Source organism: Leptosomus discolor, chromosome 1 (genome assembly GCF_034619465.1).
Source record: "Leptosomus discolor isolate bLepDis1 chromosome 1, bLepDis1.hap2, whole genome shotgun sequence".
Classification (NCBI taxonomy): domain Eukaryota; kingdom Metazoa; phylum Chordata; class Aves; order Leptosomiformes; family Leptosomidae; genus Leptosomus; species Leptosomus discolor.
The window spans coordinates 84,669,729-84,790,976 of record NC_141391.1 but is presented as its reverse complement, the minus strand read 5'-3'; the positions used below and the strand labels follow the sequence as shown (position 1 = coordinate 84,790,976).

General features: G+C 41.7%; 3 protein-coding genes across 3 annotated transcripts; 2 read left to right on the top strand and 1 right to left on the bottom strand.

Moving 5' to 3' along the window:
* The first annotated feature begins 6,137 nt into the window (after window positions 1-6,137).
* CLTRN (collectrin, amino acid transport regulator) lies at window positions 6,138-27,500 on the top strand. Its single transcript, XM_086463604.1, has 6 exons — window positions 6,138-6,204; window positions 6,585-6,643; window positions 12,414-12,499; window positions 20,135-20,251; window positions 23,061-23,255; window positions 27,344-27,500. Exons 1-6 carry the CDS (start codon window positions 6,138-6,140, stop codon window positions 27,498-27,500), a joined length of 681 nt encoding a protein of 226 aa, XP_086319730.1.
* A 10,427-nt stretch (window positions 27,501-37,927) lies between these two features.
* On the top strand, window positions 37,928-62,504 carry ACE2 (angiotensin converting enzyme 2). The gene is made up of 18 exons (XM_009956091.2): window positions 37,928-38,116; window positions 41,088-41,246; window positions 43,151-43,244; window positions 43,852-43,995; window positions 45,348-45,460; window positions 46,019-46,127; window positions 46,861-46,958; window positions 48,433-48,602; window positions 49,678-49,904; window positions 50,685-50,829; window positions 52,482-52,580; window positions 53,221-53,343; window positions 53,704-53,876; window positions 54,839-54,897; window positions 59,130-59,230; window positions 60,205-60,321; window positions 61,542-61,736; window positions 62,384-62,504. The coding sequence occupies exons 1-18, from the start codon at window positions 37,928-37,930 to the stop codon at window positions 62,502-62,504; spliced, it is 2,436 nt and encodes an 811-aa protein (XP_009954393.2).
* A 3,465-nt stretch (window positions 62,505-65,969) lies between these two features.
* Window positions 65,970-93,828, bottom strand: BMX (BMX non-receptor tyrosine kinase). Its single transcript, XM_086482026.1, has 18 exons — window positions 93,691-93,828; window positions 92,588-92,692; window positions 90,253-90,334; window positions 88,505-88,624; window positions 87,129-87,190; window positions 82,436-82,611; window positions 80,317-80,379; window positions 79,261-79,320; window positions 77,642-77,696; window positions 75,971-76,050; window positions 75,201-75,328; window positions 74,719-74,793; window positions 73,838-74,009; window positions 72,682-72,898; window positions 70,924-70,988; window positions 69,136-69,254; window positions 67,038-67,195; window positions 65,970-66,044 (listed from the first exon to the last, which is right to left on the bottom strand). Exons 1-18 carry the CDS (start codon window positions 93,826-93,828, stop codon window positions 65,970-65,972), a joined length of 1,950 nt encoding a protein of 649 aa, XP_086338152.1.
* Window positions 93,829-121,248: the final 27,420 nt, after the last annotated feature.

Below are 121,248 nucleotides of genomic sequence, written 5' to 3'. Positions count from 1 at the left end.
GTTTGCTAAACTCCCTTTAAATACCAGAAAAGATGCAGTCCGCTGAACCTTTCGTTGTGATGATCTGTAGTTTTCCCAGCCCCGTCGAGGGAAGCAGCGCACAGCGCGGAGCCAGCGCGGGCTGTGGGGGTGTCCCCAGCTGCGGTGCCTGGCTGCTGACAGCTCGGGGCCTGCGAGTTGTGCGCCGGCTGCTTTGTGAAGTACGCGTGGGAACGTGAGGTGCATGATGCCTGCCACCAGGCGAGCCTCTCGGGTGTCGCTTGGCTGCCAGGAACGTGGGTGATGGATGGCTGCCCTGGCCCGCAGCCTCTCGGAGAGGTGAGGGAAGTCGCAGCTCCAGTGTAGGAGGGGCACACCAGACGGATATATCGATGCCTTTATCTGATGCTACTGATATATTCTCATCATCATCTCTGAGGCGTACTACCTGTCTTGATTATAAACATATTTCATGGCAGGAAATGAGTTACAATGCACAGAGCGTCATGGGTCGAAATATGGAAGTTGTCAGTAATCAGTTCCTCGGTGACATGCATTGCAGATTGCAGCCTTCAGAGGCAATGAATTTGTAGGGTTTGTTTGGGCATGTTTTGCATAGTCATTAATAATGTACATTCTTGATTAAGATCTAAATTATTGTCATAAACCACAATGTAGGAGCTTACTTCATATATCCTAGAGGTAGTATATTGCATAAATAGTCTGAGCTGCTGGCAGTGAAGGGTACCAGAGCAGGCTTTGTCAGAATCAGGCTACTTGACTGTGCTGTTCATTAACGGCACAATGAGTATCCTCTTATGTATGCTGAAGCTCAGTGAAGTTATTCAAAGCAAGTGTGAGACTGCTATAGTCAGCAGTGACGTTTGCTGTTTGACCAATGAATCTTCAGACCACAACCTCTCTACTATTACTTAACCACGTTTCAGGTTCTAGATGGTCTTTTAAAATGAAGGAATTGACACCACTATTCTACCATTTGCTTGTGCAGAACATACATGTAAAATAACACATAATTTACTGCTGCTTAGATTCAGAAGGTGGCAGTATTGTGCATTTTACATGATGAGCCGTTGACAACCATGAAAGTTTTGAAAGAACACAACCAAATGTGTTTCATAAATCTCACTTCATTAAGGAATTGCAGCTATAACTTTTCATCCCCTCAACAAAGTGTCATAACAATAACCTTCCTTTAACCTATAAGTCAAAATTGAGAAATTCAGTCATTTCATTCATTAGTATGCTACATTTCGTTATAGCATTTTCACAGTATACTTGGGGAAAGAACCGTCTTATGCTTATATATTTCAGTAGTGAAAAGAAGGATTTCTTTATAAAAAAACACAAAATGCATCAGCCATTACAGATACTCACAATGATTCTGGAAAAAGCTGTCATGCCTCTTTGAAACAGGAATACAATAATTATGTTTTGCTCCATTTTGTTTGTTCATATTAATTTATATACGTAACAGCAGCTTGATATTCAAGTACAGGCACAGAATTCCATACAATTTAACTGATACAGTGCCAGAAAGAAACAAGTAATGGCCATGCCAGGCAAGAGCCATTCACATATCCAAAGTAATGTAGCATTCTGGTCAGTGGCTGTTAGCCCTTACACTGGGAGCACAGACCTTCTCAAGCATAGTTTATTTTTATGGAAACCTTCAAGAAGTTTGTGGAACTCACTCTTCCGTGTTTCCTAAAGAAAAAGATACCTGCACGGTATGGTACTATGTGAACGCCATCATGAGGAGGACGATACCGGGTGCACTGATTATACTTCACAGAATAGCACAGAACAGAGAAACCTTTCTCCTGCAACTTGAAGCGGCATAACGTATTGCATTATAAACCTCTGCATGTCTGTTAAGATCTACGTACAGAACTATGCGTGCACAGTAAACCAGCTCCAAGCAAGAGTACAGGTACTCCGTTTAGCGCACAATTGCACTTCGTTTCCACATCGTTCTTCTGGTTTCTATTTCTCTCGTATTTCCTACAGTAGTGGACTGACATAAGCAGATAAGAAGTGTTCACTCTCTTTGTTGTGTGCCCAAGCCCCGTGCTGAAAATGGAAAAATACATTTTCTAAGCATACAGATGATGTAAAAGTTGTCCTTATCGTGTCTAGTCTTTGCTGTACGGTTCAGTAGAAGAGCGGTACCCTTCCTCACAGAATCGTACAGCTTTTGTTTTCCTGGCTGAAGAAAATGAGCATAAGAGAACACATGGGAAATGGCAGTAAATCACTACCGTGGGTTTGGTTGACTCAGTAAATACGTGCTGACTGGGAGACATTCAGGAAGCGCGGGTTTGGGACGGAACGTGCTTGGTTTTCATCGACACTTCAGGGCTGGAGATTGTTCTGTAAACTTAATAGTGAAGTGGCAGCAGCAGCACCATCCATCACCATCCCCTCTATGCTGGGAGTTTCTGTTTGTTCATTCTCAGCACTAGCCCTGTTGTGGGCGGTCCTTTGTGCTTTCCTCTGCAAAGTGCACATTTCAAGGCAATATGTGTGAACTCTAGAGAGCGCGTCCTTCCCCCGCCTGCTGCCTGGTGGCTGTGCTGCTGCCTCAAGGGGTAAATGGTTTCTTACATACTGTCTGCTTCTGTGAGCACTGATAAAAACTCCGTGACAATGTAAGTCACTTTTGCGTTGTTACAATGATGACAGTGGTGACGGTCCTCATTCAACACCCTGTTCCCCCAAAAGTAACTGGAAAAACTCTCGTTTAATGAGACTTAGCCTGTACTGGTATCAGCCAGCCTGGTCTATTGGATGATACTGACATTCACATAGATTCTAACCTCATCAGCTTCTGGAGACGTGCAGCGTTCGTCGTTTCCATTGCACCCGGGGAACTGCAAAGCCCTGTGTACAACTGAGATCTGCAGTTCTCCAGGTACATTTCCATGAGTGACTAATGCTGACAGTAGCACATTGGCTCTTCCCTCACAAGAGCTGGACACGACTATTTAAGACTAAAGATTAACTTCCTCAGAGTTTAAAACTGTTAATTTGTCAAATTTGAAAACGGAGGTTAAGTTTGGCCATAGCTATTAATTAACTTAGATGACAGCTATCAATATTTTACTTTCCTGGGATTTTCCATTTCAAAGACATTGAAAGAAGCAGAAAGTACGTTGCTATCACACAGAGAAGATGGAAGGGTTTTGTTTGTTTTACCAAGTCATATGCTTTCTTGGAATTTCAGTCCTCTCTTGATTTGTTTGGAAGTCCATATTATGGTATACTGTTAAGTATATGCATACAGATAATACATGAACTTCTGGAGGTCACAAGCACTGAAAAGAACTATAGAGAAACTGTTATTTTTCAGCCAGGCAGACAAACTCATTTATTACAAGAAGAGAAATAGTTCTGTGCACTAGGTCAGTGATATTTCTGGCATTCAGTTGGTGCATTAGTTTCTGCATGGCTATGACCTGTAGCTCAACAGTAGTTAGGAAAAACAAAGGTACTATAAAAGAGGAACTATTTAAAAATCTAACAGCTCACAAAGTACTGAATGAAAAACATACCTTGCATGTGTGCATGTAGATTTTCATTTGTTCAAGCAAACTGATGCCCGAGTGATTAATCAGCAGCAAACAAATGCAGACATGCTTAAACAGTGCTACTTATCTGGCCAAAATGGGAGAAAAGAGGCTGGGCAGAAAGTTATCCACGCATGTAGATTTGTTAGAGAGATACCAAGTGGCAGAATGTCTGTCTTTAGATGATGCTGGTATACTCCATTTGTAGCTTGAGAAGTTACAAGGGTTTTTAAGAGAGTGATTAAAAATGTCATTGGTTTGAAGAAAAGTTAGCTTTCTGCTAACATCAGGTCTAGGCTTGCTTGTCCACCTGCCTTGTTTAAAAAACACGCTGGCTTTGGGAAAAGATTGAGAGATGTGCAGCAATCGGTTGCGTATGTGCAGTGCTCTGTGCATATACAAGCGGGTGAGCGCACGGGCAGTCAGCTGGATGCATTTGGCATGCATCCAGTTGCTGTGCACGTATACATCAACTGTGCGATGCTCTCCCTGTGGGCTCTGAGCTGGGGTGTTTATCACACTGCTGCTTCTCCTGGCCTCCTCCCCTCTCCGCTGGAAAGAATCATTTGCCTTGCTGCTTGCCAGCAAGACAAATTGGGGAAAATCAGCCATCCTGGCTGGAAGTCGGCAGCCCTGATCAGGCAATCCAGTTATGTCTGAGGTTGTCCCTGCTGGGCGTCGTGTGCCTTCAACGTACTTTGACGCTGGCTCCATGTGATTCTGAGGGAAAGAACTGATTTATAGTGGTTTACAGCGGGGAGAAGTGGGGGTGCCACGTATCAACACTCGGTTCCATTTGCCTTCTGGCAGCAGGGAAACAACGCTTGGCTTTCCTGCTTTCTTCCTGAGTTCTCCAGTATTTTCCCCAAAGGTACAAAAAAGTTCAAATGCTTATTATTGAAGCAATGCACATGAATTAAGCATGAAACTGATGACATTCACGTTCTTTTACCATTTTTTGAAATTAGAAATTTTACAGAAAGCTGATAGTCTTTTATGTGTCTGTACCTTCTTGGTGCTCTTCTTTTGATGCATGTACATACAACATGTTAATTTAAGCTGTCATCAGAAAGGAATACATCACTTTTTTGTTTTCATAGGCGTAGATTGAACATCTAAGCAAGTAATGTATCCAATAGTTTTGTATTCAGAACTGGTTGCCTAGCAAGAGTGAACAGATGCCCAGGAATCAGCTTGATTTAATGACTTTTAAAGATGGCATATCAAGTCCTTTAACAGTGGCTTCTAAAAGTAAGATTAAATCAGTGAAACAGTGAGTTCTCCATTACCTGACAGCCCAAGTATTCTTACGTAGTAAATACTGGTTATTGTTTTCCATAAATTCAGTCCCACAGTTAAGTAAAATTTTCTCACTGGTAGTCATTCTTGTGAAAGCCTTTGGGTTTGCAGTCTCAAGACATGCTTTGCGGTGCTAAAGGACCAACTGACAGTAGTTTTAAAGCGATCTTAAATTTAGGAACTAACTAGTAATCAGAGTGGCTACAGGGATAGTACAGCAGCATAATAAAATAATCCTGTCCTGCTGCCCAGTTTGCTAAGACTGTTCAAGTACCTGTGATACATTTCAGTTTCTGAATTCTTTCTCCTCTGCATTTATTTATTTGTCTTGATAAATGTTTGGTTAATAGCCTAGAGTGCATCATTAAAATATTTATGTACATGTCTCCATATATGTATACGCAGCGTGTCATGTCTACAAAACAACAGTATGTCCGTACTCAACATGCTTCCTACAAAGTCCTTTTATTGTACCTCTTCTTATTCCAATTGCTACCATAATGGTCCTCTGACAGCAAGGAGGTATTTCTCCAGCTTTAGAACTGTTCTTTTTGTGCAAAGCAATGCCTCGGATGTGAGGTTTTTTGCATGGAATGAGGTGTTTGCTCTGCCATGCACAGACAAGCTGCTGAGCGGCTGGCCCTTCAGAAGTCCTGTGAGTTCAAAGGCAAATAAGGGGCAAATCCAGAGCCCTGCTTTTGGGGGCCAGGGCTTCTGTGTTCGTCACACATTTCTTTTGGAGGGATGAAAAGGGTACCCAGTCTTCCTTTATCCTCAAGGGCCCTCTGTGGCTCCAGCCAGTTTCCCAAGGAAGCTGGGTGGCAGCTTCCTTTGGGATCTGGTGGCAGCCGAGCTTCAAACTCACCTGCTGTGGGTGACAGCACGGTGTCCCGCCACCGCAGTCGCCAGCTGCTCTGGTGCAACGTCCCCCAGACATCTCGTGTGCTTGTCTGACATTGAATCTGGGAGGACAACAGGTTGGCCTGGAGCACTGTGTGAAGTTTATTATTATTCCAGAAAGGAAGAAGGAAAATTAAAAACTTGTTATGACTTTTTTTTTTTTTTAACTACAGAGAAAGGTAGTAAATAACTTACAGAAGACAGTTGTTTCTAGTGCCTGATTTAGCTAAAATAATGGGGGTTAATTATTAAACCTTTTACTTGGTTGCTCACTTGTGCTGCTGATGCTTTAATCCTGGGTCACAGAAAGTTTAAGAGTGCTTTACAGGGGAGACTCACTTCTTTTTCCCTCAACCTTTCCACGCTGACAGGATGTTACGGGTTTTGCTGCTTTCTCTCTTTGTAGCTGCCATTGCTTATGCTGAGCTCTGCAAGCCAGGTAAGTTTTGGAGCTGATTCCCATCCTTCCCCAGGTAAATGTACCTATGAGTTTATGCCTACAAAGCTGCCAGCTTCTCAGATTTTTATTTTAACTAGTTGTCTCCAATTTGAAGATTTAAAACGCTGAGCATTCACTTCTTTTGAGTTTGCAAATTAAATAGGGAAGTTGATCTCGCTTAAAGAGGTCATGGAGAACCTCACTGAGACACTGTAGTGCTGCGGCTTTTTTCATGCTAGTAACTTCTGTTCTGCTAACCAGGTGATCTGTTAAGACACATTTAGAGGCTGCTGTTTGTGAAATAATTAGAGAAGTAAATGATTTAAAATCCTATTTTGGCTGACTATCAATATGTGTTTGCTTTTTTCTCTTTGTGTCAGATGCACAGAATGCTTTCAAAGTGCGGCTTAGTATCAAAACAGCTTTGGGAGATAATGCAGTAAGTAAAGTATCTTCACATATTCTTCCTGAGTGAGTATCTGCCAAAATAGAAGTAATATATGCTGTAAAATTTCTGAAGGCAACACAAGCAATTTGTTGTGAAATCTTGATTATAACAGCTTGCTCAAGTCATGATCCAGACATCTATTTCTTGACATTTGACTAGCCCACTCCTTAAAAGCATCTTTTAAGAGAAGTATAAAGCTTGCATTTTCATAAAGATCATTTTCTGACAAGGTTTATTTTTTTTCCTGGAAAATCAGTAGAGATGTTACTCTAATTGAAGTCTGTATTTTGGGGAAGGCACTTCTGCTTGATAGCGCTAACTGTAAAATCAAGCATGTCTGAGGAGAGTAGCGAGAAAAGATTGTTAGGTCTTTATGAAATGGGACTTTCTGTCAGGGTCTCAGACAAGCATGATCTGTGGAGGTCATTCAAGCATATCTCATCAATTCCCTACTAATGTAGGGCTATGGATAGTGGCCTTTCTTCTCTGCCTGTGGTGCACAAGCTAGTCTCATGAGGACTGAAATGCTTTGGCTTAGTTCAAGTCCTTGGGCTTAATGTAGAAGTACTGGTGTGAGCAATAAGGGTCTGTGATACATAAGAGATTGGGACATTAGGTGACCGAACGGTCCTTCTTGATCTAAAGTGCTATAAAATAGGCAGAGCCCAGTTCTTCATTTGCCATTTCGAATGCTTAGAGCAAATCTGCAGTGTGTTATAGGGCTCAGCATAAAATTAGATATGAAATGTCTTAGGCAGTCATCTCCACTGGAAGTCTGGTGTCTGATTATGTTAGGAGCCCTGGGAGACAAAAAGCAGGAGGTTACATGTTGTGAGAGACTGGAGATATGAGAATCTCCTTATGACTGTAGAAGCTGTTCTAAAATTACCCTGAAATATCAGGTAATAATATCAGGTAATAACTAATGTTAGGAAGGACCTAATTCTACTGATAACTTCATGAACCAGACAAATTGGGAAGAAATATTCAAGATATATACTATAGTATTTGTCTGTGGAAATTTGTATTGAAGTCAATTCTCTTGGGTTAGAGACTTTAATTAAACAGTAGTGTGAGCCTGGCTTGTTTAAAAAATTATTTAAGATAGTGTAATCCAGTGGCTTAAAATACGTCAAAATCATTATTGAAGCTCGGCTTGATGATAACTGCTAATATTTTGATTTAATCTTCGTTCAAAATAGTAGCTAAGAACGAAAATTGCAGTTCCCAGTAATGCTCTTTCTTAGTGCTTTTTGCTTCCCCAACTATAGTAAAATAAGGGGGGTTTGTTTGATCATTTGTGATTTTTTAAATTTTTCATCCGAAAAGGGTATGATACAGATCATTCATCTTAAAGGCGCTTTATATTACAAGAGAAAAACAATAAGTGAGAAGTCTATTGTTTTTTTGTAGAGAGTTGTTTATTTCATATAAAAAAAGTGTGTGAAAGCCCTAAGAATGGGCCAAACTAGAACAGCATTTTAGAACAACATGCTGAAAGTGGTATGATGCCGTACAAAATTACTCACAAATAACAGACAGTTTATTAAGTGCATAGGTAATAGTAGTTCCTTTTCATAGCCATTGCAATCTTCTCTGCAAATGACTGAAATTGAAAACTGAAACTACTATCAAACTGAAATTCATTTTGGTTGAAGAATTTGGGACAGTTTACTTTTTTATTTTATTTATTTACTTTAGCAAAGAAAAGCATAATGCTGTCATTGTATCACAGTAGGACACAGCCAGCGTAGAATATCTTGGTATGATGCTCTGCCACTGTATTCCATTTCATTCATTTCCAAGTCACTTCAAGCTAGATGATAACGGAAAACCCTGGTATGGTGGGCATTTTGCTCTAGGACTGGCAGGGTAATTCCATTATACATTCAAGGGCATTGGGTTAGTGTAGTTTTCCACGTGGTTTAGTGCATGCCATCCACTTCGTGTGAGGCTAATAAAGACAGGACACCATTTTTTAGTATGCCATGCACTTTGTGTGAGGCTCATAAAGGCAGGACACCATTTTTTAATTTGTTCACAGGGTAGGCTGTACTTTGAGGCAGGGAGTGCTATTTAGTGTATTTGTATAGTTCTTATCATGATGGAGCTGGAAAGAGCAGCTAACCTTCAGTAAGTATTGAACTGTTATCATTTTATTTGCAAATAGTGTGTGTACTTGACAGAGATATTGTTTGCTAACTGGTGGGAGGAAGCGTGGTGTTTGTAAGCCTAAATGGAAGGAAGGTGATTTATGAGTCTGTCTGAGGGTGGCGTTAACTTTTGAGTGGCTTCTGGAATAGCTGCTAGTCACTAGTTGCTTCCTACTCGTGGAGTTAGCAGAGTGGTGTAGACTTAATTCAAAAGGGACAACTAGGGAGTGAGCAGAAGTGCATTTGCACTGAGAAGCCTATGTGGCTCTGTGTCACCAGTCCGTTTAACCATAAGAGTCAAAGAGCTGGCACCTCAGGGGCCGCAGCCAGGTGAAGTAGCAGGTGCACTTCCCTTCTGGCTCGTGTGTTCAGGCTGTTTCCAGGGTAGAGGATGAAGAGTAGAAAGGCTGACATGCACCTTATGTCCTGCCACCAAATGGGACCCAGAAGTGTGTTCGTGTGTCTGTAGCCACACTGCAATCTGAGTGACTGTCTAGTTAAAACACAGAACCATTCAGGAGGGAGGGGACCTTGAAAGGTCCCTAGTCCCCTGCTGCTCAAATCCAGGTCAACACTGAAATCAGATCAGGTTGCTCAGGGAAATCTTGTAATATTATAATCTCATTCTACTAGCTTAAATTTTGTCTTCCTTAGAGTGCTGCTATAGCATTTCACCCCATCAACAATCTATGCTCATAATCTTTTAGCCATTATCTCATCAACCTCCTCTTTCACTAACAGGCACTTAAGACTGGCTTTCACAGTCGGCTGTGTCTAATTCTGCTCTTCCTTAACGTGTAAAGGATGGCAAGTGCATCTGAGCCAAGGTGGTTTTGTTTGTTCCTCTGTAGAGCAAAAGATGCTAAACTTTAATAGTTCTGTTACCATCATGTAAGGTTTCATTGATAATAGAGTTATCTTATGTTTATAGTGTGTGGTTGCAAATGGTATTTAATTCATTTCCTCTATAGCAGCATGAAATGTGGATGAATAGCTGCATTTCATAGGAACATAAGAACAGCAGCAACATCCTCAGCCATCAGCTGCAGCCCAGGCCTTTGCAACTGGAAGATAAAGATGAAACTGATAAAGCCCCATAGTAGAACGATTCAAGTTTCTTTGCACCTGTCCCTCTGACTGGGAGAAAGCTGATGATTAGAAAATGGCTTCTGGCAATTCGTGCCCACTTGTCCTGAGTTCGTACAGTTTGTTAGCTTGAAGGTATTCTTGCCACACTCCTCATTATGTTGCCTTCCCCCTGCATATTCCTGCGCGCAGTCATGTACAGAGGTTCTTGTTCGTATGGAGCCCACAGCCATCTCCATCTCCTCTACCTCCCATCTGATCATGGTTTTCTTGGAACTTCTTGCACTTCTGCCCAGAAGGTTGTCTGCAGCATCTTCTCCTCACTCAAGCAGGCGCCCGATTTCTGCTCAGCTTCCTCTGCTGGTTTCCTCCCTCATTTCTTGCAGCTTTCTGGTTATTCTGTCTTTTTTAGAGTGCTTACTCTTTCCAGCTGGGGATGGAGTTCCTCACTACAAATTGTTTTCCCTGTTTTGAGATACCCTTTTTGTTACTCTGACTTAAAGAAGCTCTAGGCTATTGCGTTATTTATGAAAACTGAATACTTGATAGTGACGAATTGTGCATATATACATGTACTGCACTAAGCATAAGCATATCAAGTACATATACTTGGTAGTGCTGCATTGCATTTGTGTCCATGTAGGCATGAAATGGAGTGTCCTTCATCATTACCCATTTTCAGGACAACTGATTAAATTATCTCCACAGCTGCTTTAATCCACTGGATTACAAATTGGTTTTTTCCATCCTTTTGGACCTGTTCTCAGAGAGTACAGATGGCGTGTATGGATTCAGTCAATGTACCACACACGGAAAAAGGAAGATCTTCCCTTTCAGTGCTGCGAATTGTGCTCCATGATTTAAATACAGATGTCTTTAAAATTACGATAAATAGTTTTATGGCTCCCATCTACATTAATTCCTACATTAATACATTACCTCTTTTTCTTTTAGTACTAGTTGCTTTCATTACTGTCATGTTTTCATCAGTGCAGTGGGATCAAAACACAGGCTTTTATAATTTCTTTTCAAAGACTCTCTCTTTTTTTTTTTCCCCCCCAGTTTAAGTTCTCAGACTGGCATGCAGTATCACAGTATGCTTACACCTCCCTTCATTCGCAAGGCAAGAGTGGTGAGTCAGAACCCAGGCTGTCAGCACTACGTCTGGATTTTAATGCTACTCAAGTTATCTGTTGCTCAGCTTAGTTGTCCTTGTCCTACCACATCTCAGAGAGCCCATTTCACAACTCATCGTTTGTCTAGGGATGATAAATATGATCAGTATGACTGCCCTTTAAATGGCTGCCTCCTTCCCTGCTTAGGTTCCCAGTCCACAGATGTCAGAGCAAAATGAGGGCTGATGCCTGGAAGTTGGATTCCTTCTTTCTGCGGAGAGGTTGCAGCTCCATGCATCCAAAATCAGAATTTAAAGTCCAGAGTTAAGATTTAGCATTTTCAACGCTGTTTACTGCCTTTTGGTGTACATTGCTGGTTTTTCAATGTGTTTTGTAAAGGCCGGTGAAAAAGTAGGTCCAAGTTGTCAACAGGGTTAAGTATCCACACTGTTGGTTTTCTGGTTTGGATGATTACAATGCAGATTTTTTTAATACTGAAAGTTAAAGATTAGATTTGTGTTCTGATTGACTGAAGAAAGCTGCCTCTAACCTCCATTAATATCATTCCAAGAAACTATTAATCTTTGTAATCTGCTGAAAGGGGAAATTTAATCAGTCTGCCTTAGTCATGGCTCTTGTTATAAAAATGTAATAGGTGGAGTTCTTACAGGTCGTTAGAATTGCATATGTGAATGAAAGCCCAGGGGAAGCTAGTGAAGCTATCTCAGAAACCTGAAATTATGGAAGCATGATTTTTCATCAAGACAACAGAAAACAGTTTTTGGAGCCTGTATTTTACTTCTTATTGAAGTAGTAGGGATGCTATTTTCTTTTGTCTCGCCTGTGATGTAGTAATTTGTACTATAGTTGAGTCTGTCTTCTTGTTGCAAGGATGGCGTGCAGCAATAAAAATCATAATCTCATTTTATTTCCTGGTGTCCTGACATCCAACTCCCAGACACTGCCTTCAACATTAGCTTTTTTTTTAAATTATTTTTAGGCAGAGCCAAATGGTGTTTGAGAGTGGATTCAAACCTTCTACTTTAACAGGGTTTATCCAGCAAAAGAGGCAAGGCCACATATACAGCTGTGTGAGGAGAATTCTAGTAGTATGCCTGGTCTTTGATACAAGAAACTTTACATCTCCAGTTTGGTCAGCTTTTGGAAACGCTCAAATCATTCAGTTTTTGGAAACATTCTTTGCACTTTATATTGTGCTTTGTAACAGCTGTTAGAAAAAGTCCTTTGTGCACTCTAAATAATGGGCAGGAATTTATTGTCGTAGCACAACCAGAGAATTTATTCATTTCCTTGATCAATATAGCATTTCAAGTTCAGTGGCTCTTTTCCCTCTCTGTACTGGCAGCACTGGTGCTGAAACTGATTGTTTTCCATCTTCCTTTACAGTATGCCTGGGATGCTAATGAAGAGTATCTCTTCAAAGCAATGGTGGCTTTTGCAATGAGAAGATATTCCAGCAAGAGCACAACTCAGTAAGCATCTACTCTGATTTGCCTCATACATATTAACAATGCTGTGGCCAATTCTCTGCTGAACTGTGGAAATCATTATATACAGCTTCCATAAACAGACCGTTCCAGTATGTTTCTTTGACAACCAGTTATATGTTAAACATCACACTCTCTTTGTCTTAAGCAATGTTCAATCTTTGGACCAGTGTCCCTGCTGATGTGAAGTGACACAGCTGTGGATCTCAGTAGGATTGTGACAATTCACTCTAGCAGAATCTGGCAGTAACACACGATACCTTCTGGAGGCCGTACTGGGAGGAGGTGAAGGGACACATTGGCAAGGTCAAAAAATGCAGTACAGGTCCTTGAATGAGCAGCTTTGGTGCACGTTTTCTTAGAGCACAGCTTCAGCAGTGTGCTGAAAATGAGCTGACTCAGAGAACTGGAAGGTAGATAGCTATGCTAGTGTGTGTTCTGCTGCGGGTACCTATCCCTAATGTCGCAGCGGTTGAGTCACCTAGCATCAACAAATTTCAGATCAGGCAGTTCAGACATAAATCAGCCTTTAATTGGTTTGGGGATTAAATCTACCCTGAGATATTGAATATTCTTCTCAGGCTTCTGATCCTTGCTACTTATGAAATGAGATACCAGATTAGACAGACTGTTTAGCAAGCTGTATTTTCAGTATGTTCTTATCTGTCTGAAATGAGAAACCTTATAAGTGTATTTCTATAGGCACATTATTTTTCCATTGTTTTTCAGTCTTAAAGGAAAGATTTGTGGTTCCAGTAGGCTAATGAGGATAAGGTTCTCAATTTACTTAAAAAAACCCTGCTTCAGACTGTCAGATGAAGCATATCCAACATTTGCAAAGATATTAGTTAACTTTAATTTTAGATGATTATTGTGGCTGCCACACTTTCTCTTAAATGGGTGATTTCCTGGTCAGTGTAGCAGGAGTGTTTTCTTGCAGTTACATTGTTATTCCTCAGAAGTTGTCTACTTTAAGCAAGAGATCCACTGCACCAAGCTCAACAAAAGCAGCCAAGTATGCTACTGCATCTAATTAAAATGACACTTAAAATAAATTCAAGATACATGCTGACTAAAGGTGGTTATACAGGACTTTTTCTCAGGTTTTCAAATTAGCAGACTTTTCATCCAGTATCTGATCCATAAAGATTAGCTTTTGTATACTTACTTTAGTCACAGGTCCTTTTTTGAAATTCTTCTCTTCCTCTGTAGTCATGGTGTTTTCACACAGCAAAAAACCTGTGTCAGAAGCCAGTGATCTTTTTCCTCTTCAAGGACCATGGCTCTCTGCAGACTCAACTAATATTAGAAAGCTTGGTGCAGGAATGGGAAAAAATCAAGACAATATGAAAGGATTTGAAGTTTTAATGGTAGTTATCTCTGTCCACTCTGGAAAATCATAGAATTTATGCTCATTTAATTCAGTTTCCTGATGATTTTTCCTATGGACAAATATGATAATGTCAGTGTTACTCCAGTTTGGAGGTGGGGTTGCACACTTTGATAATTTCCTGCTACTATGTTTGTCAGAGAAGTCAGTATAAGATTTGGAAACAGCTAGATGTGGGCATCTTTACCTCTTTTTGAGATGGTATAGGGCTTCCTCATGAGGTATAACTTGTCGGGGTGTACCTTGGAGGCATAACTGATAAGTCTTCTAGGACTTCTAGATACCTTCGCAGTCATGTGTAGACAGCATGTCAACCAAAGGATAGCTGTGCAGTTCTGAGGTCTGGTACGACTGACTAGGCAATGGGCTGAGGACTTTCCCAAAACCCAAGGGACCTCAGAGTCCCCGTTCAGTGATGGAGAGCTAGACGAACCTCCTAATACACCCCAAATAACCTGCCTGTCAGGTTCCATGGCAGTAGAAAAGCTGTGAAAGACTCCATCCTGTTAGAAGTCCTGGAAATAATGCACCCCTTTCCCCACCCTTATGGCTGGCAGCTGGAAGGAACGGCATCTAGAGGAAGGTGTGCAGTCCGTCTCCATCCCCCCTGCAGTGGGCAGGGAGGTGTGGGAGCACTCGGCATCCCAGGGGGTACGGCAGCATGCTGTGCACACAGGAACAGCACTGTCGCATAGCTGGAAAGGATAGTGACAGGGGCTTGCAGTGTGGTGAAGAGGGAGGCAGAAGCAGGAGCTTCTGGCAAATAAATTACATTACACTACAAGAGCTTTTACAGATAAATGCCCACAGATTTTCTTTGGGAGCTGTAAAAGATCAATGATCCATCATTCTGTCATAAAAGAACAAATAAATTGATTGTGACTGCATTCTGATAGCGTCAGATTTACCCAAATTTTGCAACTGGTTAATTAAAGATTTTTTGTCAAGATGAAGACTTAAGAAAAATTCACCAGTACTTTACATAACCAAATACTGCTTCTGCCAGGGTATAAATTCTGGACAGGGCCATAACCAGGATGTGACAAACCTCCCCTTTAACATCCTATTAATTTCTATCACACCCACAGCCCTGCAGTAACTCATAGCCACAACTAACTCCCACATGAGACTAAATGCCATAAACTTCAGCAAACTGGATCAGGCCCTAAAATAATTTGTCTGGTGATCAGCATAACCATTGTCGCAGGCTGTCCCATCATTTTTGAGATTCAAAGTCACCTTTTGTTAGGCTTCTGAAGCTGGATAAAAGCCAGCCTGTAAAGACAAACATTTGAATGTGCTGCTGGAAACAGCAGTTGATGCTGTTGTTGCCCTTGTGTAACCACTGAGTGACCCAAAGAAGAATGGAGAGGATTGCACATTACATCTCGAGTTCTCTAAAGTTAATTCCTAAACTAAAATTTAATAAATCATGGAGCTGTGTTTAATGTTTGAAAGGCTTGTCAAATTTTCAAGTTTGTGTGAAACAGAAGAAAGACACAATCCACCACATTACTTGGTAATTATTAATACAGATAAAATAAATACTTCTTTTTCAGTGGAGAAATAAAGCTCCTCTATTTCCTGCTCTATATATGGCCTTTCAATTCATTCTCAGTACATACATTCATGAGCTACATAAGCCAACCTTTGATCTCGCAGTGTTAAAAAAAAAGATTATCTGCAGTGTGTGTTAGTAACCCTGTTTTTTCTAATCTGTGACTAATTTGAAATAATATGCATCTCTTTTGGGCCTGGGACTAGTTAATCTTTAGAGCAGAAAGAATATCATCACATTTACTTTCATTCAAGTAACAGAATCTGCATTTGGTACGTCTTCCCTCCCATTTGTAGATTAAAAAAGCTGCAGTTTTCCTCATGAAGTGGCCAGAAAAAAATTCATCAACATTTTCCATCTCCCTGTTTTATGCTAAAAAGATAGTGACCATTTAGAAAAACAAAATAAGCTTCTAGATTTAAAGCTGTTATGATCCCATGGTTACTGTTCACAAAAAGGAAGAACCATAACGTTCCTTTGCAGGAGCCAGCTGTACAGCACTGGGGTGGAAGAGGCCTGATGCTTTCAAGAGAGCTGGAGATAGGCACTTCGGACTTGGGAACTGTGGTTCTCCCAGGAGCTAATGGCCCCTGTAGGCACGCAGCTCCCTTCGAGTCTCTGGCAGCTCTTCCTTACCTCTAAGCAATCCTTTAAATCTCTATAAGGAACAATGATGGTGTTTCAGGCCAAGAAACCATCAGGGTTTCCTGCTCACTGGTGTTCACTTGTGTATATTAAAGGAAATGCAATTTTTTACTTTTGCTGTGGTGCCATGAGGCAGAACCAGGATCTTGTGATTTTGATGATAACAGTCTTTCATAATCCCCATGACAGAAGCCGATCATCTGCTAAGGAAATAAAAAGATGTCCACATATACATTTACAAATACACTTGATGTGCGTAGTGCATGGAAAAGTCAGGCTTCTCAACTCTAAACAGTGTAAAGGCATCGTTTTGTAATGCTTCTGCATGCTGTGAATCAAACCTGCATGCAAATAGCACAGAGGAAAAACAAAAAAAGGCATACCAAAGAAATTGCCACATTGGTACTTGTTGAACCCAGTCTGTTTTGGTGTTTGCTCAATCCCCTTTGAACTCCTCATGAGTGCTATTATTCTCTTTGGAGCCTAGAAGGATTTACAGCATTCAGATACCGCCGATGAAAAAGTGGTGGCAGTGAAGCTTTATATGCTTATAATCAAGCAAGGATTTTAGACACAACAGGGAGCAAAAAGGAGGTAAATTTTAAATATCCTAGTGTAAGCCTTGCTGCCTGATTGATTCAGTGCTGTTTGAGAAAGATGCTGCCCCTAAGGATGACCGGCTGCCCTATCTCGTGCTGAAAACCTTGGCACTGTAGGGAAGACCCCAGATTGAAAAGTCTCTTTGAGTCTCAGAAGGAGAATGAGAAAGTCAGGGTTTTTTCCCAGTCTTTATTTACCAAATTTATCTTTCTCTGGGGATCAAACTTTCCTTACTCACCCTATGTCAAGAACAACTGTAGGGCAACACGAGCACAGATTTTCTACTTGGACCAGTTTTTGGTTGCGCCACAGAAATTCCAGCTTTAAGGTCTGCAGTAACGTGAAGCTTTAGGTCCTACTGTTGTAAATTCTTGTAATGGAAAACTTCCTTTGCAGGTAGAATTTTGGGTATCGTGTGAAGTCAGCAAGAGTTGTCAGCCACCAGCCAAAAGTAGACACACCCCCCCCCCCGCCCCTTGTAAATTTTGTGCTTTGCTTTTTGTTTTGGGAGGAATAAATCTGCTTTCGTCTTCTTACTGTTGCCAGCAAACTGATGTGAACATCTTTTCAAATTCCAGAGCATGGTTTTCCTCTTTTATGCATAAAAATTCTCTGTATTTGCAAAATTGTCATTGTTCCAGGGAAATAAAAGTGGGTATTTCAGCTCTGCAAAATCATTACTTTCCATTTTATTGCGTATCTCTATAGAATATATACCTTCCCTGTAGAACGAAGGGTTGCACTACCCCAGGCACCCAAAACACCACCCCAAACCAGCTTTCAGCTTCAGTAAGTAAAATATTTCAACAAAATATCCGTATTGGATTATTGTGATCAAGCCCCGGTGCCTGTCCTGCCTTAAAAGCGAACTCGTTCTTTTCTGGATGGAGACTACACATTCATCGGCAATTTTGGCTCCCTTAGATCCCTTCCTACCTCTTGCTTCCTGCTCCTCAGGCCGCTGCAGTGGTCATTTAATTATGTTTGTAATTAGCCAGAAGGTGGCACTACGGAGCAGGGCGCGGTGGCGAGATGGGGGGGGGGGGGTGGGGGTGGCTTGCTGGGGGGGGGGATTTGTCACCCTGAGAAAGAGCACAGGCTGCAGAGGACACGTTAAAGCTTGCGTTTTGATGATGGACAGGCCAAACGTTACAACCAGTTCCTGTACTTAGTAATGGGCATTGTGAATGTCACTAATTAAAAGAGGGGCTGCATCCTTCGCTGGCTCACTGCCGGGTTTCCTTCTGCGGAACAGGAGGTAGTGTCCAAAGAATGATCACCCCAAGCGCGGTCTGTCAAGACACGGCAGATGTGTTGTGCTTGTGGCCAGGTAGACCTTGTGCAAAGGTGAACCAAGTCCAGGCTGCTCTCTGGAAATAAAAATGATCCTAGGTCATGATCCTGGACTTTCAGAATATCTGCTCGCTGCTTGGACATGGCCAGTAAATCCGAATCCTGAGCTAGAGTCTTGGAGTTGTTTATTAATGATAGTCATGGTTTGAGGCTGGGCTGGCCACTAACAAATGACACTTTCTATTAATCCCTCTCCCCTCCCAAGAGGGAAAAGGAGAGAGAACAAGGGAGAGAGACTTTACGGTTTGGAAAAGAAAACTAAAACAGCTTTAATGGAACAATAACAATAAAAGAAAAGATAAATAATAAGAATAAGGAAAAAAAAAGAAATATATACAATATGTACAAATAGATAAAAAACCAATACCGAACCCAACTCCCCCCACCCTGATGACAATACGTCACCACCACACCGCAGGGCTGGCGCTGGGGCAGTCCCAGGCTGGACTCGACAGCAGACAGGGATGGGATACAGGAGCTAGACTCAGGCACTGGATTCAGGGATGCACGGATCAGTCCTCCTCAGATGTCGGCCATTGAAGAAGAGAGGAAGAGACAAAGAGAACGAGACCCTCGTGATCTCTCAGCTTTATGCTGAATATGACTTCTATGGGATGGAATACTCTGTTGGTCAGGTTTGGGTCACCTGTCCAGTTCGCTCCTCCCTGTAGGTGCGACCATTTTCACTCCTGGCACCCCAACACGGAGTACAAGATTCAGCAGTGACCTTGGTCGCCATGAGAACAAGTACAAGCAAAGGCCTCTCTGCACACCATTGCTTGGTACGAACTATAAACATCAGGCCTTAGAACTGCTAGGAGCAGTCACTGTCTGGAAAAACATGCTGCTGTTTCAGAAAGTGCCGTTAGTTAGAGGGGACTTAACTGAAAAGTTAAAGCACTAAAACAGAATTAGTTCTGATTTAGCCCAAACCAGGACAATGATATAGAATGAAATTTTTTTTTTTTTTCCCATTTTTATCTCTCTAGCTATCTGTCATTGAATTCCTAAAGGCTTTGGCTGTGCTTTTACAATACATACTATGTTCCTTGCCATGCTAGAATAAATGCCACAATTCCTGTGTATTACACAAGTTTGGCTGGTTTGTTTCTTAGTTGTGTGAATAAGTTAGGAACAGATAGAAGAACATAGGGGGACCATCTATCCTCAGTCACTATCATGATAGTAACAGATTAGCCTTTACTTCTTTAGTTTAAATACTCATGATGTCATTCCATGAGGTTTTTCTAATGAAAGTTCCACCATTTACTAGTATTAGTGGTAGAAAATTTGTAAGAATCTGAAAAAAGGCATTTAAAAGACATTTTGCACACTTTAAATAGTATGCCATAAGCTGCGTGCTCGTGCCCTTCCACCATTAACTTCATGTAATGCTGAGCAATCTTCTTTTAAAACAGATAAGATAAATATTTGTCATAGCATAAGCTGAAGGGCATAGGCAAGTGCCAGTAGAATGCCAGCAGAATGTCTAAATTTAGCCTGTTGCCTCCACTCTGTGCCTGACACTGTGAACAAAGATGTCAAAAAGAATAACATCAATTTCATGGCTTTTCACTGCAACAAATGTATCGTGTAGAAGGATACAGTCACTTGAAGTAGAACGACTGCAATCGCCTGAAAATCACGTGGAAAATCCCCCATGCCTGATTCCTGTGGTGTTATTCTGTGGTGGCAAAACAAAAAGTCTTAGTTCAGCAATGCGTTTGCCCCATTATATGGCCTTTGTCACAGCCCTGATTATTGGGATGCAAATATGTCTTTTTCCATTTGATTACGCTAAATGGGTGTCCCAGACCATGCAAGTTTGTAATAGATTCAGAAATCTGTTTGAAGACGCAAGTTTGGTCTCAATAAGCTTAATATTTTTTTTAATCATACTGGGAAATGGGAGATGCTGTGAGAAATATTTCTTCCTTGAGCATTAACTGTTAACTTCTTTAAAAGTAAGAATTTTTCCCCGTTTGAATGAAAGCAATGTTTTAAGAACGTTTAAAATATTTCAATAATTCCTTCCATGCTTCTTTAATGATGTTTTTGTTTTAACTATCTGCAGAATTTCTAACGTGCTGGTCTGCAATGTAACGGATCGGGTGTCATTTTGGTTTGTGGTCACAGATTCTTCCAAAAATGTGACGACTGTTCCTGGAAGTGAGGTGGAGGCAGCCATCAGGTACAGCGTCTGCTTCTGCAACCTTTTCTTCCTTGCTGACTGAGGATGCTTTCTCTCTCTGGGCCTTGTGTGAATGAGCACTCTGCCTCTTTAAGGATGAACTAATCCAAGTAGTTAAAACACCAAGGGGTCAGTACTCTTTCATGCATGTGAGATTAGAGGATTTTTAACAGTCCCACAGAATGCAAAGCATGTGAGCCTTGGGCTTATAACTTTGAAAGGAGCCTCTCTTAATGCTGCAGCCTCAGAAGAAATCTAGTCTCTTTCCAGAGCCCTGCCTGTAATTTGCTGTCCAGTGCGTGGCACATACACTGCTCTCATCCAGCTGCTACTTTTCCCAGCGAGAGAGCCTCCTCCCTCAGATGATGGAATTGCACACTTTCTGGGTGGGATTTGTGTCATTTGACTTTCATTGCTTGCCACATGCACACCTACACCTGGACTGATGACCGCAGGCTCCCTTTCAGTGCTTCTCAAATACAGTTCATCTGACTTAAATTGGAAGTCAGCTTTCACGTGAGAAGAGCTCATGTGAACTCTTCATGAGCAGAGCTGGCCGTGGCCCGGCTTGGCTTAAACAATCTTATACTCACATTCTTTTCATACCAGCTCTTTCTAGAACGCTGGTCAACATCACAGCTGAGCATTGCTTGTACAAAGTTCCATGCAGTACAATCCAGTTTGCTTTCTACTAAATATTGCATTCTGTAGCCAAGAAAAGCAAGACTGTGGAGCTGAAGAAAGAAAAAGAAAAAATGGGTAATCTGACTTCAGTGGTCCACCAAACCTGCATTAAGGGTTTATAGGGGTGACTCCCACGGGCAGCATAACTCACATACATTTCTCAAGCACAGAGTGAGAAACAGACTTCTTTGTTTTTAGGCATTCTGTACTTTGTCTTGAAAATTCATGTTATCTCTGTGGAGGTGTAATGCCTAATTCCTGATGAATGAGTATGCCTTCTTTTGGAAAGATTAACTTTTAAGCTTATGAGCAGATTAAACTATTTCCTACAGAGACACCAAACAATAGCTTCATAGCATTAGTGGAGGAAGCAGATTATTTATTCACTGAAGCTCTCCTTAAGAGTGCTGGAATGCAAGGTTTTTGCATTTCTGTTATTCTTTGATACGTTCAGTAGCATAAGCTGATTTATTTAAGTCTTTTATGTGCCCTGTTTGCCACGGAAATTGGATGCTATTATAGTATGTTTGTTTTTTTAACTGTTGTCTGTCACCAGATAAAGAATACGCTATTTATGAAAGTTTTAATTCCTACCTAACTTAGAAACAAGAAATAAACCAGTCTGTAAAACTACAATACTTTTTATTCAATTGCTTCTGTTTGCAGGCTTCCATACTAAACCATTATTCTAAATTCTTCATACTACAGTAGCACATAAGAACATACCCATGGACCAGAACTTTGTAGTATGGAGATTCTCTACAAAGTAAGAATAAAGAGGAAGGTAAACCTTGTCAGAGCTCTGTATGAGACCCGAGATTTTGCATAAATACACACAAGTTGTATTTATGTATGTACAAACACAAAATGCACCTGTAGTTGCCTGCATGTGTTTCAGCACGTAGTTCTGTAGCTCCAGCCGTTAGATAAGGGTGAACAATGCTCATTTCAGCTGTTCACAATGATCCTTTCATATCAATAAGGATGAAAATCTTTTCTAAATCAAAGACAGCTTACCATATAATGAGTCTTATAATGTGCCGTGGCTTTCAGTCCTCTCCAGGAATGCTAGCTTTCCATTAGGGCTAAGAATTTCCTGTTTATGGGAAGCATTATGATTTCCAAGTCAAGCATTATGATTTCCAAGAAAAGAAATTTGCAAAATGTTACCTCTGTTTCCCATATATCTATTCTTAGGAAATACTTGCTCTATGGTAAATAAATTGAATTGTATACAAGAAAGAGCTGCTGTAAATCATACAACTCCAATCAAAAAGAATCTCTCAAGACCAATATATGTAATACATTTTCTCGAAATTTTTAACATTTTGAAAAAGCTAGTGAAAGGTACTGTGAATGCCTGTCAAGGCTGCTTAGATTCAGATCCAGAAATACCTGCAAATGCTTAGAAGCAGTGAATGTGGGTGAAGATATCCATTAAAGGGTAGTAGTTGTACTACTCATGGAAAAACGTACTTTTGGGACTTAAGAGTTTCTCATAATGGAAACAAATGTGCGAAGTACAAACCCCTTTAGCTGCATCCTGCAGGGAAGATGGGCATGTTGGCAATAGGGGTGGATTCTTCTGGATCAAATCGTATCCTGTGCTTCGTGGACATAAGAAAATCTACAGCAGCAAGAGCAGATGTACCAGCCCATAACATGCAGGACGGTTCAGTTTGAGGAACTAAGGGGCACTGATAAGTAAATCCTCTGAGCATTGCAGGGTAGATCTGCCACTGCCATGCTAATCTTGAATGCTGTACGAGCAAGACAACAGAGCCACTCTTACAGGTTACAACCTGCTATGTCTTCAGCACATGGTCCAAGCCAGAAATAAATAATGGTACTGTACTTCAGTTCTCATCTGTATTTCTTGATTTTTCAGATAAATACTTATGGAAGCCTGGCGTTCAAAACCCTGTAAGTGTGTGGGTGTCTATGGATTACTCACAAGGTCTATGTTAAAGTGAAGGTCTGTGGAATCCTACCAACATTGTGCTGGATCAAATTCAGCCAGACTTGCAGCGCATACATGAAAATTCCTTTTTTTTTTCCCTTCTGTCTTTTTAACTTAGAAAATACCTTTATAAAGAGTTGTGATGTTCTTTATGTTTTTATGAAGGATGAACCGGAACAGAATCAACAGTGCCTTCCTACTGAGTGACAAAACACTGCAGTTCCTGAAGATAACCTCAACCTTATCACCTCCTGTTGAACCCTCCACGCCTGTCTGGCTTATCGTATTTGGTGTTGTTCTTTGTCTCATTGTGGCTGGAATTGTTTTCCTTGTTGTTGCGGGGATTCAGCAGCGCAAGAAGTAAGCAGCTTAGCTTTTCTTCTGTTTTAACTGAATACTGTCAAATTAAGTCAGCTGGTCTGGTTTTGCTTTTCAGATCAGCCTCAGAGAAATTATAGCTGTGCCCTCCCCCCCTCCCCCCAAGGTAAAGATAACCCATGTGTCCTTTTCCAAGGAAAGGGGTGGAAATTTTTAACTAAGTATAGATGCCTTAGTAATGCTGGGGTGTAATGAGGAAATACAGAGTATAAGAATATGATCCTGAAGGCCACCTAACTAGAGGTGATAGCTTTGCAAAGACATTTGCTGTCATTCTTCTTAAGGTTTAGTGTGCCACAGGCAAGCCTCCTCTCACAGACTATCCAAATATCCCAAGAGGGAGAAGGCTGGCAGCAACTGTGCCCCTTTGAGGCCAGTAGTGTCAACAGGGATAAAAAAATGCAGCTGCAGCCTGAGAAGCCTCAGTAGAGGGCACAGTAATGATTAATGTATGGCTGAAGAGGGCCTGCTCAATGGAACGGTGCATGGTCTCACCACCTGATGAGTCCAAAGTATCCAGCCCTTCATAGGTTCATGACCAGATCTCCCTATAAGCCTAGGTGTTTGCTGTTTGGCAGTAGGGCAGGAGAGAGATACTCTCTTTTCCTCTCAGTTTTTGCCCTGTGGTGGCACTGGTGAAAAAGAGAAGGCTATTCATGCTTCCCTGGTGTGTGCTTGTTGGAGCAAGACAGAGAGTAGGTGGAGTTTCAGTCTTTCCATCTCTGTTGGCTCAGATTTAGGCATAAGGAATAGAAATTTCTCAGCTGAGATGAGATTCTGCCATTGAAGTTCAGCTTCTGCTATGCATTAGGCTGCCATGGAGGTTAGGTTACACATAAACACAAAATTATGACTTCAGCAACAGTCATAACAAGAACAGCAGAGGAACTGAAAAAAGGTAAATTTCTACTGACAACTGGGTAACATTAAAATTATTGACTGTATGGTGGACTGCATCCCCAGATATATCAGAACAAGGATTCATATATGAAAAGTGGTGTGTTGCAGAGACTTTTCCTTTCTGGCTCCTTATCACCTTGAGGAATAACATTAAAAGATCGCAGAAAAACTACATTTATTGTGAAGGATAAGTGCTTCTCATAGAGAACCCTTAGTAGTGTAGTCAGAATTCCTCCAGTTGTATTTTGCACTCAGAAAGATTGCATGAATTTGCTAAAGCTCGTTCTGTTTTCAAAAAACAAAATTCAACAAACATTAGATGAGAGATGCTGTCGGGGAAAGAGTATGGGCAGGTACTTGGGATCTGTGGGTAGTTTAAGCTCTATCACAACCTTCCATGTGATATGGGCTGAGTTATTGCATCCCCTGAACCTAGGCAACTGGAGAATAATATTGCTACCTGAAGCCCATACCTGCCCTCTGTGGAGTATCTTGGCTCTGTGTGTCTATATAGTGCCTAACTTAAAGGGGGTCTTTGAACATTTCAAATAAGTGTAATATAAATAAATTATGCTAAATAACTATTATTTTTCTAGCTAAAATAGTCATTTGTGCTTCATATCATGCTGAAAGACAGCATTTTCCCCCCTCTTTTCAAAATAACTCAGCTGAGCTTGAGCAGTTCCCCTCAATGTGGTGTAAACTACATGCTCTTATTGTCATACTACCAGTAATATGGCTTGCTGCTGCCTGCCTATGGTCACTTGGCATCCTCTCTGTCTCATGCTCTTGTTGTCCTTGCAGTTGTTATGCTCCTTTTTACTTGCCACTGTTTCCCTACTCTGCCTTTATGTATAACCTTTCCTCAGAGCAGATTAATCTGTGATTGAACTCTAACCCTTCTTTCACATCAATGGCATCTGCAGGCAGGTGCAGGGGAGTGAGAGAGAGGGTAACCCAAGCATATATTTCTTCCATTTACTGTAGCAAAGACTGGAGAGGTAAAAGGGATGGTCTGGGCTATTTGGCTTCTCGGAAGAAGAGCCAGACATCAGAGAAGAGAATTTCAAAAGTGCTCATCTCTTTTTTGGGCACCGAAGTATGTGACCAGGTTGTCAAAGACTTGAGCATGTCCAGTAGTGAGTTTTCTTGGAAACCTGTCCAGAGCTGACATAATGACAGCTCTGTTGCCTGGTAAGCTGTGTTGCAAATCTGTCCCCAAGGGCAGTGTTGACTTCTCATAAATCTGGCATTTTGTCTTTATAGACCTTTAAAGTACCAGTTAAATACCTCGGATCAGATAAGCCCAAAAGCACGTGCTTCAGGCTGTTCATATTCAGGGTGGCAGGGAAGCATGTGATTGGCCCATAATGCAGTTTCAGTAGTGAGTTAGACTCACACGTAATTTCTTGAACTGAAAGATTTTCTTAGTTAGGTCTTCACTGTGCATCCCTGCCAACATGTAAAATCCCAAGCCTCCAGCTGCCCGCAGCTTGGAGACCTTGTAGCCCTTGTGATTGTAGCCCTTGACTCTGCAGTGAGCTGGATCAGACACACTGTCTCCCAGCTTTATGTTGTTCTCCTGTCATTGCAGCAATAGGCCACCTCCCTCTCCAATAATAGATTTGGCACATACCCAGGGCAGGACCATCCTCTACGGGCTATGCTGAACCAAACTGAAGTCCACACCTACCCCCAGCCCCAAAAGCCCATTTGCAGCAGAGGCCATTTGCCCTGGGAAGAGCGAAAACAGAGTAAGCTCGCACAGACCTTCACACACAAAGCTTCCCTCCATTACTCTCCCAGCATCTAATTTGCAGCTGGGGGCCTTGCTGAGCTGGATTTGGTCTTCATGTATTGGGTAACCCATGATGTTTTCTCTTCCCTTAACTTGTTGAGTCTCCCCTTGGACTCAGAAATTTTTTGCTTCTCTGAATTCCTATGGCAACGAGTTCCACACATCTCCTACTCCTCCCATTTCTTTTGAATCTGCTTCTTAGTATCGTCTTTTATGTTCTGCCCCCACAGTTTTTGTATTAAAGAACACTCCTTTTATCACTGTAAGAGCAGATGCAACAGCCAGAAGTCACAGGTTTCCACTACTACCCCCCACATTTATTTTTAGCACGTCAGTAATGCCAAGAATCTCCCAAAGGCCAATAAAATTTTATTATTGTTAATATCGCTGTTATTAGCAGTTACACTGAGTCAGGTTGTTATGATTGTCCTGAGTCAGATTGTTACAGTACATGTTGTGGGATAGGAAGAAGCAGTGGAGCTGACCTTTGGGTTTCTTATCCTCTGAAACCGCTGATGCTGCAGGCTGTAAAGTACAGCAGATTTTTCAACTATGAACTAGTAGATCTCAAGGTCAGAATAAATCTGGAATTAAAGGAACATCGTGACGTGTTGACTGATATTTCTGTATTACATCTTCTCATGGCTTATTTTTGGATAATTTTATTCAGCAACTGTTTTAGTATGCTTTTGGTGAGAACTGGAGCCTGGAATAGTGAAAGCCATACAATTGTTTGATCTAGAAGACAAAAGTATAAAATACTGGGTAGGAAGGTGGCTGTTGGTGAAGTTTGAACTAAAACTGCAGATCTGCAACGTTACAAGTACCTAACTTCTGGAGAAGATCATCAAGGAGTATGAAGGTACTCGAGTCTCCATATTTGGAGGCTATAGTTTAAAGCTGATCTCTTTCTAAAAAGTGTGTTTTAATTTGTCCCCATCATGGGCTGAAATCTACAACATATGTAGCAGGGTCAGACTAGATGTTTAACATAGTCCTTCCTGACATAAAGCAAAAACAGATTTAGAGATTTTTTCCTTTTTTTTTTTTGCACCAGCTTTTCCTTCTGCGATCTCTGGTCATTTTACAGAATAAGGAGGTGAAGTAATATTTATAACATACTTACAACATGTTTACTCTAGGTTTGCTTGTTCCCGATCCTGACCTCAAACCACTAAACCAGGGCTTCCAATCTGTGGGCCTCCCACCTTCCGTAGTATGTTTACCACAGCAAAGAGGTGCACCAGATAATGCCTTTCAGAACATAACCTACGATAAACTTCTGACTAAACATGCAGTTCTCAGTCTGTGGAATTGTGGTGGAGCGCTGCAGGTCAACAGAGTCAGATGATTTTCTCTTTCTTGTTTTTAGGAAGAATAAAGAGTCAACGGAGAGAGAAAATTTGGAAGAGAAAGGCGAAGTGACAGGAACATTAGAAAATGGGATTCCTTGCGAAGCGCTGGATTTAAAAGCCGGCCACATTAACGGGGTCTTTGCAGCAGATGATGAACGGTTCACATCCTTATGAAATGCTGCCATTGCTATCTGGCGTTTTTTTGAAAGACTCCTGTGCCTGCCTTATCTCGTCACTGCTCCTGAATGTCAAACGTGAAGACAAGAAAAATGTCCTTTCACTTAATTTCCCTCGAGAGAACCTTTTGCTGATAACACATACACTCGAACCTCCATTACAAAGCTTTTGTTCATGAGCAAAGCAAATGAGAAGACCTCAAATGATATCCATTAAAGATTTCCAGAAGATGTGCGGCGGAACAGGGTTGAAACCTGCCTTGTGTCAGGCATTTAATTTTTAATGATTATTTAAATATGTCCATTGCTTGTTTTTCCCTGATATAAATGTGAAACTGCGTTATTCCTGAATGTCACTGGGGAGATCATCTGTCATTGTCAGTTCTTGCTGGGCTTTCTTTCAAGCCTTATGCAAAAGTTTCTCTGTAAAATGACTTCTGTTTGCTGATATGCAGTATGCCTTTGGATGGAGTAGTGATCAGTGCATGAAAGTTTTCATTTATCGAGAAAGAAAAAAGCAAGCTTTGACAGCCTCTGTAAGAGCAGATTGAAAAGCGGCTGGGTCACCTATAGCTTTAGGGCTAGCAAAGATCTGGTACTAAAAGTGTTTTTCACTTAACAAAGGCACAGATTACATGACCTGGAAATTAAAAGTTGCAAAAGTTTGAAATTCGTTGAAATTAAAAGTTGCAACAAAGGGTGGATTTTCCAAAGGTGCAGTCTGTGGTTAGTGGCCCAACTCTCATTAAATCTATGAGGGCATTTTGCAGCTCTTTGAAAAAAATCTTCCTTACATTATTTTAATAATAAATCTAGAGTCTCTTTCCAAGACGTAGACAACCCGGGGTCAGATGAACCTTCATGTGACAGCTGGATAGCTCGATGAAAAGGTTCAGTGCTGGAAACACCAGCTGCTGAGCTTGGTGCACCCCATCCAGGTGAGAACGTGTAGGTGGTGGTAGGTGAGCAGAGACCATTCAGACCTGTGTTTCCTGGTTGCGTGGCTGGGAGTTGAGAGCGTCAAATGGTGCCAGACCCTAAACTGCGTTGTGGGGTTACTTGGAAGTCAGCCACACATACAGACTGTGCTATCTGTGCCCTAATCCCTTCCCCATTTAAATCAGTGATAAAATTCTGACTGATTTCAGAACTGAGCCCCAGTAAACGGGAGTTGTACGTGTGGGTCACTGTACAGAGAATGGAAGTGCGTTGAAGCAAAATGCGGTACCTGCAGTCACCAAACAGCTGCCCACGTCACTGGAGGCAGGATTTCACCATAGCCATCCTGTTTCCAGTGTCATGTTTCGAGGCAATATTAGAAAACCCGTTTACTTACTAGAGTTATTCCATCAAACTCCTCACCAACAAGAACAGGGTAAAACAGGGTATAAACTGCTTCTAAAGGACCAGCCAGTGTTCTGAAGGGTACAAAGGTTTCTTGTCTCCCAGGGTGCAAATCCTTCAGCATTTTGTCTGTATTGAGTGCCTTTGACTGTCCGTTTGACTCAGTGCTGGGTCTTGGGTATGAGGTGAGCAGAAGGGGAGGAATGGGGAGGAGAAAGGGAAGCAGCAGGGCGAAGGGAGGAAGCTGAGAGGGGGAAGGCTGAGGCTAGGGGAGGCAGGGAGAGGAGGCAAAATGCAAAATAAAACTGTGGAACCCACCGAGCATTTGCCTCCTGTGATCTCATCTGTCATAGTTGTCTTTGATGTCCTGCTGGTGGGTCCCTCTGGACAAGGACCGCATCTTCCCTGTGTCCCAGAGGGTGTGCTGCTCCATTCTGGAAAAGGATTAATAAAGTCAGTTATTAATGAAAATATCTCTGTGCTTCAAAATTACCATCCACAACAGGGAGATGTATTTCTCACAGGAATGTCAAAGATTAAGCTTGCCAGTGTTTAAGATCATTTGGAGGGAAGATACAGAGTACAGTCTTATTATTGCTTCCTCAGTCATTGCTCCAAGGTCTTTCACTCAGACAGAGTTTTATTGAGGTAATTCAGATCCCATCATTTCTAAACCTTCACACTTTTCACATTCTTTGCATGACAGATAGCTACACTGCAGTGTGACCACAATGGATTGCTGTAACTGCAGCACCTCTGTAAGAACCTGTGAAAGATCTTGGTGAGAATAGCTTGGCAGTGCAAGAGCAACCTCGAGCTACTGGTTAAGAATTGCTGTTATCCTGTATTGTACTAGATGATATTGAAATAAAATTCATTTGGTATGAAAAAGGGCCAAGCATGTCTGAGCATACTTTTCAAGGCCCGAGTGAAGTTTCAGTTCAGCCCATGGCACTGGCAGCGATTTGAAAATAGATTGAAAGCCTCTGAACAAAGCATTATGTGATGTGGGCTGACTCTGGTGGTAAGTATTTAATCACTGACTTCCTCCCAGCTCACCTTTGAGCCCCGTAATTACTTTACAGCAGTTTGGCGTAATTTTCTGCTAATGATGATGTGGGATTCACCCAGAGCATACATCTTGCCTGCCTCTCTGCTGACAGAAAATGGCTTGAGAGAAGCAAATGATACATGAACAAGCACGTATCGCACTTAGCAACGCTTTGAACTCAGTGTTGGTATTAGCGCTTTCACTGAAATAGGTACCACAAACTAGGTTAATCAAGGGCACAGTGCTACAGAAGAAATAAATCTCTTTTCCAGTCTGTTTGTGTAGTAGGATCATATTAGAAAACAAAGAGCACTTTGATTTGGTAAAGCCTGTCCTCCAGAGCCTGCAAATTGTACAATGACAATTTATACCCATTGAGGATCTGGCCCAGATGTTTTATGTAACTTTCACCATTTTTTTTTTTCTCTAAACCACCTGCCATTGAATGGCCTGATAATAAACAGGAGAGTAACAAGCAATATAGACTATATTGCAAACGACTTCTTAAAACAATGAGTTAGTTCTGCTTTCAGTTACATTTGTGCCTTGCCAATGAGTTTCGACAAAGGAACACGGTGTGCCTGAGACTGAACTCCTTCATTTTCAAGAGTTCATTTGAGAAAAGAGAGGAGAAAAGAAAATTCAATTAAATGAAACAATAAAACCAGAGAATTTCTGTTTGAAGAAAATCTGCAACCTTTATCACTAGCTCCACATAGCCAGTGAGTCGATGTTTCAGGAAGGACGTTACAGTTCTGTTCAGCTTACTTGAGGGAGGTTATTGAAGCCTAGGGTAGAACGAGCACAAATCATGCATGAGTAAGTTGTTTATGCTGTCAGTCATTAGCTACACATTTAGAATGCTGGAGTACATTAGGAACTGTGCAGTGCCCTCCTCAAATTAGGGACCACATTGGCTGTGACACAACCGACTGCTATGCTCAATCTTCAGTGTTGTATCGACCACAGACTGGTTTTGTAAATAAAATTAGTAGTCCTTGTTTATCAGTATGTATTTAGGGAAGAGACTGCGAACTGTTGGCAGATGCTCAGGTCCTTACTTGAGCCATTCTGCTGCTTGTTTTAATGAAAGCTAACCGCTCTGTCTTACAAGCTGATGCTTACCTTGTGTTGGAGAAAACTAGACTGAAGCTTGTTCTGTCACATCAACATTTGTCTCTTCTTTGCCAGGATAGTGTACAAAGTCTTGAGAGAGTGTGTCTGTGGTACTCACCCCTAAACATCTCCCTAATAGCCCACCTCGAAGCCTGGTACGCACAACTGACCCAGTAAATTCCCCTGGGGCTCTGCTGGTGCTGAAGACCCTGGAGAGATGACCTCATATGCCTCTTGCAGACTATGTGCTCCTATTTGTCTGTCCAGGCATGACATTTGCTTCTGTCCTGCTGACCTTCATGGGGAATCCTTTCCTGGTTATGCCTTTGTAAAGGTGCACCTTTGTTTGAGGGAAGAGATAACTGAAGCCGGTTCACTGTTCCTGCCGGTGAAATGGGCACAAAGAGCCTTAGGGCAGGATTCGAGTCTTGTTTCTTCATCACTGTGAGAATTAAATAATTCCCAAATTAATACAAATTACAGCGTTAGCACAAGAGCTTCTGGTTTTATAATTTGGTTCCAAGAACTGGGCATCAGTTTTGACCAAGCAAGGAGCGTTATCACATCTTGACAAAGAGTTTTTCATGTGTAACCTCCCACATGTGGGAAAACAAAAGAAATTACTTTAAAGCTTAGGGCAGAAGAGCAACAAAGACTTAAAATAACTCCCAATGAAAAGTGGGAGTCTCTTTCCAGATACCCTTAAGAACATGGCTCAGACACCCTCAGAAATTTGGTCAGTTCGTCAGTGTAATAACCTGTGACTCATGAAATGAGCTGTTTTAAATGCGGCAAGTTTTTATAGAAAATGCATTGACCAACTGTCCACAATCCGTTAGCAATGAGCAATCTGTGCTTGGTTTTCTATGAGCAGTTCCTTTTGGCCTGTCATGGTTTTTGTTTCATTTTAATGTGGCGTGCAAGAAGGGAAGTGTGCCACAGAGTCACATCGCAGCTTCCTACGCTACTGGACAATTGCTAATGAAAGATTTGCACTGTAAGATATGCCTAATTTGACGGGCTGAACTTGCAAGTTTTCAAATCACATAAAGCTGAAGTACATTGACAGCGATGAGTGATACACATTTGCCAGCACAAATGTGTCAGTGTATTCAGTTTTGTGAATACATTAAGCAATCTGGATGCATTTAGCATAATGCATTTGCATTTTGACTGCATATTCTGTGTCTGGGTTGATATTTGCATCAATCCAGAGGAATTCCACCTTTATAGCATGGATTCAACTTTGTTCTCAGTAAAGTCAGCAAGTTCATAGGAACTGAATTTGACTTAAGATCAAAAAGAAAAGTTTGGTTTTGCTAGTCTGTCCTCTTCCTTCCTACTGCGTTTCCCTTTCCCTTAGAGGTGGCAAGCTGAAGCTATCAAAGCATCTTATTCGCTACAGCAATGGCTAAATAGAAAGCATTTACTTTTGGAGAAACGGTGAGAGTGTTCTGGCATTATGTCTATCAGCTTCTGCCTCTCTCCTATCATTCTAATTGCTACAAATTACAGTGTGTATCTTTTACCAGTTGTGAACCAACAGAAATTTTAGACTTTGGACTAATATTTTCTATAATATTTTCTCTAAATGACATTGTAGATGCTGATGTGTGGACACATGCTCACTGTAAAATGAACTGGGACCACTCACTCCGATCTTGGTAAAACTGAGAGACACGGGTTGCCTAGACGAAAAGCCGTGTTTCACAGCTTTCCATTCACAGATGGGGCAAGATGGCTTTTTGTAATGGACAAGGTGTAAGGAATGCAGAATATTGTGCCCCTGAGTGGATCCCTCTCCTCTGCCTTCTTAACATATGGTCTTGATTTTAACTGTCGCCTTCAGCGACGACACTTTATGATGTCCTAAAATAACCCGCCGGTTTGTACACTCATCTGCCTTCCTGAAAATCATTCAACTTCACAGCTTTCTCCTAAACCTCGCAAAAACTCTTTGGTTTCCTGATGCTTCAAGCAACTAACAGCATCTTTACACAGCTCCTGATGTTGTCTTCAGATCTGGGGCTTGCCGCTGCCCATGGGGTGCTTTTCACCTTGACTATGCTGAGCACGCTTTGAGTTGGGGAACAGCCGCCAGCTTGTGCATCCCTTGAAGCACAAAGGAGCGGTGCAAAGGCCACAGCTTTTCTTCAGGTCTGAAATGCAGGGAGCGAAGCAGCCTGACTTGGGACAGGAGGTTATGGAGGGATACAGATTACTTGTCCAAGGCACTGGCTCCAGTCTTGGACCAGTGGGGTTCAAACCTCTCCCTGCTTCAGGGTGTCACCAGCATATGGCCACACAGCCAAGCCAGCTGCAGAAGGTGAGTGCAAGCCAGGTAGCAGCCCCTCCTTGCTTTTTCCCCTCTGAGATGGAGGTCCCGAGCGTGGGGCAGCAGGTGGGGCATCTCTGTGCTCTGTACTCGCCGCCTTGACCTCCATTCCTGCTGGGCCATGGGGAATTAATCTGACCAGCTGCTGCTCTGCCTTGTCTCGTTCCTGCAGAGGAAAAGCCAGCTAAGCCCAAACAGCTGATGCTTGAGTCGAGGCTGGATGCTGATACGTGCTTTTTGCATGGGAGCTGGTCCTGGGTGGCTCAGAGGTCGAGCAGGACAGGCTGTGCCTGCCTGCGGAGGAGCAGAGGCATCCATCCTCTTCACGGCCACACAGCTCTGCTCCCCACCTAGAGAGCGAATAGAAGGATCTCACGAAAGCCCCCTCTTGTAGGAGGGCTCCCAGCGTGGGGAAAGGTCCTGTCACACGGGCTGAGGGCAGCTGGTGAGCCAGGGAGCCAGCGCCCTGGTCCCAGCACTGGCGGGAGGGCTTTCGTCCGAGAAAAGGCGGATGTCATGCATGCAGAAGAGTTAGTCATGTGGGAAAAAGGCTGCTCAGGGGATTAAAAGGACTATTTGCCCAGCCCCCAGTTTGAAGCACGAGGAAGAGGGAGAGGATCTGGGATTGCCCCCCCAGCGATGCCCAGGTGCGGCTGCGGCAGCACGACCCTTCTCCAAGCACTACTGCCGTGTCAGGGTGATGTGCAGAGGGGCTGAAGCCATCCCCGGGCCGTCCACTTCTTCCACAAAGCCACTTTACGGGGAGTCCTCAGAGCAAGGATTTGCCAGGTATTTAACGGATGTGAGCCGCTCTTTGGCGAACGGCAGAGGAGTGGCAGAGTGTGGGGCAGCTGCAGCCCTGAGCAGGCGGTGGGGTGGCTGTCCTGCGGCAGCTTGTCCTCCCTGGGGATTCTCGAGGCCAGGCAGCCACAGCCCTTCAGAGCCCCTCTCTGCAAATTGGTCACTGAGTAATGCTTATGTCCGTCTTTTATGCACTAGGCAGAATGACAAAGTGCAGCAGAGACCTTAAGCAGCGTTCCTGTGTGGAAAAATGGCCTGATAATGGTATTTTAAGCAATCTTTAGGGTGTGTGGTGCCCAGTATGCAACGCAGTGGTTTCTTACTGAGGCATGCCCTAAATCTAATTCTCTGTTATTGCAGTCCTAGTTTCATAGCATAGCTCAGCCAAACAACATGAGTGATGAGGCAGAAAACTGCTCCCACAGAGCCAGGGTAGAGATGAACACTGGTGGGCAGCTATTTAAGCAGATGTCAGACAACTTGGACCCTGGGGACTACTGGACTGGGAGTATCAGGTAGGAGTCACAGCTCATGCTGCAGACCCGATGGGTGGAAGGAGGACTGGCACACTGGGGAACAAGCCTGTGTTATCATGTCAGGTTACCTGCCGTACTGTAACGGTGGCAAACTGACATAGCCATCTTTGCTCTGAGACAAGCAGGCTTCCTGACATCTCATACAACAATGTATTTGATTGAGACTGGATATAAGCTTCCAGTTACTCTTCTCCTGTCACCCAAACCCAATGGCTGCTGCTTTGCTGCCCTTGCTGGAGGTTTCACTTTCCTGAAAAGGCTCGAGGTACTTCCCTTTCTCGGTTGTTTGCTGTTTGCTTTTTGCTGTAGCACAAACAGTCTCCATGCTCTCACTAGCTTTCCAGACCAGACTGAAGGTCTGCCCCAGGAAATACTCCCAGCTCATCTGAGAATGGACGGCACCCTCTACCCATAGGCCTGCCTGTCACCATCTCAGGCTACACAAATCACTCCTAGCTTGGAGCACAGCCATCCTGCAGAAAGCCTGCCACAGTAGCAAGGCTGACACAAACCAGTCTGTATCCAGTAATCTCCCATGTGTCTGCTCAGTGGGAGTAAATCTGTCCATGAAAGTTTGATGTGTGTGGAGCCCAGTGGCTCCCCACTCTTGTAATGCTGTTTTTCAAAACATAGGTTTGTGCTAATTCATCTCACAGCTTAAAGTTTTTTGTCATGTGTTAAGGCAATGGCAAGAAAGATGCAGTGTGATTCTTGTGTTATTCCTCAGATATGATATCAAGTATTGCATTTAGGTATGCAATAGAAAATAACTTAGAAATAAGGCTGCCAATTTGCAGCATAGTTCAGCATGACTCTCCCTTCTACATTTTCAGCTCACCACAATGCTTGCACGCACACTTAAATGGAGGTGCACTCCCTATATGAAATGAGGTGACACCCTTCGCTCCCTTCCAGGTATCCCCCAAATATCCCACTGCCTGGGGGCCCCTCGGTCATGCAGGCACCCCTCAGGATTTCAGGGCTGTGCATGGGCAGGTGGCAGTCGCACGATGGAGTGAGAAGCACAGGTGACTCCTGTGACACCACCTGCGGGGAGATGACAGCTAGCAGGGCTGACCCTCAGGAAGGCACCAAAGCACTGTAAAGGGGGAAAAAAAATAACACCTGCATGGAAAAAGGGATTTTTGGATCAGCTAGCCCTGCTTTAGTACCCTAAAAAGTACTGGGTCCAGTGGTTGGACCAGCATAGAAGAGAAAATAAAAAGAGTTAAAGCGAATAGTCAACATAAGCCCTGTTCTCTACTGGAGGAGATGTCATATCAAGGTAGTAACAGACATAATTATCTGCTCTGATAGACAACAGATGAAACAACAACACAAAAACCTTTGAACAGTTCACCATGTGACAGTCTCACTGGCAAACTGAGGAACAATGCGCTAGATGAGAATCACAAAAGGCACATAATTACTTAAAAAACAGGCTCCATGGTTCTCAGTCAAGAAGAGGGGCCATTTTAAGTGATAGTTCTCCTGGGCTTTGCTGTATCCCATATGATCTGGCTGTGGGAAGAGAAAACCGATCGATTAACAGGTTCGCGGGCATTGCCAAGCTTGGAGTCCTTTGAAGGATTACAATTCAAAATGATCATAAAAAATAGGAAAAATGGTCTGAAATTAGTGCAAAGGACTTCAGTACAGAGACAAAAAAGGGAATGGCTGTGCAGGTAGCAGTGCTACCAGAAAGGTCACAACTGGAATATGAGTCAATGTTGGCTAATGTCACCAGAAAGAAGGTGCATATCAGCAAGGTACAGCGTGTAAGATGCAGACGGTGATTGCACTACGGATCATTGATAAGGTTTTGGTTATGATCAGATGTGGACACCATCGCTGAGGAAGCACAAAATGTGGCGAGTCTGGATGGCATCAAGAAGAGTGACATGCCATTTAGGGAATGTGACCTCTGGGGAAGGGTTGAATGAATGTTGTTGGCTTTCCCTTGAAAAAAAAGATTGTTAGAGGATTGCACGTGGATGACAGAGATGACTTGTCCCTGGTCCACAGGACATGAGTATCAGAAGATATTGAAGCAAGGTGCTTCCTCAAGGACCCCATTTCTGGCTGTGGTTGCGGAGGATGCCTGTTGCTGGTGGCCCTCCTGAGGCCGTGCTGTGTTCAGCCTGTTGAAGATGGGAGGGCTGGAGCTCCTTTCTTGAGCTTTGGCACTGAAGGGGCTGATTGCTGCTGCTCTAATGTAGATAGACTCATAGTGGTTTTGGAGAAGCTCTGTTGTGAACTGGAAACCAACCCCACGGATGTGGCTGCGGAGATGTGTCTCAAAAAGCCAACCCCAAAAAGCAAACCAACAAACCCAAACCAAATCTAACCCAGTGATCCTGAGCAGAAATAGGCTAATTTAAAAAGTCCTAAGGTATTATCTGATCAATAACACTCAACCCAAGCTGCCTTTCCAGAACTAATTCATGCATTGATTTTCCCATTGATTTGCAGTAAGTGCTAGCTTCCTAGCTAGATTAGCAAAGGTATTTAGATATTAAACTGGAGTCATCTTAGTAGTCTTAGTCACCTTAGTACTTAAATCCTAAGTAAGTTTATATTTCAGATTGGGTCTCTACGCAAGATACTGTGAGCCCACAAAGTCTCTTGCTACTTTTTGATAGTTCAGTGAACACATTTAAAAATCTGGTTTTATATGCCCCAGTTACTTTGAAAATGAGGTATATTCTGCAAATCACTAGGGCTTTGCAAAGCCTTTTAAAACATGGGCCTAAACACCCAACCAGGTACCCTGTGTCAGGCTACCTGGGGTTTCTTCCTGCCTGGGAGTTAAGGTTCATGGCTTGGTGTTTCAGTGAAGTTTCTAAATATTTTTACAGCTTATCACCAACCTGTTAAAGGATTCACAGATTCTGAGCTACCAAACACACAGGCACGCTATAGATAAAGTGACCAGCTGTATCATTGACAGCACATTTGGGAAACATTAACCAAAAGTAAAAGCCTTTTATAAGAAGGCCATAAAATCACAGAAGTAATTATGTTTTTTCCAAAGTTAATCATTGACTTTTGTTTATTTGGCTTTTTATAAAAAACTTTTTCCTTTCTCTCCTATGATGGATAAAACCTATAAAAGGCCCAGCAAGTTGGAGTCAGCCTTTTTTTTTCTTCACACTAGCAATGCTTGAAGGCTGATGAGACAGAGGCTGACAGAGAAGCTTACCTGAGGAAACCTGTTTTGTTGGAAGATTCTCAGCCTGCACATGAGTATGTTGGTCCACCTCTGGCTTCTCTGTGGTCTGAGCGCCGTCGTGACCCCTCAGGATGTCACACAACAAGCCCAAATGTTTCTAGAAGAGTTTAACAGGAGGGCAGAAGATGTTGGCTATGAGAGCTCCCTTGCCTCATGGAACTACAACACCAACATCACTGAGGAGACTGCCAGGAAAATGGTAAGTGCTCTGTCCTGTGGGTTTTACTGTTGTTTTAGGATTCTGACAGCTACTTTATAGTTTATTTTGGTTCCACTGAGCTTGGCTGAGATTGAAGTGCTACTTCTTTAGTAGCTGTGTTTTAGTTTCAGGAGGGTAGAGGGGCTTGCTTTAACGTAGCAACGCCTCACTGGAGATGCCTGGGCCACTACCAGCCTCCACAGCCTAGGCTGCCTGCACACTGCACAGGGAAAGGCAGGGGTTGGACTTGTCCCTAGCCGTCACCTCAAGTCACCCTGGTGAGCAGAGGGAAAAGATAAGGGAGCACTGCATGTTTGGCCCCAAAATCTGAGCTTGATGGAGAGAGATGCCTTCTCCTGTTCGAGGTCCACCAACACCAGCGCCTCCCAGCATGATGTTTCTGTGCAAGGTCCCTTTCCTCTTGGAGAAGGCACAGCCTGGAGGGGATGGTTTTCTCCCAGGGCCTGGGCTAGGTGCTGCCCTGCGGCACAAGGGAAGGGGTTTCAAATCTTGTGCCCACATCAGCTCAGGTGTCCCACTTTTCTTTAGACTGAACCAACACTGGGCTTTTTACTGACACAGACAATTCTCTCTGTTGCTGAAACTGATTTACTTCTAATCAAGTATGCAGACATAGGCATTCTATTAAATGTTTGCTGATGGTTTTAAATAGTGGTCCACAACCTTTATGCAGTGGGGGACCTTCCCCCTGCCCCCCATTGCTCTTCTCATAGTCAGGGCTGTTGGTAGTCTGCCTGGAGGCATTAAACTGGGAAAAATGAAGTGAGATCCTGGGCTTCCAAATGCCACCAGTGGAGTTTGTAGTAGAGTGGTCTAGGACGTTGGTTTGAAAGTCAATTTCTAGCTGCAGGAAGGGCCAAAGCCTTTGTACTTGTGCTGTCTTGCAACACAGTTCTCCCTGCTTCTCAACACCAGCCTCTAGCTGTCCCAGCCAATGGAGTCTCTAGGCAAGTACCATGTTTATCAAGACCAGTCAGCCATGATCTTTACCGATACTGGCATGCCTCAGCCTAGCATCTCGTAGCCTTGGAGACTTTCAAAATGAACAAAACCACCTTGAATTTTGTAGCTGAGTGTATTTAAAGTTAACTCAAGCTTTAGAGAAAAACAATTCAGAGCATAAAAATGAAGCTGAATGTCCTACATCTACTTTTGTGTAATGGTTTAAGTCTTCCAATTTGTGGTCTTATAGGTTAATTAAAACACGGTTTAATTATCGTATTTCTTAATTAAAGCAAGGAGACTGGTTGCTGGGAGAAATCCTAATGACTAATCGTTGTCAATCTGGAATGTTTTCTGAGGCACCAGGTACTTAAACTGTAACGTTTCCAAACACATAAAATGAAAGCCCCATATAGTACTTTCAGCATTAATTAGATGATAATAAAATACATGAGGAGATACCAGCAATGAGAACCGATTAGTCCAGTGCTCAGAAAGAATGTTTTATCTTGCTTGATCTCTTCAGTAGCACTGGTAATAAACCCACTGCTTCCCCTCCTCCTTTTATGCTGGAGGAACAAAGTTAATTAATACTGTCCCTTCTGGCTCCTTCCCATCCATTTTACTTATGACTTGGGCCACAAACCCTGTAACTATTCCTCTGACTTATCAACTAGTTCCTGTAATTGGGGAAAAATCAGTCAGCAAGCTAACATCTTTCCCCTGACTTTTGTAGCCAAAGAGCCCCCTCTTCTGCCCCACTGCTCCTAAAGCACTCTCTGTCCCTGCTCAGGACAAGGATTTCAGAAACAGATTTACACAGTGATGCTCTTCCTCTGGGTGCTTATAGCTCTATCCTGCTGAGCAGCGGCAGGGCTGTTTGCTCTGCTCCCGTGGAGAGTTTGGAAAGCCTTCCAGTGGTGGCTGCTCTCCCGCAGAGGGGCTGCATGGGCAGGGGGTGATGTGGTGATGGGACTGACAAGAGCTTATGTTTGCCACCACCTCTCTCTGCCAGAGCCTAAAGCAAGTACAGTGGGTCCATCACACACGGGGCTGGACAATCCCGGCACAGCCCTGGCAAAAGTGTCGTCCTTGATATGTGTTTGCACAGGGATGAAGTGTGCCTGTAAGAGCAGATTTGTGTTTCCTGATGCCTCAGCTGGGAGGGACGAGCATTACAGGTGCTCTTTCCACAATCTGGGAAGCTCTGGCGTAAGCTCAATTAATTAAACTGTCCCGAGGACCCAGGTTAATTAATACTGTTCTTGTTGCCATTTGAGATGGATGCTGATGTGCTAAACTATGTACAAACACATTAAAAAAAAATGTGAATAAGAATAAACCAGTCCCAAATCCAAATAATATTCTTACGGTGCTACTTTGCGCACTGAAATTCAGGAGTCTCATGTGTCATGGTATATAATTGCAGCAATGGTAAAAGCAATCTCATGCAAAACATTGAGGTTTTGCATGCCAAATTTAGGCACCTGTATAGAACCTCCTATGCCCAAGTGTAATCTTTTATGTGCCAAAACTTCAGGAGAAGGTGATACTTGCATAATGAAAAGACTTAATATCTTGGCTGCTGCCTGTCACTGCTACTGAAGCAGAAATGGGGAATGACATGTGGGTGACAGACCTCTTGTGCCCTAGCTTGTATCTGGTTTCTGTTAGGCACAGGTGGGTGAAGAGAAGCACTAAGGGAAGAATATGTGGTGATTTAGAGTAGCAGGGAATACAGCTAGGTGATTCTGGACCAATTATAACAAGCATGGTGTAAGGAGACAGTCCTGCTTTTTGCTATTTCCAAAGAAAAATGGTTATCTGGATGTGTGAATAAAACAAAGCCAAAAAGTTTCACTGCACAGTGCAAGCCCTGAACCCGCAATCCACGGGCAGTCTCCACAAATTAAGTTCTCCCCAAAAGTAGTATTTTTGCCCACTGAGTACATCAGGCTGCTGCACTCTTTTGCCAGAGGCATTCAGGGTTTGTGTGAATCCCTTTCAGAATGAGGCGGATGCCAAGTGGTCAATGTTTTATGACGAGGCCTCCAGGAACGCCAGCAGCTTCCCATTAGACAGCATCCAGGATGCTCTCACCAGGCTCCAGATCCAGGCTCTCCAGGCCAGAGGATCGTCTGTGCTGTCATCGGAAAAATATAGCAGAGTAAGTTGCTGAATGTAGCTAATTTTTGTCGGGTGAGTTGAGCTGCCTCCCATGACATGCCCCGAGCGAGGGCATGGTGCTGTCGTCACCCTGCTTGTCTCGGGATGGTGCTGTCTCCCAGCATCAGTATGGAGAGCGTACCTCTACAAGGTGCTCATAGCAGTACAAGATTGGAGGGGTGGTCTGGCTTAGGAATCTGGTTCCCATTCAAGTCAGCAGTTTTGCCATGTAATCCATGCAATGAATTTCTAAACACACACACGCCTCAGAGTTGTCCTTGCACAAATGGCTGGATTAGTCATAAGAGGAAGAGAGGAGCCGTGGTAAGTGCTTGGCTAAGTCCAGACCCAGGGCAGTGAGCAGAAAGAGATGGGTGAAAGGACATTCAGTGAGTCAAAAAGGCGGAGGAAGTCTTTCTTTCTCTGCTGGCATTCCATTATCAACCTCTGAAAAAGAAGGGATGTTTCTATGCAGTGGGCACTCTGGGATGCCTGAAATTGGGGACGGTTGGTGACCTCCTTACACAGAAAGCTGCTGAAGGCCAGCAAGATTTTTCAAGATTCCTAATGAGATTTGACTTTTCCACTGAGAAGTTTATGTAAAAGGCATGTATATGGGTAGTGACTGTATGTGGGACTGGAGTGAGCAGCTATGCAGACTCAAAAGGGATTTATAACCAAACACTTGAGGGTTAAATTAGTTTCCTTTTTCTGGAGATCAAACTGATACATAGCATTGAGTTAGGGGATCCTACAGTCCTGATTATAGAAGAATCCTGAGGTTTGTCTGCTAAGCAGTGTTAACCACTGTGCAAGAAAAGCAGCGGACTGGCTGGATCTCCTGTCTGATTCGAATGAGGTGTGTTTCTGGAAAGACAGATTACCTTGGTGGGAATGCTGACAGTTCATACCAAGCTTTTATTTTGGAGCACAGCAGTGCACTGACGGTAATGCTGTCTCTGTTGAGGTATTTTCTTCAGTATCTGCCCTGTTTAGACACTTTCAGTTTCCTAGATAAATGACCTTTGGGGCTGAAATTGTTGATGCTTTCTTGAAAAGTGACTTTTTGTACAGTCCAATGGGATTCCATAGGAATATTTAAATATTCTTCAGTGATACAAAAATTTCCCTGGGTGCCCACTAATTTTAATGCTGACAGAGATAAAGTTAGAGTTGGTCATTAACTACCCCTCCCACTGACAGCTCTGCATAGTTCTGATTTAAAACTTTAAATGAGAAATAACAGAGTCCTAAAGGAAAAGCTAAAGGTGGTGAGTGTTTTTCTTGAGGTATGGAAACCTGAAAATGTAAAAAAAAACCCAAACCCCGAACTATGTAACATAGATTCTGAGACAGAGCTGAACTATTTCAAATGCATTTGGCCTTCAGCTGACCCAAGACATGAGCCATAACTTCTCTGTAATGGAGTAGAACCAGACCTATGCAATCAGTGTAGTGCAATATCAAAAACCACAAGCGACAGTCAGCCTGGCAGCATCTGCAGAAGGGGCCCTTTTTGCTGCCATTCAAAAGCACGACCTGCAGGGAATGTTTAGGTGGGTCCATGCTTATGGAAGTGCATTGCTAAACTTTATTGCTGCTGTATGTTGATAGCTCTCTCGTGACAGTCTGTGCTCATTAAATCCAGAACTCTGTCTGACTGGATATTAAGGACCTGTAGATTACGTCGTATATTTGGGAGATTATCTGTCTTTTCCAGCTAGGTTCTGGTTCAGTAATGCATTTAGGCAAATTCTTTCATTAATCTCTACTGAGCTTAAACATATGCTTAAATGTTAAGCTGGTGGGTGAAGTGTTGAATCGAGCTCTTAAGGAATTAGTATAATTGGCTGTTATTTTGCACAAAGTGGGTTTCTAACGGGCTATCTTGCATCTAACTTGCAGCTAAGCACTGTGCTAAATACAATGAGTACCATCTACAGCACTGGGACTGTCTGCAAAATCACCGAACCGTCTGAGTGTTTGGTGCTGGAGCCAGGTACGGTACTAACCTCTGCCCTTACTATGTCCTTTACACTGAGGGTTCAAAAAGAAAAGGGTGGCTTCAGACTGCAAGAGAACAGGCTGTAGTTTCAATAGATGTATCCTACTATCTAAAGCTTAGTAATAGTTTAATTGCACCTTGCAGTTCAGGGACCTCCAGCGGGCCTCCTGCCCATACTCTCTCCTCCTTGTAGCGGAAAAAATTTGGAGAGGGCTGCTCAGCTTGTATCACAGCCTGCCTGTCACCTGGGGCTTGCCTATGTCACAGCAAGTCCATTTTTTTCCCCTCTCATCAAAGTCTTATTGGATTCAATGTTGCATTGAGGCCAGTCCCAAGAACTCTACCGACTTAAGGGAAACTAATGCAGAGGGAGAATTTAAGGGACTCATGATCTGCTCCGCATCTCTTTAAGAGAAGAAGGGGAAAACCTTAAATAGAAAAGGATGCAATAAAATAATGGGATATTTCAGTATATCAAACACAAAGTATTTTCTTCTCAGTTCATGACATTTCTTTTGCTTTGGCTCATTTGCCTGCTGTGAAAGAAAAATAAAAGGATTCTGCTTTTTCAAGGCCTAGTACTTATTTTTTTGTTCTGCAGGTCTGGACACTATTATGGCTAACAGCATAGATTATCATGAGAGACTGTGGGCCTGGGAAGGCTGGAGAGCTGATGTTGGCAGAATGATGAGACCATTATACGAAGAGTATGTTGAACTTAAAAATGAGGTTGCAAAGCTTAATAGTAAGTCACAAATTTTTTTCTTTTTTCTGGCTTCCAGAAATTAACAAACATACTGCAGCCTTGCACAATTTGCACAGGAATTCAAAACCTGCACTTTTTTACACATTGACGATCAGCACTTTGCACGTAATTTGCTCTTGGTCTGCGCGTTGCAAGGTGAGAGGCAATGCAGACAGGTGCCGTTGACCAGATCAGAGGTCTGTCACCAGCCTGGAACAAAAGGAGGGTGTCTTTGTTGGCATCTTTCCTAAATGCCACTATGTATCAGTGCCCTTCATTACTTACTGCTTTACCCAGAACTGCACTGCTTATGACTTACGGTCAAGCACGCTCAATTCAAACAACTTCTGAGTGTTGCTGAGCCTTGGTGATGTCTCCTCTTTTCTGTCAGCCTCGATCTTCTTGCACCAGGCACAAGGCACAAGCAGTGGTACATTTATAAGCATTATGCCCTGACTGGAACGGTCAGATTTGGTAGGCCTGGGCCAGCAGATGCAGCCAGGTGCTTAAAAAGGATTTTGCACTAAAGGAAGTGTGCTTCTAGTGAGAGATCTCCACACAAATCTTAGGGAACTGTCTTTTCAAGGAACAATGACAGATGGCTGCTAATTTTCTTTGGAGGTCTTCTAAAACAGCTAATTAGCTATATCATCTGTTTCTTGGCCAGGCTGCAGCTGTATCACCTACCTTCCCATACTCCTTGTTCTGTGAAAACTGTCAATCTGGAGCTAGACGTCAGGAGTAAGAAACTATAGTCCAAATAGTTAGACAGGAAAAAAATCAAACATTAAGAAGTGGTCATTATCACCTTCCTCCATACCACTAAGGAAGAGACCTCACCTATGAGCCATTTCTACCCCAAGCTTGATGGAGCTCAGTGGACTGGAAGACTTAGTGGAACTGGGAGCTGAATTTCAGTTCTGGTGTCTACACCTGCCCTTGTGGTTTTGTTGCTGGAGGAGGGGGCCCATATTCAATGTCCACCATCTTATACCTTCTGTGAGAACCCCTTAATATCCAGCCTGAGCAGAGGCTGCCCTCTCTCACAGCCACAGGAGCTCCAATCAGAAGTGACGATTTCCTTTGACCTCCACCTCCAGCTGGAATGACCCTAATTAGCAGATAACAGTGGCCACAATTTCTGCATTTCTTGGAAATCTCCTGTACCTGCACATTCATGGGGCAAAGCCTTGGGGGAGCACTCTTCTCCTCTCTAGACCTACAGCATCTCGCACTTTGCTTTGGAGGAAAGGCTGCAGGTCTGCATGGGATCCGCAGGGAGCTGCACTGCTCCTGCAGACCTGTGCAGTGCCACGTGTGGTGTCCTGATGTAACACATCCATGCTTTACAGGTTATGCTGACTACGGAGATTACTGGAGAGCAAATTATGAAGCAGACTATCCAGAAGAATACAAATACAGCCGTGACCAGCTGGTCGAAGATGTGGAGAAGACATTTGAGCAGGTAGAGGGAGGAAAAAGGGAAAAAGCTCTCACCTGGGCCACAGGATTGTGTTTTGTGATGGTGGTCTCACACGGTGATATTGTGAAGGAAGACAAGACCTGCTCTAAACAGGCTAATCTCAGTCTACATGGGATGAACAGACGTTGGGAGACACACATGACGTTTTTACCTCTGCAGCCATTCTAGGACCAGCTTGGTCCCCTTGGGCTGTACTGTGCCAAAGGCTGGGAAAAAGGGAGCTCTGCAGATCCATGTCTCTCCTGCAGGTAGGGTCCATGAAGGGAGGTATGTTTTCCATGGAGTAGATTGCACCCTTGATACTCCACATCTAAAGCTAGCAATGGTCCCTCCCTCATACCTGAGCAGGACTTCTGGGGCTAGGATCTGGACTCAGTGCTTGAGCCCCAAGGCAGGGGGCAAAACTCAGCTGTAGGTCTGGGGTGCACTTACCTGCCAGGAGAATTTTGTCAGACACCTTTGAGGCTCTCTGTTTAGGAGGAATGAGTGGTGTAGAGCAAAAAGAAAATAATTTGTTTCCTTGTCCTCCTCTGCCTCCAGATAAAACCTTTGTACCAGCAGCTGCATGCCTACGTGAGGCACCGGCTGGAGCAGGTCTATGGCCCTGAGCTCATCAGCTCCACGGGATGCCTCCCTGCTCACTTGCTGGGTATGTCAACGTGGCCGTGTCGCAGAAGCCTGACTTTGTACACGGGACAGTCACCTTCCAGGCACATGGGAACAGAGTAATCTGCCTGTTTAATCAGGATATTAACAAACAGGTTAGAGATAAGAGAAGGGGAGAGGAGAAATGGAGAAGTCATCTCTGGCAGAGATGACATAGGTGCTTAGCAGCAGAGGCAGGTAGAGAAGGCAGGTGTCCTCATCCTCACTGGAGCTGGCAGCACCCAGCTCAAAACTCCAGCACTGGGCTAGGACAATTCCATCCCCTCTGCAGCACTTGTCTTCCTTAGAAATAAGAGTTTCAGAGAGACTTGTTTTTCCTTTTCAATCTGATGCTAAGCCCTCACATTTCATGACTTTGCTTTCAAAGCATGCAACATCAAGCTGCCATAACTGTAATATACACAAACACGGCAGTGGCAATCACATGGACTAAAACCATGGATGTTCAGTTGTGAATAGACCTTTAGCAAGATGATCAGTCCTGAAACAGTACTGTCCAAGAATAGCTGATCTTGGGAAATAAATGGATCTTTGATCTGAGTTTAACCTATGCGTGACTTCCCAGAACTGCTCACCTCCACATCTGGATTAGACCTGTTTAGATGTATAGAAGTCCCTATTTATGATACTGCACAATTTATAGAATTGTCTGGCACTTTTGAACAATATATAATCAAATATTTAAAGTATTTCTATGTTTCTCTCTTTTTTTGAAGGTGATATGTGGGGTAGATTTTGGACAAATCTGTATGCCCTGACTGTTCCCTATCCAGCCAAACCAAACATTGATGTAACTTCTGCAATGGTTCAAAAAGTAAGATATGCCTGTATGCAATATGCATTACGTAACAAATCTAGATGGTGTAAAAATTATACACCATGTCAGCTGCTTTCTAAAAAACCAGAGCTGCCTTAAGGCAAACACACCGCATTGCTCTCTGCATCCTTTTTTGCTCTTTGACTTAGTGTTTTCATGCATTTTTCACTGTTCCTTTTCCCTTAGCTGTTCTCCTCTCTTTCTTCTCCACCCTTTTTGACTGGCTTAACTCTTGCTTCCAAGTCTCTTTTCCTCAGAGACACCTATCCATTAAGAGGTACATTTTGTACATATAAATATTTCAGGACTCATGGAGTTGGCTTTTATCAAATATGACCTTTGCCAGCCATTATCATAATCAAATAGTTTTTGTATTTCAGGGATTTTTTTGCCAGTCTCGTGTATTTGGATACAGCTAGGAAAGTGCAATGCTGCCTGTTATCTTTTGGTAACTGCATAGCACTGTAAGGTCTGTGTTTGAGATCTGTAGTGATAACAGCCATGACGGAACCTTTACCAGACCGAGAACATGGCTGAAGATAAAGCTCTGTAGTCTTGTCTAAGCTTCACTCCTTTTATAAAATAAAAGGTGATTGGTGCAATTTGATTTCTGAAATGTGATTATTTGCCTGAAATCTACCCTCCTCTCATAAAGAGCACTCCATGCAAATGTAATGCTGGCAAAAGAAGGAATAGCTAAATTTGATTCATAAGCAGTTTGCACAAGTCTGCATTAATCTCACCTCTATTTTACAGTACTGATCCCCTTGTTATAAATTTGTATATATTGAAGTACCACCATGAGGAGGGAAGCATTACTTACAGAGCCTTGGGGCAAAGGCTGGACTCATCCTTGTTGGTGGATGTGCCCAATTTAGGATTCTTATCCAACTGAGCTGTCTGCCACCTAAATCTCTGCAAAAACTTACTCCCGTAAATGCAGAGCTCCTGCTATGTAGAATCACAAAACTGCTGAATGACAAAAATATTCAGGACGTTAACATGCAGTTACAATCTCATAAGCAACTCCTCTAGATACACTTGCCAGGTTTTGTGGTTCTGGCTGAGATTGCCTCTCATGCTCCCCTGCTGGGAGTGCAGCTCCACTCCCTCAAGTGAGTTGTCCGTGGCTGAAGGGTCAGATCACAGATCTGATGGGCTATGACAGGAATGCCTTTTTTATCTTCCCTGCCTTATCTTTTATTGAGGGCTTCTCTGGCCCGGGGCAGGTGCTATCTGCTGAACCTCTGAGCGCAGAAACCTAGTTTGTGGGGAAAACACTTAATTCCAGTCCCCAGCAGAATTTACAGAAATGCCAAAGGCAGACACTACTGTCTTACTCCCAGTAAGTCAGGTGCTGATCTGAAGTTGTTGGGAGATAAATATGACGTCAGCTGCCCCGTGTCAAGCTGGCTATCGGGAACAGGCTCCGTGCAGAAGCAGTGGTTAATGGTGGCATTGTCCCTTTCAGAAATGGGATGCAATAAAAATATTCCAAACTGCTGAGGCCTTCTTCACCTCCATTGGCCTCTATGAAATGACTGAGGGCTTCTGGAATAACTCCATGCTCACAGAGCCAACCGACAACAGGAAGGTGGTCTGCCATCCTACGGCGTGGGATCTGGGGAAAAATGACTATAGGTACTGCAATTACTATGACCCCTTTTTATAACATCACCTCGATCATTTTATATTTTCACTAAAGGTACACCATGCTGGTTTAGGATACAATTTTTCCTTATTTATTATCTTTTTTTTCTGGCTGATAAGAGAGGAAAGGAAGACAAAAGAGAAGGGAATCTATGGGACTTTCCATGTAAACCTTTCCATGTAAATTCTTCTGTGAAGATCTAAGGATTACTCTCAAATTTAAGCAGAGAAGCGACTATTATTTATATGAATTAGAGGAATAATGACTATGTTCTAGGGCTTAAGGAATAAGCAGAAATGCGAGTGCTTGTGAATACTACCGAGATTTGTGGACACCTGCACGTTCTGCAGCAATGGCACAGGGTGCCTGGGTAGCAAGTGAAAACCTCCTGAGAGCCCACTGACTACCCTTAGCAGACATACCCAGTTTCATGAAAATCCATCAATCTCTTCCATATTTGGGAAAGGAGAGGGACAGCAAGGTCCCACACAATGAAGCCTGCTGAGGCAAATTCTGTCTCCTCTTGCAGTCCTTGCAGTTACCTGGGGAAAGAAGCTGGTCCCCAGCAGAGCCTTAGTGAAAGCTGCCAGCCTCACACTTCACGCCTCAGCAGTCTGGGCTAGGTGAAAGAAAACCCTATTTGGAAGAAATTCCTTTATTAAATAGTGCCTACAAGAGGATGAAGTAGCAGGAGTTACTGACACAAAGGTGTTTTTTACACTACTGTCTGCCTAAGTTTGATGGTGGTCACTGTCTAACACACACAGTGAGTTTATCGCCAGGTTTCAGAAAGCAGCTTCTTCTCACAAAACAGCAATTTTCTCTTACTCCCAGTACAATTTAAAGGTGGCTGAAAGTGTTTTGCCAAGCTCCCCTTCAAGCCTCAGTCTTGCAGGAGGAACTGTACCCCATGCTAAGATGTGGCTGCCCCGGTTTTGCGAGGGGCGAGGGGTGTTTGCAAGCTCTGGAGGCTGCTTTGCCCTGTGGTTGTGGCAGGCAGGGCTCCATCAGCAGCTGGCTGGGCCACCCTCTCTCTAACCACAGACACTTTACTCTCGTGCCCAGGATCAAGATGTGCACCAAAGTGACCATGGACGACTTCCTGACTGCGCACCACGAGATGGGACACATCGAGTACGACATGGCATACTCTACGCAACCTTACCTGCTAAGAGGTGGCGCCAATGAGGGCTTCCATGAAGCAGTAGGTGAAATTATGTCACTTTCTGCAGCCACTCCTCAGCACTTGAAATCTCTTGACCTCCTAGAGCCAACTTTCCAAGAGGATGAAGGTAAATAAATGCATAAATATTATATGCAAGTGAAAACTTGCAGGCCTTATTTTGTAGCAGAAGATTGTGTCCGCAAACTGAGTGATCAACTGAGGGTCTTCTGAAAATCTTACCCCACTAACTTACTAGAAATACTGGGGTTTTTTCCCAAATCACATCGTGAAGCAAGGGTCACTGCTTTATAATGCTGCTACATAATTTAGAAACAAATAGCTAGCACTTCATTAGCTTCAGTACTGAACAACTCATCCCAAAATCTTCATAGTTCATTTAGATGAGCCCTCCAATAGTCTTTCGATTTCTGTTGCATGAATCTGTATCTCCACCAAGGCATGTATTTAGCAGTTGAAATGAAACCTTGAGATTTACATCTCCCACTTAAGTGGGATGTTGAGTGGGCAATATAGATAGGCCCTCATTATAATGCAGTCTGTCTGGCTTCTCTGAGTATTACCTTATAAGGATGGAGATGTACCAAAGCCTTCAGTGCAAAATTCACCAGAGCCTGGGAAGGTTTTCAGTGGAGAATAATGAAATGTAAATGCCAAAGGGCTATGTTATTTAAGAGGTGGGGGGAAAAGAAAGAGAGACAAAACTGTATACAACACTTAAGTGATCTTTTATGGTTTTTTCAGTAGGATTCTTCCTTCCACTTTTTCCTTAGTGAAAATCTGTAATTCAAACCAGATGTAAGCATTAGCTGTAAAGGAAGAAACTTTAGCTCTCTAATCAGATACTAATTGCTACCATAACCATTACCTTAACTGCTTCTCTCTTTAGAAACTGAAATCAACTTTCTGCTCAAACAAGCACTAACGATTGTTGGAACAATGCCTTTTACTTACATGCTGGAGAAGTGGAGGTGGATGGTGTTTAGGGGTGAGATTACAAAGCAGGAATGGATGAAGCGGTGGTGGGAGATGAAGTAAGTTTGAGAAACGAAGGATTTTTTGCAGGTGAACCTAACTGCAAAACTAACCCTTTGTAGTTACTCAACATACTGAGGTGCCTGTGCCTCCATGGGACAGGATCTGTCTCTCAGGGTGTTTCTACAAAGCTGCATAGAGTGCCAGCTAGAAACACCCAACAGGGTGCAGACAATGTCTCACAAGCCATGTATCCCCATTAGCACCCTGTACAGCCCTGGGCAGTTTACCCTGCCTCTTGACAGACCTTCTCCTCATTTATAATGTCAACTTCCCTATAAAGACAGCCTGTGGCCTGGATGTTCTAGGTCCCAGGATCAATGTTGCCGTGGCCCTGACGCGTGCCTCGAGACATTTTTGTAGCTGAAGTGCAGCCCTTCTCTAAGTCTCATGGAGTGTATGGTCTGGTTTGCTCCCCGCCTCCTTAAGGACAAGCGGAAAGTGAAGTTCATCGCACTTGCCAGCCTGAGAATCATACAGATCTCAATCTACCAAATATCTGTGCATATGCTACTCTGCTTTGCATTTCCCCACCATTCTGGAGTGGTTTTGGAGTCAAATTGTCTGAAAGACTCCAGACCGATTCTTTCGTTTCTTATATGTTAATCACAGAATCACAGAATGTTCAGGGTTGGAAGGGGCCTCGAAAGATCATCTAGTCCAACCCCTCGGTCAAGAAAATACAGTTTCTTTGGCAAGTAACAAGTAACATGCAGAGGTGCCTTTTCAGATTATACCCACCAGCCGATCTATTTTCAGCTCCTTGAAACTCAAGATTAGAAAGTGGTTTGATTGAGACTGGAGTCTGTCATCTCCTGGGTTGGTTAACATGGGGGCAGAAAAATGCAAAGAAACTAAACAAGCCCCACACTGAAAATGGAGTCTACATTCTTAAGACGTACACAAACTGAACCTCAATCAGCAAACAAAATCTATAATAAAACTTGATATAAGCAAGCCTCCTGACCCACTGTAAAAATCAGTCAGCTTTGAATTATTCAAAAGTAGCAGAGATGTCAGAGAAACGGAGAATGACAAATTGTTCAGGGAAGCTTATCACATCTGTTGTAGTGGCACTGCAAAGCTCTCTGCTGGAACAAGACCTTGAAATACAAGTTTATGGAAAATATCTCCATGTAAGCTTATTACCATTTTCAGAATTTAGAGCATGGGTTTGTTTTCATAGTATTGCTCAGGAGACACACTCTCAGGAGAGGAAAATAAAGAGAACTGTCATCTCCAGCCCTGTGGCACAGCAGACTGTACAACTTTTGGGTCACTCAGTCTCTGCATGCCCTTACCCAGAACAAAAATGCGCGTGTTTTAGTCTCCAAACTTGGGATGGCCCCAGGCATGAGGTGTGTGTGTGAAGCTCGTGTCTTTTAGACTATTTCATACCACTAATTACTCCCCGCATACCTTGCCATCATACAACTCCCTTCCTTGCAGTACCAGTTTCAAAGCAGCTTCTCCTCTGTGGTCTCCAGCTGTGAAACAGTACTCATTTGGGGTTACTGGGAGCTGTTTGGGCTTCTGTTTGGAAGTGAGGAAGGTGCCCATATGTATTAGACAATGCAGAGGAAAAGCAGAGTCAAGTTGTTTTTCATTATTATCCATTAACAGAAATCTTGTGTTTTTCCTTCATCCCCAGGAGAGAAATAGTTGGTGTTGTTGAACCAGTCCCTCATGATGAAACCTATTGTGACCCTGCAGTGCTGTTTCATGTGGCCAATGATTACTCATTCATAAGGTAGCTCAGTGTTCAATTCATGACTTACATTTTGGGTACACAACAAGCCCCAATTACCTAAAACATCTATTGGAGAGTCTCAGGACATAATCTTATTTTGTTTAAAGTCCTAACTGAAGGTCAGTGATTTTAGTGGAACTTTTTCTGGGGACATCAGGGGCTGCTCCATAGCAATCTCTGAACTTCTTGCTGAGCAGAGAAGCTTTGTGCTGCCATCAAACCTGTGGGAGCACTTCTGTATGAGGTGCTTGCCTCTTGAGGAGATAGCATACCACTGTCACTTGGGCCATGCAGCCCTGGAGCAACTAACTCTGGACATCCCTCTATGCCCCAGCCATATAATTTTAGAGGGCTCAGACGCAGCAGAGAGTTGGTGCTTGCCTTAAAAACCTTACTCACTCCTGGTTTATGTGACAGCAAAGAGATTTGGGGCTCTTCTGCCGCATTTGATCTTGGCACTTTGTTAAGTCTGAGTTACCGTAGCCTATAAATATCAGCTGGCCTCTCTCCCTGCAATGCAGCCTCTGAAGCAGCAGCGCCAGCTGACACAGCAGAGCTTTCCAAAGGCCAAGGGCTTGCAGATTTCCTTGCCAGATGACTAACAAAACCTGTACCTTCCTTCACCTTGCCCTTCCTTTAGGTATTACACTCGGACCATCTATCAGTTCCAGTTTCAGGAGGCACTTTGCAAGGCAGCTAACCATACTGGCCTGCTTCACACATGTGACATTACCAACTCCAGTGCAGCCGGTCAGAAGTTGAGGTAACAAAGCAAATTTGTCACATGTTATAAATCACTATGTAACAAAGCTTAATTCATCCTTGAAAGCTTCTGGAGTCAGTGAGGTTGCATCAAGAATGAACCTAGCTTGAAATTTTAGCATATATCTACTCAGTTTATTTTGACAAGTTGACTACATTTGTATCTACTGAGGATCTAAACACTGAAGGTTTAATTGCCTGCTAATGATAAATAATTTATTTTTATTAATAGGAATGATGGGAGGAAGGAGGGAATTCAGAAGCAAAAAAGAAGACTTTAATACTGATCACAGGTTTTTTTGCTAGTTGTCTAGACGGAACATGGCAATAATATGTATTACCTCTCCTTTCACATACACAGACAATTGCTTGAATTAGGCAGCTCCAAACCCTGGACTCAAGCACTAGAAAGCGTGACAGGAGAGAAATACATGAATGCAGCGCCCTTGCTCCACTACTTCGAACCTTTATATAAGTGGCTGCAAAAAAACAATTCTGGCAGATATATTGGCTGGAAAACAGACTGGGCTCCATGTACGTATGGCTTGTGGGTAAATTAAGGACACTCAGTAGTCCTCACAACCTTTGACCAGCAAAGTACCTCTCTCTTATAGCTGTTGAAGGCTCTTCTCCCTAGGGAAGCAGGATTGTGGGAAATACACACTGAGCACTTTTACTCATGGGAAGGCAGACTGGCTTCCTTATGGCCAAAGCTGGAGAAGTCAGCACACATGGGGTTTGCCACAGCCTCACCCAGTTTTCAGTTTATTTTTTTTTAAAGGGGCAGCGCTAAGGCTGTGGGATGGATGTGCAAAGGGGAGAAAGACAAGAGGCTTGGACTTGCATGGTGCTTGCCTGAGAGCAGTGCACCTGTTCTGCAGGGCTGGGAGCCACCAGTCCTGGGAGCCAGAGGACCCTGAGCTGGGGGTGCAGGGGCACAACAGTACAGAAAAATTACTACTATTTTGTTTGCTGACATGTGCTAGTCAAAGAAGGGAGCTCAAGGGGAGGAAAAGGAGGAGACTGTGGAAAAGTGCATTTTTTCAGCCTATTGTGGTGATGTTGAGTGTTGAACCACGCAGGTTATATACATGTAATCACTGTCAGTACTGGGTAGCACCATACCCCTTACAGTGCTGTGCCAGTCTCTAATGGTGGAATTCACCTAACCAGACACCAACATCTGCATCTGAGCTGCTCATTCCCAATGGTGGGAAAGAAGCATTTCCTTTGGGAGATGTCTAAAGAAGACCAGAGGACTGCACTTTAGATGTGCTTGCTCTTTCTGTCTACTGCAAAGCCAGACTTGGGTGACTGGGAGCTCAGATGCAGATGTTTGCAGCAGGAGTGGCTGAAAAGAACAAGATCAGTTCCACCAAGCTGGGCAGAGGGAAGCAGAAGAACCTGTAAGGAAACCCTAGCCATCCCAGAATTTCCCAGGGACAGGCTTTCTGTCACTGCAGCTCTAACACAGCCCTTGTTTCTTTCTAAACCAGATTCTGGCAATGCCATCAAAGTGCGCATCAGCCTGAAGTCAGCACTGGGGGACCAGGCGGTAAGTGTGTTTGTGCTGTGGCACTTTTCCCATTGCTTGGGCAACAGAGATGTTGTGCTAATGCATCTCAGAAAATAAGGCAGGGGTATAGCTGATCTTTGTGTCCGAACAGTGGCATCAGCTCAGGTGAAGGGTTATCACACAAAAGATGACCCATCTGAGTTTGTAGTGAAGCCTCCCTCTACAATTAGTAGAGGGACCTCTCCAGGGAATGATCCCACACATTTTAAGAAAGCCATCTCAGCTAGATGAGTTGAGTTAGTCTGTGGAGGTACCAATCATTTTTTACCTGCTACAGGACAGGCCTGGAGGGCTAGCATAGGGGAACCTGTGTACCTGAAAACGAGTATATTTTCCCCAGCTATGCTAGTGTCTAAATAAAGCCTCTATGTAATTTCTTCTAATTTCCGTTATGAGGGCTATGGTGGCTGCCTTCAGAAGTTACTATTACGGCAGCTACTTCACATTTAAATGTGGGGCTAAAGCAGAGGGGTTGAATCCCACTCTCTGTTCTCAAATGTTTTTGATTTCACACTGAAACATTTATGTCAGCGTTCCTTTGTAGATTTTTGTTTGTAATCTTTCCAGGCCCTGATATATTCAGCTGCCTCCCTGCCCTTCAACCCTTATGCACAGACAGCTTTGTTTGTTATTAAGATTGCAGGGGGCAGTGCAGCTGCCTCTCTTTCAGATGAGGACAAGGGCTTTCATTCCCAAGAGCTTGTCTGCTTTCCCCAATTATACCAGCTGGTCCAATAAAATGTATTACAGCAACAAAAAAAACTCATCAAAGCCAAAGATGGCTTTTAAGATTTTAAACAGAGCATTGGCTTAGGCCATCTGCTTAACCTAGGCTGAAAATTTGCTCCTTATTCTAGCTGTGCTTCTTTATGCTAATCTCACAGAGGCAGCACAGAAGGCTTAAGTGCAGACACTTCATTCCTGTTAATAGCCATTTTCACCTTGCAGAACATTAGTAATTTTCCAGGAATGACTATGTCATCAGGCAGGTCATTTAGACCTGCACGCCGGAGCCTATTGGACTAGCAAGGACACAATACCATGGGCTCATTTTTCATACGAATTGATGCTCTCACTTCTATCACTCTCTTGCATGCAAGCCCCACTGGAGTTATATTGCTTCCTAGGCCTCTGAGTCGAGTTAGATACAATTCAAAACTGATATCAACAGCACGAAAAGGTTCCATATTACAACACATTTATTAGTCATTATGGTTAATGTTTAGCTTAATACCATTTTTATGCCTGCCTCTTGCCATCATAGTCTTTTGTTGTGCAATTGAGCAGCTGTAAAACAATCTCATCCAGATTACTTGATTTGAATTATTGTATGGACTGTAGGTTCCTAAGCTCTGAAGAGCAAGCCATGCATTTTCCTCTCAAAACCAGCCCACACCACCAACATACAAGAAATGTTTTCGATTCAATAGCTTTCTGCCTCCCCACAAATTTCCCTTACACTGCACTCCCCGGGATGTGACTGAGTGATGGTATGCCAACAATGGGTAATGGTACATGCATGAACTGGCATAGAGGAAGCCAGCAGGGAACCTCAGGCAAGGATCTCACCCCAACTACACAGAGCAATATGTTTAGGCTGCTTTATGTGGCTCCCAGCACACAGAAGCGGGGAACTCAGTGCAACTGTTTGTTTAAAAGATGTATTTCAACCTGCTTTGCACCATTAGGACAGCAGAAAGCGTTCTGAGTATGCCAGCAAATCTTTTTGTATTTCTGCTCTTTAGCACTGGATAGAGCAGAAAGGGAAAGATCCCACTTCTTCTGCAGAGAGAGAGAAGCCCTGGGGCCGCAGCGGGGGCAGCTGCAGCTCGCACAGGCAGCCCTGCACCTCTCAGCTACGTAGCCTGGCTGTTACCAGCAGGGAAGTTTCAATAGCCCAAAGTTCTGGCAAATTAAGCACCCAGACTCACAGATGGGTTTACGCCAGCTGTACCAGAGCGTGTGCTACCGCAATTACCCTGCTAATTGTTTTCAGGCTGATGAAATTAAAGCTGCAGCCGTAGCATTGCTGGATCACCAGTGTAGCTGATGAGGCTGAAACACCCACAGCTTTGCTCCAGCTGGGGTATTATGGAAGTGCCCTCCCAAGGGAAACTGCTACAAGACCCCCGTTGACTCATTTGGGGTCTGTCTTATTTGAAATAAAGGGTTCCTGGAGTGTCAGTCCCCTGACCACCACTTGAAAATGGGAAACCTCTTCAAACATGAATTTGAAATTCCCCACTGGGTCAATGTCATACGTGTGATTACATTGTAAAAGGCTGGCACACAAGACGGCATTAGGGAATGGAGAGCTGTCAGCCTGCAGGCATTTAGATGTATTTTACAGTGGAAAATCCTTTTTGAGTCAGAGGCTAGACTTACACTGTCTTTTAAGTTACACGTGGGATCTTGGGGGGAACACGCTGTAATAGAACAGAGGTGCTTGGCAAAGTTCATTTTGCTTTGAAAGCAAAGCAGCCTCTGTAACAAACAGCGAGCACCCAGACAGGTTTCCGATCCGCCTAGGGAAGGTGTGTGGGTAGTCATTACTCAAACACGAATCAGAAGCCAGCCAGGTAATTCCCATCCACACAGCCAGTAATGGTATTTATAAAGGCACTTGAGAGGCACAGTGGCAATTAAAATACATTAGACTGAAAAAGACAAAATATACGCTACGGGAGTGAATAAATGATTAAAAAGCTAAGATGCTAAATACAGAAAGCAGCAGCAGAGGTATCAAGCTCAAGTAGCTCCTGGTTAAAAAAAAAAAAAAAAAAAAAAAGAAGAAGCGCACTGCAGAACCTAAAGATGTTGGGGATAAATGAAAAATTGAGAACCCCCCCACAACAGCATTGTAGGCGGTGACGATGAACACTGCCAGCTGCCACAGACAGCGGCGATTAACAACAAGAAGTGCTTCAGTGCAGGGCTTTGCCTGCCACTCAGCGAGCGGGAGAAAGCCAAGGGCGTTTGCCCAGGCAAAGGTGAGTCACAGCTCCAACCCTTGCTAGCCTGAACAGCCAGAGCTGGCACAGTCCCTGCCCTCCACCTGCCGCGGGGGCTGCTCTGCCAGCAGTGGCTTTGGGTCACCTGCACGTCTTCTGGGGCTCAGTCCTGCATAGACCGACAACGGCAGGCTCTTTCTGCTCTTTCGTTCTGTGTATTTCTTTCTCTTAGTTTTATATTAGTGCCAAGAGGAGGACAGGGTTGGAAAATGTAGCTGGGTTTTATAAAGCCTGTTACAACAGAGCTGCCTTCTACCACACCTTCCTGAATGGCACTCGAGAAAGTCAGGAGCTGCATAAAACTATCACTGACAGCATTTATAGGCTTTCCTATACCAGGTGCCATGAACACAATCAAATCTAGGCATTCAGAGGGTAAAAAGAAATTGCCACAGAATTCAAATGGGAATTTTCCCTTCATGCGCACATGGTGTTGCACAACAGACGAGGCTGCATTATCAGCTCCTGTGGTGGATTTTACTCCCTGTACAGCTCTTGGTTCCTGCCCCAGAGAAGCTGTTTTTGACTTCCACTGCAAATAACTTTGGACTTGTAAGGCAGTCTGGGAGGAGCCTGCACACAGGCAGTGATTTCTTCTATCACCTCTCTGTTCTCCAGGGAAAAACAATAAATATATGCCTGTTGCAGAAATACTGACTCAAAGAGTTTTTTAACTAAAACAAAACAAACCCAAACAAAAATCCTAGATTATCAAGCAAATAAATGAACTACCTTCACACAACAGCCCCACCCCGAAATTTCTCCTCCTTAAAAGAACAGGTCTGCAAATAAAATTATGTGTTTAAAATAAGATCTAAATTGTGATATCTTTAGACTTCAAACAGAATGCATAATATTTAGTAGGAATAATGTTGCTCCTGCTGCCTTTGCTCCCCATAAGGCAGGGAAGTGGGCTGGGACTGCAACATCTTCAACATCCCCGTGTAAAGGTAAAAATTGCAGAGGGACAGCATGATGCAGTGTCTGGCAGCAGGGGTGCCTGCTTGGTTTTTCTCCTGCAGAGCACTCAGATTAACAGAGCTAAAAGGTTTGAGTAGGTTCCTGAAGTGCTATCATGGCACAAATAAATAATACTGAAGTGCATGCCAAGCATTACAATTGCTACTTCCTTTTAGAATGATTTCTTAGTGTCAGATAACTTGCCATCTCTCATGAATTTCTTTTGTGCTGTTTTTGCAGTATGAATGGGATGAAAGCGAGCTCTTCTTGTTCAAGTCTTCCATTGCCTATGCCATGAGAAAATACTTTGCAGAGGTGAAGCAACAGGATGTTAACTTCCAGTGAGTGGCTTGCTTAATTGTGCCAGCTATGTCTATATTGCTTCTGGTTAGCTACCAGCACGAATTGGTGGAATTAATTGTGCCTTCTGTCAAATGTAAGGTGACAGCAAACAATGTCAAACATCAGCTGGTTGTAAAAGGCAAGATGCCAGTTTGGTTACATGTTGTCTATTCTCTTCATTAAGGTGTCTGAAGTTTAGGACTAATGTGCTAAAGTTAGGTAACTTCAGTGGATGCAGAAGGCTTTGTCTCTCACGGCTTCTCAGTGGTGGAAGTGAGCCTTCAGAATTTGTGCCTGACACCTGTATGGGAATATCAGGGGAGATACACGGATTAGAAATAAAAATTTCTAACAATACCTGTGTATGATACCAAATATCCAAGAGGTTTTGGGCCAAGGAAAGATAAACTTGTTGATTATAAAGCACTAGAAGCAGAGTTACTAATCTTATCTAGGTTCACTTACAAACATAAAATCTATCATCTGAAATTGATTTTGGTGAGAAAAACAACCCTTTTATTAGGTCTCTTAAAAAATTTTTAGAAGCTATCTACTTAAGCTATTTGATATTACTTTATAGAACATCAGTCATGTAATGTCTAAATTCTATTCCCAGCAGAATGTAAAGAAGAAGGAATATTTTTTTTCACTTGGTAATTCATATACTTCATTCATGAGACCCACCCCAAACACTCTGTTATGCAGCTGATTATGTGCTTTGGAAAGTGACACCAAGGATTGTCTTAGGTACAGGGGAGACTCTCTCCATCTAAAGTTATGAATTAGCACATAGAAAAAGAAATTCTGTCAGGAAAATTGATTTCACTTCCCAGTTGAAGTCACTAGGAAGCATTCACTCAGCATAAACTGACTTCCTGGCATTGCTGGTCAAACACAACTGTTCACTTGCCTGAATTTAAAGCTAATGTCATCTCAAAAATTAAAACCCCTTTCTCTTCTGTTTCATATTCAGGATTACAGACATTCATGTTGGGGAACAGACACAAAGGATCTCCTTCTACCTTACTGTCAGCATGCCAGGTAATATCAGTGATATTGTGCCCAAAGCTGACGTGGAAAATGCCATCAGGTGAGATTTTGCTCTCTGGGAAAAAAAAACAACCAACAACCAGGTGAAGAGGTATAAGGAAAAGCAGTGCTCAAGTCAGCTGAGGCAGAAGGGGTGATAAGAAACTCAGTTCTGCAGTTAGCATAGAAATAGTGGGATGAGGGAAAGTTATGACATAAACAGTCCATCTATCTGATGGTGTCTTGGACAACAGCCGATGTAAAATGCTTTGGGAGGCTTGTAAAACAGCCATAACAACCTAATTGCATCATACCTTGCCAGAAAATATCGTTACTCAAACTTTAACAGGAACTATCTTATATTCTGAAATACAAAGTACAGTAGTGGTGTGTGCATGCACATGTATTTTCTTCCTATTATTAGTGAAAATTCAGTGCAAGAATTATTCTTAGCGAGGACTCCAGAATAATGATGTATTCGAAAGATGGCCAGAGATACTTGATTATACAGAAAAAAATAGGTCAGAGCAGGAGCTAGTTCCCACTTACAGGTCAATGAAGAACCCTTTAATAGTATAGTATGGCACCACTGTATGTCATTGCTGTAAAAATGATAAGTAAAACTGCAACTCTGCAGGTGGTCATGGATAATGTACAGTGGGAAATGAAGAGGGCATAAATCTAAAAGCAACAGCAACATGAGATGGGGTTGAAAAGCAGAGAGATAAGTTAGTGAACTGAGGGAGAAGAATATGGCTATGAAAATCACTGTCTGGTTAGCACTCAATAGCAGAAGAAGTTGTTCAGGAAAAAACAAAGCATAGAAAATACACCAGGAAACAGGTTTTCAGGGCAGTGAAAAGACACTAGAATCAAAACTATGGAAGACTGTAGGAGGGAAACAGGTGAGATGACATCACTGCTGTGGTTTTCTGTCACATATCCAAGAAACTCCGGGTAAAGGGCATGAGGGGCAAAATGCAAACAGGGAGATCAGAAGGCTGTTTGCCTCTTTTTGGTAAATGTTAAGACTGAGTTTAGGAGTTCATACAGTGTCTGAACATGTCAGTTAAGCTGCAACAGGTTAAGGGCTTAAGTTACTGTGATTGTCACTCGGCACCTCATGTCAGAAGGAAGAAGGTTTAGAAGTACCTCCTGTGCAGTCTTTTCAACTGAAAGGTTCAGGGTAAGCTTGGCACATTGGAGATTTATAAAACAACTGAAAACTGTTTATTTCCTTCCAGTAAACATGTGAAATTCTGAATTTGTTCTTGATGGCAGGATGTCTCGGGGACGAATCAATGAGGCTTTCAGACTGGATGATAACACGCTGGAGTTTGCGGGCATACTTCCAACCTTGGCCACACCTTATGAACCACCAGTCACCATTTGGTTAATTATATTTGGGGTGGTCATTAGCCTGGTTGTCATTGGAGTTATTGTCTTGATCATCACTGGGCAGAGAGATCGCAAAAAGTGAGTAGTATTTTTGATACAGTGATCATGAGAACTGGGAGCATGGGAACATTGAATCATCAGGGTGCTCACAAACAGGCTGCCAAATCTAACTGAAGTAAGTTAAGGAATTAAAGCTTATTATTGCCTTCCCATCAACAGTGATAGCTAAACATTCAGCTCCCTGCCTTTCAGTGCACAGCAGCTTTGGCAGATTAGTGCAATTTCCCCATCATTGTCAATTTAACTGAGGCAGCTGGATGCTGTGGCCATAGGCAGCCACGGTGTGGCCAGGCTTCTGCCAAGCCTGCTGCAAGGTGGATGGAGTGGCCTGCTGGCAACACAGTGCCTTCTCCAACAGCAGAGTTGCCCACATTCGTCAGCACCTGCAGTTTTCAATAATCTTGTTGGAGGCTGTCCAGTAATGTAATTTTCCTTAAATATTACTGCATTAACAGCAATATAGCTGGGTTGGTTTTCTGTGTCTCTCCATTAATGGGGTTTCTAACAACATGGTAGGTTTGCTACAGTTCCTCTTAAAACCAACACAATTCCTTTTATATAAATATTCCCAATTAAACACAGTATTATTTGCAGTAGGGGATTCTGGGATCCAGAAGGACTTGAATAGAACAGGGCTTCTGATATAAAATGAATTTTCATTACAGGAGAGCAAGAGAAGGTAGGAGTGAAACAGGATCAAAATGTGAAGAGGTGAACCCTTACATTGAAGAGGGAAAAAGCAACATGGGTTTTGAGCCATCCGAAGAGACACAAACATCATTCTAGAAGACATGAGTACACTAAGGGTTTCTGGTTTTGGTTTTTTTTTTTAATTTCACTTATAACGATAGTGCCTAGCAAGGACCAAAACACTATGGATGTCATCAAACATAATGTCTTCTGGTTTACCATTAATCTGCTGGTTCATAAACAACAGCAGACAACAGCAACTAAATCTGCTGTTTATGTGGCAACTTGAAAACATGCGAAAAATTGAAGATATATGTCCTGTGGCTGTTGTATGAATTATGTGCATAATACTACACACTATTTGTGCTGCTTTTGATAAGTGTGCTGCATCCAACTTCCCTTTATTTCCTCTGTAATGAAATACAAAAGCTTGGAAGTATACAGTTGTATACAGATCAAGACAGACATCAGAATAACTTGTGTAGTCCTAATGCCCACGAGGAACATCTTGATCTTTCCAGATGGAGACCTCAGAAGTGTCTAATAGACAGTGAGAAAAAACACCTGACCACCAGAAGAACCTTAGTGATGAAGAACTCAGTTTGATATTAAATAACTGCAATTTTGCACCTGCAGGAAAGCTATATCAATGTCAAATAGATACTGGATGATGAATAACAAGCACTGGAACTTTGTTAGGAAGTTGTAACATAAGTTATTTTTCTAACTGTTTGCTTGATAAGTATTGTAGAGACCATACTCCCTCAAAAAAAAAAGAAAAAAAAAAGATCCTTGTGTGATGTTGTCATCTAAAAATGGAATAAACTTCCTTAATACTAGTACCTTAGCCATTGCCTCCACTATTACAAATACTGCATACTACAAGTACAAATTGCACTGTTGCATACAAGGGGCAGTAGACTGAGGCTTGTGAGGTTCAGGTTGCACCTGAAAAAGAAAAGCTGTTCATAAGGAGGGTTGTGCAGCACTGGAACAGTTCGCCTATTCCATGCTCTGGGAGAGGCTATGGGATCTCCACCTTCAGAAGTGTTCAGAGCTCAGGTAGACAAAGGTATGGCTGATCAAGCAGTGGGGACAGTTCCACTCTGAGTGAGAAGTTTGGCTAGATGACCTCCAGAGGTCCCTTCCAGCCAGCATGTCTATGATTCTGTGTCTTGTAGGTCCCATGCCATACCTGCCACCATGTCAGTGCTGTTGTTTTGTACACAAAAGGTTCAATAAAAGGTGCAAGGTGTCTACACAGTCCTGCATTCTGACACAGAGCCAGTAGCAAACATGAGCCTGCATGAAAAATGTTCGGCAAATGCACGAACTCTTAAACTCATGGTCCTTGAAAATTATCAGAAACTGTAGGAAGCAGTCAAACATATATCTGAAAACACACAGCTGGACTCTGTGGGCTCACAAAACACTATCCTCCACACCCATTTCCTATTTGAGAGACAAGACCCTTAAATGAGACAGTTCAAAATGGTAGGCACATGATCCTGTTCACCTAGACAGGAATGTAAAGCAATGAAAACTAGACAGGAATGTAAAAGAATGAAAATAATTTTTGTTTAAGTTGCCTACATACACTACATATCCCATTGCCATAACATCCCCAAATCTTAGTACTTTAGCTGAACTTCTAAGATAAATAATTCAACCATAGGTGGTCTTCCCACTTACTGTGCAGTAACAGAAAAAGGGAATGGCAAAGCTGGAAACAATCAAATAATGTAATTAGTCACACCAGCCATCTTCAGATCTGTTGTTAAGATTAACATTTATATTAAGGTAAAGTTTTAATTTCTAAGCAAATAAGTTTAAAAGCTGTGCTAGGGATCAAAAAACACCATTCAGAATTGTCAATACATAAAGCCACTAAAAAAATACAGCAGGATTTTGGGAGAACAGAAATAAAAAAGCAACATTTATATTAAAAAAAGTCAATCGCATGCATTATCCCCGACAATACCTCACAGTCTCTGTACTCTCATATTTTATCTGTCAGCACTCCTTCCTGACCCTTTCTCTGGGTCAAGGCTCCTTGGCCCAGCTTGGTGCACAGGCAGCATCACACTATACCCTACCTCTCCCTCATATGCAGCCTCCCATGGTCCCCCAGGCCTGTGTCAATCCCCACAGTCATTTACATGACCCCGAATGCTGCCTTCCCTCAAACATGCGCACAGCTCCCATATAGACAGGGATGCGCTCTGCTAGCCAGCTTCCAGTGCCGAGGCCAGGCAACACCAGCAAGCACAGGCTCTGGAGCCTCTGGAGCCTCTGGCTGGCCAGAGACCTTCATTTCCTTCTGCCCTCTCCCCACATGTCTGCACCTTGCATTTCTCACTCCTTAGGTTCAGGTGAGATCCAACTGGAGCTGCAGAGGGGTCCCTGCTAGGGCTGGGCCCACTCCCCCAGGGAAAGGGCAAGCAGACGTCAATTGGATTCTCAGAGGCTTCACACACTCAACTAGCTCAAATATAAGGAAAGAGGAGAGGATTTTTTCAGACCTTACTTTATTTTAAAACCCATTCATTTTATATGTATTAGATCAGCGTTTTACAAATGTCAGTGTCTAAGTCTAGACGCCTCTGTTACAGTTACGTAGCTTCAGATGCATTTGGTATCTCTAGACTTACTGAAGTTAGCGCTAATTTGTGTAGTGCTGTGCACATTTGAAAGTTGGGTGCTCTTATTGAAGTATTGACATCAGGAGCCAAATTTCAGCTCCTCAGTAGTAAAATATTTGGCTAAGCATTATATTAATACCATTTTCAGTTCTCTTCAAGTTTTTGCTCTTCAGGTTTTACAGAGATCAGCAAATTTACCATTTACTATTGCAACGACTATGGAATTCTGCATAAAACTGTTTTTTTCTCTATTTTTACCTGTAGCAGGAAGCAATAACACTCTCGTAAACACCTCATATATTGCTAAGTTGCAAATATCTCAGATATGTAGCTTAGAATAAATTCCGAATCAAATGTACACCCTGAGGGCTGAAACTAAAGTCAATAGTACTGGTAAGCAAACTGATATAATATTTTACCAGTAGTAATTTCTAAGTAATTGAAAGCGAGACTATAACTATTTATGTTGCTGTCACTTGCAGCAGTCCTGAATTTGACTTCAGACATCAACCTCAAGTGGTTGCAAAGAAAAAACACATTCAGATGGGTTATGATAATCAGAAAAACTAACAGGCATATATTTCCCTGTTTACATTTCCAGTTAAGGTCAAACAATGACACCTTGGAAGCACTGAAGGAGTGTACACAATTGATATATAGATCTCAGTGTCTGAGAAGTCTTTTGAGACAATGCTTACAAAATTAGTTATATTCTTCCACAATTTCTTTCCAAATTCTGTCACCCACAAAGTGTCACAAAAACTTTAGCTGTATGATTCTTGGTCAATTCTCTGATTAAATAAGAACACTAATATACAGAATAATAAGGGTGGCTAATGTCAGGCAGATTTCAGATTTGCATGGAGGACAGGTGATATGGAACCAGTATGCAGTGTCATTTCTTTCTGAATCTTCTTTTTCAAGCTCTGTTGTCTTCTCTCAGTGCCTCAAAAAATGATAAGAGCTGATAAAAGGCAGGGCGCTTTTCTGGTAGCTAGATGAAGCAAAGATGATGGGTATAGTTACTTAATTTTTAAATCATTCAGGAACTGTAATTCACATTAGTTTTTCTTGATTTTAGCATTCAGAGACAGTGATGATTATGAGGTAAAGAAAATGAAAGCTCCTTTTATATCTATCTTATGTTGTGATAGTTTAATCTTCTTTCTTTGCATTGATATTTCCTCAAATATATGTTATTTTCCTTATTTTTTTAACAATTATATTTAAAAAAAACCCAAAACATCACTGTCCTTTCATAGTATAACCAATAATGGGCCAAACAGTTTTTTCTTGCTGGTGAGAAATAACTCATGGTCTACAGGGAGCTGATCAAAACTCAGATAAAGAGGAACAATAAATCAGGATAATTCTTGGCACAGAATATGCAGATCACGCAAAATAAAATGAGCATGATCAGCACTTGACTTACAACCCCTACAAGACTCACAGATGGGGTAACACATCCTTCTCATTCTAAGGGTGGGGTTATTTCACACAACTTATCTATCTGAAAAAGAAGAGGTCTTATCAACGTTTGGTGTTTAAGATCTCTGTATAGAAAAGCAGATATCTTTTATCCTCTAGTGGCTAAGATAGAAAGGACGAATGACCATGGAGAGGTACCAGTAATGGTCCTGTCATCCTGGAAGAAATTTAGACAATTAGCTTAGCTCAGCACCCAAATTTTAAACCATTAAAGTCAGGTGAGAAGTATCTCATCCTTTATATAATGTTGATGTTGAAGAGTGTTTTACTCTTATTTGCTTAAACATATGGTTCTGAAAAGAAGCCAGCCAATCTTCCTTTGTGCTCTGTTTCCTGTACTAACAATGTCCTGGACTAGGCTTATATAGAATGTACTACATACAAGCAACGACTTTTATAAGGGATATTTTCCACTATGAACATTAGTTCGGCTATCAACGCTATCCTAGGGACTCCTGGTTTTTTGTTTTCTCCAGTTTGTATGTGCAGATATGCATACCTCATGCCAGCAGTTGTACATTATCTGGTAGATGATGTCTGAAACCAGTTGTGGTCTATAAAGTCTGTACCCTTGAGAAACTTTTTCAATCACCTGCATGTTATCATAAAGCTCATAGGGCTGCTTTCCCAAAGTGAACACCTCCCACATTAAGATACCTGCAAAAATATTCATGGCAATGGAAGACAAGAAATGAAAGTCAAGAAATGCAAGATAACACCTTTTTCCCAGAACAAGACACACGTACAACATATAACCAATCAGACTCTTTACAGAGAATATTGCCCAAAGTATGGACTGAGAAGTGTGACTCTGTACCCAAATGTAAAACAACTTCTACTGCACAAGAATGTAAAGTTAGATAGTACAGTTAGTTATAAAATATATTTAATGTGGACAATGATGGAGAAAATCCAAGACATTTCTACCCATGGACTGCTTTTTTTACAAAATGTACACAAACATCCCCTTATATATGTATGTGTGTGTACACAGAGAGAGGGAAGGAAAAACAAAATGACAGCTATAGTTATCTATGTTTTTAGATAATAATAAGAAAAATTTTACTGGTTTTTCTAAGTGAATGGGACATATAGTCCTTTGGTATCAGAAGGATTTCCGAATACTTTATAGTGTCAGCTACACATACGTATAAAAACTGGATTATACTGAAGCAACAGAAATAGTGGATAACATCATAATCATTAATTCATAATGATAGCTTTGCAAGAAACAATTTTTGCTGTAAAATCGAACATATGTGATGAGCATGCCAACCATAAAATAAAAAAAATCAGGAAATATTTATTTTACAGTGATATATAATACTGGCAGTAATGATTTTCTTTTAAAAGAAATTTATTGGATCTTTGACTTCCCTCCAGCTTGAATTCTGGAGCACTGTAGTGTCACAGTGGGATTGGAATAAAATGGTACCTGAATCCCAGCTTTCCCTGATGAGAACATTAAAAAACCAAGATTATTTGTTCTTTGACATGTACTTTTGGGATATGACTACTTCAGTTCAGTTCCTTAGCCCTTTAAAGACTCATTAGTTAAAAACAACCAAACAAGGACTGATGGATCCCACTCTCCCCTTGCTTCCACTGCATCAGTGAAGAGTGTTAAAACTAGAAAAGACTTTCTAAGGAAAAATAATGTTTCTCATTGAAGTTAATGCCAATATTGACGTCAATGACAATAAAGCCTGGAGGCAGGATTTCACTGATAAGAGCAAAAAGAAAACATCACCAGAAAATCCAAGTTCTGATTTAATCATATATATTACAAACAACTTGTAAAGGGCATGAATGAGCTGTTTCTCTGCCAGAGTCGTTAATATTGGGAGACTAGCTGAAGTTACAGAAGAAGCCCAGCATTTCAAAACACTTGCATCTGCTTTATTCATCATTGTTCAATGTCAAGAACAGTGGGCTGCCAATCCTTCATCAACGTGACAGCTGCCAAAATTTTCCTACTGGAGGAGCAAAGCCATGTAAGTGGAACTTAAGCTTGTTCACAAAAGGCTCCCTTTCCTTTGATGCCTTTGTAGACTTTTAGAAACACTGAACAGACTCCAGGGATTTGTAAATTGTAGCTTGAAATGCACTAGAAGTTCAAATATTTGAAATTCCTGGATAGAAAGTGATCTGCAAACGTATCTTATTTTTGCTGAGATAGAGTCCCAGCTCATACAGACTCTCCTCCAGAGCTGGCTCATGCACAGAGTACATTCTGACCTCTGCGACTAACTTGGGCTCTTTTGACATGGGCAGTACTGATTTATGGTTTAGATACACCAAAGATACTGTTTGATCTCTACTGCCTGCAGTTTACATTACCATATTAAACACACACATATAGCAAATGGGGAGCAGGCAGAGTTTCTATGTGCCTAAAAGAAAAACAGTAGGGCTAAAAAAAATCCAAAGAGGATAGGGCTTGGATGCACAAAAATATTAAGCAAAAACATAAGCTGTAGCTGCTTTTTACATTCCTTCAGTGTGTAAATGTGTAGCATTTCTGCTTGGTAAGCTTAGGAAATCCAAATGTAATGGCATATATGCATACATATTTATATGTCAAATTCCATACATACCAAAGGCCCATACATCTGACTTGCTGCTAAATTTGGTGAAATGAAAAACTTCTGGTGCTGACCACTTCACTGGAAACTTGGTTCCTAGTGAACTTATATACAGGTCATCCAGAACATACCTACAAGGCAAGAACCAAACTTGGTTGTGACTGAGTTACAGTGAAATACTATTTCCTGCTTCTTCCTTGTACATCACAAGGTTCCTAAGAAAAGCCTGGACAGAATTCCAAATTTCCAAAGGATACCTGATAGAGGCATTAGCAATAATCTATAGCATGGATCATTGCTATCAACTTATTAGAGAAATAATGTAGAATCATAGAAATGCCTCTTGTAAGGCCATCTAACCCAGCCTCCTGCTCAAATAGGATTACTCCCAACATCAGATCAGGTCAGCCATGGTTCATTGTATCCGAGTTATAAAAGCCTCCAAAGACTGCAATCTTGTAGTCTCCCTGAATGGCATGTTTCACTGTTCCACCACCCTCACGGGGAAATAACTTCTCTTACTGTCCAGGTTGAACTTCTCAAGTATGTGGCCAATGTCCACTGTTGTATCACCTGGCACTGATAAGACTTATTTGGCTTCATCAGCTCTGTAACTGTAAGTAGCTACAGGCAGCTTTTAGATCCTCTCTTAGCCTCCTTTTCACCAGACTAATCAGCCTGCTCCCTCAGCCTTTTCTCAGAGGACATGTTCTCTAGGCTGCTCATCCTCTCCAACTTCTCTCCATTAAGGCTGCTGATTAAGTTGTTTAGCCCCTAAATTAGGTGAAAATCTTGTACACAAAGTAAACTGAGATTTCTTTAACAAACATGTCTAGTGAAATCTCTCAGCTGTGATTGGCCTTTAAGCCTTAACTTTTTGAGATGGCAGAATGACTTTATTAAAACCCCATAATGGCTTATAGTCATGTATTGTGTTTGTGTGGCAAGGTTTTGGTAGCAGGGAGGCCACAGGAGTGGCTTCTGTGAGAAGCTGCTACAAGATTCCCCCATGTCCGATAAAGCCAGTCCCAGTTGGCTCTGAGATGGACCCACCGCTTGCCAAAGCCAAGCTAATCAGCAACGGTGATAGCACCTCTGGGATAATGTGTTTAAGAAGGGGTAAAAGTTACTGCGTAGGAGCAATTGCAGCCAGAGAGACGAGTGAGAATACATGAGAGAAACAACTCTGCAGACCCCAAGATCAGTGAGGAAGGAGGAGGGGGCCCCCACGCTGGAGCAGGGGAAGAGTGAAGGAGTCCTTCCCCCCGAGGAGGAAGGAGCGGCAGAAACAACGTGTGATGAGCTGACTGCAGCCCCCATTCCCTGTCCCCCTGCACTGCTGCGGGGGATGGAGGGAGAGAAAATTGGCAGTAAAATTAAGAATAGCATGAATGGAGGGGTGGGAGGGAAGGTGTTCTAGGATTTGGTTTTATTTCTTATTACCTTATTCTGATTTGATAGGTAATAAATTAAATTAATTTCCCCAAGTTGAATCTGTTTTGTCCATGATGGTATTTGGTGAATGATCTTTCCCTGTCCTTATCTCGACCCACAAGCCTCTCATTATCTTTTCTCTCCCCTGTCCAGCTGAGAAGGGGAGTGATAGACCAGCTTTGGCAGGCACCTGGCATCCAACCAGGGTCAGCCCACCACAGGTCATTAATGGAAAGGAGACACAAAGAGCTGTATCACACCCTGTGGCTTAACTATCCTAACAGCCAGTTGCTAGCTGATCAATGCCAGTAAACTATACATACACTAACATCATAGCTTCACAAGGCTCCCAATTCTTTTACTTACCTAGTCATCCCAAAGTCAGACACTTTCACAGTAAGATTGCTGTCAACCAAACAGTTCCTAGCAGACTTTAGTAGAGAAATGAGAAAAGAGATGAACAGGAAAAAGTACAAAGAGGAGCAAATAACATCATGTCTTGGTAATTTGCTAATAATAATAATTTCTGTCCTTTAGCATTTCAACGAATAATGACATTCTTTGATTGAAGCAATTAAGTTTGGAACTGTAAGGGAACAGTAACTAGCTCTCTTATTTCACTTTTTGCCTATTGATTGAAAAACATTTTTTACCATTATCCCAGCTTTACAAATAAGGACATTGAGCGATGAAGAAACATAGGTGAGAAACCCACATTCACCTAGAAAAACAGCAACAGTGCCGGAAACTAAATCCTGTCTTTCAAATGGCATCCTACTCCAGGGTCCTTTTCAGTCTCAGAATTTACCGAGACATCAAAAAGTGAGAAACATTGATTGGATTATTCGCAGCGCACCATAAACAGAGTGGAGCAATGAAAGGGGATTTAAACAGCTTGATTTATGAAAAGTTCAATATAAGCCTAGTTCTGCAAATGATCACTTGAGAACATTTATCTAAGGCTGTATTCTCTGCCTGCATGCTTATTCATTTCTGTGGTACAGTTTGCATCTACAGTTTTCAACCTGAAATAAAGCTCAAAGTTTTTTTTGTTTTCCAAAGGTGCACAGCCGGTTTTCACGAAAGTGACTCTATAGTTACAACTTGAATTCTGCTACTTAAGTTATCTGACATTCCTGATGTGTGAAAATTGATGAGGTGTGGATTTAACAACTTTGTTTACACATAAAGAGAATTCTTTGAAAGCATCAACAAGATGCTTTAATATGCTACCTGAGGAGACTACACCCCTATTGGAAAATTAAGCAACTCTGTAACATAAATTGTCACAAATCTTCCAACACATTTTGGTCTAGAGCTAGAATGCAAAATACTACTGCTGACTCTGAAGTACAATGCACCAGAAATTTGGCTAGGTTCACTTTTAATAGGCCAATAAAATAACAATTTATTTCCCTAAAGTCAGCATTCTTGAAAGCTAAGTTTTGCACAAACTTTCGGTCCAAGTCCTTGAAAGGCCTGATTCCTTCACTGAAAGCAACTTGAAATACTTGCTTGAAAACTGGCAGATAAATGCATTTGAAAGAGCTAGGTAGCTGCAGACTTTCAAGTTCTCCTCCTGCTTGCAATGCACCAGAGTAAATTACAGTTTATCCTAGTAGTGTTCGCACTTGTTTTATAGGGGAAACAGCCCCCAATTAGATAAATCCCTGACTCATCAAAAAACTATCTAAGGGACCCAAATCTTTAATGTTGCACTGTTTTCTCCTGGAGGACTACAGCATCATTGGACAGAACCCTTTTCTTCAGTGGACTAATTTTACAATCGAATGCCTGTGCTGCCAAGCGGCTCATAAATCCTTGAGGCTAGAGCCCATAAATGCAGGCAGCACAGTATGCAGTGCCGTAGACCTGTCAGCTCAGCTCTGAAGCAGAGCATATTAGCTTGTGGGCAGTACTGTTTACATGTGGCTTTAGTGCTGCTCACTGGAGCTGCCTTCTCTTGAGCCAGCTGGGTGTCTCTGTTCAGTGGACCACAATGCTGTTTGGGGTGAGTGCCCTATAGAGCCAGTGCAGCTGAGGGTGATCCTGAGGGGTAAGACTGCCTAGTGTTAAGTCACCCCCCTGCCTTCCCTGTTTCACTTCTCCCATGGGATAACTTACCAAATCTCTATGTATGAACTGACAGCTCTCCAGAAATGCCATAGCATCACAAACATCATAACATATTTCCAGAAGCTGAAGGGGTTGTAGCTCCTTTCCATAACTTCTTAAGTAGTCAAGCAAAGAGCCATTAGGCATGTATTCCGTCACTAGATAGATGGGATATGATTTTGAGCATACACCGTACAGTCTAACAAGTTTGGGATGATTAAGTTTCCTGAAATAAATAAAAATAAAATAATCAAAGACTAAATGGAGATTCTTGTGCATTTCTGTAAGCTTTGTTCTTCAAATATTAATACAACATACTGAAAGAAATTATTGAGACTGGATACAGTCTCATCTTAGACTTCAAATATTCCTTTTCAAGAAGAACTGAGTATTCTTCTGCTTATTACTTTGAAACTCAGTATTGATGACAATCAAAATAAAACTCAGTATTGATGAAATGACAACTTCATAGTCAAAACCTGAAATAGCATTCAGGAGCGCAAAAGTGCAACCTTATTGGTGCGAGAAAATTGGTCTGAGTTGGTGGGGTGGACCTTAGACCTTAAGATTTTCTACTAAAATCATGTTGCAAAGTTTTCACATTGAGAATCCTGATCATATCAGATAGTTAACTGTCAGGAATGTAGTGCATTCCTTCAGGGTACAAGATGTAGGGTACAAGATGTATGAAATATTCTTGAATTCTTATGCTTTGATTATTATCTCATGAAATTTCACTGGAAATTCTAACACCCTTAAGTCTTCAGAGTCAGAGACTAAAACTTCAATTCTTACGTTCATATTTCTGCCATTTCTCAGTTATTGGTCTGTCTCTCTTTCCTACCCGCAGCATGGCAGGAACAGCTTTCTAACTGTTTCTGTAGAAATGCTGATGAAGCAGAGTTTTATGAGACATATGTGGAACCTCTGAATTTGTGGAAGAAATGTTAATTGGAAGCTTTGTAGATGACCATATCAATCGTTGTGATTTTGGTAGTACTTCAAATATTCTGTATGGGTACATATTTAGCTCATGTGTAATGTACTCAACGCTACTCAATGCTATTTTTAAAATGGAATTCTCTTTCCTGTGTGTGCTATACATTACTGATTAATGTTTGGAGAGATCATTATTTCCATATAACTAAGCAATGCCATAGCTTACATCATGGTCTGAGCTTCTTCTATGAATTCATCTTCTGACATCGCTCCCTCTTTAATCATCTTTATGGACACATCATATTGTCCCTTCCACTTTCCCAGGTGCACCACTCCAAACTGACCACTCCCTAGCTCTCTCAACAGGACTATTTCTTCTCGTTTCAGCTCCCAGATTCCTAGTGGGAAAAAAGAAATTGCTTTGGCAAAAAAAAAAAGGAAAAATGCAAGCATGGTATCCCTGACATGCAATGCTGCTGTTTTCTCTGGTGGGTTGCAGAACCATGCAGCACTAAAGCAACATACCCATCTCTCAGCTTTGTGTTTGAGATATGGAAAGAGACTATACTTCCTACAAGTGTTGTTTGTTGCTGCTTAGGTTTAAGCCTTATAAATAGATTTGAGAAAGATTTGTGCATCATATGATGATATATTTCCATGTAGGAGACTGGAGAACAAGTATTACTGTGCCAGGTAATGCAGCAAAGGGAAAGAATGGCTATGACTGAGATGTACTGGGGAAGGAAGCATACAAATGCCTTAAACTGCCTTAAAAAGGGCACAACATAAAAGTTGATATAAAATGCCTTTGCATTCATGTTGCCCTGGTTATAGACTAGATGTCCTTGTAGGAAGGGATACCCTATTTCATAGAACCATAAGGTCTCAATGCTAAACTGGACAAGAGAAAACTGCAGAAGGAGCTATTGACTGAATGACTATCCTTCCCAAATTCTCACATTCTCCTGCATGGACAAGCGGAAATGGCCACAAAGATTCTGTAACCTCCTGCAAGCCTGAAAGCAGTAAGAGTCACTAGTTTCTGGTTATTCTTTTCTTGGTGGCCAAGAATGACAGCAGTTTCAAAAAGGAAAGTTATCTTCATACCATTTCCTAATGAAGCTGTGGATGGGACTTTATTTGCTTTTGTAGACACTGCATGCCGGAGCCTTGTCACCATACCTACAAAGAAAATCTGTTAAAGGTCACAATATATACGTGAGTCTTGTGAAATCAAAGAAAATACAGGGAAACTAAAACCTCCCTCTCCCTGCCGTATTACAACTATCCAAGAAGTGACAGATATTCAATATTCAGCAGCTGCTGTGTCATTTCACAAGACTGAAAATTTTCTGTGCTTACAGGCGAGTCCAGCAGAGGTATTGCAAGAAGAGGTAGTACAATACAAAAAGCACCGTGCAGTAAAGGAAAGCAACTGTATAGATAGTGAATATGGTAGACGAAGTTCCACCTAAACTCTCTCAAAAGAGTTTCAATATTTTCAGTAATCAGTATTTGAAGAGATTCACCATAATAAGACCAGAAGCCAAAGCCAAAGCCAATCAAGCAGAAAGGGCATATAAGATTACCTGCCGAGTTGTGCTGATGGTAGTGTATAAGCTTGGGAATTGATTCAAAACAGTAATTTTCAGCAAGATAATACTTGTTCTCAGGGGTTTTGTGCACATGGTAATGTTTGATTGTTCCTTTTTTACTTCTGAAAAACATCACAAAGTGCAGTACATGTCAAAGCCCTGCAAAGTGCCTTCCAGCCCATGCGTTAACAGATTAGTTAGCTGCTGAAGGAACTGCAACACTCCAGCTGGCCAAATAACAAAATATGTAGTAGATGTCACCAGGAAGACTGCTATATTTGCCTCAGTTTGCTTTTCTACCCTTGACACCTGCTGGCTGTGTAGTACAGGCTCCTAGAACATTGGAGACTTCTGCATACTCTAATGTAGTCTGATGGTTAGTACTTGTCTCCCAACAGTTACATCTAAAGCAAAAGACTTTCATCTACTGTCCTTGCAATGGTTCTACACCTAATTTTGAACACCTTCCCTTCCTTTCCCTTCCCCCTCCCCTTCCCTTCCCTTCCTTCTCTCTCACTCTTGAGACCCCACTGCTCCCATAGGTTATCTGCCTGTTACAGGCCTCTTTAGATCAGACAATTCTGGATCTCTGTTCCCCAGTGCAGGGAGCCACTGCCATGTGTGAATTTAAATAACTAACACAACCTGAATGTGCTCGAGGTTCACCTTTAATACAATGTAGAGATTTTGTCATTAACCAGTCACACTAAGCAGCAAGCCCATAGCACGCTCACAAAAATGGTGCATGTTCTTTGGATACTCACTCAGGAACCTTGCTGAATACAGACACAGTATACATTCCTGCTTGGCTAGATTTCCGAACCATAAAAGCACCTTCTTTTCCCTAATTAAAACAAAAAAGAAAAGTTACAAGGAACAATGAGGTTGGGATTCATTTCAGTGAACTTCAGGCTTTCACACTGTAATGTCCACAAAGACGAGAAGATGTGACTCATCTGACCTCCTTTAGGTCTACATTAGGACAAGATGAATTATGTCTTAGGAATATTTATTTCTCTCCACTAAAAAGAGAGTCTAGGTAACTGGTTGTGGTATCCCACTGTAAATGTTGTACCCCAGCCCAGACATGAAGTAGTCTGCAAGTTGTTTTGGTGCACAGATATAGATTTATAACTGGGGAGACGGAGAATTGTTAATCCCACCTGCTTCCTCATGTCCCCTCCAGAGACAGTACATGTTATAAGACCAAACCACCACCACATACATCCCATCTGAATAAGAGCTCTGTCCACCACACTCAGTTCCTTTACATAATGCATTAGACTGATGTATTTTCTATTGCCAAAATATTTTTAAATTATTGAATAAGTAGAAAGATTTTCACTGCAGTCTGTTACATTTGGACTATTTTTAGTCTTTGTGTGCACTCCAGTACTAACTTCCACTATCCATTTTTATTTCTGTTAATGGTTTACCACACTGGGCTGGAAATTCTGGTATTCAGAGTTCATTGAACAGCTACACCTCTAATGTGCTAGGAATGGCTATTGCAGGGAGGAAAGAAGACATCTAGAATCTCACATAGAGACCAAGGTTCACTGCTGTGAAGTTCAAAGAAAACTCCACGTCCCCTTAAAGTTAACTGGAGTCAGGAATATCTAGCACCTTTTGGGACTGGGACGTAAGTCTTTTCTCCAGTGATTTTCCACACTTGAATTTCATTCCTGAACCTATGGTGTAGGTCTAAGGGAAAGGACACTGAGCTAAGGCTCCCAAAGGATCAGGTTATATCAAAGTTATTACTGACTGAGTACCAATAAGACTGGTTGTGAAAAAGCAGCAAGCCACAAGAGGAAAACTTGTTTACACAGCACACTCAAACGCAAAGCACAGCTGAGGCTGGGTCTCCTCCACAAAGCTACATGGACAAGTCCTTCTGCAGCTGTCTGTTGTAAAGACTTGTACACCCGAGTAGTTCTATGGTGCTATCCATCCTTGCTCCTCATCAGCTGCATCCAGCCAATGCTCAGTGGGCATAGCATTGGGTTTGCTCAGGGTTGTCTGCTTGTCTGAGTGAACTTCTTTTGCTCCATATTTGTATATCATAAAACCACCACAGAAGATTCCTCTAGATCGATCTGCAGAAAGAGCCATGCTGGAGCAAGCCACACAGGCCTAGGGATAAAACCAAAAAGCAGAGCTTTGAGGGGAAATGTACTCAGTGTGGCTTTGTTCCAAGCGTATTTTAGAGATGCATAATTTGTTCATTTATGTAGAAGAGACATTAATGCATCCGGGCATTTTTGGAGATCTGTTTAGCAATACCATGTTAGCACAAGAGTTTCTAGCACTCTGTAATTCTACAGCTATTTGAAGAGCATCAGCATCCTCTAGCTACACACTATAGCAAAGACAACAGACACAGAAGCATTTTTGCGGTTCTTCATACACAAGTGATAAAGGATATGTAGCACCTTCTGACAGAGCAGCTGCTCAGACTGGGCACGGGAGGTATTACCAGCATACCATCTGCAAAGAGAAATATTTGGCTTATTGTTCACAGGCTGATTTCTGAATAAGGCACAGCAGACACATGAAAAATGCCAGACATTGTAAATGTTTTCAAAACTGCTTTTAAAAGCCAGAGAGCAGACTTGGGACTTCACAGAATCACAGAATGGTAGGAGTTGGAAGGGACCTCTGGAGATCATCTGGTCCAACTCCCCCACCAAAGCAGGTTCACCTACAGCAGGTCACACAGGAATTGCATCCAGGCAGGTTTTGAATATCTCCAGAGAAGGAAACTCCACAACCCCCCTGGGCAGCCTGTTCCAGTGCTCTACCATACTCAGAGTGAAGAAGTTTTTCCTCATGTTCAGGCAGAACTTCCTGTTCTCCAGTTTGTGCCCGTTGCCCCTTGTCCTGTCGCTGGGCATCACTGAAAAGAGCCTGGACCCATCCTATTGACACCCACCCTTTAGATATTTATAAGCATTGTTAAGGTCCCCTCTCGGTCTTCTCTTCTCCAGGCTAAAGAGCCCTAGGTGTCTCAGCCTCTCCTTGTAGGTGAGATGCTCCAGCACCCTCATTATCTTCGTAGCCCTTCGCTGGACTCTCTCCAGTAACTCCTTGTTCTTCTTGAACTGTGGGGCCCAGAACTGGACACAACACTCCAGGTGTTGCTTTACCAGGGCAGAGTAGAGGGAGAGGATGACCTCCTTCAACCTGCTGGCCACACTCTTGTTAAGGCAACCCAAGATGCCATCAGCCTTCTTGGCCACCAGGGCACATTGCTGGCTCGTGGTCATCCCATTATCCACCAAAACTCCCAGGTCCCTCTCTGCAGAGCTACTCTCAAGCAGGCCAACCCCCAACCTGTGCTGGTGTATGGGATTATTCCTCCCTGGGTGCAGGACCCTACAGCTGTCCCTGTTAAACCTCTTGTCCTGTGTGTGTGATTTTAGGCCATGAGATAAAAGGGAAACCACTAGTTCCCAAGTGCTTCCTCTCATCCATCCAGTGGTTCTCCTCCTGAAATAACTGGGCCCACTCTGTGACTCTGGCTTTTTACAGTAAATCCTTATAAGAGGATCGTGCTGCTCTAATGCTCTGCCAGGGACTCTGTGAGAAGTAGTTTGCCCTGTCTCCTGCAGACCATGACACAGCTGTCTCCCTAAAAGCTGGAAGGTATATACTTTTCCTCTAACCTTGAGCCTTCTGGTTGTCATAATATTTAAGTAAACTAAGAGATCCCAAATGGAGGAAACAAGCCAAACATGCTATGTCAGGTCTGTTCAGGGATCTCCAATGAAGGCTTTTTGATAGCAGTTCACTTTTATGAAGCATCCCTTTAGTAGCATACTAGACTGATTTGTCTAAATGCCTTTCTCTGGTCTGAAAACAAATACATTCATGCCTTTAGAAGTTTGTGGGCAGTGATGCTGATGATGACGATACCTAAAATTGATGTCATTATTATGACAGCCATACACAGGATACCATTGCTCTGTAGGTATAGTGGACATGCAAAGAGGAGGGATGATCTCTGCCCAAAGAATCTTTTGGTTCTCTTGAAGACAGTCTATATACTCACTCATGCTTAGCAATACTCTGCTCTTCTGCCAATGTCTGTCCACTGACACTGGAGTTTTCCCTGCAGAGACAAAACAACATGCTGAAATTGTGAAAAACTAGTTACGAAAAATACCTTCCTTGGGTTAAAAGTCATACTATATACATTTTTTGAGGAGTTAAGCCATAGTCTAAGGTGAACATTTCCAAAAGTTGAGACATACTTAATTGTCTGGATTTTTTGTGACTTGGTAAACACTTACACAGCCTTTCCTCTCCACTGTGCAATATGTTGAAAAGCCAGATATTCTCTGTGCGTGCTGTAACTGGCAATGAAGCCACATATCACTTTAGTGGCCTCATGAAGAGATTGCATCTGCCTTTTCAAAATTTACATACGGGGTTTCCAAAACTGCATAACTCTAGGCTTCCCAAATAACTGTTCTTAGCAAGACAAACAACAGAAGGATACCAGGTGGCAGAAAAAGAGGCCTCTAAAATAACTTATTGTGTAGAAACAATGATAATTCTGATTTATGTTGTCTTTTACAGGATACTGTAAAACTAGGGTGTGTTCTTTTAAGGAAACCTCTGAATCTTGTCCAGTATGGTTTGCTATGAGACAATCTGCTATGTTTCTGTCAGATTTTCATTCAAATACTTGGGCATATGTTTAATGTTCAATGCTGTAGCATCTTACTAAAAAGGAGAAGATGGGTCTGATGTATCACTTTGACAGACCTGTATTCCCTTTACCCTGTACTACTCACATACATACAAAAGCATGAGAGTGCTAGCAAGGCTGATTTAGTGCTGAAATAAGACTACAAAGATTGAAATCCCAGAGTCATTGAAGTGAGTGGCAAAACCCTACTGATTTAAATGAAACCAGGATTTTCAACTGATGCTTTCTGCATTGATGTCTGAGTCAAGAAGACAAATGGTATCTGATTTTATACCTTTATTCTTAGTACTCAGAAAGTCATTTAAAAAGAAAAATATTCCAGAAATATTGCCTAATCTTTAGTAGAGTGGTGAGGAAAACATTTAAGCAGAGGATGACTGCATATTGATTCACCTTGGCTCATCATCAGTCAGAGATAACTTTCTCAAGTAAGTGCTTGGTACGAAACCTTCATTCCTGCAAAATAAACCATTCACAGTTTAGCTATCGTACACGACTGCATCTTAAATTTAGTCACTTAAAATAGGAAAAGAGATTAAACAGAGAGTCACTTTTTAGAATGCCACTAACAGAAATGTTCATGGTTAAAACGTTTCTGCTTTTACTTACCATGTAGAAAAATACAGAAGTAATTTGTTTTAGAAAATTACATTTCAATTAAGTACTCTTTTCACTAGTCATTGAAATGGCTTCTTCCTCAGGGACTGGCTTCATCATATGGAAGAATGGAGCAGCTGTTCAACAATTTCATTACATGCCATCTCAGTTGCTGTCATGAAGGTTGCCAGTAGCTAATAAGTGCTAGCAGAGTATCCAAGGTCAAATGCAGAAAGTCAACAGTAGGCTCAGCCGTCTTCCCAACACAATGCCAGATGCAATTGAGAAGCTAAGCTAAGTGAGTGTGGACAGCTGAGCTACCACTTAAAGCATCTGGCAGCATGGTGTGATGGACCTAAGCTATGGTGCCAACAGGCATCTGTAGTTTTAAGGGGCTGGGCTGTATTCTGTATCCCTTGGAAAAATAAATAGGGGAAATAAATGGTATATTTGAATATGGATGGACACAGAAGAGAAGAGTTTCTTTAACACTGATCTCAGTAGAGCAAGAAGAAAACTGAGTGCCTGAAAACAGGTGAAACAGGTAACTCCTAATGTTTGTTCCTGCCATATTCAAGAAAACAGGATCTTCAATTTTTCTCAAGCAGAATTTAAAGGTTTTGTTATAATGTATATGTGACTTGTCCTTACAGAATCAATACTGCAAAAGTCTCAGTTTCTCAAGCCAAAGAACGAACTGTAAATGTTCTCCCTTTCTCTTGATCTCTGCTCTCCTCTGCTCCTTCATTCATCTTAGAGCCCTCTACTCAGGCTCTATAAGCAGAGCTGCCTGTGTCATGTGCTTTTACATAGCCATAAACAGTCCAGTGAAGGCATTTAGAGTGCATCTCAGTTTACTAATTTATTAGTAGTAATCTATTATTTATTGTTGCTGGGGTTGTGTGCTGCTTTCTTCATCCAGAAACAGTATGCCAGTCCTATGAGTTATGAAGTGCAGACACTTTAGCTTAGGTTAAGGTTGCTTTATTTGTTGGTTTTCTTGCAGTTGTAATCAGTGAATTATGAGTGGATCAAGTAATTTCATTCTGTTCCAAACCAGTTTAGGCATCCCTAACTCAAAACTTCTTCCCTTTCACATTTCTATCAAGTAAATAAAATCAAACTCAGCCAGTATCCATCATGAGACAGACAAGGAATCTTATCTTTTCCAGGCTGCTCCTGTTTGTTGCACTGCCTTTGTCTCTAGTGTACTCCTAAAGCTGTTTCTGATTTAATAACTTGGGAAGAGATGCTTTTTTTCTGCTCCAGCTGGATATTAATGAAAAGTATCTTATTTTATGTTGCTGAAGGGGATTCCTCCACTTGTGAACCTCAAAGAGAATAATTAAGCCCTGTGAAGGATATGGGTGCCCTGTCTTTGTGGAAAAGTGTTGCTAAAGCTGGGGAGAAACTGAAATAGTAAGGGATTCATGCCTCAGTAGCTCTCACTGGTCTCCTATGCTGTGACTGCTATTGCAATAGTAATGGTGTTGATCTAAAGACGGTTTGTGCATACAAGAGAGGCAACAATAATACAATATATAATACAATGTGAGGAGACATTTTTTGTCTTTTTTTTCACTTAAACTAAATAGTTGGAAAATAATGGATAGCTTTGGTGTACACAAGCCCTTCTTCAAGCACATTTCAAAATTAAGATCACTGGATACTATCTTAGGTAGTATACTAGGCAGTGATTGCTGTAAATCTTACTTAACCTGGCAGCCAACGATGGTAATGAAAATGCAGTTGTACACAAGACAATAAGGCTTCTATAGCAATGTTTAAAAGCTACTAAGGTAATTCTAACATATATTCTGAAAGGTATCAGGACTGCCTGTAGTGGTGTCTATGAAGATGAGATATGTGGAAGACCATGGTCATGGAACAAAAGTATTCTGCAGGGCATACTTACCCTTCCAAATCCCTTACTTTCCAGCAGTCAGAATGTTCCTCTTGCAATACATAGTATTTATTGCTTCTGACAAGCCGGATAGCTGAATATCCTTTGGGTTCATAGTTGCATTGGGCCACAGCCATATTCAGGACCGAATTCTCTGGTGATAGCACCTGAGGCAGGCTTCTGCGCTTCTGCTTTTGAAGACAGAGGAAATAAAATGGTAAGGAGATGCAGCACAGGGTACAGTAAGAAAATACAAATGATATGTACACGATCATATATCTTCAACAAGTATAATGACGTTAGGCAAAATAATCAAAGCTAAGAAGACGGGCACAGACAAGCAGCTTTTTCCTCATCCATTTAGCAGCACAGCCCAGATACTGTTGTCCCCATTTGTGAGAAGGTGAGAACAGAACCAAATTTTCCATGCTAACGACACCAGAAGCAATCAACTCTGGGTGGAGGCTGACACTGCTGTAAAAGGAAGCTCTCTAACAGAGATAGACTTGGCTTGTATCAAAGCCTGCCACCTATCTGAAGCTGATACTACTTCATGAACTGTTGCAATTCATGTGCTTTGGACACCATGTGACAAAATTGTGCTTTACTCCAGTTAAGTGCAATGACGTCCTGTTTTATCAAAAGACCCTATCACAGTATTATACAATAACTTTTGTTTTTTGAATGGCTTTTCATCAGTAGTAATGTTAGCATGAAGCAAAACAAGCATTAGTTGATTGCTACTGCTAATGACTGATAGCAAAAAGCTATGCTAATTCTAAACCATTCCCTTACCATGTTTTATCGATGTTTCTCTGCTAAGCATGTTGGATACAATGAATCCCGCTCCTTGGTGCCTAACTTTCCCTGTGCAGAGTCAAACAAGTGTTGGTATGTAACTATGGCATTCATCTTACCTAGCTTTGACCTGTGTCTTCAAGCGAAATATGTCATCCTACAGAAGTGCCTACTTCTCATCATCGATTGTTGAGGAGGTCTACACAAATTACTTGGACGAGAAGCCTGGCATTAAAGTTAGATGATGTCAATCAAATCATGGGCAAAAGAGCGCCTAAAATTAAGGCACTGAAATGCATTTAGAAATCGGGGAAGTCGTAACTGAGAAAATACAGACATCACGGTTCTTTAAGAGCACAGAAAACTACATTTTAAATGCTCATAGCAAAGAATGAGGGAAAATAATAAAGGCATAGGAGAAAAGGCTCCAAATGCCAGCTATTTATTGTTGAAAACCAGTATAATGCCTTGGCAGGGAAGAATGCCAAGTGTCCTGAAGCAGGCTGTGATTGCTTTAAATCAAGTCAAGTGACCATGCCATTGTATGTTTGCTTGTTTTCTCTTTATTGAGATTTCTTTGCTTAATTTAAACAAGGAGAAACCAAAGAGACAAGTGAATGCCTGATTGAGTCCACTGAACCAGAAGACACACATGATCTCTTCCTGCAAACACACAAAGTCTCAATCTGATCTCACTAAGCTCTAGTGGAGACAATCATTCTTTAAAGACATATCACTCACAGCAGTCCTCATCATTTGACTAGGAGTAGGTTTGTTACTCCTCGAGTACTACTACTTGGACCCAATAAGGGTGGTTCCTGTTGGTCATATCTGACTTCGGTGGAAAGGAGCTTACAGCTTGAGGGACTGTGTTAGGCATGACTCCCCATTTGCTTTGTGGAATAGTGACAGGACTAGAGTTGGTTTCAGTTGTCAGAAAGATGGAGATAATTATAATATAGAGATTAAACTGTTTTCTCTTTAAAGCATCTAGTGATGTTAGAACAAACTGATGTTCAACAAACGTGTTTATGAGCTGACGTGCACCTCTGACATTTGGCCTCGGTAATTTTTGGAGATTAAATTGTTCTTTCTTAATTTCCTGTGTTTTGCTTGTAGAATGATCAGTGTCATCCTCTGATGGATCTTTCATCTTTTTGTTTGAACAGAAGAAATTGCAAAGCACTGGCCAAAGTAAATGGTATAAAGAATTATTAACACAGAAATTAGTTTTGCTTTGTCCAACCTGCCAGGGAAAAGAACCAGCCAAAGATAAGCACATCAGATTTGCATCCCTTTGGGTTTCACAGCTGAATGTGTATTTGCCTGTTGCAATACTCTGGATGGACTTCATCTGTAACCTGGTACAGATTAATGTCCTGATCGGTGTCCATATATACAGCTTTCTATTTCCTGCACTGGCTGAAAGCCCCAGAGGGTTTCCTAATAGTAACTGAGTGGATCTTATTATTTCCTTTGTGCTGGCAGTGATATTGTTGTGGTTTTCATATCGATGACTGTGCCGCTGTCATCTAGAGAGAGCCATAGGTGACAGTCTGATAGTCAGCTGTGATGTGTATATGGGGAATAGTTACTGTCTGCAGGACTGCACCTCTACCGTACAGCTGAAAGCATGTGCTGGATCACACTGATTTCCATAAAACTTGTCCAATACATACTCATGAGAAGACATGTGTGTGCACTCAGTGGAATTCTATCTGATCTACTGAAGTATTGGTCTGACCTCGATGAACTATTTTCCATTGCAAAGTCAGTGGATGCCAGGCTTCAGCAGAGGTGAAAATGTTTCTCAGCCAGGAAGCTTCTGCTTCCTGCTGTTATCAAAGCACAGCAGAAACGCCTACTGGTTCCCAGGAAGGGAACTTTGTGCCCACTGTTCTTTGTAATGGCATCACTCTTTAGGAACCACCTCCTCGGTGGGAGACTAGAGGTGTAATGTTGAACTGATGAAAGGGACAGAGGCATCAAGTGCAGAATGTAAGCATGCAAAAGTAATACCTCATGCAAGATGTAATGCCTCTGGTCAGTTTTGCCTACATGCAAAAGTAATGCCTCTGGTCAGCTGTGAAGAAAGCAAAGCAGCAAGACTTGCAGAGGCTGGAGAGGTGAGGGACATGAACTGAGGGGTAGGCGGAAGGAAGGCTGAGGGTACGGTAGTACCTCTGATGATCAAACTGAGCAGATGAAAGGGCAAAGTAAAAGTTGCCGAGAGCTTATAGAAGTAGCTCTGAGTCTAAATATAGACTGTTTCTCAACATGAGAAGTCAGTATTAGCCTTCTTAACCTGATTATATCATATGCCTTGGGAAAACGAAGTCAAGTTGTTCTAACCAGATGTGGTAGTTCTTATGTCTGCATTGAAGCACTCATCTGAAAACTGTCATGTCCCTGCTTTTTAAATTTCCCTTTCAAAATACCTTCTGTGAACTCAAGCAGATAATAAAAATAAATCATAAAGGCCTAGCAGAAGCCAGCATGTTCAGCAGCAGATTTGCATGACTGATGATTTCTTCAGATAGACAAACATCTCTTGATGGAAGCCTGGCAAAACAGACCACAGTATTCAAAACAAGATATGCTGCTACGTGTTCACAATGCTATTACTTTCAAACCTCATTATCAGAAAAAATGTCAAAAGCTTCTTTGCTCATAGCTTCTTTTCAAGGCTTTATTATTATTTTTCTTAAAGCTCCATTTTACAGCTCTTGGGATTTTATTTTCTGTCTCTTGATAATCTGTGTGCTTCTTAAAGCTCTGGCTGTTCATGTCAATTGTGTACATAAAAATTCCAGCTTTTTTTCACTTTTCTTTAAGTTACTTTCTGATTAAGAGAGAGATGCTAGGAAACAGACCCAGACTGTATTCTAAAGATACAGAAGACAAATTAAAATAAAGCAGGAAATCTCACGATTTGAAACCAAATCTGGTTTAATTCAGAGGAGGCTGTGCAGTGTTGTGTGAATACATAGTCAGACCATACTGTTAGTCCTTTTTTTAAGAGATAAAAGCATCATAACTTAAGGCACATTGTTGTCTTCTATTCTCTTGTCATTGTTACCTCCTGTCCACCCACAAACTGCAATAATTAAACTGAGCAGTAAAACTAAGGTCAAAGATACCACTATTGCTCTTGTATTTGTACAGGAGGAGGTAGATGAGGAAATAAGCATAAAAGCAGATCTTCTAGTTTACTTTTATTCTTAACCTTGCCAACTGTCGACCTTCTTCATCAAGCAATTGCTGTGCTAAAGGACTCAGGCTGAATTGAGCACGAGTAGTACTTTTTGGCATCCTGGTGTCTTATTTGTCTCTTTGGGTCTGCAAAAGCCTGCCTTTCTCAGATGGACAGTAAGGCCCAGTGGGTGCTGGTGGGACACCACACTCTCGGGTTTCTGTCTGATATAAAGTCAAGATATAGGCAAAAGCACATAAAGAGCTCAGATGTACTTCCCAGTTCATTAGCTTAGAGAAAGTTGGGCTAAACAGGCATCTGTACTTCTGACCCAACCCCAGAGGAGCACAACTTGGGACTTGCCTGAGAGAAATGCAGTTCATCCACCATTTCTCACCCATGCAAAACCAGTATATTTGTTCACATCTTCAGTTATAATGCTTTCTCCAAGTACTACGAGTACCGTTTTCACTGGGGAGGGTGGTGGAGGACCTCCTACACATTAGAGAGCTAATTTCATGGAGCAGGGAGATGAGTCCTTCCCTCTGACATGCTGGTGGACACAAGGATGCTGAAGCTGCACTGCAGATTAGAGGTCTACACCAGCTTGTAGTGAGTGGCTGTTTGCAATTCTCCATCCCATCCCACAGCCCGCCCCACCACCTGGATACTGGATCTTTCCCTGCAGCCAGATACTCGAACATTTTCACCTACCAGCATTTGAGGGAATGGAGGCAGTGGTTTCACAGACCCAGTTGTGCAACACAGAGTCACATCTAGAAGAGAGGGAGAATTAAAGAAAAAAAAACAGGAATTTGAGTAAGGCTTTATCTCATGAGGCTTTCTTGCTTGCAGATCTATACAGCGGCAGCAACAGCACCATGACAGCTGACATTTCACTTCCTTGAGGTATCAATATAGTTTAGCTCTGTATTTTCCAACCTTCTCTTAATTCAAGCACCATCTCAATATCTTTGAAAAACCCGTCAAATATTGTTTTCATCTATGCCAAAATACGAATTCAGGAAAATCTGCAGTTTTATTTTGCTCTGTGGTTTTCCCTGTTCTGTTAGCTGACTTGATTGCATACTGAGGGAAACACATGAATCCTTTATTCTTATTCTGTTTTGTCAGGTTTTTTGTTTTGTTTTGTTTTTAAATTGTTTCTTTGGCACTTTTAGTCTATGAAGCCATGATTAAGAAATACTGCTTTCAATTACCCAGTGGTTACAAGCTTGAGGTAGAGGCTGACTGGAGTCATCCCTACAGTCTTCCTGTGCTTTGCACATCTCTGTTAGCAATCTCGGGAACTTATTTAGGAACAGATTTAGAGCAGATAGAGCACATTATCCTACATGCATTATTATCTCAGACAAAAATTCTCTTTTTAATTCTTCTCTTGGCTAAGAAATCCATGAGTGGTAATGAGTTATTTCCTTGTCCTTGCAACTGACGGGGGGTTTCATGGCCTTATTTTCTTTTGTAACAAGTGTTTTGAAGCTAGATGAAGCTATTCAAATTACTGTTACAAATCAGATGACAACTCTTTACATTATGTACTGTTCCATAATGCTGAAACCCATAGTAACAGTAGATAAGACTATAGGATTAATTTCAATTTTCAGAAGAAAATGCCTGATACAGGCAGTTTCACAGATCTAAATCAGGTTCCTAACTGCTCACACCTACATTTTTTGATTTACCTTTTAAAATTTCTATTGTTCTATTGTTCCTCCCCATCCAGCTTATGATATCTCATAAGAAGGGTCTTACAGCATAATACTACAATTTAGCTAGAGATCTTAAGAATAAGGACAAAAATAATTCCATCTGGCCTATTTTGTAGTTAAAAATGTCACTAACTACTTGGTCAAACACAGCAGATACAATTTAGTGTATTATTTCCCCCAGTTATACTGTAAGCTACAATGTATAACAGCTATGATGTTAAAAGGAGCTTAGCACATACATAAAAAGGTGTAAGTAGGCTATCTTTTATATTGACTACAATGCCTTAAATATCCATGGCATTTGGCAATATTGTGAAAAACATCAATGAGACTAATCAAACAAATAAAAGAACACATTACATTTCTCCCAAATTGTACATCCAGGGGCTGATTTACAGGTCTGGTTGCAACAGAGAAACTTCCCGTTGATGAAGAATCCTTTATGGTATTTGTTTAGTAAGTCAGAATTGTCTTTAATTTCTGGAAAGCACAAAGAAACCAAAGAGAACATGACAAGCTGCAAAATGGGAATGTTCCTTATGATCAATAGAGTCTGCTGCACCAAACCATGGAACCCCAGAGTGCTTACTGACTTCTACCTCTAGACACATATCCAGGTCACATTTTTATCTCTATACTATATTCCTCTATGCAAACTCAAGTCTGAAATCCATACCCACTATCTACAAAGAAATAGGGGTGTCAAGAAGGAGATACAGTACAGTCCAACGAAACACCCAAAGCCAAAACAAATTATCATGGATCATGTATTTTATAAATATTTAATTATCAATAATAAAACTAATTAAAAGAAAACATTTTCAGATATCAAAATATGCAGAGTATTTTCCTAGAACTATTTACTGTAAGAAAATTATATTCACTGATGCTCAACATGCCATATGACAAATCCAAACTAACATTTATCTGTTACAATACAGTTCTTATTTAAGCACACCAAAAGGGAACACCATCACAGATATATATCTGAAGCACTACTTTACTCTAGAAAAATAGCACCAGTAGTATCACTGTGCTAGTGACACACTAGTTCTGCAAGCTGTAACAGCAGTTCTGGTTTTCAAAAGGTATCTAGAAGAAATGTAGAAGGTGTAGAGCAAGACTTTGAAAATTGTTTGTGTCAGGACAGGTTTTCAGTCGTGCTGCGGTGAGCCAGTAAAACCAAGATCCCTGAACACGCAAAAGAGCTGCTAAAGGATCAGGACATGCCTTTGTGACAAGCGCTTTTTATACACTTTTGAAGAGGCTTGTAGGCAGTCAAATATTTTTGCTCTCATTTGTCTTATGAGTATTACAAATTATGTCACTTACACAACCTTACTCTTCACAAATTTTGTTTTAAAAAATCTTACTGAAAATCTTGGTTTGTAGAAAGCTCAGTGTCATTTGCCGAATGCTTCTGGTCCACATTCTTCATAACTTCTCTAAATTAATTGACATGCCCTTACTTCTGTGTATGCAAAGGGAGTCACAAATAGGTAGCTCATGCACAGGCTTACAAGTGAAATTGGAGAAGATATTTATTCACAGCCCGTTATAGATTGCCTATTTTTGCTTCTATAACGGCCAGCATGTGTGAGGGCTGCCCTGTTCAATGTGACACTTTTGCCTTCGCTGGAGTTATGCAGGGATGCAGTTTTCTGCTTATAACTTACATTTTGCCTAACTGTGATTTTACTTTATTGAAAACAATAGAAATTTCCTTGAAAAAAAAAGAGGACATTATAAAGGAAAAAGCACTAGCAGTGTTCGTTATCAAAGTGGCATCCATGCAGATAAATGCTATACTAGCCACATCAGGAATGGTTGTGCCCTGTTGATCTGCACCAGTAAAGGCTGAACACATGATGATTAAAAAATGCCCGTGGGAAAAAAAATGTTTTATTTTGGCTTATTTCTTACTGAAACCTTCAACCTTTAAAATTTCTAATCCATTCTTGAAAGTACCATGCATTTCAATCAGCAGGCGGTGAAGTATGAAAGAGACTAAAAACAAGTGTCAAAGAACGGCACAAAGATGAGGCAGGAGCATTTTCCTATCTCTCCTCACCTTATTTGAATATTTTGGAACAAAGGAATAGTGTTACCTTTATGCAAAGCTGCAAGCCACCGCTCCCGGGACTCTTCATTAGTGGCATAGACATAGAGAAGTCCACCCTTGTACACAATCTGGAAGAGGTTGGGAAAGCCAGCATGGTGAGATGTACTGCCTGAGAGCATGTTATTATACAGGAGGGGAAAGGAGAAGGGGATGGGAACCAAAAAAATAGGTTTTGTAGACCCACATCGACCTCCCCCAACATAGTGATGATTCTCAGAGGTCATTTATATTATTGACATTTCATATAAATGCTTCATATATTTAATCTAAGCCTAAATTTAAATCTAAACCTAAATAAATATAAATACGGACTGCTTTAACAAAAGTGATTTGTGTCCTAATGCACAGTCGTAGAAACAATGGACAACATTGAATATTTCTGGATATTTCCATCTTCTATGTACAAAAGACCTTATAGCCCACATGTAAACTCTTCCTTTCCACTTCAGTTTTTCCACATTCATCTTCCAGCTTCTGGCTTGTGTTACACAAGGCCAGACCGTATGCTCACAAGGCCAGGAACCCATCTCTGACAGCATCCAGTAACAAATATTGAGGCAGAGTATAGGCATCTCCATAGTGATCAGGGAATCCTGACCCAAAGGTGATGCATTTAGACTTAATACCCTTTGAGAGTAGTTTTTCTTCTGTGAATTAATTCAGTTGCCTTTTTAAGCAAATAACTAGTACCTACAACATCCTGCAGTAAGTAGTCCTACAGCTTAGCTACACAATAGGAACAGCCAGCTTCTTTTGCTTGTTTTCATCCTGTCTTCTGCTAGCTTCATTTGATGCCTACCTCATAATTACTAACATCTGCTTTGCTTTTTGGATCATGTTTAGTACTCGGCTGACTGTGTGCGTGTGCGTCTGTATTAGGTCACGGTTTCATTTCCCTTGCGTACATTGCTTTTCAGTCACCTGCACTGAATTTCAAATGCCACTTTATTGCTTTTGTTTGTTAGACTGAAGAGCTCTTGTTATTAGACGTGTACTCCCACTGGTAAGTATACATGACTGATCAATTTGCTTCCTGTCTCCTTATTTAGTTAAATGATGGAGCCCCGTGAGCTTTTCTTTTGAACATGTTATCCATCCAATCTATTAGTCATTGTCAAGACTCTCCTTTGACCTCTCTTCAGTTTACAACATCTTTCTTCAATTACAGTCATCAGAACTAGACACAATATTCTCCTGGTGATCACAGTAGTGTCAAAACATACTGCATGCTTTTGCTCGATATGTGCCTGCTTCCATGTCCAAGGATGCCATTAGTTCCTTTGGCCACAGCATCGCACTGGGAATTTATGTTCAGCTATCATGATCCTAAAGTCCTCTCTAGAGATAAATGTTTCCCTGAACAGAGTCCTCTATCCTGTAATTATAGCATACAATCTTTTCCCCATTTAACTGAATGATAGACTCCTGACATAAATACACTAATTTAACATAAATGTGTTATTCAGTGCCACAGAACTGAGAGAGGGAGAAGGGAAAGGAAGACTGGAATGACACCTAAGATCAACCAGGCAATGAAATATTAAGTTCTCTCATGAAGTTGCTCTTGAGCATGGCAATTATTGCAGGGCCATGAATTAACACACTTTTCAGCAACCCTGTTACTGACTCTAGCAGCCTGCTGCTTGTAGATGCACTTTGGCAGCGGTTCTCCAGAAAGGGATCTGTGGCTGCGTCTCACATCTGCATGTCTCACTGCCCATAGAATTGAGATTGATGGAGGCTCTAGGAGGAGCCTGAGCTGGGCAATTGAAACAGAAGAAAGGCAGCAAGTTTGAAGTTATGTTTTTCTCATCACATTTAATTCTTGAACATGTGTAGTGCTTTGTGCAGCTACATCTTCTGGCACAAGGTGTAGCCTTGGATTTCCTGACTGTGGCACATTTCAGCGGTAATCAGGTAGTCAGGGGGCAAATCCTGCACTTGCTATTGGGGCCAAAAAAAAGAAGTGGAAAGAGACAGTAAGAATTAAAGTAAGAATTTTAAGTGTTTAATTCTGCCTTAAAATGAGTGATAATCACATAGTGTAGTGATCTGTATATTCCAGATAATATTAAAGCAAATATCTGATAGAACCTTTGAACATAACAGAAAAAAGACCTGATCTAAATTCTATCACAGTCAATTAAAAATATTTCAGTAAAGTCACAACTTCAGTAACAGGGACTGATTTTCTATTTGCTGTAAATATCAGTAACACTCAGCAATATCAGGTATCACCACTTAGGACAGGAACAGTAAGTGTAACCTTAGGATGACTGGAGTATTTCACAGGTGTAAATGAAACAGATTCCATGGCTAACCTGAAAAGGATATTGTCTTGCAGGAGGTGTTGATTCCTCAAGATTCACTGTCTCAACACATCTGATTTTCTCAATCTCAATTGACCCCCTTTTGCTTCCTTTTTTCTGAGAGAGAAAAAACACAGCAGAGTGTAAACTAATGTCAATAGAATATAAAGTATTCTAGTTTGATGATTTTGTACAATTTTGTGTTTCAAGTTGTATAAGCCATAGCTTCAGGTTTGTTAAACTTTAAAAGAAAGGTACTAAAAAACCTCCTCAGTGCTCTATCTGTGTCTAATATATTGATCAAATACCTTTTTAGGTTGGTTACAAGAATTACAGGACACAGCCCCACATCTGAGAAAGCATCTGCTGCAATTGCAGGAGTACAGGGCAGAAGAGGGGACTAGGAGGAAAAGAAGAAGGAGGAATTAAGAGGAAAACACCTTAAGTGCAAATCAGAAGCCTAGCTGTGGCATTCATAATTTTGTTAAGGTAATGGAGCTTATTCTCACTGAGCTTCCCTGCAGTTTTCTAATGGGATGTTACTCACAGGAGGAGTCCAAATGTATGAAAAGAGCAAAAACTTCAAAACAAGTTGCCTGGGACATATATTTGCATTCCCAATGGGAGATCTGAGTGAGAAGCCACCCTTTTGTGATATACAGTCACTCCTTAGGAAACATGGACAGTTTAACCATCTGCTGTGTGCAGTTGAGGGATGAGATTCTGAACTAATTATGCCTCATACAAGTAATTTCTGAAGTCAGTTCTTTACATCAGTTCAGAGGGAAGCCTGAACAAGGAAAACGTCCTTATTCAAGGCAGTGTGTAAACATATGCCAATGTTAATTACTTGCTTAAGTTCTCTTTGGAAGGACACAAACAGATGCTCAATGGCAGGCACCACTGTAAGAGTTGTTCTGAATAGAGACACTCTTAAGCCTGTGGCTGTTTTCCTGAACTGAAACTAGGATTTGATGCCATATAATTCTACTCAAAACAAACTCCACCTGTTGTTCTAACACATAATGTCTAATCAAGTTTCACAGAAGAAAACCAGAGGAATAAGGTGACACTGGAAAATCTTAGTTTACTTAAAAAAAAAATATATTTCTTACCCCTTTGTCATATTCATAGTAAGAAAGGTTTGCTTTTGTCAGAACAAAGAACCTTTTCTTGTAATTAACTGGTGATATTTTCCTCTTCTGCTGTGACTTCTTTAAAAGAAGTTCTTCTAGAATTTTTTTCTTCTCCATTATATTTCCCTAAAAAAATCAGTTACTTTTATTACTACTACATAGCACCACCACCGACTATAGAAGCTGTAATAATTAACATAGTAAGAATCATTGTCTTTATCTGTTTTACAAAATCTTATAGTAATACACAGTTAAAAAGCATGTGTTTAATACTGCTTAAACAAAGGAGGTTATTTAGCTTATTCACTCAGTAAAAACAATCATAGTACACGAAATTAAGCTACAGCTATATTGTAGTTCTAAACAAGGCATCTCTGTTACTTTATCATCTGAGGATCTCTCTTTTTAAAGCCACGCAACCTTTCTGGCAAAGAGCACAGTCTGCTTTATGCACAAATGTATTACATCTGCAGCATAACATCGAAGTCATTACAGCAGCAAAGAGAATGACAACAACAACAAAAAAACCCCATTCTATTTGCAGACCAGAAAAACATACCTAGTGTGTTCCCTGAACTGGAAATTTCCCATTTCTTTCTTTCAACAGAAACAAATGCATGCTTATGGAACAGTGACACATAGAAAACATCAAAAAGTAAAAATGTTCTTGCACTGCATATATATACATATATGCTTCTATCTATTATTTTTCTTAGCCTTGATAATCATATGGTAGAAAATGCCAAGAAGAAGGATGAGATCCATCATATTTCTACAAGTTTAGTGTGGTTTCAAGTTATTACCCAAATGTGAAGAATGTAGGTCACGTCCTTTGCCCTGTATGTTCTGGAGCTCCAAAGGGAAGTGTTGTGCTAAGCGACTCGCTTCGTTATGTCCCTGTTCACTACAGAGAGCCCAGCAGAAAGAAAAAATTTGCATGATGCTCGTCACACCCACTTGGTCTGGCCACTGAATCCTACCTGAACCCAGAAAGTAGCAAATACCTAGTAGGAACAGTCTGAAGAGGAAAAGGGGGGCTTTACTAGCCTTTACTCCACCATGGGTATCTGGCTACCCTCCCTGTGGACAGAATGCCCACTTACACCTTCCACCAACTCCCTTTTGGACAGACCAGTATATGTTAGTGCCACTGGTGAGTCATGTGACGCCTAAAGGAGATATGAGCTTGGGTAGATAAAGGAAGAGTTGGGGATGAAATCTTTCTATTGAGATATCTGTTCTGTTAAGGGGGAAAGGATGATTATCCACCCCACTTTAGGAAATTTTTCAGGCATTACAGGGTAGGTACTTGCCCTGACTGACTGCAGGAGTAACTAGTTCAACATAGCTTAGAGAAGCTGTCTTTGCAATTAAAATATTAGGTTTGACAGAAAATGTAAGCAAGTTGTCATTCCCACAGTGGAGCAGTAAGAACTCCTGCTTTTTGTTACAGCATGTGGTTTTGTTTCTTTACACTGGGAAACATCCAACCTTTAGCTCCAACCCACTGAAATTCATGGAGCTTACAGGGGTGCTGGAGGCCAGAAAAAAGGATGGGTGAGACGAAATTTCAGCTACTTTATTTTAAAGCACTATTTGCAGGCCCTTTTTCTGGGGTTCTCACTATGTGATCTTTACAAAATTTCTTAACCAGCTGCTGCTTGAATTAATCTGAGTGATTACCTGAACTGCCAGGACTGACAGCATTGCTCATGTGAAACTAGATTTCTAATCCACATCAGCTCTAACACTGTGACCACTGAGAGCCCAGAGAATATCACCTGAAGCCATGTGGAGTGACTGCAGTCTACACTTTGTGTGGCTTAGAAAAAGGGCCAAGTACTTCCATTACTACTTGTAGAAACACTAGCCTCTGGGTTTGACAAAGTTTTGCCATGAGTGCACACCAAGAAACGAGTAGAGACAAAAGGATTTATCACAATATTATTTCATTTAAATACTAGAACCTTATGTTCTATAAACTTCAGCTTGCAACACCTATTTGTTAATAAACAGTATTAAAAAATACAGGAAGATATAGATATATCAAATACAAATTATGAAATAAATAGTAAACTACTATAAAATTTATTAAACATAATTATTAAGCAAAACTAAATATTTATAATAGTTCAAATTTTGTTTTCTTGATATGAGAAAAAACAAAAACTCTCTTTTCTAAAGTAAGTAGCTGGAAACAGTATTCTGTTAAATTTAGGAACTCGATGTCTCTGGATATGTCCTTGCATAATAAATGACATAATGAATCACCTTGTGATCTAATAGCATGCCTTCTGCCTTGTTGTCTACAGACCTGTGGCAAGCACATGACCTAGTTCTAAGGGTGCAATAGAAGGTTAAAGATATAGGTTAAAAGAAACACTTATAAGACTCAAAAAAGCCTATAAAATTATTACATCCCTTGGTTTCTCCGAAAAAAAATACTGTGTATTCATGCTTTCAGGGAGCAGTTGCCTACATTGCAGCATATATAAGCCACGTCAGTACTGGAGTGCTCTGGCTCAGGTTTAAAAAAATGTTTTCCAGATTTTTACTTCTCATTACAATTTGAGATAGAAAACAATATCAAACTCTAAAAAAAGTCTTGACAGTGAAACTACTTCCTGTCCAGATCCACTGCACAATGCTCTTCTTTTTCGCTTGTGAAAAAGAAATTACCACAGCTGAAATCATGCCAAATGAAATGTTCAACTTTTTTGTGTTTTTCTTTTTTTTTAAGTGAGGTTACAGTTCCAGGAATAAAATGAGTTTGTGTTGCACTGCCTTTTCACTGCCCAGGCTGCCCTTCCTCTGGGAGCAGACTCTTTTGTGCTGAGTCAGAACGTGCCTGCACTAACCGCTCAGTTGTGCTGAAGGGATGATCCTTCAGTGCAGAAAGTGCAGAGTGGCCTGTGCTGTGTACAAATTTCTGCCAGCCTAGAGAATTGCAAGGTATGGTATCCTCCCTCTTTGCTGGATGGAGCTCAATTCCTTGAAGTGTGAAATCTAATATCTCCCTGGAAGAAAATAAAAAGCCATATGGAATTAGCCATAAACTTTTGTTCCGTATGATTTGAGGAGACATGAAGGATCTAGGGATCTTTGATTATTTTTCCACGCTTGAAATTGGTGCCTTGTGCTCCGAACAGTTGTGCTCATACTGAGGAGATTTGCATTTTCTTTATTTTGCATAACACAGAGACAAATACGAAAGGTTTGTTCCCTCGACACATCTTTAAAGTCTTAGAAACCACCCTGTCTTTCAGAAAGAGGGCTGTTGTGAGACAATTTCTCAGAATCATACTCAGCAAGGAACAAGCAAAATGGGCCAGGACATCCTGGAGGCTAGAGGTACTTTCTCCAGCATTAGCTGCTTCTTCTGTTTCCTTCTCTGGTAAAGTGGTTTGGATGTGGTGGTCACTGATAAGTATTTTCTAATGGTAGGCTGTAATGCAGCACACAAGCTGCAGGGTACTCTGGCTCCTTCCCTTTTGGTAACCTTTATCTTCAGAAGAGTGAGCAGCTGGAAAACTAAGAGGGAAAAGAACAGCAGTTGTGACAGACTTGGAGAAGAACCTGACTAAGCTACGGTGGCTGGGGAAACAGCCACATTGGAAGCATGTCTCCCATCTCAGAAATGCTGGCAAGGTGGAGCTCCTGACTCCCAACCAAGTAGAAAAATATCCTTCACCCAGACAAATTAAGCAAACTTGTTGGGAAGTGCCTGCCACTATGGCTTGGTCAGTATTCTCAATAACACAACCCAGCAGATGTAGGCTAGGAGTGGTGGGGTGTCCTGGTTTTGGCTGGGATAGAGTTAATTTTCTTCCTAGTTGCTGATATATTGCTCTGTTTTGGATTTAGTATGAGAAAAATGTTGACAACACACTGACGTTTCAGTTGTTGCTAAGTAGCACTTACCTGAATTCAAGGATTTTTCAGTTTCCTGTGCTCTGCCAGCGAGCAGGTACACCAGAACCTGGGAGGGGGCCTGGCCAGGACAACTGACCCAAACTAGCCAAAAGGATATTCCATACCATAGGATGTCATGCTCAGTGTATAAACTGGGAGGGGTTGGCCAAGAGGGGTGAATGAGTGCTTGGGCATCAGTCAGCGGGTGGTGAGCAATTGCATTGTGCATCACTTGTCTTTTCCTGGGTTTTATTTCTCTATCTTTTTATTATATTCCTTTTCATTAAAATCATTGTCATTATTATATTATTATTGTTATTATTACATTATATTTTATTTAAGTTATTAAACTGTTCTTATCTCAACCCATGTGTTTTACTTTTTTTCCAGTTCTTCTCCCCATCCCACTGGGAGTGGGGAGGAGTGGCTGGCTGGCTGTGTGGTGCTTAGTTGCTGACTGGGGTTAAACCATGACATGGGGGTGGATGTAGAGGGACCAGGACAGGATGATGGGGTGGGGTGGGTGGGCTGGGAGAGAGCAGAGATAGTGACAGTTCTGGTGGGGAAGGCAGGACAGCAGGCAATGGGGTAAGGCTGGGGAGATAGGCCAGAAGAAGAGGTAGATAGAGGAGTAGCTGCCTGCAGCAGGCGTGGGCTCTGTAGGGGCAAAGGCAGGGCCTTGTGCAGAGGCTTGGGCAGCTGGTAGGGAAAGTAACATGGTCCTGGGCAGCGAGTGAGGCTGTTGGCAGGGTTCTGTGGAGCTGTTGAGGTAGAAAGTAGGATGTAGCTAGCTGGGATGGAAGCTAGGGTCTGGGGCATCTGGTGTGGTGGAAGACAGGGGCTTGGCGGGGGTGTGAGCAGAGTCATGGTAGGGTGTCAAGGTGAGGGTGGCACAGCAGCTGGTTGGGGACAGCAGGCAGGGGTCTTGTCAGCTGGTGGAGGTGGTGGGGCAGCAGGTATGGGCTGCGGCAGGGAAGAAGGGGCTTTTTATGTCCATGCATAAGGGTGTGGGCAGTTGGTGGGGCAAGTAACAGGGTCATAGGCTAGGCAACTAGCACAGCAGAAAATGGGGTCGAGGAGTCAGGAGAGGTGCCAGGCAAAGGCCTCAGGGTGTTGGGCACATGTCAGTCAGGTAAGCTGTTGCAGAACTACATTGCTCCCATTCTGGACCATCTTTGAGGAAAGACTCCATCATCTCCTGCCACCCCTGTCCCAGGGGCATGCCTATCGGTGTGAGGACACTGCAGCAGGATTTGTTGGCATTCAGTGTACAAAAGCTGGCCAAATGCCACTTTGTTTCATAGAAATACTAGATATTTTACAGGTGTTCTCTCCTGCAGGTTCAGAGAGAGCTTTTTGCTTCGTTTCAGGTGAACTTTTTCAGCTCAGTAAGCTGTCCATTTGGAGCTCTGAAACAACCCAGATTTTGGAAATAAAGTAGATGTAGAGGTTGAGACTACTGATTCTAAAACTTCCAAGTGTGGGTAGACATGCAAAACCAATAATCTCTAGTTACTTACAAATCATATTAACCTTGCAAGTGAACCATACAATTTTAAAGTTTGAATGTTTTGATAAACTGACCTTTTTCCAATCTACCACACTTGAAATACATTTCAGTTAATTAAACCGGTTGCAAAGCACTGCCTTGATGTTTACAATTTATGACTAAGGTGACTCTAACACAAACAATGAATAAAAAGCTATCAGAAATTAGACAGGCAATTTATTTTAATATGATAAAAATGTAAACATAAAAAATTAGAACACATTTCCATTAAACCACTGTGTTTAAATATACATATTTATGATGCATCCTCTGGGTATTCATTTTAGCAAGTCATATTTAGGCTAAGGGATGGAACTGTTTCCTGATCCTGGTGTAATGGAAACCAGTGAAAGAGACAACTCAAGTACACATGGATAATAGTCCTAATAGTCTTAAGTTTTCTGTCTTCTAATTTTAAAATATAATTGAAAACGGTAGTTTAAATTATCCTGCATTTTAGCCCTTACTTTTTGGTGAAAATGATCTGTTTTGTATTGTGTATTTTTCCTCACATTACAAGACATGTCAAATCTTTGCAATATTATACTTAGTTTTGTATGTTAAGTGGCAGTCTAATTCCACTCCATACATACAGCAAACTTATCTTTCGCCCCCAGAAGGTCTCCTGTTCCTTCAATCTTTTTTCTATGCAAATAAAATTACTGAGGGTCAGAACTTTTTGTATGGAGGGTATGAACACAAAGCTACTTTTTTGGAGCATGCCACAATAAGTCACTGTTTATAAAGGGGATATTAGAGGGGTCTAGCCTCAAGTTCCTTAAAATACTATCACAGAAGTGTGTTTAAACATGCACTTCATTTACTTTAATTTAGGACTAGTCTATAATGCACCAGCTGACTTCTATTTGAAATGGGATGTTATTCTGCAGGGTGACAAACTGCATTCCTACTTGTTCATGTTGTGATGCAGTTGCCCATAGATGAACCTGTGCTTTGAGTAGGAGGTGGAATTTGATGACACCCTGAAGGTCTCTTTCAAACTGCACTATTCTGTGTCTGCTTTTGATTGCTGCTAACGTTACACGAACAGTACATCTTGCAGGAATGGGTGAAAACCTACTGTCTTGTTTGAAGGTCTCATCAGCCTTGCACTTGGTGGCACAAAGCTACAATTGAGGGACAGAGCTGCCTTACAGACTTTAGTAAGCAGGGCCATGTCCCTTAAAGGGAGCAGACTAGTAACCTCATATTGTATGGGTGCTACTCTACTGTTTTTGTGACCTGAGTTTGCTCTGAAAGCAGTATGGACTTTATATATGTAAAATGCACAGACTATTATCCTGATAATGTGTCCTTAGATTGCTGAGGCTTTGCAGTATTTCTTAAACAGTGATGACTTACCTAGACAAGTAAAGGTAACAGTATAAATTATATAGATTTGTAATATATGTATCAGGTATGAAATAATAGCTTCATATTACTGCCAAGCAATCAAAGTATCAGTCAGGCATCAAATGACCATGAGATAAAAAACCAAAAATAACTTTTAAGGCTTCACCTTCAGGTCATTTAAAATTTTTTTACATAAACTTGGAAGGTAGTCTTATTGTCAATGAGAACTGATTATTTTCACGTACATGCCCGATTTCAATAGCCAAAGATTTAAGCAAACCACGAAGTGCCTTAGCATTGTTCTATGCAGGTTTTAAGTAAGGTGTTCATGACAGACCTGTGTATGCCTGTAGCCACCAGCATTGTTTCTGTGCCAAAAAGCAAGGCTGGAATGGCACACCACCAGTGGCAGTTGACTGGGGACTGTCTGTACAAATGAGAGATAAATATATAAAAAAAGGTCTGTGGGACCTGCAAGGGTGTATTTGAGAGTGTCAAAAGAGCTTGCTGATGTCATTGCAAAGCCACTCTATCATTTTTGAAAGGTCATAGAAACCAGAGGAAGGTCCTGGAGGAGGACAAGTATTATTCCCTTCTGTGAAAAGAAAGAACAAGAAAATGGCAGACTGGTGAGCACACCCTGGGAACAGTATGTAACATGTCCTCATGGAAGCTGTTTGCTTACATGCAGAGGGCAAGAAGGTGGTCAGGACAAGCCAAGTCAGATTTACCAAGAGTAAACATTGTGTAACAAACCTTATTGCCTCCTGAGGTGTACCAATGTGCTTGGTGGGTGCAGGGAGAGCTGTGGGTGTCAAGCCTTGATATTTCACAAGGTGTTTAACACAGCCTACCCCAACAGCCTTGTTGACAAACTGGTAAGACATGGACTAGGCAGTCGGGCCACAAATTTAGTAGGAAACTGCCTAAATAGAGCCCAAAGGGTGACGGTTAGTGGCTCAAAGTTGAACTAAGTGAGCCATTCACATGTGGAATTCATGGGAGTTGATGCAGTGTCTGACAGCATTCGTGTTGTACGTATGCATGTGACAGTCCAGGTGATGAGACCACATGTGCTCTCACCAAGCTTGTGGAATACACCAAACCAGGAGGAGAGGTAGGTACACATGAAAGGAGAACCACAGCACAGAGACATCATCAGACCTCAGGGCTGTCAAGAACTGTAGAGAGCTGTGTGTGGGTTGGAACAAGCCCAAGCAGCCCTAAAGCCTTAGAGTTGGCTGGTAGTGATGCAGCTCTGTGGCCAGGGCCCTGGAGTGCCTGGTGGGCAGCAGTGAACATGAGTCAGCAGTGGGCCCTGGAAGAAAGACAGCCTACAGCATGCTGGATTGCATCAGCAAGAGTATAGCCAGCAGATCAAGGTATGTGATTTTGCTGCTCTATGAAGCACTTGTTAGGCTGCACCTAGTATAACGTAGCCAGTTGTTTCCACATTTATTAGAAAGACATTGAATAATTGGGAGGGGGGCACCAGGATGGTTAGTATGTTGAAGAACTTGAGGTACAGAAATGGATTGAAGGAGTTGTTTTTTCTGGGAGAGGAGAAGAGAGGAGAAGAGATAAATTAATCAAATATTAAACACAAAATATTAAAAGGCATTTCTAGACAAGACAGAGACACTCTTCGCAAAGATGCACAATGACAGTGTAAAAGGCAATAGACAAGTTGCTTCAGGAAATTCTGTCTGAATATAAGGAAAAAACACTGTGAGAAGAGTCAATATTGAAATGTTACCCAGAGTCATGGTGGAATCTCCTTTGCTGGAAATAGTCGAGACTCATCCTGACATATGCAGGGCCACACTTTCTCACAGGAATTTGGGCAGAAGGCTCTCTGGAGGTCCCTCCCAGCCCGGGGAGCACCCTGTGTTTTTGAGCTCTCACGGGTCTGTCTTTCTCGGGAGAGCCAGCAGATGGCACGGCTCAACAGCAGTAAAAATCCACAAGCGGCAGTAAGGTGTGTTTCATGCTGGAATAAATACTAAAAAACCCATGCTGAATTAGGAAAAGGGCTCAGTAAGAACCACTTCTACTTCAGAGAGGGGCATTCAGCATAGTTTAAAAGAATTTTGGTTTGTGGTCAATTTTGTATTAAGGGTGTGTTGCGTGTCTGTGTGCCCAAGCCAGGTAACACTACGCTATTCTGGTAGGCCTTCCTGGTGTAGGGTTAGTCCCATAGATTCATGGTGATCTTCCCTGGCTCTCCCTTCCTGACATGAAGGCCATTTGACCTGTTAAGGAGCACCTTATAGGTGCCTTATAGGTAGGCAGTCTCATGACCTCATGTACACATATGAGCTTGTTGAGTGAATGAAAGACACGGCCCCTCCAACACAGCAGAGACATTACGAGTTGGTCTTCAGAAAGGTGCACCACCAGTCATCAACAGGACGAGAATATGGGACTGTAAGGAGAGAAGGCCTCTAGGACCTTTCTGCTTACTAGTTTAGTCTGTATCTCATTGCTGGTGAGTGTCTGAGGAGTCCTTGGGAAAGCCAGAGGCAGTGAGCAGGCTACACTTTGTATGTGATAGTCTTCATGTGAACAGAAATGGTTGTCAGAGATGATTAGACTGTCTAATTTTATTGTTGATTTATTATGCTGTTGGTGTACACTAATACAAGCCATGAATATATTGAAACAAGTGTAACAAGATAAACTATTTCTGTTGATGCAAAAGACTTCTGGGTAAGTAATATTTGCCTTGGTAAATAGATAGGGATGAGAAAGTGAGTAATTACAATGTGTTCAGGTGCATCCAGCACAAGTGACTGTTGCAGCTGGAAGGTTTTCACTAGCTCTTGTCAGCTTGTATGTATGCATCACCTTAGTCTCAGGGAGGAGCTCATGGAAATGAGCAGACTTGTAATATGAATGAGTTTTATAAGCCGATGTCTACTTGCACCTGAAGGCTTTGTGATTTCTGTCAGTTTAGAAATTTCAGCTGAGTTCTTGGAGTAAAAGCTTGTTTATCTTCTTAGTATTGGACTTTATAGTATTGAAACGCTGCTGCTCCTAATTACAGGACAAAGACATAGGTGCAAACTGAACAGTTTGAATGTGCTTAGTATGATAAAGCAGAAATATATTTTTACGAATATTTGAATGGGACAAACTGAGCTGTCAGAAGTGGCATTTGACTGATTAAAGGTGGTAGTGGGGTAAATTTGACGAAACTTGTTTAAAATAAATTCAGAAACAATATTCAAAGGACTTAGTGCTAGTCCTGGAAGCCCACCCTTGTAACACAGTGGTCAGAGTATTTGTTCTGAAGAGTGGGAGGAAAAAGAACACCTTTCCTTAAATCATTTCTTCGCCAGGTTTAGGAGAGGAATTTGAAACATTGTCCTTTACTTCCTGTAAAGTTTGTTTTGCCACAGGCTGCAGGGGATTCAGGGTGATTTCTTCTGGTCTTTGAAACTGCTCCTCTGAAATTCATACTGGATTAAGATCTGAAAGCAAAACCTCTCCAAAGAATTAATTAATCACCATCACAGTGTCAGTCTCTTTCTCTGTGGCCAGTAGTTGTCTGGGTACTGGAACTGGTGAAAATGGGTGAATACAACGCGTCTCCACCTTTGTTTAGAGTAGAAGACAAAACTTTATTTGAAACTTTTACTCATAGTGAAGCAGAGAAGAGTGAACAGCACTCTTCTGCAAAGATGCCAATACTGTGCTATGGAGGACGTTAGAGGGATCTGGGAGCTGTTTCTCTGTCCTCATGACTTTAGCCTTGTGTATTACAAAAAATGCCCACAATGATTAGCTTAAAATGATTGTTTGGGGTGGTTTTTTTGATGTTATTTTTGCCAAAATCACTATTTTTCAAAATTTTGCATTAAGAGAAATGAATGTTTGTTTTGATTTAGCCACAAACCCAGGCATCTCAAGTCTTGGAAACACTGTAACTGCATTAATGTGCTGCTTCCGAGCAAGGCTAATTAGCCCACAAACAGGGTGGTTCTGATATAATTACATTGCTGCTTGTTCTGGCGCTCATTTATTACACGATAGTTTGAAGATCGCTGTGCCACGCCCCACTGCACAGTGTAAGGGTGCCCTCAGTCGTCTTAGTGTCTTTCTTATGTCTCACTCATGCTTCCACTTTGAAAAAAAATTACTGTCCCCGTTCTTCTTAATGTTTAGCGCTTACTGAATCTGACAGACAAGGTGGGGCTTCAAAATTGAGTCAGTTAAATGAGCTGGTGGAAATTTACAGCAGCAGAGGTTTTTTAGGGGCCAGAAATGAAGGCCAAATGAAGAAGGACAGAACATTTCAGTCTAGCTTCATCAGGCGGGTAGAGTCTGTTGGGTGACTTACAACCATGTGCTGAAGTAGGGAGCTCTTTGCCCTGCGAGTGTTGGAATTTTGGGAGGTTTGTTTGTCATCAGTCTGATATGTCAGAGTTCTGACACCAGGATCCAGCCATAGCAAAGGGTCATGCAGAGTAACACATAGTTATTTTCAATCTAAATTCCCTTCACCGTAAAAATAATGCCATTGAATAAGTCCCAGAAGGAGGACAGAAAGGGGGGCGAAGGGGAAATAGGATACACCCTCAGAAATGTGATGCAACGCACAGGAAATACCCTCATTGTGGATACACATGCCCTTCCTGTGGTATGTGTCCATCCTTTCACCCTCGTCTAAGGACAGCAGTGCATGTGCACAGCAGCAGCACTTTCTCGAGGAAGAAAAACACTTGATCTGTCCTTTCATTTACCTGTGGTTTTTCATCTTTAAAATATGTGAAACGACAAAGTAATTGAAAGGGCTTGGATGTACTCTCTGTTTACTGAATTGAACCTTTGCATCTGAGTTTAGTGCGGTCAGGATGCTGGTGTCATCTGTATAAACGAGGGAATGTTGACTTCTAAGTAAAAATGCCCAAAGAGTTCAGAGTTGGGCTTGGGGTTCCTCAGTACTCAGTGGTGCATAACCATAGAGGTAGGCAAACAGAGCTCTTACTCCAAAAAACACAAGTAAAGAAGACCATTATTGCTTTATTATTGCTCTGGAAAATGCACTGTCTTGTTCCTGAAGTGATACTGCTGGTTTTGCTCTATTCCTTTATGAAACACCATTTGAAGAGTTTAAAAGTTTACATTTAACTTTATGACGTTCACATTTTTTTAGACTTTCTGTGCATGTTAACAATCAAATTTTATCATTCTCTTTCTGGACTATGTCAATGTCCTTTCTCTAAAAGGCTGCCAAACATTTCACAGAGGTTTATAAATGTTTTAAAATAACTAAATTTATTTCTGCCTTCTTGATTATTTGTAGCCATTTGTTGGCGTTGATGGGTTCGTGAATCTTCCTCACACCCATGCCCTCACTATGTGTTTGTGTAATATATGGGGTTCAACTTTCATGACATGTGCAGCAAATTTAGGAAGAAATTCTGCAGTTAGGCTCAAAATCTAAATGAGGTTCATTAGCTACAAACTCATATAAAGCTGAGACAAGAAAATGTTCTGCAACTCACACAAATGAAAAATACTTAGTGCTGCACATTGTTGTTGATTTGGTTTGAAAGAAAGTGCAACATCCCACTAGCTGCTTATTTCAACTTGAATTGTTTGTGAGTTGAGACTAAGTTGCATAATGGCTTTGTAAAACCAACATGTTTGCATTTGTAAACTCATCCTCTGAAAGGACTCTTGGCATATTCTGTGTTGCAGATGTTCCAACCAAAATGCTGAAATACATGGAGTTTGTGCTTAAGATAATAACAACCTTTATGACCTATTCTGAGTCAAATTTGAGCCTTGATGACTCAGAGTAGTGAAACTGTGAGCAGATATACTGAGCAAGGGGCCAATCACTAATGTATCAGACCATGCATTCTTCGTACCAGATAGAACCTTTGTTATTCAGATATGTCTGCTTTATGTGAAGGGCTGCAGTAAGGCTAAATGTTAAATCTCAAGATACAGAACAAGAAAAAACTCTAGAAAGGGTTGCTTGGGTTTATTTTTAACTAGCAGCAACTATAGTGGACTTTTGTGATCTCTTGTCATCATAAGAATAACTTATTGTTGAGTGTTCAAATTGCAATTCTTACAGACAAAAATACTAGCTGTCTGATACCTCTGTATCTGAAGTTTACAGATTTCCCTTAAAAGGAAATTTTTCACCTTGGAGATGAAAACAAGAATCTATGGAGAGAAAAGCCTTTGTTATTGACTGTTCTAAACACTTCTTGATGCATATGCCTCCTGAGAACATGCATAGCATCAGTGGAGGGAGGGAATAGCCTTGGTTGTAGCTACTAAGGACTTTGACAATACTTCCTAGAATCTCAAAGGTTTCATATTTTTCAGGAAACAGTGATTTCAAACGGTGATTTTCTTAGTGTATCAGGCTTCCAATTTAAGCCAGGGGCCGAAAGCAAGGCCAGAAGCTGGCTTCCCACTCTTCTCCCATACCTATCCCATCTATAAAGATCTGAATTCTGTTTAAATTTGTCTTTGTAAAAGCGCTGGTTCTGGAAGTAACATCTGTCTGAGATGTTGGCAGTATGTAAGCAAAATTTACTTGAATTTAAAATCCAGATCAAGGCATTGAATTTCAGCTGGCTAGGAATGCTGAACTTGTTCTCAGCCTCCTGTCTCCTGAATCAATGTTATGCCCAAACATTTTGCAGGTTTATGTAGCAGAGAAGTAGCTCTGTTTGGGAGAACTGCATCCAGATGTACAGAGGCTGATATGCCTCCAGAGCACATGGCTATGCAATACTAGCTAAAGTCTTACATACTGGAGTAGCTCACTGCTATTCACGGACAGTGGGCATACTGCTAGGAAGACAATGCTTACCTCTTTCTGTTTAGCCTCCAGTTACCAAGTAACTGGCTTCTGATTACCTACAGGAAACTCAGAACTTGGGAAAACAGAAACAAGCCTGGCCAAAATAATAGGATGAAGTTCATGAACATTCTGAAGAAAAACACCGTTTCTAATAGCAAGCCTTTTCCTGCATGAGTCTTGTTTTCAAAAAGGAAGCTGAGGTAAAGGAGAAAATGATCTATACAAGGTCGCTCAGATTGCATTCTCCTTGGCCAAGGCTGTTGGTCAGTGGCTCACCTTCTGCTGAACTGATTTGACTCACTATAACAGCAGAAGTTTCTTCAGTTTTGCCAGGCTGTTTCTGTGCATTGCGCAAGTTACACTGGCTCATGGAGAACTCTGATGAACAACAAAAAAGCTGGCACAGCCAAGGCAACAGGGAGTATTCAGCTGGCAAAAGCAAGCTCATGGTAGTACACTACATGTCATGAAACTTCTGCCATAGTGCTGGTGGCAGAGCATGGCAAAGAAGAGCAGGAGTTCTCAAGCTTCGTTGGTATGGTTGATCTATTTGTTCCATCTGGGAGCGGATAAAGCCAACTGTCCCCCTCTCAATTTTATAACATTTGCTTTATTGTGGACTTGTATGTGTGTATAGAGAGAAAAGCACCTCTGTTTTGAGTTGCATTGACATTATATAGACATGGGGAAGTTGATTATTTTCTAGGGAGAAACCATGGACAAACTAAGGGAAAGCAACCCTGTGTCCTACCTAGTCAAGTGCAGATGGGAGTGTTGCAGGTATTGAGCCTGATGCTCATGAGTCAGTCCACAAAGACATGAAATCAAGCCATTAACAACTTACTAATTTCATGCAGCTTTTTTCCTTCTAGATGTGTTGAGTCATCAGGGTTCACATTATCAGACTTCTCTTTCAAACCCACAAATGCTTTTTTTGGTTTATTTTTTAAAGTAAGTAAATTTTTCTTGATTCCAGAACAGAAGGGCTACCAGAAAACAGCTAGTATTGTGAAATTCATACTACTATGGCAAATGCAGCTGATGCTGAGAGGCAGCAGATGTGCTGGGCCAAGGCCTGGGGAGTAGTTCTGGAGAGCCAGGAGCCTGAAGCTGGCCGAGCTCTCAGGAGGGTGCTCTGCAGTGTGTTTTCTTTGGAGACAAGAAGTTCTTGCCCTTTCTCATCTCCTGGCTGCACTTTCCTATTCCTGCAACCCTCTCAGTTGTACTAACATAACTGTTAGTGATCTTTGCTATAGACTCATTGCTATGTGCTAAAAAAAAAGTGCATTTTCATAACGATGGCTAGGAATTACGATGCAGGGTTAGGAATAAGAAATGGAGAAGGGCAGAGACGGCAATGAGACAGGACCTTCATATGTCAGCATTGCCACTAAGGAAAGAAAATAATGCAACTACACACATCAAACATTTAGAGAGAGAAAAAACACTTTCAGAGGGAACTGAAATTCATCTTTCTAGTTAGCTGCTGCCTGCTTGCCTGCCTCTTCCCTGTTCCTTAAAGGAAGCATAGGGACTGAATGACTGGAGAAGTGGGGAACTGAGATGCTGGGCTGACAGAAAACCACCTCTGCCAGGTGCCAGCCAACTTCATTGCCCTTCTTCAATCGCTGACTCAACTCACTCTTCTCAGTGAAAGTTTTGATTATTTTGAATCAGCAATTTTTCTTAAAATATTCCCCTGAAAACATTTATTCTAGTACATCTTTTTTAAGTTGAGCTTCATATTCACCTCTTTCTCCTGCCTAAAACTCTTGAGGTGGTGGGGCCTTCCTGCTGTTACCTACCAGAGTAGTCTTTCTAAACCTGCTGGCTTCTGCTCTTTGCCTCCACCTCCCAGCCATGCTTTCTAAAAGCAAATACTGTCAAAAGAAGGAGTATTAGCGTTAGACACATTGATTGGATTCTCCTATGTGGAAATAAATCTAACAAAGTAGTCTCGCTTCATTTGTACCCTGAGCCTTGTGTTGACTCAGTGCAGCAGTATGTGTCTGCAGGGGGATGGTCATGGAGCCAGTGACCTTTACTTAGAAATATTGCAGTGTGCCTTTATCCCTAGCCTTGGCACAACAGCTCTTTTTTTTTTTTCCTCTGAGGAGAATTTGGTTTCAAATTATGTTAAAAGACTTAGGCTTTCTTTTTTTCTTGACACTGCCCCAAACAAATATGTTCCATTTGCAAAAACACTCTTCCTTCTTTAGTTACTATTAAAGTAGTTTTTATTCCTTCTTCTCCACCTTTTTTAAACTGGCAGAATCTCCTAGACAGAAAAACGATGATCTGGTTAAATTTACAAATGTTGTTGTAGGCAGAGCACTCTGAGTTGCTGGGACACTTATCCTATGTGTGTGTGTCTGATACAGCTATTATGAAACAGAATTTGTGTGTAAAGCTTTCGTCAACTATTTCATGAATGGTAGTCTCCCTTCGGAGATTAAGCTCTCATTCATTGCAATAAGTGCTACAGTTTAACCCAAGCACTGTTTCAGGATGAGGAATTGTCTCTATCTAATGAACTTTATATGGCACTTGCCTTAAAGTTGGAAGATGCTTCAACCATCCTTTGCCAACAAGAGTAAATAAATGGTGACTAATATATCTATAAATTGTTCTAGTTGTGTGTTGCATTTTAAATTGTCTGAGCACAGCCAGCAGTAACCCTGCTGCGGAGTTAATAATTGTGGGAGAGAAATAGGTGCTTGATGTTTTCCTCCTTGGCGAAAGTTCTGAGGGTCTCTGCAAAGCAGAGATAATGCTTGCTTCTTACTGTTGGTTCTCTTCTCCACTGTTTTATCTCAGCAGTATTTCATTTCAGCAAGAGATCCGGAGTCACCTGTACAGAGGCATGAGAATTCTCTCTTTCTGGGCTCTGGTAGCACTCATACTTGGATGGGGTAATGTGAGTGCGTAGACAGACTGAGGAGATTATGGAGATGGCCTGGGAGGAGGCATGAGAAGGCCAACGAAATAGATAGTGCAGAAGAGACTAGAGGTGACAGGAGAGATTGGCTAAATTATCCACCTTGGTGCAGAGGATTTTGATATAATAGATGGAGCTTCCCTCATATAAAGGGTAGGGGACTGTTATTTGCTCTTCCCTTTTGTAGTGACTATTGAACTGTTTACTCACATTCTAAAGTCAGGAAGCTTCTTAGAAAAATGAAGGACACAGTAGGCAATGTCTAAAACTACATATATATTTATCAGAGCAGCATGATTTCTGAAGGCCTGATTTGTGGTTTATAAATGCTTAGGATGGGCTGTACTGAGGCTTTCACTTGCAGTAGAGGGACAAAGGCTTTTTGATAATTGCTGTCTGCATCAGTCCCTGCATGGGAGATCATATTCGGTTTAATAGGCTGTCTATTCTAGATGCCCACATATGCTGCTTTATATTTGACTTCTGACCCTCTCCTCTCCCATGTAATTATACTCCCGGCCCTTCCCAACTCTTGGCTTTATTGTCCCAGATCTGCAACTGGTTCGGCCTAAGTTTTGCTCAAACTACAATTTCTCTTTGTGAAACTGAGCCAAAGAGGAGATAGCACAGCACCATTTTGCAGCTTCAGATGTTGGGGCTCATCTGAGGTGAGCAAAAGCAGGTGGAAAAATGCGTGAGCCTACACTCAGCTGGCAGCTGAAACCAACTGAGGCCCAGAGATCCTTGGCCAGTGGAAGGTGCTCCTTCTTGCCTCAGCAGTTACAGTCCAGCTAACCAGGGAGTTCAGCAGCTGTTTCACCCAGATTTGATTTGCAGTTCTTTGAAAACTTCAGAGTGAGCATTATGTGCTTGTACAAATGGCCAGAGCTGCACACTCCTCTGCAGATGTCTTGGCAGTGCTTTCCTCAATATGCTGTTGCAGGAAAAATTGACCATGCCTTGTGCTGTGGTGCTTCTCCTCCTGCTTACCTCATTGAGGACAGTTTTAGTGAAATGTGGGGTTTTTTTTTGTGTTACCATTGTAACAAAGCCTGTGGTGTGCAGGTTTAAGGTCCTACCTTATTTCTTCTGCTCTTTCTCCTATCCTAGAAACAAACCAAAACAAAACAAAAAAGGGGAAAGTTCAAGGTATAAGAATAGAAAAGGCAGGAAAGGCGGAAAGGCTTAATAAAAAGAAAAGAAATGAGAAAAAGAGAGAGATGAAGAGACTAAAACCAAAAATTGTAATTCTTCACATCAGGTATAGAAACCACATAAATTTGCTGTTTGCTGCAGTGGAATAAACTATTTCTGTTATACCACTGCCTATTGTCTTAGAGTGTTGGTTTGGTTTTTTTTTTTTTAGTGTAAAGTATTTGAGCTTGTGATTATTTTGAACGTACCTAGAACTTGTCGAGTTAATCTGTATCCCTTGTTCTTCAAGGTAACTTAACCATTTGAGGTTTTATGGCTTATAAAAATTTCTGTGGACATGTGACTAAACTGAAGCCAAGGTATTTACAGGTAAGGGAATCTTGACAGAAAGGAGTACTTGATATTTAAGAGGGTCTCTCGGCCTTCTTATGTGAACTGATTAAGACTTTGCCCCTGAAAGATATTGCATGTCTTTGTTACCATGTCTCTCTGGTATGTTGCAACAAGCTGTTGAAGTCAGCCAAAATATTGTACTCTGCCCTCACAAATGTACCATGTTTACATTCCAGATGAATTCTCCACGTGCCATGCTTTACTGAGAATCTTTAGATTTCAGCTGCTTAAATCTCCACCAGCAGTGGACTGTCATGTTTTCTTGATCTGCTAATGCTGATTAACTTTTTAGTAGTATTTTTCCATGCACCACTTCAACAGAGAAAAATCAACAGATAATAGATATGAAGTGATTGTTTACCTAACTTACCTTCAAACCAGGTGAAAGCCTCAGCCATATCAGTTTGTCCCATAAAATGCAATTCTGGTATTTATCTTAAACGTAACTCTTTTCTCAGCTTCCTTACACTTTAAGACTAAAGATTCTCTGGACTTTAGAAATAAATTTTGAGGGCTGCAGTTATGCGGTAAATGTTCCCTCTTGTCATTTCTAATTAGCAAGACATATTTCTTGCAATGCCTTATTTTATTACAATCATTCCTTCATATGATGCACTATAAATCATATTTATGACACGTTTCTCCACTCAGAATGAAAAACAGTCTTATGTATACCTGCTGTTAGGGGAAGAACATATATCATCAATGCTTCTTTGCACAGGGCTTGTCTGTACAACTCTGATTTGCATGAATAGTTTGAATCCACTCTGACTGCTTCTCTGAGAGGGGCTACTTAACATCAGATTGCTGATCCTTAAAAAATAATATTTAAATAAGAATAGCAGTATTTACTTTAAACAACTCATCCTGTTGAGGGGCCCAGTCTTGCTGACAAAGGGTCCTATCGATACAGCTTTATATGGGATGAGCTTAACAGTTCTGGGGAAGAGTAATAGGAACAACCAGGTCAAAGGAGATGGCATGCAAAGGTCTTTATGCTGCTCTTATTCTCATAAAACTCAGCCTCCACCCTGAAGTTTCCATCCTAGGACATCTGTGCTGTAGGGACTGAGTGTCAGAACACGTCTGCAAAGCCGGATGTTTGTCTGCTTTTCTTGTCCTGGTGCGGTTCTGTTCCTCTGGCATGGAGGAGCACGCTACTGGTTGCAAAGTATCAGGGAAGTGTAGCAAGCAGACCGCAGAAAGGGGCCTGATTCTACATGACATTATCCTTTATGTTGTCACCTAAATCAAAGAAAAAGGGGACAGAATGGCAGCCTTTCAGTCCTTTTCCATCTGTGAGAACTGATGGCACAGACTGTTAGCAAGCCCAGAGGAAGGTGGTGCTTGTAAAGATAAAACTGATGACTATAGTTTTTACACTAACCAAAACCCAGATGTGTTTGTCTTTATAATTTTTGTATAAATATTAGGGCAGTACTCTACCCCTTACAGAAACACAGAATGAGAGAATGATTAGGCTGGAAGGCATCACTGGAGATGCTTTAGACCAAAGCCCCTGCTCAAAGCAAGGTCACACAGAGCAGACCGCTATAGTGTTTTGAATAAGTAGAGTTTTGAATAGCTCCAATGATGGAGACCTGCTTCAATGTGCTATCACCTTTACAGTAAAACAAGGTTTTTTTCTTGTTTAAACAAAATTTCTTGCGTTTCAGTTTGTGCTCGTTGCCTCTTGCCCTGACACTGGATACCAGTGAAAAGAGTTTGGCTCTTTTTTTACATGCTCTCATCAGGCATTTGTAAACATTGATACAATCCCTCTTCAGCCTTCTCTTCTCCTGACCGGATGATCCCAGCTCACTCAGCCTCTTCTCCTGTGTCAGATGCTCCAGTCTGTTAAACATCTCTGTCACCTTTTGTTGGACTCACTCCCATACGACTGTGTCTTTCTTGTACTGGGGAGCCCAGAAGTGGACCAGAACTCCTGACATGTCTTACCAGTGCCGAGTAAAGGGGAAGGATCACTTCACTCAACCTGTGGATGAAGCTCTTCTTAATGCAGCCCAGGATACCTCCGGCTTTTGTGGCTGCGAGGGAACATCGCTGGTTCATTTCCTGCTTACTGTCCACCAGGACTCCCAGGTCTTTTTGTGCAAAGCTGCTTTTCAGCAGGTCAGTCCCCAGCATGTACTGGTTCCTGAGGTTGTTTCCTCCCAGGTGCAGGACTTTGCACTTCCCCGTGTTGAACTTCATGAGGCTCCTATCAGCTCATTTCTCCCTCCTGTCAATGTCCCTCTGGATGGCAGCACAACCCTCTGGTGTCAAGCACTCCCTCATGTTTCTTTACATGGTTTTGCTTCTCTTAAAAAGTATAAAGTCTGCTTATAGACGATGTAAAGATTCGTATTAGTGTCCATATTAGAAGATCTGCAGTGTATTTAAGACTAAGTGTATTAAGTGTTTAAATTAAATATATTTCAGAAGTATAAATTCCATTTCACTTAGCCTCAGAAGAGATTTTATTTCTTAGCTTTAATAATGAAAGTTATGTGCATTGGAAAGACAGCTGCCTTATTTGTTTCTCATTAAAAATAGAAAAAAAACCCTCACATTTTTTTCCAAATATCTGGTCAAATAGGAACTTGTCTTGGAAAAAAATTATGGGGTACCTGTGCAGTATAAAATTGAAAAAATTAAATAATGACAAAAATTAATGATATGTAATTTCACCTGCTTATGTAATTTCCTGTCCTAGTAACTTCCTTGTATCAAAGTGTGCCTTTTGTCAAAAGAATGTAAGCTCAATGAAAAGAGTTTATGTTCCATGTTTTACTTTCTGTTTCTGAGCAATTAAAACAAAAAATTCAACCTATCCTGCCTTTGGGGTGAGACATTTTGAACATGTATGTGTCAAGCTGCTTATTTTCGCTCATAATTTTGGTATTAGAATGCAAAGTGTTATCAGGGTTTGATTACACACAAATCTAGTAGATGGAAGAGAGAGATGGTTTCTTCAGATACAAGGTTTAGGTAAGAAAGAATGCCTTTGTGATCTACTGGAATGTGTCTTGTCAAAGAGAACTGAGTTTTTGATTTTGCTGTGAACCAGCAGGATGTTTTCATCAGAGAAGGTTGGGAAGTAAAAACAAAGCTTGCAGGGCAGCTTCCAGGTTCCCACACAGGGAACTGGCGAGCCCACCCTCCTGCTCCCAGCTACGACCCCAATCTCAGCCTAGGCATTCATCCCCTCCTTTTAACCTGACAGCCAGCTCTCCAGCAAGTCAAGAGCATGCAAGTGTCTCTGTCAGATGTACATGTCTATTTGGCAGTCCCCAGCCCAAGGGGAGTTCAGTTCAGGTGCCCTCTCAAGCAGTGACTTTTTTCAGTCAGAAAGCTTGTCAGTTTTGTACGTTTCCTGTAACGCATGTAGGGCCCTGCAGAAATTAGCTGAACATCTGGAGACCATGTGTAATGATGGGAAAAGAAGCATCTCTCTATTTTACATGTGTTCTTCAGACCAGATAAACTAACTGTCCAGCTGCTTCTCTTTCTTCACTGCCTTTACAGAAAGTTAGGCAGCAAAAACTTTTATACAAAAGTGTAGGCCTGACATGTATTTTTTTGGAGGCTAACATAGGGTTGGATGTAAATAATACAGCATTGAAAGAAATAAACTGTATACATGTAACTAACGGGGAACCATGACCATCTTACCCAGCAAGTCTCCTCTTACAAGCAAATGGTGTAGTGGGGCACATCTACACAGTGTTTTCGGACTGATGTGGGCTTCTCTGTCCATAGGACACGTGAGACACTTTGGGTCTGGAGCAGGAGAGCTGTGCTACGCAGCTTGGTGCTATGCTCAGGCTCAGGTAATCTATTTTTTCCTGGGTTTATTTGCTGGCATCCATGGCTTTATCCATAGGGCATCTGCTCCATAGCTGGCTTATGTTTGACTTGGTTGCAGTGGGGACAGAATTCACTCATAACTGTCTGGATAAATGCACCCAGAGCATCTGAGGAGCAGTACAAAGCGTACAGAGGAATCATTTCCTAACTGAAGAAGTGGGAGGTAATGAGTTCCATCTGTAATCACAGACATATAAATGAAGAGAAGGAAAATCATCAATTGTTTCAGGAATGTTTAGCTTTTTTTGGCTGTTCTAATTCGTTTCTGATAGGCTGATATGAACTAGTATACTGGGGACTGTGGATCAGAAGGGATCCAATTTTCCTGTTGCAAACTGTAGCTTGGCACAGGAAATTTCTTCCTCTCCAAGCAGTCTATGGAGCACAGTAAGAGTGTAAGAGAAAAAAGAAAAAATTAACAAGCTTTTTTTTTTTTTTTTTTTTTTGCACTGGATGTCAAGGGTGTTATAGATGATAGAAGGGATTTTTGTGGAGAAGCTTTAAAGAGAGTGCTAGGACTCCCATCAGAGGCATTATTTTTATGCAGGAAGTGTCTCTCCTGGGTCATCTTTCATAAAGTGTTGCTGTAGTTTTCTATTTGTTCTGTAGACCTCTACTAGTGGATCCTAGTAATAGAAACACTTTTATCCTTAAGTTGTTTCATACCAAGTCAACAACATGTAAGTGCCATGACTAAAAACAGAGACTCAAAATTATACAGCATTGCTTCATAGCACACAGCTCATACCATTCAATGAATTTGCCTACGAAAATTACTCATAAGACTGATGCATATCATTCTGCAAGTAGAAGACACTGCAGCTAGAAATCCTCTGTGTACAAAAGTATTGCCAGATATGAGGGTTTTTACTTTTTGTTTGGAAATTATGTCCTGGTTTACCAAGGTTGCACCAAATATATTTTTTCTTGTATCCCAAACAGAACAATTAACTGACTGCAGCATATTAGACATAATAGGGATAATGAAAATAGACCTGTCTCTGCTGCAAATCTGGTGCTACAGCAAACATGAATTTGAAGTGAGGTTGTGCCACCAAAACAGCAGAAGCGAGAACTGCTCTTAAGAGATGCGGCATAGGAGTGGATGCTAGATTAATTCTAAGTGAAAGAGTTTTAGAGTTTCTCTGAAAATGTAATAAAATAAAAGATAGGCCCTGGTTCATTTCAGTTTTAGTTCCTTACTACCTCTATTAAGCAATGCCTATCCTCATCATAACCTCTCTCAATGAAGAGAAATAGGCACCTCTGAGATGTTGTGCAGCCTTGATCACACTAGGAAGTAGCTCTTCTTTATTGTCTAGGCAGGGTGATCGAAGTTACAGGGCTCTTAACTTTAAAACCTCAGCTGGGTGTATAACAAGTCTCAAGCTTGCAAATATGCAGGCCGTATGAAATGCTGTGATTCAATTTCTTGCAAAAATAATGCCTTTAGAAATAAGCAAGTTGGCTAGAGGAAGTATTTGATGTCGTCTGTGTTACTGGTAGATAATGAGGGAGAATTCCTTTTACCATAGAAGACTCAACAATAGAGGGACATTCAGAAAGGACTAGGATTTTAGGAATGGATAGTCCTCCAAGAAGTGCTTCAATCCGTGTCTGTACTTTTTCTGCAAGAAATGTTTTGCCATTACTGGCTTCATGTTTAAAAACCAAGGGTTTTTTATGACCTCTCCTCTCTCCAAAGGAGCAAAACCAACTAGCCAGACTTAAAATTATAGGTAGCTAAGTGTCTTCTAGCAAAGATCCAGTGAGTATGTGATGATCACCTCATTAGTTGTGGGAATAGACAAATGGCAGCCAAAAGGACAAAATACAGGATTAGGGTCTATTGTTACATCCAGAATGGAGTGGTTGCTTGCCAAAACCTCTCTTCTGACAAAAGAGAAAATCCACCTGCTGGGCCTGTCCCTGAATGATCTATGTCTGGGGCAGCAGCTTGGGACACAAAACCCCACTGTGTTTAAATTACAAATTAACTGATGGTGATTTTTAACTATATTGTCACATTTTTGTAAAGGGGACTGCATAGGTAGAGCTTTTGGTTGTTGTTTAGTACCACGGGTATCTCCCAGATGTCACACCGAATGTCTCATTCCATTTCAACAGAAGGTAGTTAGTGAAAAATTAAATGAATTCTGGGAAATTTTTATATAGAGAAGATTAACAAACAATATACAGAACTGTTAGAAGTGAGCTAATAGTGAGAACTATTTTGTTCACACAGACCATGACACTTAAGTAGATCCAGGAACACTTGGATTTCTGATGTGAATGGGACATTCAGGCAGATGCGAAATTTGTAAATTGAAGACTGATAAAAGCTAGTGCTTTTTTGACCAAAAATGTATTTAGACTTTGGAACTCAGGAGGTTGTTAATGCTGAGATTATAAGATTCATAAACCATTTGACAGAATTATAGGGTTAATAAGAACATTCAGGGTTGTGGTGGTTATTAGTTTAAAAAAAAAATTAAAAAATCAGAATGCTATTAAACCACATCCTTCTTGGTTTGAGACAGTCTCTGTTAGAAAACAGAAAGACACTTAATCTGTCTGATGTGGGATTTTTTACTTTTCCTCTGAAGTACTTAATGCTTGTTGCTACTTGAAAAAGAGATGATGGCCAATTGGACAGATACTGGACTGATTGATTTGATAATTCCTTTTCCCTATGTCTCTACACATCGTATCATTTTCACATACATTCATTTAAAATGAGCCCTGAGACAGTTCAAGGCAGAAGATTTGAGTCCTCTTTCTCTTATGGGTATTTACATACAAGTGTGTAATGCCTAGCCTGTGAAGTTCCTGTTAGCATATTGTTCTTTGCCAGACTGCTGTCACAGTGAACTGAAAAGCAGAGCTCATCTCATAGGCAAAGATTAGAGCAGTGCAAAACCCAGATGTCTGAATTCTTCGGCCTCTCATTCCTTCTGTCTCCACTTCTAACAAATTCCTGAGAAATAATTGATTGTACGCATCCAGTTATTTCGTAGATCCCCAACTGCTATGTGAAACAGTTTCTCACAAATGAAAACAGTGATGAGAACAGTTGAGTGTGGAGCGTAAAAGGCTTTAATAATTGATTTTATCTTTAAGACTGAAGATTTCTGAGAGAAGCCTCAGGTGCAAGCTTACTCTTCAGATGGTTCTTTGCATTTTTATGGCTTTGGGAATCCTGTGAAATACAGTCTCAAAGTTCACAAAGCTAAAGCATACTCCACTTCTGTGGACTCTTACATTCTGTCTCTGCTGTGCTTCTAGTGTGTTCACAGGGCAGTTAACAGTATCATATACAGCCCATTTTTTCAAATTAAGACTAGACCTTGTCAGTCCTGGCTTACTGAAAATATAAAACAAGTTATGACCTGTCTGCTCTTTTCTACTCATCCTTCTGTGTGTTCCTCAAGGTATTGAATTATGTTTACCTGCCCAGGCTCCTCTCCTGAATTTACTCCAGGACTTTTTTCCCAGCCCTGTCACTGCAGGGAAATCCCCTCCTGGCCCTACTGTGGAGACCTCACTGTTGCTTGTCCTAAATTTCTGTCTTTTTGCAAGACGTTGAAGCAATCTGCAGCAGCTCATCACTCCTTCTGTGTTGTCTTTTCTTGCAGGGTATGTTCAACTTGCTTTCACTGTCATCTGTCCTCTCAGCTGTTGCTTCAATGCCAGACTGCCTACACGGGGCAGAGAATCTGGATGCCGAATACAGCAAGGGATAAACTGGGTATCCTAGGCTTCCCTTAAAGTGCAGCCATGTTGCAGTTAAAAACCTATCATGGAGCATTAGTTAAATAACGCTTTAGGTGTGTTCTCTCACCTTGCATTTCAGTCATGAGCCATGATGGCACTTGACCTGTACCTCCCACAAAAGCAAGTCTAGAAAGGCCATGCTAGACCCATCAGTGCCTAAGCAACCAGTGTCCTATAACAGGAGGTCAGAGATGAAAAGGTATTTTGATTCATGAGGCTGATAAGCCCAAGCGTTACGGTATGTACCATTTATGTTTGCATGCCTTATGTGTCAAGGAATTTCTAATATTCTATAATTCTAATATTTTTGCATAATTTCTGTTAAGGGGTATTGAAAGCAGTTGCACCTCCAGCACATTTGAGGCTGGGGGATTCTTTGTGCCCAGCCACCGGAGCCTGCCCAGACACCCGGGTGTCTCCGTCCCAGGCCAACGGATGCAGCTGCTGCTTTCCCATTGCCAGCACCAGGGCCACCAGTGCTGAGCCCCTCACTTGCTCCGGTCCGTTTCAGCAGACAGTGTTCAGGACATGCACCATTCCTGCCTGGTGGCTGCAGCCAAGACCCCCACCTGAACTGAATCCAGGAGCTGGCCTCACATTCCCCCATATGGCTTCCTGCAGGCACCTTGTCCTTATGGCACTCACACAGGTTAGAGGGTGAGATTGTACAGAGGAGAGTTAAGAAAGGATTTAATGAGCAGATAGGACAGACTGCAGTGATCAGTCACGGGGCTCAGTCATACAAGCATACTGACCAGTGATGTTTTATGTGCAACCGGCCCCTTTCATATGCTTTTCTGCCTAGTCCCGCTCTGTTCCTCCCCAGTCCCCTTCCCTAAATGTTCCTTAAATTTGGCATAATCCCACTGACCCTCTTGGAATATCCTGAATCCTTATGTTCCTCTTGCTTCCATCTTCTTATCAGCTCCAAAGCCCAGATTGGCCTTTTCCAAACCTAGGCCTGTGTTTCTTAATGGCCCATCCATTAGTCACTGAAGACTTTTGGTCTTTGGTATTGCCTCTCTCATTCCTTGTCTGCCTGGTCTGTGTTTCTGTGATCTGTTCTTTTTTATTGCTTTCCCCCTTATGTATTACCCACTTTGGCACTGGCAAGGTCCTTGATCAGATAATCTGAATGGTGTAAAACCTTATTTGGCACCTTTCCCATATGCTTACAATTTATTTTCTTTTGTGATCTCATTCTCTTATTCCCAGTACCTATAGCTGTTTTAAAAACTCACAGAACAGTATTATCAACTGAAATTTGGAACCAGGTCTTCAGGAAGATTATATTAAAACAAAAAGTTAATAAATGTTACAGTCTGCTTTCATTCCCCAGATCTTCTTTGTCAGAGACCTTTTTTTTTTTTTTTCCCTCTGAACGCTCTGATTTGCAGCACTAGAAAGCTAAGGCCCAGAAGTGAGGACAGTCTGTGGCAGTGGAAGCCATATGCTTAACAGCAGGGCCTTAAATCCTCATGGCAGCTGCCTCACTGAGAGACAGAACGTGCATGATGTTGTTGGTGCTGATGGGTGTGGAGGGAAAGGAACCTGGATCTGCCTCCCTGACCCAGCCCCTTGGTGCCCAGCGGTGTCCCAGTAAGTGCACCGGGGCTGTGTGTGTGTGGAGGGTGGGGTGGGATTTGGGGTGTCATTCGTAATAGGGGACCTTTTTTCACATGGAATTCCAAACTGCATCTTGGGTTGTGTTGGGTACCATGCTGTAATATGAAGGTCTCTCTACTTTGCTATTCCTATTAT

Coding starts and splice junctions, on each gene's coding strand:
- BMX (XM_086482026.1), bottom strand. CDS start 93,828: ATGGAGAAGAAAAAAATTCTAGAAGAACTTCTTTTAAAGAAGTCACAG. Junction 76,051..77,641: donor AGCAGCTGCTCTGTCAGAAG/GTGCTACATATC, acceptor TGTTTTAATTAG/GGAAAAGAAGGTGCTTTTAT. Junction 72,899..73,837: donor GAAGAAGCTCAGACCATGAT/GTAAGCTATGGC, acceptor TATTTATTTCAG/GAAACTTAATCATCCCAAAC.
- ACE2 (XM_009956091.2), top strand. CDS start 37,928: ATGAGTATGTTGGTCCACCTCTGGCTTCTCTGTGGTCTGAGCGCCGTC. Junction 49,905..50,684: donor AACTTTCCAAGAGGATGAAG/GTAAATAAATGC, acceptor TTCTCTCTTTAG/AAACTGAAATCAACTTTCTG. Junction 52,581..53,220: donor AATGATTACTCATTCATAAG/GTAGCTCAGTGT, acceptor CCCTTCCTTTAG/GTATTACACTCGGACCATCT.
- CLTRN (XM_086463604.1), top strand. CDS start 6,138: ATGTTACGGGTTTTGCTGCTTTCTCTCTTTGTAGCTGCCATTGCTTAT. Junction 6,644..12,413: donor CAGCTTTGGGAGATAATGCA/GTAAGTAAAGTA, acceptor CTTCCTTTACAG/TATGCCTGGGATGCTAATGA. Junction 20,252..23,060: donor GAGGTGGAGGCAGCCATCAG/GTACAGCGTCTG, acceptor GTTTTTATGAAG/GATGAACCGGAACAGAATCA.